We start from the raw sequence: 144,179 nt of genomic DNA, 5'->3' as shown, positions 1-144,179 counted from the left end.
GCCCAAAAGATTCAAGGGTCAAGTGTGAAACCATTATTCAACTTTACGGTAACCATCAGGCTAACTATAAATCCTATTATTAATAATATAATGAGTAAAGTTTATTGAGTGTACTATGCTTTAGGCACTGTTTTAAGCATTTTGTATGAACTAACTCATTAAAATGTTGTAACAAACCTATGTAAAGTAGGTACTATCATTAATGACATTTTTAAAAAAGAATTTATTTATTTATTTAACAGGAAGGATCACAAGTAGGCAGAGAGGCAGGCAGAGAGAGAGGGGGAAGCAGGCTCCCTGCTGAGCGAGAGCCCGATGTGGGGCTCGATCCCAGGACCCTGAGATCATCACCTGAGCCCAAGGCAGAGGCTTTAACCCACTGAGCCACCCAGGTGCCCAATGCCTTTTTTTTTTTTTAAAGGATTTTACTTATTTATTTGACAGAGAGACACAGCGAGAAAGTGAACACAAGCAGGGAAAGTGTGAGAGGGACTAGCAGGTTTCCCGCAGAGCAGGGAGCCTGATGCAGAGCTTGATCCCAGGACATGACCTGAGCAGAAGGCAGACGCTTAATGACTGAGCCACCCAGGCGCCCCACTAATGACATTTTTATTATAATGTATTAAATATAAAATTGATAGACATATTAGGAAGGCAGATTAGCTTCAATTATATTTTGAATCACAATCAGAAATATTATTTTTTGAGCATTTTATCTGTCAACATTATTTAGGATAAAATAAACCAGCAATTTGAACTGATTATTTTTTTATAGTCATTGCTATAAAATGGCACTAGACTACAGAAGTAATATACAGAATTTGAAATATTTTTCTGTGCTTATTTATGTTATAATCACCATAAACTATAAAATTAGATAAAGGGTATGGACACTTGCAAAATAAATCGACGACTATAAATTTGTCATCATGTTTTAAATTGTGTCACTTTTGCCTAGGGATTTATTTTAATGATATTAAGTAATGTCTGGAATATGATGTACATACAAATGTGATAATCAAAATTCATAAATGTTCAGGCACCACTGATGTCATACATGCAGAACTATTCTAAAATAACAAGGTGGGTATGGAGTCTAATACTCATTTATGCCCAATGAATGCACAAGGGAAAAAAAATACCTCCAAGTCAAATTTGAAAACCAATATTCATACATTTCAAAGCACGCTATATCAAAGCTCTGATTGTAGAAACATTTTTTTAAAGAGCATTTTCTCCTCCATTAATTATGTCAATTGCTTTCCCAGCAATTTACATTCATGAACCTTGGTTTCTAAGGCATTTTATAATGACAACATAAATGAATGAACAGAGCCTTTTCAGCCTTCCCTTTATATGAAAATGGTTAAGGGCACCTTTTAAGTGTTCCCATTGTTCTATCACTGTGTACTTCCTCTGAGAATAATTGCATTACCTTTGCCTTCTCTAGGATATCCTTGAAAATAAAAACCAAGGTTTTATCTCAGAGGTAAATGTTCTGCAAAACTGAGACAGTCATCACTGTACTTCCTAATTCTCTTGCTGAAGCCCATGACCTTCATTGTCATCAATCTTGGAGACTAGCTTTCAAGCAGTTCCATTTTAGTGACTGAAAGTGTAATATTTTGTTCAAGTCACTACAAACAAGTCACACAACAACTCTATTTACGTGTTAATGGAATAGCAGAACAGAGATGCTTAAGGCAAACAGAGGTTACCATCAAGATCCCTCATGGGTTTCTTTACTTCGGTTGGTATGTTACAGATGGCTCCTAAAATAACCAAATGCATTAATGATGCTCTATTTTAACCTTACCTAATTCACTACAGAATATTAAACTGCAGCCCTGCTTCCTGGTATTAAGCCAGAATTCTCTCATGGTCAGGGTATTCTCCCCTTCGAGTGAGGTAGACGGTGATAGATGTGATATAAATTACTACTCTCAGACCATAAATTACTTGTGCTGGGTCACTCTCAAGGCTCTTATCCAAGAAACGCCAATGGGTCAGGTTGAGTACGAAGATACCCTTCAAACATAAAGGATATGCAAATTTTAGTAATCTTATCTGTAACCATAATTCATTCCTTTCATGGACTCATTCTCACATAATTTTTCAATTAGAACAGAGCCACTTCCCCACAGGACCATCTCACCCAAAATAATGCATCAAATCTAGGGATTTTTCCCCTGTTGACTGAATGATTCCTTGCACCTCCTCGGAGAACTGGAAGAGGGTGATTTCATCATTATTTTCTCATTTGTGTTATCTAGCTGGAAAAATAAAACTTAGTACTAAGGAACAAGGCATTTGGGGGCTTTTATCAGTTCTAAGTTATTTATTTAAATAAAAGAATACATTAAACTTCTAGTTAAACATAGCACTTCTCTACTCAGAGCACATTAATTGATATTACCAGAATGAAAACAAGGTTTTAAGTCCATATACACAAATATAGAAGGAAATAAGACAGTAGCATAAAAGACTTTCATTTAGGGAGATCCCAACCTATATGACTTCAGACAGAAATGCTAATGATAAGTAAATATATTCATTCCTGGACAATGTACCTGGGACTTGGAGACACAAGGTCCCCTAGTGTCTGGGGGAGGTATCAAACAAGGGAATTGGTTGAAAATAACAGAGAAGGAGTTAGAACCCCTAGTCCTCTCTTAGTTCTGAAAGCCAGGTGATTGATTACTCTTCTCCTTTAATACCCACTCATTGACAGGGGGTCAAAGTTTTACTCTTTGGAGACATTAGCGTAGACAAGTTATGGACAACCAACAACAAAAAGGCAGGAATAAAGGCCCACATCTAAAAAATAGTGGGGAATATGTGAAAATTTGCAAGGCTACACTGCATAATACAGGGTGGAAATCCTAACAGGAATATCCTCACCGAGTGGTAGTATCTTCATTTCCTTTCGTACACCCAGTTTCCAGAAAACTAGCATTTTTTACCACCACTCCACTTCCATACCTGAAAATAAGGTGGGGAAAATCTTAAAAGATTTTCACATATTTATATTTGAAAGTTCTCCCCAGGGACAGCAAATTTCCTCCCTATGTACCCTACAATAAAACAGTGTGGGGGTGCCTGAGTGGCTCAGTGGGTTAAGCCTCTGTCTTTGGCTCAGGTCATGATCTTGGGGTTCTGGAATCGAGCCCTACATCAGGCTCTCTGCTTCCTCCTCTCTCTCTCTCTACCTGCTTCTCTGCCTACTTGTGATCTCTGTCTGTCAAATAAATAAATAAAATCTTAAAAAAAAAACAGTGTGAAGTAGGGGTTGTGCTTCATTTCCTTGCATTTGAATATCCAGTTGCCCAGCCCCATTTACTAAAAAGACACTTACTGCTTTTTGTTTCTCTTTATCCTCCCTCTGCTTCTTTCTGGAGGCATATTCAGCTGTGGAAGTGCATGGCAAAAGAGAAATTAAAGCCCCAGGTTTCTAGCTGTCAGACTTAGAAGAAGGGCCCACTAGGAAATGGAGAGTCATTGATATTGAGGAGAGGGTTCATTCTCAAGCTGCATGGATCTGACCATAAACAAATACCAAAATTTTGATAACAGAAATACAAAGTGGAATACTGTGTAGGTCCCAAATTTGGACAGTCAGAACAAGTCTGAATAATACTGCAAAGACTGGGGCGCCTGGGTGGCTCAGTGGGTTAAGCCGCTGCCTTCCACTCGGGTCATGATCTCAGGGTCCTGGGATCGAGTCCCGCATCGGGCTCTCTGCTCAGCGGGGAGCCTGCTTCCCTCTGTCTCTCTCTCTGCCTGCCTCTCTGTCTACTTGTGTTATCTCTCTGTCAAATAAATAAATAAAATCTTTAAAAAAAAATACTGCAAAGACTGTAAAAACTGAACTGGCATTGGAACCATAGACTATAAGACATAGGTTAGAACTTGTGGTCTGAAGTTAACTTAATTGATGGCCTATTAAAACAAATGAAAATATTAACATTTTCTGTAGGATTTAGATAAGATGCAAGAATCTAATCATGCAATACTAAAAATATCCAAGATATAATGCAAAATAACTTAACATGGAGAATGGAAAAAAATCTCAGCAATTCACAAGGGAAAAGATAAGCAATGGATACTAATCCCATGATGACCCAAATGTTGGAATTGTGACACAAAGACCATGCTCCAAGAGCTAAGGGCCAACACTTTGGAAACAAATGGAAAGGTAGGCCATCTAAACAGGGAAATAAAAGGTACAAATCAGAAGGAAATGGAAACTTTAGAACTGGAAAACACAAAAAACAAAATTTAAAATATATGTGATGGACTCAATAGCAGGATGGAGATGACTGAAGGAAGAGTCAGTGAACCTGAACTTAGATCAATAAAAACTATCCAGTTTGAACAACAGTGAAAAAATACTGGAAAAAAAAAATAACTGCTCTCCTCACAGAATTGCATAAGATGCCAAAGGTCTAACTTTCATGCCATCAGAATTCAGAAGGAGAAAACAAAGAGCGTAGTTTAGAAAACATTTAAAAAGTAATGTCTGAAAATTTTGCATAATACATAAACATAAAGGTTTATAAAACTCAGTAAAACCCTAACAGGATAAACTTGAAGAAATTCATGCCCAGATATATCAAAACCAAAGTGCCAAACACCAAATTTACCACCCTTTCCCCATTCACCAAAGCAGTCAAAGAAAAACAGCATATTATATGTAGGGAATCAATAATTTGAATGGCAATGGACTTCTCATCAGAAACCAAGGAGGCCAGAAAGTAGTAAGAACGTAGTTTTAAGAGCTTAAAGAAAAGAACTGTCAACACAGGATTTTGTACTCAGTGAAAATGTTTTTTAGGAATGAAGGGGAAATAAATGTTTAGATAAAGAAAAATAAAGAGAATTCATAATTGGCATATCTCTAAAATGAATACAAAAGGACGTTGTTAATAAAGAGAGAAATCATATTAGAGGGAAACAACTTCAGAAAGGAAGAAAGAGCAACAGAATTGGTAAATATAGGACTAAATATATTTTTTACTTCTAAGTTCTTCAAAATCTAGATAGTAGTTGAAGCTAACTTAAAACATTGCTTGATGGATTATTTAATGTTAATGAATTGTAATACACATGACAACATAAAGGGAAGAATTTCAGACACCTACATTGCCGTACATTTTGACATTCAATTTGAAGCAGTAAAATATTTTAAATTGACTGAAAATATAAATAGATTGTAATGCTTTAGAAAAATTGCTAAAAATATACTGATACAAAGAAAAAAGAAAAATTAAAAAGAAAAAGAATACTTAATCTTCAAATAATCTAAAACCATCATCAAGGAGAAGTAGATTTTAAAACAGGAGGGCCAATCCAATAACAAATAGTCAAATGGTTAGACATATTAAAATATGTCAACAATTACATTAAATGCAAGACGTCTAAGCATATCAATGAAAAGAGACTGTTATAAATGATTAAAAATATAACATGAGTCAATTATGTGCTATCCCTAAGAAATCACTTCAAATATAATACATAAGTATATTAAAAACAAAAATAGTGGGAAAACATATGCAACTAGTGATGAAAAGAATGCTAAAGCAACAATAGTAATATCAGAAAAAGGCAGATTTCAGGGCAACGAAAATTAATGAGGAAAAAAGAAAAAATTACATGAGGATAAGAGGCTTAGTTCACCAGACAGGTAACAACCCTAAAATGTGTACACATGTAACAAGAGAGCTTTAAACTGCATGAAGCCAAAGCTGATGAAAATAAAAAGAGAAATAAATTTACAATTATAGTGTGAGGAGTTCTGCTCCAAGATGACAACATATAGGAAGACCCTGAACTCACACGCCAAATCTCCACATACTTCTAAAGCAGTTCCTCCCAAAGAACTAAGGGCTAACTGAACGTCAACTCTGTACAAGAAGATAGACCACATAGACAGCAGCAAGACAGACACATTCAATTAAAAAACCTGTTTACATATAAAAAATTATAGTTTGATATGTCAACATTCCTCTTTCAGAAACAAATGAAACTAGTAGACAGAAAATCAGTAAGAATATGAAAGAACAAGCACCATCTGTCAACTGACTCTAAAAGAGCGAGACAAAGAGGCAGTTTCAGAGAAATTAGAAAGTATTTTGAACTGAACAAAAGTGAAAACACAACATATCAAAATTTGTGGGATCAGCTAAAGACATTCTTAGAGTGAAATATATAGCATTAATTGCCATCTTAGAAAATAAGAAAGATCCCAAATCAATAATCTAAGCTTTAACTTAAAGAAATTGAGAAAAAGAAGAGCAAAATAATCCTAAGGCAAGCGGAAGGAAGGAGAGAATAAAATAGCAGCATATCAGTGATACAGGACACAGAAAAAAATAGGAAAATATCAAAGGGCATAAGAGCTCTTTTTTTTTTTTAAAAGATCAATTATATTGATAAATGTCTAGTAAAACTGACAGGAAAAAAGAAATACAAGTTATCAATATGAGAAACAAAACAGAAGCCATCACTACAAACCACATTAAAAAGACAGGAAAGGAATAGTACAAACAACTCTGTATACAGCCTCTATGAAATAGATGGACCTGGAAGGTATTTAGCCTGCGAAGTGAAGTCAGTTAGAGAAAGATAAATACCATATGATTTCACTTACATGTGGAATTTAAGAAATAAAAGAAATGAGCAAAGAAAAAGGCAAAAAAACCCAGAAATTTATTTTTAAATATAGAAAACAGACTGGTACTTGCTAGAAAGGTTGGGGGGAATGGTAAAGTAGATAAAGGGGATTAAAAATACATTTAATAAGCACTGAGAAATGTAAAGAATTGTTGAATCATTATAGTATATGCCTGAAACTAATATAACACAGTATGCTAATTATACATGAATTAAAAAAAAAATAAAGAGAGTAAGGGGAACATCTTCTTTCAGCATGGTTTTAAAGGAACCAGAATTCTCAAATGTTATTCTCTGGTTTCATTTTATTTAGCTCTGGCAACTTCATAGCTGGAGATTTTCACTCAACTCTTGCTCTTCACTGATACTGAGATATAAAAAATGAAGTCCTAACAACTCATATTCAAGTTTTTCATAGTACTTGGGTTTGCAAGTGAAAGGTGAAGCCTGAACGACATGGAGTGCCACTGGCTGTATAGTAATTGGTCTCAAGTCAAGAGATGAAAATGTAATCAATTATGTTGAGTTAAGGTTGATTAACTTTTCTGTCAATCGTGTCATAATTCTGAGATTGTTATGATTCTACACACTGAGTAAATAGACTCATCTGTTCAAGCATTTTCAACCATTAAGCATAGGGAAGATGTGCACGCATATATATATATATATATACACACACACACACTTTGTTTATATGTGTTCAGTAAATAAATATGTAAGGAAATGATATTTAATTCAGGAGAGGTACTCATTTTTTTTTTTTTTTTTTAAGATTTTATTTATTTGTCAGAGGGAGAGAGGAGAGAGAGCGAGCACAGGCAGACAGAATGGCAGGCAGAGGCAGAGGGAGAAGCAGGCTCCCTGACGAGCAAGGAGCCCGATGTGGGACTCGATCCCAGGACGCTGGGATCATGACCTGAGCCGAAGGCAGCTGCTTAACCAACTGAGCCACCCAGGCGTCCCAGAGGTACTCATTCTTAAGTAACCACTATAGGAAGTGGAATAATATTCTTTGAGTAAAATGGGGTTTGTAGTAATGCAAATATGCATTTGAAAATTAACTCTGCCATCTTACAAACTGTGAGAACTGAGATAACTATTTAACCTCTCGGAACTTCTGTTTTATAACTTGTAAAATCTCAAGGGTTGTTGCGAAGATGAACAGCTTCAACGGAAAAAGTAATGTAAAGCACGTGTTGATGTCATTCTCTCAGGCTCCTCTGAGTGGTGGGAAAGATGACTACCAGTGCTTCTGACCTCCCACATTCTGGGCTCCTTGGGCAGATCTGGAAGAGTTTTACCCACTTTGTTGACTTCTCATAGTTACTTGGGAGCATTTTAATTTGATCTCCTGATTTAGTGGGCAAGTGGGGTCCAGATCACCATGCCTAACTCCATGAAGTTTTATATCTGACACTTTCTTTTTTTTTTTCAAAGATTTTATTTATTTATTTGACAGAGATCACAAGTAGGCAGAGAGGCAGCCAGAGAGAGGAGGAAGCAGGCTCCCTGCTGAGCAGAGAGCCCGATGTGGGGCTCCATCCCAGGACCCTGAGATCATGACCTGAGCCCAAGGCAGAGGCTTTAACCCACTGAGCCACCCAGGTGCCCCATATCTGACACTTTCATTGATCCTTTAACCAATCTCAAAGCTCTTCTTACTTTAGCATGAATCTCATCTCTGAGTAGCAATAATCAGGGTGCAGTTTGTAGGGAACATCTATGTTGTTTTGAGTTGTCTTTCTTGAATTTTACATTTTGCTCATGTAGTCCATGCTCCTGCGATCATTAGCTCTCAGCTCAAGGGTGTAGATTTTTTCAGTGGTTCTGGTGTTACTCTGTGAATACCCCTTATTGAATTGGCAGATTCATCAGGTGACCCCACAGCCTTGAGTTCTGGAATGCCAGCTCAAATTTCTCAGATCTTGCAGGGACCATGTGGACAGTGGGTATTTTCATGGATATTAAGATGGAAAATCAGCACAAGGCTCTGCTCCTCTTGGAAATAGCGGGGGAGGACAAAGAAACAAATGTTTATTGAGGGCGTAGGAGGCAGAATTCTAAAATATTCCTCCGAGATTTCTTAATTTAATACCTGGGACTGTGAATGTGATGTGAAATCACAGTTGTTATTATGTTACCTTACATGGCAAAGGGATTTTGCAAAGGTAATTAAAGTTACAAATCAGCTGACTTTGAGTTAATCAAAAGGTAGATTATCAGAGCAGGCGTCCAAATCACACAAACTGTTTCACAGCACATTTCCCCTAGACTTAGACCTAGAAAGGAACGTCAGAACCAAAGTACTGAGAAGGGGGCCTGTGCAAGGACTTCTGAGAACTGAGAGTGACCTCCAGCCAAAGGTAAGTGGGACAATGGTGAGGAACTGCATTTTAGCTGTTAACAGGAATGAGCTCAAAAGAGGACTCAGCCCCACATGAACATACGGCTGGCTTACACTTTTGTTTTAGTCTTGGGAGACCCTAAGCAGAGAACCCATCTAAGCCCACCTGGACTTCTGATCTAAAGAACTGTGTGCTAATAAATGAGTGTTGTTTATCCACCTAATTTGTCCCATAACAATAGAAAAATAATACAGATGCCTCTCTGTAGCCAGATACTATTTTTTTTAATGTGGCATTTAATTTAATTATTACAGTCATCTATAAAAGACAATCCTGTAACTATTTTACAGATGGAAAACAGGCTCAGGGAATTTATATGGCATGTCTAAGGTTTCGTAAGTTTTAACTGGCAGAGCCCAGATTGCGAGTCATGGCTGTCTCTAAGGACAAGCAGCTTTCATTACACTAGTCTCAAAAGTCTCACGGACTAACTCACAGGGATACCATCCATCCAGTGAAAATCACTCCAGAGAAGTGCTCCAAGGAAACACATTTTCTCCTTGAACTGCCCTGTAGTTGTATACCGAAGGCAGAGCCCCAAAGGCTAAGATCATTCATTGTCTGCAATTCCTGTCTGTCTCCTTTAGTGTACCATGACCTCTTCTTAATCACAGTATTCCATTTCTGAACTGTGAGAGGAGTGCTGCCTTTTCATGTAGGGTTCTGTTTTTGTTTTCTGCAAGAATTGTCTTGAAGTGTTTTAGATTTTGCTTTACCTATATGGAATAGTACGGTTTTAGCTGACAGCTTAACTGTTTATAGTTAAATGCACCTCCCCCCACCCATCACTAACCAAAGGGAAATAAGTTCCAACTTTTTTTTTTAAATTTTATTTTTTATAAACATACAATATATATTTCCAACTTTTTGTACTATGTAAAATTCACATCATTTTTTAAAATGTGATTTGTCAGAAGAAAGCTTAGTTTACTTTACTTAAGGCTAAGTCTTCCATTTGCTCACCTGGGCCATAGGCATAATCTCCCAAAGTCATTATCTAAGTCCAGGGAATGTTCAACATTTTTATAGATTTTCATGTAGTAATACTGTTTTATTTTCTAGTATTTGATTTGTTATAAAATATAGTTGCTCGGTGACTCCTACTTTGATTTCAAATTAGATAGAGTGAATTCCTATGCTATTCTTTTAAGAATATAAGAATGCAGGTATTTAAAGAATTGAACATTTAGTATAAATTGAGACAACTTACAGGGTGTTTGCATGAGCCACATGGCCCGAGTTAATCTTTCTTTGTAAATGGAGTATTTTCTGAGTTTAATTATTTTTTTCACACCAAAAGAGCTCTAGTTGAGGTGCTGGAAAGAAGTATTTAATTGAACTCCACGGTATAAGATGTTTCCCACTGTATCAGACAGAGTACTGAAAATTCATTCTGAATTATTGACTATAAAGAATAAATCAAGTAGTACGTGCTTCTTAAAAATATATAATATAAATAATTAAAGGAAATATATCCTTAATCCTGAGTGAAAGAAAATAAGTATATTAAAATATTTCTTTTTATTTCTTGGATATGTATTGTTTATTTATAGAATTATAATTATAGCATCTATAGAATTAATTATCATTTTTTCCTTAATATTTAAACACAAATACTTTCTCATGTTATCTTGGTCTCTGTAATCATCACTCTATGGCTAATTTCCAAGATGTGCCTATAATGGAATTCATTAATCATGTCATTATTTTTTAGATATTTAGATATTGTCAGTTTTACTGTAGTACTTTAAGAAGTTTTTATCTTTGTATAAATCTTTTTTGCATTTCCTCTGTTTTGAGAAAAGGCCACTTTACGTCAGTGGTGACCAATACTTTTCAGCTTAAAGTCTCCACTTATGCAAATGAACACAGTTCATTATATATTTCATCCTCTAGGATCTGATGCATGTAGTCCCTTAATTTTCAATTTCTCCCAAGCCAAATTTCTCATCCGCTGATATAGATACCTCAGCATCCAGTGATTAAACGCTGGCCTTCCCTTCACTGTCCCTCTCCATCACAATGTTTCCTGCTCTGCAGTATAACTAGTGATTAACTTTAATTACAGTCATGACCACCTCATATAGCAGAGGCCAAAGGATGATTACAAATCATGTTTCATAATATTATTCAGAAGTATGAAGCTTCAACACAGCTACCAGACTCAAATAACTAATTTGCATATTATTACATAGAATTTAAATGGACTTATTTCATCCACTCTCACCCTGTAGTCATCTTATTACAGTTTAGAAAATTTATTGAGTCTGTACCATGAGTGTGCAGGTGAAGGTAAAGGATGGCATTCCATCACTAACACAGTTATAACGTGAAGAAGAAATTTCCCCAGGTTCTTTTGTATTCTGCCTGATTTAATTGATTATATCTCTCATAGGTCATCGGTACACCATTAGAAAGTTTTATAATATTTAATTAGGTGGAGACAGTAACAATTATTATAATTTACTGACGGTGTGCTATAAAACTGTTCCTGTGCCAAGTTTCACATATGATCTCATTTAATCCAACAAAAACACACAGGTCTTTATTTTAAATATAGTGGGCATTGAGTCTTAGAGGAGATAGGCAACTAAGGTTATTTTGTCAGTAAGTAGCAGGGCCCAGATTCAATTTGTGGTTTACAACACTCTGGGCCAAAGCTTCAAACCTGCTGTGTTCTGTAAAAATTTCCTTGAGGGGTGCTGTGCAGAGATAGTTGTATCTTATATACGGTGTGCAAAGGTAATTGTCTTGTGTACTTACTCACTAATTTTTATTTTTTAAATGATTTTATTGATTTCTTTATAAATCAATAAATTGATTTCTTTATTGATTTAATATTTATTTATTTATTTTAAGATTTTATTTATTTATTTGACAGACAGAGATCACAAGTAGCAGAGAGCCAGGCAGAGAGAGGGGAAGCAGGCTCCCAGGTTCCCCGCTGAGCAGGGAGCCCGATGTAGGACTGGATCCCAGGACCTTGGGATCATGACCTAAGCCAAAGGCAGACACTTAACGGACTGAGTCACCCAGGAACCCCCTCACTGATTTTTAAAACACTATTTATGGAGGAGCCACTGGGTGACAAGTCCTAAGCATCACTTGCGATGCCATTCAGTGTTGACATTCTTGCTTTATTGTCACATAAGGAAGCGGGTACAATGACCTGAAAAGGGAACAGGCATACTCTGTTTTAGACATGTCTCGGAGTCTTCTGAACAAAGATTTCAGAATGAAAGGCTGTTTTAACTGGGGGAGAAGTTGAACAGGTCTATGAATTTAGACTAAGATTTTTATTAAAAGTGTGGAATATGCTAAAGCTTGAGCCCTACTAACCGAAAGTTCTCTTCCCAGAAGGCAGGAGCTTTTGTTTCTGGTGACTCAGGAAAAAGAAATGCCCACACGATAATTCCAGAAATGTGGGTGTGACAATTTAAGACAGGGCAGAAGTGATGGCAGTTCACGGTTCACTCCCCTCTTAGATCAAATGCTACCTGCCCTGAGTCAGGAAAGGTGATAAAATTGGTAAGACAGAAGGTGAAACGAAAACCTGAAACCAGACTGCCTGACCAGATTCACACTCCAGATCTCTAATTTCTAGTCATGCCCTGTACAGAAAGGAGAATGTTCATATATTTACCATGTCACAATTAGAAGAAAAACAGCAAAGGTTATAAATCACCTTTTTCTTTTCTTTTCTTTTTTTTTTCCTTTCAGAAAAGATCTTCCATGGATTTTACGGACTCTTTATCTAGGTTAAAGCCTTGTGATTATCCAAGAACTCTAAGGAAATGAAAGTGAAAAAGTAAAAGAAAGTAATTAAATTAGAGAAATGATGGGGTTCAGGGTTGGGACAGAAGTAGCACAGAAAGAAGGAGAAAGTACACGTATGTGGTTTAGAACCGTATGACCCTGTCTGCTACTTTGCTGATACAGAGTGTCCACACATGTAAACTCTTAAATCGAAATGGATAGGTCTAAATATTTGTTAACTCTGTAAAGACTCAGTGCTAGTATCATTTAAAGCTATCAAAAATAACTTCATTTATATTAAAAAGATTATAAGTGTCCATTGTGGGAAAATTAAGGTCAAGGACAAATTTTAAAAAGACAAGAATCTTTTCTACATTCTAACCCATACTTATCCAGGAAAAAAAAAAAAAACCCAAAGATTTTTCCAATATATGGGTGATAATTAAATTTGTTGTCTGCCCTCAAGGTTGAGTCTTTTCATTTATTTATAGCCTTTTTGTATTTCTTCTATGTAGGTAACCAAGTGTTTCAAGTGTCTCACACCTATGTTAGAGATGAATGAAATGTGAAATCAATGCCATATATAGAAAGAGTATTTGGTTAAATCATGAATGTCCACTATTTAACCTTTTTTTGACTCCATATACAGCAATTTCATCTGGCACAAACTCAGAACAATACAAACACAGGGGTTGCATACACAGTCTGTAGCAGAATTCTAAATTTATTTTTAACTCAGAGAAATGGCAGAAAGTTATCTTCCTGAGTAAGATGGGGCACACTGAAATATTTTCCCCACTGGGGATTGCAGTGAGTTGATCACTACTCTGTCTTGGAGATACATTCAGATTTCACCTAAGACTGAAAACACGAGGAACCTCAACTTCCCAGGATGGCAAGAAGGTAGGTCATTTTAAAATACAATTAGGTACTGGACTGGTGTGTATTTATACACAGACACACACTGAGTACTTTGGTACTATTTATGTACTTAGAATATAGTAGTAAGACAAGTGGGTTGTCTTTGAACAAAGACTATATTCAAGACATGACAGAGGCAGGTAAAATATCAGTGCATTTCCATTTTGATGTAAGTGGCCATATGCTTTTCAAAGTTTTTCTCTTGAAGCTGAAAGTTGGGTAAACTAGTTTTATCCAAGTCATCAACCTAATATGAATATTAGGATACCTCTTATAGTTTACAATTATTTTAAAATTAATAGCTATTTTTATGATTACTTGCTAAATAATACTGCTTGCTGTTTTACCATTGTTTGCTAAATACTTGCCCTCTGCTTTAATTTTTAAGATAGTCAGCATACCCTTAAGACTATATCAACTTTTTTTTTTGTCTTTTTTTTTTAAATTTTTTTTTATTTTTTCAGCATAACAGTATTCATTATTTTTGCACCACACCCAGTGCTCCATGCAATCCGTGCCCTCTACAATACCCACCACCTGGTGCCCCCAACCTCCCACCCCCCACCCCTTCAAAATTCTCAGATCGTTTTTCAGAGTCCATAGTCTCTCATGGTTCACCTCCCCTTCCAATTTCCCTCAACTCCCTTCTCCTCTCCATCTCCCCTTGTCCTCCATGCTATTTGTTATGCTCCACAAATAAGTGAAACCATATGATAATTGACTCTCTCTGCTTGACTTATTTCACTCAGCATAATCTCTTCCAGTCCCGTCCATGTTGCTACAAAACTTGGGTATTCACCCTTTCTTTTTTCTTTTTCTTTTTCTTTTTTTTTTACAGCTTTATAAACATATATTTTTATCCCCAGGGGTACAGGTCTGCGAATCGCCAGGTTTACACACTTCACAACACTCACCATAGCACATACCCTCCCCGATATCCATAACCCCACCCCCTCTCCCAACCCCCTCCCCCCATCAACCCTCAGTTTGTTTTGTGAGATTAAGAGTCACTTATGGTTTCTCTCCCTCCCAATCCCATCTTGTTTCATTTACTCTTCTCCTACCCCCTCAACCCCCCATGTTGCATCTCCTCTCCCTCATATCAGGGAGATCATATGATAGTTGTCTTTCTCCGATTGACTTATTTCGCTAAGCATGATACCCTCTAGTTCCATCCACATCGTCGCAAATGGCAAGATTTCATTTCTTTGGATGGCTGCATAGTATTCCATTGTATATATATACCACATCTTCTTTATCCATTTGTCTGTTGATGGACATCTAGGTTCTTTCCATAGTTTGGCTATTGTAGACATTGCTGCTATAAACATTCGGGTGCACGTGCCCCTTCGGATCACTACGTTTGTATCTTTAGGGTAGATACCCAGCAGTGCAATTGCAGGGTCATAGGGTAGTTCTATTTTCAACATTTTGAGGAACCTCCATGCTGTTTTCCAGAGTGGTTGCACCAGCTTGCATTCCCACCAACAGTGTAGGAGGGTTCCCCTTGCACCGCATCCTCGCCAGCATCTGTCATTTCCTGACTTGTTAATTTTAGCCATTCTGACTGGTATGAGGTGATATCTCATTGTGGTTTTGATTTGTATTTCCCTGATGCCGAGTGATGTGGAGTACTTTTTCATGTGTCTGTTGGCCATCTGGATGTCTTCTTTGCAGAAATGTCTGTTCATGTCCTCTGCCCATTTCTTGACTATATCAACTTTTATCCTTAATCCCATCAAGACTCATCTGAGAGGGGCACCTGGGTGGCTCAGTTGGTTGAGTGACTGCCTTCAGCTCAGGTCATGATCCTGAAGTTTAGGGATTGAACCCCATTGGGCTCCTGGCTCAGCGGGGGGCCTGCTTCTCCTTCTCCTCTTCCCCCTTTCATGCTCTCTCTTTCTCTCATTCTCTCTCTCTCAAATAAATAAATAAATAAATGTGGAGGCCGAGAAAAATTAAGGCCATCCCACTTCAGGTTTAGCCTTAGCATAAGTATAGCCATCTTAGCTCCGGCAGCCATCTCAGACCCCTGTGCTCAAGGGCTGAACTTTCCCCTACTTTACTTTAGTTCTAAGGACCCCTACCCTGCTTTAGTAACAAGAATCCCCACCCTGCTTTGGTTCCAGAGACCCCCACCCTGCTTTAGTAACAGGAAGCTCCCCCCTGCTTTGGTTCCAGAAACCCCCACCCTGCTTTAGTAACAGGAATCCCCACCCTGCTTTAGTAACAGGAACTCATAAATAGCCCTGCCTTAACTAAGCTCGGGGTCCAAGTCCCTACTCCGCTGTGTTGGGTATACTTGGGCCCAAGCTTAAGCTTGTTAAATAAACCCTCGTGTGATTGTATTGGTGTTGGCTCCTTGGTGGTCTCTCGGACGCGAAAACTCAGGTACAACATAAAATTCTTTTTTTCTTTTAAGTCTCATCTGAAAATTGGGGGCTGCCTCATTTTAAATAGGGAGAGAGTATGTGGAGAACTGGGAAGTCTGTCTGGTACCCCAACACCAGGGTTCCCAGCACATCTAGGAGTTAAACACTGCTAAACACTGTCAAAGGGCAGGACAGAGTGTATGTGTCCACTGATGCGGTGGTGTCCACATGCATGCCAGTGCCCCCTTAGCAACACAGATGTGAGCTCCGTGGTTCTAGCTCTTTCAGTTCATACACATATGATCAGCCATTGTCCCAAAAGCGTGACCCAGTGCCCCAACAACTTATTCCAGAGGCCCTTCATTCTTAGCCATGCAAACACTAGGTCATTGTGTGGAATATACATTTTTAGGCACAAGACCACAAATGCATGAGAAAAGTATTCAAAAGGCTGAGCAGTTAGATAATATGACAAATGTCTACTACGGTGAATAATTAATATCTTACATTTAACTTGGTCAAAACTGAACCATCAACTTCCTCTTTTTATTTTTTTTTAAGATTTTTTTTTTTTAATTAGAAAGCACAAACGGGGGAGTGGCTGAAGAAGAGGGAGAAGCAGGCTCCCCAATGGACAGAGAGCTGGATGCTGGGCTCGATCCCAGGACCCTGGGATCATGACCTGAGTTGAAGAGAGACACTTAACCAACTGAGCCACCCAGGTGACCCTGAACCCCATTTTTTTTGAGACCATTTTCCCCCCATGCATTCTTGTATTCATTCTATCTGTAAATCCTCTTAGTTCTTGGAACAAAATCGATCCTAAACCTGACTGGGTCTCCTATATCCACTACTTAAAGCGCAGCTCAAATACACCATCATCTTTTGCTTAAACAATATCAAAAGCCTCCCAAAAGATCTGCCTCTCTCTTGTCCATTTGCTAATGGACCAGCCATCAACTCATACAGGGGAGTGTGGCCACATTTCTCACACAAAGCTTCACCCTGTTCAGGTTACACTAGAAAACATGTTTAACAGTGATAATCATTTACAAAGAGACCACAGAATTACAGATGTTCCCATCAATGATCAATAACATGTATTAAAATACTTTTCTCCTTTCACATAAAGTATAATGATTTATATCTCAACAAAATAAGACTATTCAATTCCCAAAGATATTTCAAAAATCTCTCCTGTTTAACCCTCTTGTTCTGTTCCCCAGTCTTTCAGACTTGTTTTTGTTTCTGACTTATTCACAGAAGTTTATACTCAAAGAAACTTTCATCTCGAAGAACCTGCTTGTGTTTCTCTAACTCACCAAGGTGTTACTTTGTGGTTTGGTGCTATGAATCCTGTGGGGTCAGAATGACTGCTGTGCTAAAAATTATGGCATTTAAACTGATCTGTGAGGCAACAATTCACAAATAAACAGAAGGTGGCCTGTTACATATCACTGAGGTCACTAAGTCAGCCATCCCACCTTCCTCAGCATTCCCTTCCTGAATGCATGTGATTACAGATAATTGCGTATATTCTACTCATTCTTACTTCCTATTCTAACATTTCTTCTGTGCAGGTGCTCAGCTTTAGATGTTTCATCTTTTCTACTCCGGGATCTTAAATAGCAAATGCCTTTCTTTTTGGTGTCTGCATAGTGTTCTAATAGTCTGCATAACTGAGAATTCAAAAATTCTCACCCTCCAGAAGGTTAAGTAAAATTCAAATAAAGTAAAATTCACAGTCTGGATCTTAAAATAAAGTGGTGTATCTCTTGGCTTTTCACAGCGCAGTCCATTGGGACAGAATCTCTTCACTTGATGTTGCAAAATTCCTATTTGCTAAAAATGAAGCAGCTCCCAGGACTGTTACAAGGACTCAGTTTGTGCTTATTAGCATGTGCATTGGTTGGAATCGGGGTGGCTGCACTTGAAGAGACAGGGTTAAACCAAGTTGAAAATAGGGGTACCTGGGTGGTTCAGTGGGTTAAACCTCTGCCTTCGGCTCAGGTCATGATCTCAGGGTCCTGGGATCAAGGCCCACATCGGGCTCTCTGCTCAGCAGGGTGCCTACTTCTGCCTGCCTCTCTGCCTACTTGTGATCTTTCTCTCTCTGTCAAATGAATAAATAAAATCTTAAAAACAAACAAACAAACCGAGTTGAATACAAATAATGTTATAAGACTCATTACATTTTGCTCTTTAGGTGAGGAAAAATTTCTAAGTTGGGTATCTAGGCAGCCAAAGAAACTACACTGATTGTAACTATCATGCTCTGTTTGTATTAGCACTAGAGACTTCAGGTCTAGTTTCACAAATTTGGAGGACTGGGATCTTTTTAGAGAAGCCTGTTAACATAACAATAGTTATTTGACAGCGAGTCAGCAGAGGTCTACTGGTCATTTAAGAGCAAAGTTATTTTTTGTTTGCATAGCTGTCTGGGTGTGCCGCTCCAATGACACACGCTGGCTGACTGCATTTACGGACGTGTTAGAGTGTGGAGGTAATGTGTGAGAAAAAGGGCCCAGGCTGGTTTTCTGTTTTTGTTTTTTAGGTGGAGGAAGGGCAGGGAAGAGAGAGTATCCTAAGCAGGCACCAGGCCCAGCACGGAGCTGATGCAGGGCTCGATCTCAGAACACTGAGATCATGACCTGAGCCGAAATCAGGAATTGGATGCCTAATTAAATGAGCCACTGAGGCGTCCCAAGCCCCAGCTGTTTTTAAATGTAATACACTTGGGAACCTGAAATATATTTTGAAGCTCAAACTCCTAGGGATGGGAGTTCTGCTACGGCCACTTGCAGAAAATTTCCTACAACGGAAATCTTTTGCAAGAATAGCGGCAGCCCACATATTGGCTTGTTGGAAATTCAAAGACTTTGCCAAGAAGTGATTTCAAGGCAGCAAAGTATAAAGGTTAAGGGTGAGGTTTGGAATCAGGACACAGTGGATTTTCTTTCTTTTTTTCTTTTATTTTTAAATTTTTTATTTTTAAAAAGATTTTGTTTATTTATTGGAGAGAGAGCACAAGCTGGGTAGTGGGGGGCAGAGGCGGAGGGAAAGGGAGAGAGGGAGGAGCAGACTCCTCACTGAGTAGGAAGCCTAATGCAGGGCTGGATCCCAGGGCCCTGAGTTCATGACCTGAGCCAAAGACAGAGGTTTAACAGACTGAGCTGCCCACGCACCTGTAGAATTGATTTTTCAATCTTAGATCTATTGCTTATCAGCTGGGCACATTTTTAACCTTGCTGAGTCTTGGTGTTCTTATACATAAAATGGGAATGATAGTACCAATTTCATGATATTGTTTGGGAAATTAAAGAAGCTAATAGAAGCATAGCACGGAGTGTTGTGCTCAGTAAATTTTTCTGCAGCCATCAGTTATTGCTGTGGTTGAAATGACCTGGGTTCTCTTCAAGGTTCCACATCAAAAACTATCTCCTGAGGTCTCTGAGGGGAATTTTTCTCTATGCTGAAAATCTACCTGTGTGGCAGAGTTTTACCTACCAGAAGGAAGCACTGTCCCTAGGATCAGGGTCATATTCAAAGCCACAGATTAGAAACTGAGCTCCCGTCTTTCTCCTCCACAAGGACTAATGCACATTCCTGTTCTGACACAGTAGCTCTTAGAGAGAGGACAGTCTGTTCCTCAGTGGAGAAAATCCCATGCCAAGATGGCTGGCTCTCTGGAGTGAAAGCTAAAGTCATTCATACAGCCACTTCTTCAAAGTGTGAGTCTGTCCCAGGAAAGCTGGATTTTCCCTTTTCTCTCTCCTTCCCATACCTCACCCCCTCTCACATTTAGTGCCAGAATGAGTCTGCAGCCTTGCTCTCTCGATGCCAATGTCACTCTCGTTCAGGGAGTCCAGTCACCTCACCTGCCACTGAGTACCGATCAGCATCATCCTGGCCTATGCCAACATACTTCCCTAACTCTGAATCATAGTTTCTTCCCTTCCACGAAGCCCCTTGGCTCCAAGAGCTCCGCAGGTCAGGAGTAATGGGGGGAGCTGTTTTACTCAGCATAGAAAATTGACTCCAAGTTGACATTCTGATTTGACCTCTATACACAGAAACTTCCAGCCTCCTTTTCATGCTCCAGTTCATCTATCACCCTTCTACGTAATTTACCTAATTTCCAAATAAATATTATGTGGATGAAATATGATTATCTCTGTTTTATAGTTGAGGGAGTTGGAGCCCAGTTCAGTCACATGCCCAAGGTCATCCAGCTAATAACCGAGGGAGTTGGGACTGAACTCTGTTGTAATAAATCCAGCAATTATGCTTCAGAAATACAGAAGCCCATTTTTCTCTAAGTCATATTTAAACTCATATTTTATATGTAAGAAATATAGTTGCCTGCTTTTCTATTTTTATCACATCAATTTTAAGATAATTAAAAAAAAAAAAAAGAGCAGACTCCCTGGCTGAAACAGCTAAGTATCTACATTAATTGAGTATAATGTATAGTGATTTGTATTAACAGAGACAAATTGAAGAAATATCAGAATACTCTGGTTAAGCACCATTTCGCATAAGTCTGGTGTTCTTTCCTCTGCTTGGGTAAAAATTACTTGCTGTACATCCCTTTCAGGAGCTTCTTAGTCCAGAGTGTAGGACTTGCTTTACTTAGATGTTGGACAGTCTTCTAAATGCTTGCTCTGTCTGGCCTCAGATTCCTCCATCTCAGTCATAAACTTGTAAATGGCAGATTTATGGCTTTAGAACTAATAAGAAAATGTCATTTTTAGCTTTCCTATTTTTCTGGTTAGTATAACATATGGGAGAGAGTATGGATATGAAACCTATTAGCTATGGATTCATAATTTACTCTTTGCAAACTTTGGCAAAATTACTTAAATTTTCTGAGTCTAGTTTTCTCATTTATATAACAAAAGTGGTTAAGATAAGTCACTCAGTCCCTAAGTTACTCTTCTAGAAACTGAATTCTTGTCTATTTGACATCTGTGCCGATGCCTGGTTCATGAGGCCATGCTGCCTCTTGGGATCTCTCTCTGACCCTTGTGAGCTAATTGTCACCTCTCAGGTTAGAAGATGGCAACTCAAAGTCTGCCACAGCATTGTTCTAGGAATCATGCCCCTTTTAATATCTTTGATGAGGAATTCTATTACTTGATATATAGTGTGCATTTTTTAATATTATACTAACTTTATTAAAGGAGTCCTAAATATCCTCAGATTTTCAGAGGAGTCCTTCCTTATCTAAAAATGTTAAAAATGAATTCCTTGTAATCTAAAATGTCTTCCCATCTCAGATGTGAATGACTAATGGCTGAACAAGATAGGCAGATCCAATAATTCTTTTTGTAGTGCTTGGTTTTGGGGCCAGTACCTGAGGATTCCGAAATTCCGAGAACCTGGCCTAAGTCAACAGATAACGCAGGGGTCTGGAGGCTTTCCAGATCCTCAGCCTAACACTCCTGGCCTGATCAGTGTCATTCTAGCCACATCCTTTTTCAAAGGCACATATATATGAATGAACTGTTAAGGATTTATTTATTTATTTACTTACTTACCTTTTTTTTTTTTTGTTGTTGTTGTTCATTTGTTTATTGGTGTTTGGATTTGTTCTTCTGTATTTTGCCAGTTCTTATCCCTCACCTATTTTTTTTTTAGTTTTTTTTTTTATTTTTTCACCCCCCACCCCTTCAAAATTCTCAGATCGTTTTTCAGAGTCCATAGTCTCTCATGGTTCACCTCCCCTTCCAATTTCCCTCAACTCCCTTCTCCTCTCCATCTCCCCTTGTCCTCCATGCTATTTGTTATGCTCCACAAATAAGTGAAACCATATGATAATTGACTCTCTCTGCTTGACTTATTTCACTCAGCATAATCTCTTCCAGTCCTGTCCATGTTGCTACAAAACTTGGGTATTCATCCTTTCTTTTTTCTTTTCTTTTTTTTTTTTTTTACAGCTTTATAAACATATATTTTTATCCCCAGGGGTACAGGTCTGCGAATCGCCAGGTTTACACACTTCACAGCACTCACCATAGCACATACCCTCCCTAATATCCATAACCCCACCCCCCTCTCCCAACCCCCTCCCCCCATCAACCCTCAGTTTGTTTTGTGAGATTAAGAGTCACTTATGGTTTGTCTCCCTCCCAATCCCATCTTGTTTCATTTACTCTTCTCCTACCCCCTCAACCCCCCATGTTGCATCTCCTCTCCCTCATATCAGGGAGATCATATGATAGTTGTCTTTCTCCGATACAAACAAAAGCCCAGGGCCAGACGGCTTCCCGGGGGAATTCTACCAAACATTTAAAGAAGAACTAATTCCTATTCTCCTGAAACTGTTCCAAAAAATAGAAATGGAAGGAAAACTTCCAAACTCATTTTATGAGGCCAGCATCACCTTGATCCCCAAACCACACAAGGATCCCAACAAAAAAGAGAACTACAGACCAATATCCTTGATGAACACAGATGCAAAAATTCTCGCCAAAATACTAGCCAATAGGATTCAACAGTACATTAAAAGGATTATTCACCACGACCAAGTGGGATTTATTCCAGGGCTGCAAGGTTGGTTCAACATCCGCAAATCAATCAATGTGATACAACACATTAATAAAAGAAAGAACAAGAACCATATGATACTCTCCATAGATGCTGAAACAGCATTTGACAAAGTACAGCATCCCTTCCTGATCAAAACTCTTCAAAGTGTAGGGATAGACGGCACATACCTCAATATTATCAAAGCCATCTATGAAAAACCCACCGCAAATATCATTCTCAATGGAGAGAAACTGAAAGCTTTTCCGCTAAGGTCAGGAGCACGGCAGGGATGTCCGTTATCACCACTGCTATTCAACATAGTACTAGAAGTCCTAGCCTCAGCAATCAGACAACAAAAGGAAGTTAAAGGCATCCAAATCGGCAAATAAGAAGTCAAACTATCACTCTTCGCAGATGATATGATACTATATGTGGAAAACCCAAAAGACTCCACTCCAAAACTGCTAGAACTTGTATAGGAATTCAGTAAAGTGTCAGGACTTACTTACTTATTTTTAAAGATTTTATTTATTTATTTGACAGAGATCACAAGTAGGCAGAGAGAGAGGGGGAAGCAGGCTCCCTGCTAAGCGAGAGCCCGATGCGGGGCTCGATCCCAGGACCCTTAGATCATGGCCTGAGGCAAAGGCAGAGGCTTAATCCACTGAGCCACTCAGGCACCCTGAACTATTAAGGAAACAAAAAGAATGGAGAGGAAGGATGTATGGCATACAGAGAACACCACAGGTGGTATTCCTGCCCTGCCCAGAGATTGGGGATAGCTATATCTACCTAAAGGTGAGGAGATGTCTGCCCAACTGCTTATTAGGTTTGGCCCTGACAAAAATCTCATATCTGGAAATTGTTTGCTTTTGTGGAAATTTGCCTTTTTTCCTTGGGCAGAGGGAGCAGTTTATTCCTTTTACAGGGTGAAGGGATGAGTCTGTCAATGTGGCAACATCACAGAATTTCTGGAACAAATAAGCATATAGTATATATCACAGAAGACTGTAAAGCAGGCTGAAGTTCTGTAAATGGAGTAAGTATATTTTTGGGTACTTAAAGGACTGATTAATACATGGTTTTCTATAATAGTTTTTTTTTTAAATGTAAGTAGTCCATTGCTGTTTACTTTTTTACATAGCCTAACATTAATTTACTCAAGCTGCATTAAGAAAAATAAAGTCTAAAAGATTTCTTCACTTGCACTGAGAAGGGAACTTACGTCATATGACTGCCTGTGATATACTCTAGAAGAACTCATTCTCACCAGAGTGAATTCTCACCACAGTCCTGTTGTTTGATGATGTATAGGGGGGAAATGACAATGCAGACACAGAGAGGTAAGTCAGGTTCTCCTATGACACACAGCCTGATGGAGATAGAGTTGAGAATCAAACTAGTCTTCTAACCTCTGTCCAGTGAATCATCCATCATGTTGATTACTTGATTAAGAAAAATCACTTGATTAAGAAAAATTCCAAGTGGGAGGGAGATGTCCCTTGCAGAACTGAATATAGGCATTGATGCTACATGAAGAAATGATCAGCATTTTAATATGGAGCAAAGTTTTCACAGAAAGCACTTGCTCAGTGTATTAGATTGAATTTTGAAGGCATTCCTATTTTGATAGTGTACCCAACTAGAAAGCTGTAAAAGTGAGACCACATTGTTGTAAAATTAGTTATCATTACAAAAATTAATTAATAAGTACTTTCTGGGCAGAGTAACCTAACATACTGTAGGCTATTAAGATTTGTCTCTTCACTCAATACCTGTTTATTGACAGATTGTATCAGCTCTATAGTAGGTGGTGGGGAGGCCACCATGAGAAAAACAGATTTAGTCAAATGTGTGTTATTTAATGGGAAAACACATGTTCATTTGAATATCTCAAGTTTCTGATAATATAAATCATTGCTGATGATTTCAGTGTTTTGAAGATGTGGTCCTCACCTCATGTAGGCACCAAAAATAGCAATGTGATGCTGTAAGTCCCTCCCAATTTGAGCTCAAAGGCCAGAGTAAATGTTAAGATAGTAATATCATTATCCATTCACTGTTTGGCCTTATTTCTCACAGCACCAACCAGAACTGTAGGGATGTGAGTGTGGCAGACTTCAAAACAGCAATTCGAATAACCAGAATGAGTTCTGGACTCAATACCCCATATAAAAAGTAGTGCCCTATATAAAAAGGTGATAGGTTAATCTTTAATGACTTGAACCCATGTTACTAAAAAGTGTTAAGGGGAAGGGATTATGACTTCATTTTCCAAGAATCACACACCACAACTATGGAAGTTGGATAGAATATTTTATATAATTGGTATGTTTAAAAAATACTTAAAGTATGCATTAACTTGAAACTGATACTCACCTATGCTTTTCCTTTTGCAGTATCTGGCAATTTATAAGTGGCAAATCTAGACACCAAGATGCTGAGCAGAGCTTTGGAAAGTCTCACAGAACAGGGGAGGCAGAAATTGGAATTTGGGGAAGGCCAAGTAGAAGAGACCATGGAAAACAGTATAGTCTATCAGCTGGGCAGACAAAGGACTATGTATAAGAGTGCAGTTAAACTAGAAATAGACTAGCCCTCACCAAGAATGAAACCAACTAACTTTGAGTCAGCTAAATCTCAGAATAGATCAAGATTATCTGCAATTTGCCTGCCTGAAACAAAATAATTTCTCTATAGGCAAAAATGATAACATTTAGAGCCTTAAATTATCTCTATAGTTTTTTTTAATGTATAAAGTCCAGCATTTATTGGAAAATTACCAGGCATGCCAGAAGAAAAGAACAGTTGACCAAAACAATGAGAGAACAAAAGACAATAAAATATATATACAGAAGATCCTAATTTTTAAATAGCTTTGATTCATATCTCTAAGAAATTATATGACACAGTATAGAATTTCAGCAGAGAACCAAATCATATGAAAAAGAATCTAACGGATGTTCTAAAAGTGAAAAATACAATAACAACTTGAGTTCAGTATATTTCTTTTGAGATGGAATGGCCCAAACCTCAGGGTACCATGCTCTTCTCATGTCCAACTTTTCCATAGGATTAAGAAAAGATGATCATAAAGAAGAGTCTCAGAATTCTGAGGTAAGACCTTGCAGATCTGTTTGTCCCACATGTCCTTCCCCACACTGTTACCTCACTCAGCTTGGCTACCCTCAACTCATCACTTCGGAAGTTCTCTGTGAAATTGCTTCTGTCATCACAGATCAGAGTCCATGTCCCTCTTCTACACTCCCATGGCCCTGGAAAGTTCCTCCACCTTCCCACTTACCACATAGACTTCATTTATTAGTTGTTTATATTTCCCTCAAGACTCTTATGCTCAATGAGAACAGAGAGCTAACATACTGAAGGTTTTATTTTTAGAATCTACTGCAATGTCTGTCATAGATGCTCCCCTTGGGTCAAGTAAAGCATTTCTGCCCATAGGCTGATACTTCATGATTTAGTCTTGTGGTCCACATTATTACGAAGAAATTCACATCCATTTTTTTAAAAGATTTTATCTATTTATTTGAGACAGGGAGAAAGAGACAGAGTGAGAGAGAGCATGAGAGGGGGGTCAGAGCTGAGCAGGGAGCCCGATGTGGGACTTGATCTCGGGACGGCAGGATCACAACCTGAGCCGAAGGTAGTCGCTTAACCAACTGAGCCATCCAGGCGCCCAATACACATCCATTTCTAAAGGAAATCCTGGGACAGTGTTTTCACTGTTTCCAAATCATTTCTTTGTTAAATATAAGGTTGTTGTAATGATTTGAGGAGGTTTATTTTCTAAGAATGTGTGTTGGATAATGACATAGGTTTATGAGGAGGAAATCTAGCAAAATCACTTTAACATTCTCTAATTGGCAGAGGGCTAAAGAGCAAGATGATTCCTGAGTCATGTGAGCCTCTGGAATACTACTGAGGAGTTCTTTCACTGTTCCAAGGCATCTCTGTTTGCTCTCCCGTGGCAGGAATTGTCTCATCAAGAAAATGCATGTAGGCATCTGAAGTCCAACCTGACACAGAAGATTAGTGGCAGGAAGGAGGACAAACAGAGCTCCAACTTGTCTCTTTAGCTGCAATTGGACTGTGGAAAACAGGTGGTAAAAACCCTCTCTTGGACTGTGGCTTCATCACAACCCCAGCAGAATGGCTAAAATAACCAAGTTCTGTTACTGATCCATCCATATGCACCCCCAGCCTCCTGCAGGGCACTTGACCCATCCTGTGGTTAGTTTACCTGATAGGAGCAAACTCTCACACGTCAGATCCAAGAAAATCCTGGCAGTATCTGGGAGGAAGGTGAGCATGGCTGAGGGGAATCCTCCTTGCATGGTTTTCCCATCAGTACAAAGCCTGGACAGACTTCTTGTGCAAGAATGAGTGAAAGAAGTATATATAGCACGTGGTTTATTGCCTCTTGAAAATTACTGTAATAGAGAGCTGCATTTTGCATAAATGTTCTTCTGGAAAAGTTTTATAGTAGACAAAACAAAACACACCTAAATGAATAGATTCTGCTCTGTGCAATCAGTAAAATTGTAAAACTACATGTGTATTATTAACCCAGAGAAGGTTGAAAAAGAATTCACGGCAATGGCAATGGAGTAAAGAGGAAGTTGAGGTTCAGAAGGAAGAGAAATTAATCATTAACTTAATAATAGAATGGTACATGACATAGAAAACAGCAAAGAAAAAGCTACACCAAACTTCAAAGGTGATGTGGAATATAAATTTAAGCCCTTTCCCAAAATATAGCAGAATAGGCCAAGGAGGCAAAAGTGATCAGTGGGAAGATACCAGAAGAAAGCAGCAAGATGTCTGACATTAGGAATCATGAAGAAGAAATAAGAACAAAAGGGAAAAATGATCAAGCTGTATTAGACAAATTTTCTGACATAATGATAAAATTCACAGAATCACAATGACTTATAGTGGGCCCAGCACAGTTAAAGAAGCAAGGCCAACACCTCCATATATGCTGGGGAAAATTAAAATAATTGTTTTATTTTAAAAACCCAGTTTATGAGTATGTGGGAGCATTCACCCCCCTGTTCTACCCCCACCCCTACCCCCACACCTAGTAGTTTTATTTCAAAGAAATACTAGGCTTTCTTCAGTCAGTTTATTATGTTTACTTCATAAAAACATATTTCCTTGGTAAAATGAAAATACTGATTTACAAGTAAATATTAAAAGGCACACAAAACTGGAAAAATAATGGCAGGCTATATGATGAACTAAAAGTTGGATCTGTATTAGGAATCTTCATAAAGTATTGAGGAAATAACAAATGTCTTACTAAAAAAACGTACAAGTAAAATGTTGGAAATCACAACAGGAAAATACAAATGGTAATTATTTAGCAAGCCCTCAATAAATGCTGTTAAATAAATGGACAAATAAACAAAATATTGGCAATAAACTTGGCATAAAATAGGCATTCAATATATACTTTAAGTACAAAATGCATGAATGAAATACACACTAGCAGTAGATCTAAAACTGCAAAATAAAGCAGCAAACACAGTTTTGTCTTTTTAAATGTTGAGAGAAAAAATGTTTATATGTTAATATCCAATGCTAGTAAAAGTGAGAAAAAATGACATCTTCATACTTTACTGTTGAGAATACATATAGAGATAAATTTGTGTTTATGAAAATTTTATACTTCCTTAAAAATTATTAATTCCATTTATTTTGTAGAGATGTGTATGAAAGCACATTCAGTTGAAAGATAATTTATAACAAATTAAAATTAGGAAGAATTTAAATGTCAAACAATGGAAAATTGTTTAAACAAACTCTTGTGTACTCAGTTTGAGAAGGATTCTTAAAGATATCGAAAAATCTTGGGATGCCTGGGTGGTGCAGTTGGTTAAGCCTCCAACGCTTGGTTTTGGCTCAGATTGTGATCTTAGGGTCCTGAGATCAAGCCCTGCTTTGGGCCCCGCACTCAGCATGGGCTCTGAAAGACTCTCTTTGCTCTGCACTTCCCCCACAACCCCGCGGCCACCCCATGCTCTCTTTCTCAAAAAAAGAAATCTTTAAAAAAAGAGACATTGAAAAATCTTCACAAAGTAATATGAAATGAAAAAGAAAGGTAGAAGGGTAAGTACCTTCATGTTACCTGTATTTACATCTGGATCATGGGATTACTGTTGGTTGGGTGCACACTTAAGGTTCTTTGTGTCTTCCAGTAACGAACATAGGTTTCTCAGATAATAGAAAGAGATACCTCTATACATGTTATAAATGTATAGTAAAACTGAGAATGGTCAGGTGAACAGAATTTGGATGCACATTTGTATTCTCCCCGGATTGCCTGGGGCTCTGCTGGGATGTAGACACATCGTGTTTTATGCCTAAGTGGTGATGGCTTTGCCTGTGAAATAACTTCTTCAAATGACCGTTGAGTTTCTTATTTCTAGTTGCCACAAGGTGAAGAAGTCTTCTTTGGAATAGTCAGAGCTGACATTATTGAGCCTGCACTGGGACCAGGCAACATGCTAGGAACTTTGCATGGGTTTTCTCATTTTGTCAACAGCACAGATCTAAGAAGTAGATACTATTCTTATGCCCATTTTTCACATGAAGACCCTTGGACTGAAAGAACTGAAGTGCATGGTTTATATTCGGTAACTAGTTCCTAGAAAATGTTGGATTTGGATTCAGGTAACCTGATGGTCCCATGAAGAATGCTTATGAAAATATCCCCCCCCTTTTAAAAAAAATTTAATAGTGTAAATTCATTTCCTCTGCTTTGTAACACTTGAGGCTAATCAGACAGCATGTCTGCAGAGAGCTGACAGAGAACCTGTGTTGTCTCCGGAGGCTGAGGGAGAGTAATCTAAACTGACATGGCCGCCTCAACTCGCTCTGACTTGGAATTCCATTAAGGGAGAGTCTGAAGCCAATTTACTCAGGAACTGCACGAATGAGACACTGTCCTGTCAAAATGCTGTCAAATCATGCCAGGCCTCTCGACTGTTCATTCCAAGAGACACCTGCCAAAATAATGGACCAGCAATCTGGCATTCTCACGACCACATGAGGAAGAAAATTGTTTATCTCGCATACACAGCTACTGTCGTTTTATTTTTAACCTTCTGTGTGATGACTGATTTTCCCTCTAAGTCAGAGGGGCTAGGGATGTGTGTTTCAATCCCGTATACATTTCTTATAAATGGGTGCTTGTTTGGGGAAAACATCATCTTCCTTGAGTATAAATTTTAGTTTCCCCACTCAAGTGCATGTAACATCTTTGATTCTCCTTTCTGACTGTTTGGGTTAGACAATTAGCAGTTGTTCACTTACTAGTAGCTCTAATAGTACCACAGTACTGAGGGCATCTGACTTTAGAACCTTGAAACTATCTAATTATTTTCCTTCTTTTGAAATTAATATGCTCACGTCTATTAAAATTTCCAAAAATGTCAAAAGAAAGGGAAAAGAAAAAAATGACATAATAGCTGAATACAAACAAACAAAAGTAGTCATTTATTTCCTCCTGAATTCATTTAACAAGAATTTACTGAAAATTGACAGTGTTCGGTGCTGGAAATACAAAGATAAACAACCCAGACACCTTGCCAGGTGGGAACTCAGTCCAGATAAAGATGCAAAAATGCAAATTAATAATTAAACACACCATGTGGCTTCAAACCTTGCTCAGAATGGAGGGGATTAGAAACACAGTGAGAAAAAAGGTCAGGATGCAGAAGAGCAGAAGAAGCAGGGTCACCTAACCATTTGGGGAATATAATGAAGGCTTCTAAGAGGAGGCAAGGCTGGAGCCATGTGGCAATGGGATGAAAAGTGGAAGAAGAAGGAAAGGAAGGAGGAAGAGGAAGAATGGGAGGATAGGACATGACTTTTCTGTAGTACACTTAGTCCTCAAGCAGTCAGAGCCTTTATAAGGACATGCACATCCTTTGACCTAGAAATCCTGCCTTCAGGAGTTTACATTGAATATTCACAAAGATTTAGCTACATAGCACTGCTTATTTGAAGTAGCAAAGAATTATAAACAACTAATATGACCAAATAATGTAGCAGAGCCATCAAATGAATATTACTCTATTATTAAGAATGAAAGGAACAGATAATAGTACAGAAAAACAGTCCCAATAAATAGTCTTAAAATGTGAAAGCACGTCCTATCATATCACTTTTGTAAAAAAAAAAAAAAAAGTGCTCATACATGCTCTTTCTGAATATTCTCCATTCAAAGATGCATGTTTTATCCAGTTTTCTGAAATCATGCTGTGTCTTACAATTGACATCAAAAGATCTTTGGCAGCCACCAAGCAAGGGAGTGAGCTGAGACATGGTTATTTTCTGCCCATGTGGTAACCTCATGGGGTACAAGGGGGTCTTACTGATCATCACTTCAGTTATGCTCATTGGTAGCATCTTAAGGATTTAAAAGTTAAAAATGGATTCTTAATTGTTGCTAAAAATATCTTCCAGAATAGTGGATGAAACATTGAAATTCAAAGTTATTAATCACACGGCAGACATTGCGTCGCACAGGCAGTAATATAATTCAAGACAGTATGAACCGTCACTTCATAAAGTACCTTTGAAATTTTCTGAGAGTAGATCTTGTGTTCTCCCCGCAAGTGAGCATGGGACACCCTCCCCAGATAGGGAACTCTGTGAAGTGATGGATATGCTAATTAACCTGACTGAGGTAATCATCTCACAAAGTATATGTATATTCAATTGTCACTTTGTAGACTTTAAATATATACAATTATATTTGTCAGTTATACCTCAATAAAGCTAGGGGGAAAGAAGGGATGCTGGAATTTTCAAAGATGTCATTCAGGTGCCAAATATAATCCGTCAAAATTTTCCATCAAACTTGCAAGGAAAGATTTTGAATATTCTACACTGTTATTCAATTAAAATTAAAAAAAAAAAAAACTAGGCCTCTAGCGAATTTGGGAATGGAATTTTGAACTCCAGTATTCTTTGATTTTCCTTGAAATTAAGTTAGTAATTATAAAGGGCCTCAAATTTCAAGTAACTGATCAGGAACTAGAAAAAAACTGTACCTTTGTGAAGCTTTCTCTGCAGTTTATGGCCAAAGTGATACACAGGATTTTTAGTTTCTGAGTGTGAAGGAGGTTTCAATTCAGACTTGGTGACACAAAAGAAGAAAAATACCACAGATGTATATTAATGTATTCAATATTTTGTCAGCAGATTTATTTTGTGCATTGAATATTTGCTTTTTCCCCAAAAGCTGTTATTGCATCATTAAGTGGTTTTATGTAAAATGGAATATTAGAATATATATGTGAGAATCAAGAAAATATGTTTTTTATATAAATTATATATATAGTCTAACCTTCAGACCTACATAGCAAAAATATTGTAATATCATATATAAGAGGGCGCCTGGGTGGCTCAGTTGGTTGAGCGACTGCCTTGGGCTCAAGTCATGATCCCGGACTTCCAGGATCGAGTTCCGCATTGGGCTCCCAGCTCTTTGGGGAGTCTGCTTCTCCCTCTCATCTTCTCCTCTCTCACGCTCTCTCTCACTCATTCTCTCTCAAATAAATAAATAAAATAAAATAAAATAAAATAAAAAAAGAAATGTGTTTACCTCTCATAAATGAAATTTAAATTAATTCTTCATTTTCTCCTTTTTCTTCAGTGGTCTAAATTATTATTATTATTTTTTAAGATTTTATTTATTTATTTGACAGAGCACAAACAGAGAGAGAAGCAAGCTCCCCACAAAGCAGGGAACCCAATGTGGGGTTTGATCCCAGGACCCTGAGATCATGACCTGAGCCAAAGGCAGGAGCTTAACTGACTCAGCCACCCAGGTGCCCCAATGTTCTAAATTATTTTTGCAACCTAAAGTTATTTACATTAATCGCTACTAATGTAATCTTTTAAAAGATTTCTCTTCTCCTATAAGCCAGTCTTCATTTCTATCCCACACTTTTTTACCTTTTAACATCACTTTTGATCCTTTATTTCCTAGAGTTCATATTTTTTTTTAATTATAAAATTACTGTTTTCTTCCCTCACTTGGTGCTTTGTCTCCTCTATCTCACAGAGGATAGTGTTTTGCATTTTCTGCTTACTCATTCTTAAATAAAAAGAGACAAGTTAGATATGGTATTTACCTTAAACTATTCTCCTTGGGTTCCCTCTCTGTTCTAACTGCTTTATAAATGTCAATCTTAACAGTTCTGGAACCCAGCTCTTGCGGAGGAAGCGGAAAGGATACTGGGCCAAGGGCACCCCAGCACGGAATTTGGTCTTGGTGAGCATCTGACTGTTTCTTGACCCCTCTGGGAGGGCTGGCTTCCTGCTCATCATTCTGCAGTCCTGGTGTAGACTCCACATTTGGCAGATCTGGCCTCCTTTCTCAGTTTCCTTATTTACCCATTTGACTTGATGGTGCCACGAAATACATTTAGAAATGTCCTAATTGTAAGCCATCCTCACATCCCTGAGATTGACTCTCCTTGAGCATGGTACATCGTCCTTCCAATATGCTGTTTATTTATTTATTTACTTTTGAAGGTTTTATTTATTTGAGAGAGAGAATGCGCACATGCACGCACATGCACAAGCAGAGGGAGGGACAGAGGCAGAAGGAGAAGGAGACTTCCTGCTGCATGTGAGCGCACGTGTGTGTGCGGGTGTGTGCAGGTGTGTGTGTGTGGGGAGGGGAATTGATCCCAGGACCCTGAGATCTTGACCAAAGTCAAGATCTTGAAGCGAAAGTCAGGCGCTTAACTGAATGAGCCATGCAGGGGTCCCCCAATATGCCCTTTAAATCTGTTTTCTGATATTTCATTTACAGATTTTCCTTTTACATTCCTAAATGAGTTTTGCCTCTGTTTACTTCTGCCCATTGTAATATTTTGGCGTCTGGATTTTGCAAGTTTCAGAAAGTGAATTGAATAGTCTTATATCTTTTCCTGTGCTCCAAAGAAAATGATACAGAAATTGAAACTGCCTGTTCTTTGAGACTATGAAACTGTCCTTAAAACTATCAAAAGATCTTTGGTGCCAGTTATTGGAGTGGTTATTTTTATATGGTTTTGAGATATATAAACATATCAGTATGTGGCTGAATGTAAAACCAAGAAAGAACTGTGTTCATAGTAACATTAACAGATGTTAATTTTGTTGAAGTCATTTTGGGTAAGTTTTAATTTGTTATTTCTCTATGCTTTCCAAATTAAATGTTAAGGGCATGTTACAGTTATAACAAAAGTTAAAGTATATTAATGAAGGTTATAGATTTCTAATTACTTAAAATTGAACTCCGATGTGCTTTCTGAGCCTTCAAAATAACTGTTCCCATCAATTCTCAATTTCATGTAATATTGAAATATACATACATAATCAGGGGACTTTATTCTGCAGAGCTTGTCTCATAAACAGTTTCTCTTCACAGAATCAGCAATCAAGAAAACTTCACTAAAAGCCTTATTACATAAAAATAATCAATTCTAAACATGTTAAGGTGCCAACATTAGAAGAGCTGTGTAAAATACCACCTGTTTGTTTTATGGGTCAAAATTCTAAGAAACACAGACTTGCAATATATCAAGAAAATTGGCATACCTTTTTGATGGAGAGTCTTTGAAGTATAAGATGAAATAGCAATTTTTTTCCATGCAATAATTCCTCAGAGAAGAGTTACACTTTAGATGAAAATTAATTATCTCATTTTACAAATTGATTTATAAACTTATTGCCATCTTTATCACAATCTTAACTTATATGGAAGTGTAAGGCTTCAAAAAAGCCCAGACAGGGTAGGAGAACTCTCCTTATCAATTTCCAAGATTTGTTATACTGTTACACTAATTAAGACAGTGTGGTATTACTACAGAGCTAGACACATCAAGATAAAGGAAAAAGAAATAGATTGATGGGGGCACCTGGGTGGCTCAGTGGGTTAAGCCTCTGCCTTCAGCTCAGGTCATGAGCTCAGGGTCTTGGGATTGAGCCCACATCAGGCTCTCTGCTCAGCAGGGAGCCTGCTTCCCCCTCTTTCTCTGCCTGCCTCTCTGCTTACTTGTGATCTCCCTCTCTCTGTCAAATAAATAAATAAAATATTAAAAAAAGATTGATGCATAATATGCATATATGCATCAATGCATATTTAGCAAATACAAGACTCTTTCAATAAACGATGTTGGAGCAATGAGATATCTATATGGAAAAAATGATATGAGACATCATGCCATACATAGAATCAGTGGGTGCATGAGGACCTACAAGGAAAATACAGACTATAGGTTTTGGAAGAATATACAAGAAGATAATGTGGCAGATAATATCTTTATTAACTTGGAGATATAGAAAGATATCTTAGACAATACAAAAATGTCCATATATTAAGGAAGAATGGTAAACCCAACTACAGTAAAATTCAGTGTTTCTGGTCATCAAAAGATACCATAAAGAGGTATGAGCCAACAAGTGGAAGAGAATATTTACAATACATATAACCGGTAAAAGACTCATATACAGAACATTTATGAATCAACATTCTTTTTAAAAAAATTTTACAAATTTTTTTATGAATCAATATTATTTAAAAAGAAATACCAATAAAAATAGGGACCAAATATTTGAATGGATACTTCATAGAAGAGTAAATCTAAATGATCAATAAACATAGGTGAAAGTATTCAACTTCAACAGTAAATCAAATTTAAAGCCATGGTCACCAGATTGTCAGATTAAAAAATTTAAAATGAGTGTGTACAGCGATAGGAATTTTTATGCCCTGTGAGGTAAAATGCAAATTGGTGTAACAACTTTGGGAAGCAGTTTAGCATTTTCTAGTATTTAATGACATACATACTTCATAACTTAGCAAGTTTATTCCTGGGAGTGCATGCTAGAGAAATCTATGTCTATATGTCAGGAAACATGCAAAAATGTTCCTAGCAGCATTGTGTGCAATAGATTAAAAACTCAAAAACAACTCAAATCCATCAATAGCAAACTGGATAACTGACTTGCAGACTTTTCATGCAATGACGTTTATACAATGGAGTAATCAATAAAAGTTAATGCACTAGCACCAACACGCAACAACAAAAATGAATTTTACAAACAAGTATGGAATAAAAGAATCTAGACTCAAAAGAAGACATGCAGTTTAGAAACATGAAAAATTCAGACATAGCCTTTGGGGATACGCCTATAGGCTAAGCCCAAAAAGAAAAGCAAGGACATTATTAAGGAGACTTGTTATACTGGTTACCTGTCTGGGAGAGCGAAGAGCCCAGAATGGGAAGGTAAATGCAGAGGGCAGCAGGTGGGTGGGAGATGTTCTTTCTGTGACTGCATGGTGGCTACACAGGCCCTCAATTAGGGTCACCATTCAGGCTTCATGTACTATTCTGAATGTGTGTATTTTTCCCAGAAAACAAGTTGAAGAAAAAAATGAGAGAAATCTCATTGTGTACTAATTCCTGGAACAGTTTAAATCTCGGGGAAAGTCCCTATTCCATAAAGATTTGATAAATTCATCCTGCGGATCTCTGGATGTGGAATTTTTTTTTGAAAGTGACTGATATTGTCATTTTTTCTTTTTTCTCCTTATTTATTGATCTGCTCAGGTAGCTACTTCCTGAGATGATTATTTTCATTTTTCCAGGAAAGTTATCTTTTGGAGCAAACTTTGAATTGTATTACCATAAAGTTGTTCAGCAACAGTCATGTAGTTTAGAATTTGTGTGTGTGTCATTGCTGTCTTTTGGCCCCTCCTCAGAGTTACTACTTACATATCTGATATTCCTTCTGTTGATAGGAATTGCCAGTGTTGGTTACTAAAAACATTGTTGTGAACAGTTTCCTTGCACATAACATCTTCACTTGTGTCTTAATCTATGTTTTGATAGGTATTCCAGTTCACACTGACTGGAAATGTATATTATCCATTTCCCTCCATTCTCACTAAGCCTTAGGATCACCACACATTTTAATTTTGCCAATTTGATGGGTCAGAATTGAATTCTCATTTTGTTTTATTATTTTTAAAGATTTTATTTATTTATTTGGCAGATAGAGATCACAAGTAGGCAGAGAGGCAGGCAGAGGGGGTGGCGGGTGGGGGGAAAGCAGGCTCCCTGCTGAGCAGAGAGCCCAATGCAGGGCTCAATCCCAGGACCCTGAGATCATGACCTGAGCCAAAGGAAGAGGCTTTAACCCACTGAGCCACCCAGGCATCCCAGAATTCTCATTTTATAATTTACATTTTCCTAATTATCAGCAAACCTAAAAATATTTTTCATATGCTTATTGTCCATTTTCATTGTTTATATTTTCCTTCATATGAATTTGCTTTCTATATTCTTTTCCACTTTTTTTTCCTTGATGTTTATCCCTTTATTATGAATTTACAGTTTGGTGATTAGGAATATTAAGTTTTTGCGTATGTGTATGTTAGAAAAATTTGTCCCCCCACCATATTAGTTTTTTTTTTTAAACTGTCATGTTCAATATCTTTCATCATGGAAGACTTTTCATTTTTACCTAATAACATATTTCTATTTTTTCATTAAAGACTTTTGGATTTTCTTCCTTTTGTAAGAAAGTTTCACTCATTTCAAAGCATGCAAAGTTTATTTTCTACAGTATCTATGAAATTTATATCTGTTTATATGTGATGGAAGGTATCTTCTTTTAATCACTAAGTATTTTTCTTTTTCTTTTTTTAAGACTTTTTTATTTGTTTGACAGGGACAGAGAGAGAGCACAGTAGGTAGAACGGCAGAGGGAGAGGGAGAAGCATGCTCCCCACTGAGCAGAGAGCCCTATGAGAGGCTCAATCCCAAGACCCTGGGCCAAGGGCAGATGTTTACTGACTGAGCTACACAAGTACCCCACTAAATATTTTTCTTTTTTCTTTTTTTTTTAATATATTTTCAAAGATTTTTATTTATTTATTTGACAGACAGAGATTACAAGTAGGCAGAGGAGATAGGCAGAGAGAGAGGAGGAAGCAGGCTCCCTGCTGAGCAGAGAGCCCAATGCAGGGCTCGATCCCAGGACCCTGGGAACATGACCTGAGCCAAAGGCAGAGGCTTTAACCCACTGAGCCACCCAGGTGCCCCACTAAATATTTTTCTTTATTCAACTTTTTCAAGAGTGTTTTTAAATACATACTGCTTTTCTTATGCTGATGGTAGTGAAGTGTAATAAAACATTTAAAGGGATGATCTTTGAAGTAATATCAGCCCTGCTACTTGTTAGGAATGGGCATGGGAGAAAAACGACTGTATTAATTTTCTGTTTTCGAATTCATCAACCTATGTCATCTCTAATAATGCTTTATTTCTCCTCAAAGTTTTTTAATTAAACATCTAATTTTTCTTATCAATAATTGATGCATATAAGGATCTGTTTTTTTCCACTAATTTTTGCCTTGTTTGGAATCATGGTGCTTGATAGGTAGTATTATCCTTATCTTATTTCTCGGAATTTTATGATTGCCCTTTTGATTTCTTTTAACAGAGAGTTATATAGGAGAGTGTTTTTATACAAATGGTTGAGTATTTTTTAATTATAAATAAATGTTGACTATTGCTTTGCCTTCAGTGTTTTGTACCTGCTTTGGGGCATTGACGGGGGTTGTCTCTTGCCTAATATGTGATTGATTTTTATAAATGCTCTATAGGCATTAGAAAAAAAGTTACTCTCCAGATCTTATGATTTATATTGTTCAATGAGTTTATCAGCTAGATTATATTTTTGTCTTTGTCATCTGCATCCTCCATAGCCTTTTTGTTTATTATGTTTTATCCCTCAAAATGTTAAAAAGGTATTTTAAATGATCTGACTACTATTGTTAATATATATATATATATATAAATTTATACAGTCCTTGTCATTATAACATATAGATATGTTATAGCCAAGAGAATATTTCTTTCTGGTTATAAGAATTCTAAACCCTGGTTTCCAAATGTTCTTTTATGCTATGGTAGAGCAACAATGAAATGGTTAAACTTTTAAACAATTTTGATCTTTGGCACTATAAAGAAGTCAACTATTACAAACTGCAAACTGTACAAGGCGGCCCTTCCAAGAAAGGCATCAGTCCATGAAATTAAATTATGCATTTAGAAGGTGGTCTGTCTAGTACTGACAGATATTAATTAAAGAAATAATTGTCTGGTTTTAAAAGAGACTCTTTATCTCTTTTGTTCAACAGACTGGTTCAAATTTCCTAAAAGTGTTTCTACAATGATCAAAAATACCTTTATTTTCTCTCTCAAATGAAGACTAGCATGCAGACCACTAGAACCATGTCCATTTCAATTATACTTGGAATTCTATAAAGATTCAATTATATATTTCAATAAGATGGGCTTGAATTAGGGAACGTCGTATTGAAATTAAATTAGAGCTGTGTTTCTCAAATTATGATTTTCATTCCCTAGGCAATCATGATACTATACTACGGAGTAGGTTAATCCACAGTATAATTGTAGAATATCTTCTTGAAGCATCATCTTATTCAGAAACAGTGGAAATGAGTGGAATGTGGTAGGCAATGGTAGAAATGAAGTAATTCATCTAGCTAATAATATAAAATATTTTTATGTTAAATATGTGTGTGTGAATAGGAAACAAAAGTTGAATGAAAATGTTCTGTCTTTTTACATAGTATACATTCAAATAATAGAAAGGTATGTGTGAAATGTAAATAAGTATCCTTTCTGCCCTAAACACTTGTTATCTGGCTCTTTTCTCCAGTGCAATGGGCTTTTTTTTTTTTTTTTTAAGATTTTATTTATTTATTTGACAGAGAGAGATCACAAGTAGATGGAGAGGCAGGCAGAGAGAGAGAGAGAGGGAAGCAGGCTTCTTGCTGAACAGAGAGCCCGATGTGGGACTCGATCCCAGGACCCTGAGATCATGACCTGAGCCGAAGGCAGCGGCTTAACCCACTGAGCCACCCAGGCGCCCCGTAATGGGTTTTTAATTCTACTGCTCACTCCTTCCTAAGAGTTTGCTGCAATTCCCAGTGTGGGACTTCTGGCAAAGCTGGCATGGAAAAAGTGAATATCTCTGTATGTAACAGAGCTATTTGTATATTTGTTTTGGACTGGTATGTATGAAAGATTCTATTTCATTCCAATAGTTTTCTTTGTTCTTAGTGATTTCTTTTGGGTTTTCTAGGAAATCATATCTGTAAATAAATATAATAACTCATTTTCATTCCAAATTTATACGTTTCTTTTTTTCTTTTTTTTGGTTCATTTAGGCTAATATTATCAGATCTATATCTATTAATAATTTTGGTTATGTTTTTTGCTTTGTTTTCCTAAATTTAGTTAAAATGCCTTAAGAATTTCTTCATTCCATATAATGATAGATAACATTTATGGTGTTAATAAAATATTTTTTAATTTCCATTCCAGAGTGGGAATTATATATTACAGAATGATTTTGGCATTGCCTTAGATAAAATAATTTTCTTTTTTGACTTATTTAAACTGATTAGTTCTGTTTTGTGTGACATTTACCCCTCAACTTTTTTTTTTTTTAAGATTTATTTATTTTTAGAGAGAGACAGAGAGTGCAAGCAGTGGGGGAGGGCCAGGAGGAGAGGGAGAGAATCCTCAAACAGGCTCCCCACTGAGTATGGAGCTTAATGCTGATCCCAATGTTGGGGTCAATGCCAGGATCCCGAGATAGTGACCTGAGTCAAAATCAAGAGTCAGATGTTCAGACTGAGCCATGCAGACTCCCCACTCCTCAACCATTTGACATAACTATCACAGAATGTGACCATTATGAACAAGGAGATACTTTTCCTCATTTTACTATTCCTTTGTCCATTTCTACCATTTGTAGGGGTTATAGTCTTGTTCTCCTAATGCCATTTTCCACAAATTAACATATATGTATTTAATAATATAAGAAAAGCTCAGTGAACAGTATGTGTTTCAGTAGTTTTTATAATTAGGATATAGATGCAGAAGGGTTTGTTTTTTTTTCTCATACATTCTTCCAGGACCTCACAAAGCTCACTAAAATGCAGGACTTTTTGGCGGAACATTCAAGTATCAGTGTTAAATATTTGTTTATGCAAATGGAATTCATAAGACAAACATTTTCCATCCTTAGAGACAAGGGCTGTCTTCTAAGGTTATGACAAAACTTTTTTTTCCCAGTTTTAAACATTTTATTACTTTTGCTATTAGCAACATGGTAAAATGTTACCCTGATTTCTTATGCATTTTTAAAGGAAAAAATAGCAATCTTTAAGTCCGTGTTATAATTCCTTCTTTGAGCTTCACTTCAACATCAATAATGCTATAATCTGTTGTGGACTTTAAGTTGCTGTCTGGAACTCCATTGAGTTCCATTCTCTTGCAGAGTCAATAAAACTAGCTTTCAAGCTATTTTCCCCCCCCACTCCCACTTAGGTTTTACATAGTATCCTTCCGAAGAGATTCTTATCCCCTTTTGAGACCAAGTGTGTCTTTTCTTAAGAGAGGCTTTTTGGGGGATCTATTTATTAATAATTAATTAATATTAATTATTCATAAATTAATATTAATTATTAATATATGTTTAAATATAAATGTGCAACAAGGATTAGGCTTTACTGCTCTTGAATCTACTAGTAATACTTTTAACAATTATTTTTATTAACATATAATGTATTATTTGCCCCAGAGGTACAGGTCTGTGAATCATCAGGCTTACACATTTCATAGTGCTCACCATAGCACATACCCTCCCCAATGTTCATAACCCAACCACCCTCTCCCTACCCCCCACCCCTCAGCAACCCTCAGTCTGTTTTGTGAGATTAAGAGTTTCTTATGGTTTGTCTCCCTCCCAATCCCATCTTGTTTCATTTTTTTCCTTTCCTACCCACTGCCACCCCCCACCTTGCCTCTCAAAGTCCTCATATCAGAGAGACTGTATGATAATTGTCTTTCTCTGATTGACTTATTTTGCTCAGCATAATACCCTCTAGTTCCACCCACATCATTGCAAATGGCAATATTTCATTTCTTTTGATGGCTGCATAGTATTCCATTGTATATATATACACCACATCTTCTCTATCCATTCATCTGTTGTTGGACATCTAGGTTCTTTCCATAGTTTGGCTATTATGGACATTGCTGCTGTAAATATTTGGGTGCACGTGCCCCTTCAGATCACTACATTTGTATCTTTAGGGTAAATACCCAGTGGTGCAATTGCTGGGTCATAAGGTAGCTCAATTTTCAACTTTTTGAAGAACCTCTATGCTGTTTTCCAGAGTGGCTGCACCAGCTTGCTTCCCACCAACAGTGTAGGAGGGTTCCCCTTTCTCCACATTCTAGCCAACATCTGTTGTTTCCTGACTTGTTAATGAATCTCCTAGTAATATTTTAAAATGAAATTACCTTATGCAGAGGATGTTCAGGACCCACAGTGGTCTTAAGTATGCTACAATAAACCTCTCTTGAGGCCCTCCTTGCTGTAGGACAAGCCATCTATGGTTAAACCTCTAAAGGAAGTAAATGCACCAGCAGTGTATTTGGCAAGAATTCCTAAAATAAAGTGGCCCCTTTCCACTGCTAAGTGAGGGGACTGTCACTGAAGAAGAAACTCTTGGTTTGCCACACTCAATCTGAAAAAAAAAAACCCAACTCAGCCCCGAGGAAAAGAGGCAAGTGTTATTTAAATGAATTTTTATGATAACCATACACTTTAAAGCAAAGTGAGAAAAAATTCTTGGCTAAGCTAAGAATTTATTATGTGGAAAAGAACTACCAATGAACTCAGGAGAGACTAAAAAAATGAAATTTTAGAAGTAAAGAATTGACCCTTTAAAAAGAAGTTGGGCAGAGACAGTACCCTTCCTTCTGTGGCACCATGTAATTAACATACAACACTCACCTCACAAAATTAACACATTGTACTCCTTACCACTTAGCCAGAGGGTCACCCTGAGATTTCTGGCAAGCCAACTGAGCTCTTCCATACAATGAAGAGTCAGTGATTATATCTCATACAGGGATTATTCACCTTAATTTTAAAAGAAACTCATCTCTCCACATTGAAAAAGAAACCATTACTGTGAAGAAACTATAATTACTCAGAATGGATAAGCTCCAGAGTGCGATGTAGTGATTTTAATTCTTGAAGTGTACATAGCTTGGTGAAATGGAAAGAAATAGTTTACCACAAATATTCACGAGTGCCACTCAGCTCTCGACGCCCCCCCCACATTTGTTGGACTACTCATTATAACATCTGGTTTCAAGTCAGAGTTATGCTATGTGTTGTTTGTGTGATTTTTATCGGATTGCTTCTCTCCTATCCCATCCATTTTCTTTATAACTAAAAGAAGGGCACTCAAATTGTAGAGGTTAAAAATAAAAAGTGTCTGACAGAAATGATTTCATTCACTGCCACCAAAAAAAAAAAAAAAAAGAAAAAAAAGGAAAAAGAAAAAAGAAATGGTTTTACTCACTCTTGCCATGTTCATGGCAAAAAATAATGTTCAAATATGACATCTCATGCTAAGTCCAGATGAAGCTTCTCAGAATCCTTCATGCTTCCATAACCTTTGTCAATAGGTTGAAGTGTGAAAGCCAGATTGACCCCTTGGCAGTTCTCCATTATAGGTAAAATTTACATCACATCCCACAATTAGGAAAAAAAAAAAGCAACAAAACATTGCACCCTGACACAAACCAAAACGAACCTAGTTTTAGTCTCAAAATAAATGAAATCGTGAGTGTTCATGTAAGTTACTGACTTTCTAATAAAAGCATCTTTTTTAAAAAAAGATTTTTATTTTAAAATAAATTTAAAAATTTATTTTATTTTTTATTTTATTTTATTTGTTTAGAGAGAAATAGCATGAGCTGGAGGGGCAGGAGAGGGAGAGAGAATATCAAGCAGACTCCATGCTGGGTGCAGAGGCTGACACGGGGCTCCATCCCAGGACCCAGAGACCATGACCTGAGCTGAAACCGAGTCAGATGCTCAACTGACTACACCACCCAGGTGCCCCCCTAACAAAAGCATCTTTATCCCTGATTTTTATAATCCTGAGATTTTGTCAGAATTTTTTTGGATATGATAACTGTAAGAATGTTGCTCTTTTCTCTACTGCAAATTTGATAAACTGTTAATTTTGAAGATTTATTTTCTTTAAATATTTGTTGTACTTTTATTTGATGCGCTAGTTTTTCTGAAATCTGTCTCTCTCGCAAGCCATCTTTGTGAGCAAATGACTTTTTTTTCCTAAATGTTTTTGCCTCTGCATTTTCCTTTCATAAGAGTTAAAACATAGAATGATTTCTAGCTGTTAATATTTTGACTAGAAATTTCTGTTCAAAAAACCTAGGGTCAATGCTCTTATCCAGTAGGAAAATAAGATGATTCAGATTTCCCTCCCTTGGTTTCATCCATCTCATTAGTACTATAGGCACAGGGTGAAGGATAGACCAAGTTTTATTGATAGAATCTTGAATATTTGGGTTTCATAAATTATACAGTTTTATAAAATCAATACTTATAATAGGAACCTGTTCTTCAAAGTCTGAATACAAGCAAGATAATGATAGCTATAGCTAATGGCTAAAATACTATAAAACAATATACCCTGTATTCAGAACCAGTATCTTCTCCTGTATTCAAAAGTGATATCCTCTGATATACTCATAGAAACAAAAACCAATTATATGGTATTTCTCCCCTCTTTTTTATTATCAGAAATGTATAATAGGCAAAACTATTTCTTGAAACATAACAGAACACTGTCTCTTCCTCAAAGCTCTAACTCAAATTAAATATTATGTTCATGAGCGCTTACTTGAATCATTAGTTGCATGCCCATATGAGAAATCCCTTATGATACGTAAATGTTTCCTTGTTGAATATGGGAATAAAGTATTTACACTTTTGTTTGCTTGAGATACTTACAAAGAATGGTGGTCCCTGGCATAGCAAAGGAACAGATAAGGAATCCCAGGGTGGGAGTTCTATCAGGAGTCAAGATTTAAATTCATTTTAAGGTTTTTAGTCTGTCAGAGCCAATCCAAAGAGGAAGAGCTAGAGGAACCTATTTCGAATTGGAAGAGAAAAACTCAGGGTATCATGGTATGGATGTATTTAATGCACATATCCTGAGTCAGAGTAAGCGAGGATGCCAAGCAAGAATGGCTGAAGTTTAATGGAATTTCTCACATGAGAGCTAGTGGAATGAGGGAATTCTAGAAGAGAGAAACCAACAGTAATGTGTTATCCATGCCTGTTGTTCTTAATATTTAAATTGAGAATGGAAGTTTGTCTCCAGTTGCTATAGACACAAAATAGTTTGGACAGCGAGGGTTGGAGTACATATGGGTCTCAATTATTACTCAGTGATGAACCTCAGGATAGAAGGCCCATGAACCTCTCCAATGAGGATATGGGGAAAGACTTCCTGTGTGGGTCAAAAAGGGAAAGCACATCTGATGGAAGTGGGCATCATCATAGTAAGGCAGACTTGGAATTCAGCCTCAGATTAAGGAACTACAATTCCCCGTGGAATCTGGCTGAGGTCATGGAAGTACAAAGTGCCAGCTCTGGTACATCAAAGGTTTTTCCCAAATCAAGTTGTTGGTTTCCTCCACACAGAGCATGCCATGCCATGGTGTTCCAGGATTCTAGCTTCTTCGGAGAAGCTTCATAGGGAGTTTAACAGAATGTAGGGTGGAAGTGAGGTGAGTAAAGCAGAGGTGAGTGAAGCCCAAAATATTGCCGGGCTCAGCACTTGGGGTCTGTACAGGGTGTGTATATTTCAAGGCCTCAGTTACCTTACTCATGTAATACGTATTGGTGGGATTCAGATTAGTCTCAGATAAGAGAGTTCTAAAAATTGAAGCAAATGCTATTTTAATGCATTCTTCAGAGTTTGATACCTCTACTCATTCACCAAAGTCACAAACTCAAATCTTTTTGATGTAAGCTTGTCAGTGACCCCTTTGTGCCCTTTGAAAGTCTGGGAGGGCAGGCCAGTTACCTAAGTTGGACATCTACACGGAAGGCTGCTCCGCCAGGTCATCACCAGATTCTGTGGGTGTGGAAGGCACTTCAAGATTCAGTTTGCTTGTGCTTTGGGCTGGGAGGTGAGAGGGTGATGGTTTGGGCTTAAGTCATGTTTCTACTGTGCAGGATGAGTGTGAGAACTTGTGGTTTGACCGAGGCCCTATGCACAATTGGCTTTAACACATTTTGGAAGCAGGCAAAGCTTAGATTTGGTCTTTTCAGCCTCTCCCTAACAATCAAGTCCTGGCTAGTCCTTCATTACTCTTCTGTTCTGATCCGGCTTATCATCTTGCTGCCACTACTAAACTGAAAACAAATACGGCTTTAGATACATAATGAGGTACAAATATGGCTTGCAGTGTACATCTTTTTTTTTTAAAGATTTTTTAATTTATTTATTTGACAGAGATTACAAGTAGGCAGAGGAGATAGGCAGAGAGAGAGGAGGAAGCAGGCTCCCCATCGAGCAGAGAGCCTGATGTGGGGCTCGATCCCAGGACCCTGGGACCATGACCTGAGCCGAAGGCAGAGGTTTTAATCCACTGAGCCACCCAGGTGCCCCTACAGTGTACATGTTTACAGAAATGTCTGTGAGGCATGCTTGGCAATCCCTCTGAGATTTCCAGAATGAAAGAAGTGAGTATTGAAAGTGAATGACCCAACCACAATGGACGCCCTGGAGAATTGTCTGTACCCAGTTCTCCCGGCCCACCTACTCACTCCTATTGGCTCCCCAAACTTGTGACTGATCAACAGGAGTCATGGCTCAGTTGTGATTATCTAGCTGTCAGTCAAATCTTTCCCTAATTCCCTCAGGTGATCCCTTCTTCCTGGGAATATGTAGTCTGGCTGTGTGCTTTTCCTGTTATGCTAATGGAGAATTCTCAGAGAACTGAGAAACCAACAGTGATGTGTTACTTTTGAAAATAATAGCTTTGGGAACAAGTTTTTAAAATAACTGCTTTGCATATGTGATGAAAGAAAATCCATAAACGGAAAAAGTTTTCTGAAAGGTTTATACTTAGCTTGAAACTCTGGGAAAGAAAGTTAGAAATGGTCATATAATCCCAGATCTCCTTGAAGTCATCAGGCTTTCTGTTCAGAGTAAGTATCCACAGAGCTGCTGATTCCCTGATTTCTAGAGGAGGCATCTAGCATCTCATCCTCCCAAAGGAGCCAAGAACGTGGGGCTCCTTCCTGGCTGAGCACACGAAGAGGTAGATAATGTCCACAGTGACCATATCATTACTCACAGTCCACATTGGGAGACTCTTGAAAGCAAAAGTGAGTGCTAGTCCTCATTCTGGAACAGCAGGAGTCAATCAAGACTATGGCCCATAAAATTTAAACATATGATCTCCCTAGCACTGCTCCTGGTGCAAGTGGGCAGCCTGATTTTTAGTGCTTCCTGGGTCTGCTGGCTTTAGCAGGGGATGGGACTCCCTAAAGGGCAGTGCATAGGAAATGGCCTGTCCCGATGCAGAGAGGGTTTGGGGGAATCATCCCCCTGCTATCATATATTCTGAGCCTACTTGCGGTGAAATAGGCTGGAACAATTTATGAGTGCATCCAAAGGGAGGGGTGGTCCGGGTAATGAGTAGATGTGGAGCCCGGCTTTGAGTCTTTCAGAATTCATGGATTTTCTCAGAAGTCTTCTAAAGTTTATCTGGGGAAGCAACTCATCTTTTTGTTGCCTCCCACCAGCTCCTAACAAGTACCTACGATAGCAGTTGGGAAATTTGCTATTGGCAAGCAATTTATACAGCATTTGCTGCTAGCATGTAGGTGGGGACATCTTGCCTTAGCAATTTGGGACAAGTGTCCTAAGAGTTCCAAGAATGACCTTTGGAGTCAGACTACCTGGATGTTAATCCCAGCTCCATCCCTTGCTGTCTGTGAGGGCAAGGCACTAAATTGCCCTGTGCTTCAGTTTTCTCAACTGTGAGATAACTATAGTAATACTTAACAGCATAGCCTTGTTTAAAAGATTTTAGATTTATAACACAGCCTGGGAATGGATGTTAGCGATCTCTGACAAATGATGCCCATGGTACTGAAACCCTCAGATCATTATAAGAAGCAGAGCTGGAACATCTGCAACCCATTGGAAAGCCTCATCTTTTAATATTTGTGTTTTTACCATCTCCTGGTCCAATTTATCTTAACCACTTTTCTGCCCCATTACTGGAGGTTTTGTAAGGCTTCGGTTCCTGGCTGGAAATTGGGGATAGGGGACACATACCCTTAGTAGACTCATTAGGAGTTTGCTGAAATCATGGGCAAATCCCTTGTGTTGACTAGGCTTAAGGTTTGTTCTTCTGAGATCTGCAATGGGACAGACATTTTAAGACATCAAGAAGTCTAGGAGATATTCAAAGAATTATTCTGCTGCCTTTTCATTCTCTATTCAAAACAGAATTACCCAACACTCAGACTCAACCCAAACTCACAAGGGTTTTAGCCTACTGTGTGTGCTGGCAGGTTTTCCTCCCCACATTTGTGGGGGTATACCCAAGACAAACTTGTCTGTCTTAAGGATAATTCTAAGTACACTGCTCTCTGGCTCCTTGTATTATCCCTGAGGATGGAAACAAGTTGAGTTCAATAAGCAGCTCCACTTCTTGAGACTGACATTAAGAAAGAAGCTGGCAGGATTTTGAGCTAAGATTCTCAGAGGAACCTAGCAAACATATATTCCATATGCTACAATGGCAGATTTATCTTTCTGAGAACAGGTATCTACAAATCTTGGTGTGATTTTCTTAAGGAAAAAAAGCTGTCACAATTGATTGTTTTCTTAAAAGAAGAAAAATAACTTTAGGTCTATGGTAAGAGTTAAGAGGACACTGAAGCCTCTAAAACAGAATTTAACTACGATTTTAGTGAAAATTTGCTGTCCAGAATGTCTGTGGATATGCATGAGATGGAGGCAATTTAAAGTTGATTTTTTCCTTCTCCTTTCTCATAATATTGATACCCCAGGGATCAGCAGAAGGGACCCCATTTGATAAATGCCTGAAACAGAATACATTCTAGCACCAGCCCAAGGTACCCCCCACCAGGATGCTCTGACCTCAGAATGATGGTCTCAGTGAGATCCAGGTTAACCCAGGGGCTGCCTTGGAGGTGAAGGATCCTGGGAAGGCTGACCAAAGAAGATGACACGACCATAGCTATCATCTGGAAAGTCCCTCCCCTAACCGTACCATGTACCATGATACTACTCTGGCTATTTCCTGATTTCAACTTAAAGAGAAGGTGGAGCTGCAGATCAGCCCCCATATTCCTGGAGGCTGAGTCTTAGCCCTGTCCTTTGCCAATGCTCTGCCTTCAAAGCCCCTATATTGGATGTTCATGTCTTCATACTTAGGTTCATCCTTCCTTCCTTGCCATAGTCTTTGATACTGGCTTCTCGTTAGCATTCCTACTTTATTCTATGTCTCTCTAGTATTACAAAGCCTAGAAGCCTGGAAACTACTCTTCTTATACTTCTTTGCCAGGAGGGCTGTGGTTTACATTCTAGTCCATGAGAAAATCCCACATGGTGTTTGCAAGATGGAAGAAGAAAAGCCATCACTTCTTCAGCAGTGGTGAGAAACACAGGGACTATAGCAGACAGCAGCTGTGTGTGTGTGTGTGTGTGTGTGTGTGTTAAGATTTTATTTATTTATTTGACAGAGAGAGACATACAGTGAGAGAGGGAACACAAGCAGGGGGAGTGGGAGAGGGAGAAGCAGACCTCCCACTGAGCAGGGAACCTGATGCAGGGGCTTGATCCCAGGACACAGGGATCATGACCTGAGCCAAAGGCAGATGCTTAACAACTGCACCACCCAGACGCCCCAGCTGTGGGGTTTTGATAGTAATTTTGGGGTGTCCATCTGTGATTCGGTGATGGTGGTTCCTTGCAACTCTTATACATTCATCTGGGTGAAAGCTAGCAGAAGCTGTCATGACATTTCATCTCCTGATTCCATCAGCCTTGCCAATTGTGTAAGTCTCTGATACGGGGCATTAAATTATCTTTGCATAAAATACTTAGAGTGGCTTCTGTTTTCCAAACCAAACTCTGATTGATAAAGTAGCCAAGTATTAGAAAACTTATGTCAAGATTAAGTAGAGAACCTCTTTGGAGATTCATTTGAGCAGTTATCCCCACATGCTATATTTGATGCTGACAAGAGAACTCCTCTCAGTCTCCAGCCCTGGGACCCTGAATTCCACCAGGCCTCTTCCTCCTCTTCTCTTCGTGGAGATGAAGGAAACTATTTTTTCTACTTTTCCTAATGGCTTCCCTCCGAGAAGTATTATTTTTCCCCTTATTCAACAGAAAGGGAAACTGAGGGTCAAGGAGTTTAGTAGCAGAAACGTTGTTGAGAAGTCTGATTTAAACTAGGTTTTTGAGCTATTTCTGTTCCACCTCTGAATTTTCATCTAGAATAGACCTCCTAGGAATTCCTTCAATGTAATTCTAATCCTCTGTTTCCCTTTGATATTTTGACTGTGTTTATTGTAGTCAGATTTTAAAATATGCCTTCTAGAAGACTTTCTAACTATGAAAGGAAAAACAAACCCTGGAATGGTAGCAGTAATAGTAAAAAGTATCACTCATTGAGGCAGTTAAAAATGTCAGATACTGTGCTGAGATTTTTAGGTGCTCATTTAATCATTAGAAGAATCCAGGTAGTCATTCATTTTTATTATCTATGTTTTACAAGAATAAAAACTAAGACTCACAAAGAGGTTAAGTCCAAGGTCATAGAGTTGGTTTAGAGTAAGGCCAGATGGAAATTCAGGGTTCTCCAACCCCAATGGTTCTATTGATTCATTTAATAAATATTTTCTAAGCATGCACTTTTAGGTGCATGAGAGGAAAAACCAAAACAAAACAAAAAAGCAAAAAAACTGGTATCACCCAAAAATCAATGAGAAGGTAAGCGATGGAGTCCAATTTGAAAAATTTGTGCTGAATAACAGGTACACACATCCCATCAATAAGGTGTTATGGTTATTTGAGAACAAAATAAAAATATTTTTCTTTGTATCTACATGTATCAGCTTTTCAAAAAGCTACATATTTGTGAGGATATACAAATATACTAAGTAGTTTAAAGCTATTTAATAAATAGAATTGTTTGCCCTAGGGATGCTATGAAAAAAATGACTGGACACAAAAGGATGCCATGAACTTAGGTTTGGGAACCTCTGGGCCAGAAAATAGAAGTGGGGCAAATTTCAACTTTAAATGTACTGATGTTGTCTTAAAACTTAATCAGTTGCTCTAAGTTTTAGGTTTTTCTCCTTTCCTTAAAGCACATCTCAGTCCTCATTAAATGTATGTGCCCTGTGCTTTGCTTAAAATTTTCCTAGAAGCAAAGAGATACAGAGAAACACAGGAAACACAGGCAGTTTTCTTTTCTTTTTTTAAAGATTTTTTTTATTTATTCATGAGAGAGAGAGAGGCAGAGGGATGCTGGACTCGATCTCAGAACCCCGGGATCATGACCTGAGCAAAGATAGATGCTTAACCATCTGAGCCACCCAGGCACTCAGGGTTTTCTTGTTAATAAAATAATGTTTCTTCCAATTGCTATTTCTAGTCTTACACAGCTTTTTCATTTTTCAAACCTGTATTAAAATGCCACTTTTGTAGGGAAATTAATTATGGAAAAGGGAATTGGATGTTCAGAGCCATAATTTGGAAACAGACAAGTAATTGCTTCCTTAGAGAAGGCTCTGGTGAATCTTAATCCATCATTTTGTGCTGATGAGCCCCACCCCCACTGCCCCCTGGGGCTGCCCAGTAGAGTTACTGTCAATCATCCAGAGCTGCTTCTCCACCCTTTATCCACAAAGAACCAAGTTGAATGAAGACCTCTCAACTCCATGTGCCACCAGTGAGTTTCTGAAATTGGTTCCCTAAAAATTCAGAGTCCATTTATTTCTATAAGGAACTTGTACGGTATAGTATTTGATGATATATTTTTTTCTAAAAGGTAAGTTAACTTGTGTTTACCTGAATTTATTCTCTTGCTGGTCAGTTATGTCTGTGTTCAGGTCCATTGTGAGTTTTATGATATTACTCTCACAGAGACTCCTCAGAGTTCATGAACCAATGAAATCTTATAACAAGTTCTGGATAATCAGTTTAAACTAAATATATATTTGCTTAAAAAACAAAAAACAAAAAACATTGTTAGTGGTATCCTTCCCAAACCCTGGAATCTCCCCTTAGTCTTAAAGTATTCTAAAAAGCACATGAGATGATAAAGGGTATAGGCTTTTTTTTTTTTTTTCCCCAAAAGGCAGAAATGGAGGTGCCAGGAGACTTACTAAAGTAATACAGGGAAAGTGTTAGCCTTGCCTCAAATCATGTATAAATATGTCACATTTATCTTTCAGGTCTCAGTTTAAATGTCTTTCCTTTAAGAAAGGCTCTCATTTATCCACAGACCTATTTAGCAACCTCTACTTCACACTCGGATCTACTTAACCTTTTGAGACACTCAATATTTTTTTTAAGATTTTTTTTGTCTCAGAGAGAGAGAGAGAGAGAGAGAGAGAGAGAACACAAGCAGGGAAAGCAGCAGGCAGAGGGAGAAGCAGGCTCCCTGTTGAGCAAGAAGCCCAATGCAGGACTTTCCCAGGACCCTTGGACCATGACCTGACCTGAAGGCAGACACTTAACCGACTGAGCCATCCAGGTGTCCTGAGACACTCAACTTTGAGCAGGGAATCACAAGTGTAATGGCTTCTTCCCCAGCTTATTGTGAATCCCTTAAGTCTAAGTGACAAAGCTTTTTTGATATCTCTGTATCTCCAGCGTTTAGTACCCTAAACACACAGTGCTCGATAAACATCTGTGGAAGAGAGAGAGGGAGGAAAAGGGTAAAGAAAGAAAGAAGGGTGGAATGAATAAAAGAAATTATGGGGAAGAATGGGTCCAAAAGTTATTTCCTGAGACCTGTGATGACTCCAGCAACTAGAAACAACGAGGAATCTGCTTTTATTTTTCATTTTCTTATCTTTAATTGAACTGTAGTTGGCATATGATATTTATTAGTTTCAGGTGTACAACATTGTGATTTAACATTTATGTACATTGCAGAATAGTCACCATGCTAACTATTGTCACCATCTGTTACCACGCAGTTATCACAGTACCAGTGACTATATTCACTCTGCTGTACTTTTCATATTCCTGACTTATTTATTTTATAACTGGAAGTTTGTACATCTTTTTTTTAAGATTTTATTTATTTACTTATTTATTTATTTAGAGAGAGTGAGCAAAAGAGGAGAGGGGCAGAGGGGCAGGAAGAGAGAGAATATCAAGCAGACTCCATCCTGAGCACGGAGCCCATCAGGGGTGTGATCTCAGGACCCCAAGATCATGACCTGAGCTGAAATTAAGAGTCCGATGCTCAACCAACTGAGGCATTCAGGTGCCCCTGGAAGTGTGTACTTCTTAATCCCCTTTGCTTATTTCACTCATCCCCCCACCCCTCCCCTCTGGCAAACACCAGTTGTTCTCTTATTTATTCAGAACTCCACTTTGAAAGTGTTTTCTAGTGATGGGAACAAGAGACCTGGAATGGCGAAGGAATAATTGATAATGCTGCCTGTGTGCTTGCCAGGCTTTCCAGATTAAAAAATATAAATAAGGGAAATAGCATCATCAACAATTAAGGAAATCCACAGCCTTTATATAAAACCTACCACTATTCTGTCACAATAAAACAAGTATAGAAGGAAGGGAGTGAGTGCAAGGGCCAGTATCAAAGAAACAGCAGTCAGATGGCCCAGATAACCCAAGGAATCACTCGGGAAAGCCCTGAAAAGGAAGAGCGAAGCACAGACGTCATGATTCACACTGAATCATTCCCACCATCCCTGTCAAATGACCAGGATTAGCCTCACCAGCCTCTCTTCCTTAGGATGCAAGCCCCGAGAAACCAGGAAGCTTGGTTTTAACCTTGCATGCCTTTTCCTTCCCCTCAGTTAAACACTCTCCACATTTCTTTTCAACAATAGCTACTTTAATCAGAGGAGCAATAAATAATGTCTGTAAATAATGTTTCTCTTCCATGTGAGTTGCAACAGTACTTTGGGCTTAAACACCATCCATGGGGTCTCCTGAATGAATATTTCCCTGAGTGTGGATGTCCAATAGGCCAGTGGCATCCCTTTGATTTACTGACCCAAGTTTAGTGATCACCTTATCATCTCTGAACTGCAAATCATTGATTGTAGGAGTCCCTGGGGGAAGAGTGGGATTGGCCTCCTGTGACATCACTGCTACCTCTCAGAAAAGCAAATGAGTCTCATGTCAGACTGTCACATCACATCACATGAATTGGCTGGGTCATTAAATTCACTTTGACCACAGTGTAAATAATTCACACCAGAGAGGCTGACTTTTTTTTTTTTAAAGAAAGAAACCATAGATTTATAGTCTTTGCTTGTTAATTTAAGGTGTCATAGCAACCCAGGATATCCAAAACACTGGACTCTTCCTTTTGCTTGGCCCAAGCCACAGGAATTTGTAAAAGAGCAGGGATAGAAATTCTGCAAGTGCGACAGTGAAGTTAGAAGACCACTAGAGAATCTTGAGGAGGGTTTCATAAGAGTATTCCATATGGAGGGGAAACTGGAGGTCCTTAAGATATGACACTAAGGAGGTCACTGAGTAATGAACAGTGCCTCCTGAGGCCAGTTTCGGAGAAATTTAGCAGAGTATAAACTCCCTGGGGACAAGAGGTGGATTTCATTTACCTTTGTTTTTTACTGGCCTCTCCCTACTCAGAACAGATTCTCCCTAAATGATTTTTGGTTACATTCTTCACTGTCAGCTATATAGAAGTGCAGTTTCTATCTGATCTCCCTTACTTTCAGCCACTCACTAACTTACACCTTAGCCCTTGTGAAATTGACCTCAATGAAACTGTTCTGAAAACTGACAGTCTTAACAAAATTTATGAGTTACTATTTTTTTATAACTAAATTTAATAATCTGAATTAAGTCTTCATCCTTTTTGTCCTACTGCAGGGTTTAACATCTGACCACCATGATTTCTTAAAACTTTCTCCTCCATTGACTTCCCATGAATTGCATTCTCTGAGGTCCTCTGTCCTACCCTTTCCTTGGTTCTTCTTCCCTCTTGTGCATTGCAGAGCTGTACATTAACTTCTGTATTTTATCTTCTCCTTATACTCTCTTAGAGAGAGGCCTTAAATCTTCACCCATATATCTGACTGTTTCTTAGGAAGGATTCATAAAAAGCAAGTTACTAGGTCCAAGAGTATGCCATTTAAAAATCTCTCCATTCATGCTACAGATTGCTTCCTAGGAAGGTTATAACAAGTTTACATTCCCACTTGGCAATCCATTAGCATGCCTACCTTGCTGTACCCACATCACTGTAGAATGCCAGCTTTAAAATATATGATCATTTCTTAGGTGAAATTAATAATACAAGCTTTTAAAAATGTACTTAAGTATCTTAAAATGCTACATGTTCCAGGTCCTTTTTATGTGGGGCATCTCTGAGTGAATGTGAGGAAAGAAAAAGTGTCAGGGGACCAAGAGGTCAGGGAGCCAAAAAAGGACAATTAGCAGATTTGGTTTAGTTCACAGGACAGTTTTATGCTGCTGGGGATTACCAGCCCCTTTTATGATCCATATAGACCTATGAATCCTGAAATTGGGTGCAGAGAGTAGGAGTGCCAGTATGCCCCCCACCTTCTGTAGTGGCTTCTGACACACTATAGTCCTGAGAGAGTTTAGGAAGGTATTACTCATTATGTCCTCACTCATAATGCAGTGGGTAGTTCTGCTGGGCTTCCCTACACTTAGTGCACAGGGCTACTCTCATTATCAGTGATAATGATACAACCTCATAAAACTTGGGACTAGGCATACCAAGCACATCTAGTCTCCTGCCGTGCAAATCTGGAAAGAATTCTTAAAGTCCTTCAATTTACTTCAGAAATATCACTAGCACAAATATTTTTCGGAAAGATACCATCTTCTTGCAGAAGGATTTACAAAGATAAATAAGACCCATATTTTGCTTTCAAAGAGCCTGTTTAACCAAGGAAAGAGGTAAAACAGATGTTAAAGTGATTAAAGCATACATGTCACTATAAACCATGTGCCATTAGGTTAGGTACAAATGAAGAGCATGAATGAAAACATAAGAATCATCAGGAAGGAAAATTCATAATCGACAGAAATGGGCAAAGTTTCACAAATAACGTGGCATTTGCTACCAGTATAGAAGGACAGATAAGATTTTCAGAAGTGGAATGAAGGTTTGATTTGGGGGGTGGAAGCAGAGTTTCAAATTGAAGAAATTGCACAGGGCCAAGGTTCTGTATGGAGGAGAGCAGCTTCTCCAAGACTGACAGGTTCATCTTCAAGTTATGGATGTTAAATATCAAGATGGTGAGATTGTTTTACATTCAGTAGTGACTGGGATCCATTGAGATACTGAATATGGAAAAGATTGGGTCATGAGTTTTTTGAGAAGTGGTGTTGTGACAGCAGTGTGACATCTAGATTAGAATAAAGAATGGGAATATGATGCTCAATTAGAAGGCCATTATTCCATGAGTCCAGGGAGAAGGTAAAGTACTTGAATTAGGGAGGCAGGAATGAGAAGAAAAATGAGGGAGGAGATACAGAAAGGCCTGGTAGAAACAAAAGCTAATGACTTAGCACCTAATTAAATGTGAGACAAGGGGACAGATTTCAAGTCCAAGTGCCCAGGAGACTATTAAAGTTATGGTGTTATTAACAGATAACGAATGCAGAAGGAGGAAATAATGTAGAAAGAGAAATGGGTTTGAATTTGAACATACTGCTTTTAATCTATTCGTTTTTATTCACTTACTTGCTAAGTAGGCAGTTGAAAATGAAAGTCTGGAAATGAGGAGAGAAAAAACAGAAATATTTAGAGCCAATTAGCATGATTAGTCTTGAGATGAGCACATGACCCAAAAAAGGGTGAAACAGATTCCTTTCTTAGGGACAAAAGAAAGGGGAGGATGGCAAGCCTGCTTTGCTGACAGGCAGCTGCTCAGCAATCTGAAGCAAGCTAGTCTGAGACATGAAGCCAACAAAGAGGGAGAAATGGGGATGAGAGAGGGAGAGTCTTGGTGGAAACTGATCCCTAAGGAATGACTGCATTCCTTTCCATGTTATTTTAGACTTATAATAAATTTATCCCTTTGCCTAAACTAGTTTGAAGAATTTGTAACCAAAGGACTCCTGACTATTAATATTATTAAAAAGTCAGACCTGGTCTTAAGATACTTCATTTTAATTTTAAATGTGCTATAGGATTTATCATCTCATTCGTTGAACATTTATTAAGGGTCTGCTCTGTTCTAGGCATCGTGATGGTCTCTGAAGATAAATTGAATATTGAATTGCAGAGAGCACTAATGCAGCAGGAAGGTTTTGTAGTAAGTCTGGTCTCATAGTTAAGACAAACCCCAATTTATGAATGGGCAGAATTCCAAATACTCTTAAATAAATTGGCTGTTTGACAGTTGGAAGTGATTACTTCACAGAGAGCTCATTGTGAATGGGGGTGATGTGCTTAGAAGAGCTTGGGAAAGCCCATTCCATACTAAATGCTGCAAAATTAGACATAAAAAACAATAGTGTAACCACATGTAGCATGTTTTTCTAAAAAGCTCATCCTAGCCTCTTAGGATCAGGTATGGATCGGACTTGGGTGGATTCTCCTGGGTTGGATGAACTCCTTGTTCCCACCTCTTGAATGACTGTAAAAACTATAGTGTTGAAATGGGATTTAAAAAATTCTTCATGTGTAAGGAAGGTCAATGGCATCATCGTGGTGGCAGAGAGCTTCCTGGGTATCACAGTTATGGTGAGGAAGGGGGATCTCTCAGCCTTGATAGGCAGTCAAGTTCCCAGTTACAGTTCTGTACAGGGTAATTGCAAGTCAGGCATTTCAGAGGGAGGTGTATACATCAAGTAGGTGAATTTAAATTTCTACTGTCTATGCAATGATAGTGTAATTGCAAGGTTTTATATTCTGAAATATAAATGACAAAAATGACACATTGGCTGAGATATCTATATGATGCATGCATGCATCTATATGTTTTACAAGTCTTTATTAAGTACCCCCGTATCTTTCATGTGTTCAGCAAAATGGCATGCCCTGGAACAGGGAAATAAGTAAATGTGGGAACTCATTGTCCAAAAATAGGACAAAATAATTAATCAGAAAAACCAAAGAACATAGCATAATTGGGGCACAGAAGCCCTTAACAGAGTTGTCATTCTTCCAAGAAGACCTTATTTTTCTCCATAGTACTTGTTATCCCCACACATAAAATATGTATTTTACTCTTGTTTATTTATCTTTTCTCACTTGAATATGAATCCTGTTGGGGCAGGGAAAAAAATGAATTCAGGCCTTCCCAGGCATTTACAGGAAAAGTAGGAAGAATGAGTGCTGTGTACCAGTCTGTCAAGAAGAGCAGCCTGGCAAAGGCAGGGCTAAAAGAAGGCCATCTCAAGAAGTCTTGACTCACAGAATCCTGTGGAAGGTCATAATAAAATAGTAATAAAGGCAAATAATAACAGAAAATATCACTATAGGGCCAGTGATGTTCAAGGCACTGCTATGAGCTATTTGGATATATCGACACAGGCAATATTCACAAGTCTGTGGATTGGTTCTATTATGGTTTCTATGTTACAGGGAAGGATGCGGAAGCATAGAGGGACCCTACACAACTTGCCAAAGACCACATGGCCGGTAGGCACAGAAGCCGTGACGTGAAGCCGGTAGTCTGGTAGGAGATGGTGGAAAGGTCAGACAGTGACCATATCACAGAGGCCTTGAAGGTCATGTTAAGGAAACTGGCTTTTGCTTGGAGACATTGGGGCACCTCTGAACAGGTTTCTGCAGGGAATCTACATGACAAGATTTGGGTTTTAGAAAGAGTACTCTGGGGTAATGTACAGCATAGACCTGAGGGAGGAGAGGGCTGGTAGAGAGGACGCGATGGCAGCCATTCAGGGGAGAAGTTATGACTGAATTAGAAGGCTGGCAAAAGGGGCCGAAAGGAAAGGGAAGAGTCAAAATTACTGAGAAGATATACGCCACAAAGAAGAGGAACTGCTTTCCCAATTTACATCTGTCCATTTCACTGCAACAAATAATTTTAAATTATTTTACAATTTAAAATTATTTCTAGTTCAGTAGACAAATACAGCAGTGTTGTTTCTATTTACATTTCTTCACTTGTTGAAGAAATTATTTTTTTCATGTTTAGAGACCATTTCTATCTCTCCATATATACAATGTTCTTTGCTCACTTTTCCCAGTATAACGTATTTTCTTCTTGATCCCTAAAATTCCTGGTATTCTTTGATATGAGTCTCCACACCACCCAAGTAGAGGCATTCTGCCCCACTCTCTTGTGACTGAGCCCTGTGAGGACAATGAATCTGATTAGCACCAAATTGGATTAGAACCCATCCTAATTGTAGACCCTTCATAACTGAGGGGCAGGAGGTTGAATCTGCCCATATAATAACTTCTACGGTTACCAGATTTGATTAAATCCATGTGAATTCTGATGGTGGTTTGAACAACAGCCAAGTATTTTGATTTGGTGATTAGTTAAATCCTATTTAGCTACCAGATTTCTAACATGAAATTAAGGAAATAAAGAGGCTCCTTGAAACATTTTACCTGATAATCCTTGCTTTGATTTAAAAGGCATCCTGGGGGGCGCCTGGGTGGCTCAGTGGGTTAAGCCGCTGCCTTCGGCTCAGGTCATGATCTCAGGGTCCTGGGATCAAGTCCCACATCGGGCTCTCTGCTCAGCAAGAAGCCTGTTTCCCTCTCTCTCTCTCTCTCTCTCTCTGCCTTCCTCTCCGTCTACTTGTGATCTCTCTCTGTCAAATAAATAAATAAAATCTTTAAAAAAAAAATAAAATAAAAGGCATCCTGGGGTACCTGGGTGGCTGAGTCGTTAAGTATCTGCCTTGAGCTCAGGTCATAATCCTAGGGTTGTGGGATTGAGCCCCCCATCAGGCTCCCTGCTCAGCGGGAGCCCTGCTTCTCCCTCTCCCACTCCCTCTGCTTGTGTTCCCTTTCACTGTCTCTCTCTGTCAAATAAATAAAACAAAATCTTAAAAAAAAAGGCACCTTAACACAGGTGTGGGTTGTTTAAAAAAAGTTTTTAAAAAACAGATGGAAGGCAAACACCTGGGAACTTTTTGGCTCAACATATTTGCAGCCTTGAAGCAGCCAACATTCTTTACTGAGAGAGTCCTGTGGGGATTAGCCTGTTTTCTTTTCTACCCATTCCTCACGTAAATATTAACTAACTCTTAAATACAGCCCATTTACTACTATTATTGGTGAAAAATTTTTAATGCCAAGTTAGTGTGAGACAAACTTGTATCTAAATAATTGTTACATTGTGCTCTTTGTTCTCTACCCTGGCGGTTCTCTAGCAGTTCTTGACAGAGGGGAAACTGAGCATGCTTGCCTTGTGTGATAATTACAAAATGCCAGGAGGAGAGTCTTGCATTTTTCAAGAGGTTTTAATGACTCCCAGGACACTGGGGTTAGTAGCAGGGATCTTGTTGAGAGAATATAAACCCCGTGTTACAAAAAATGATTGGTTAGAATGTGGTGAGAGGATAGACACTAAATATTCCATTTAAATTGTTGGGACAGTCAATGGGGAATCTAATTTTATAAAAAATTTTTTCATCTTTGCAACTTGACACAATGGTAACTAAAAGGGTGGAGAAGAAACAAAGGTGCAGAATTATGTGATTGAAATTATATTTATAAAGACCACTGACTCCTTCTTTCTCTGAGGGGAAAAAAAAAAAAGCATAGAAATAATGCCCTAAAGGCATCTGAGATCAGTTGGAATAAATTAAGCATTGAAGACAATAAGAATACAACAGAAAAATATAATCTGCATTATTTAAATTATTCAAAGAATGTTAAAAAATTTGTTGCTAATGCCATTGATGTGCAATGATAATATGTGAAATGTGAAACTATGTAGTCTTTAAAACAGATTCTGTGATATCAAAGTAATAAAAAATACTATGTAAACTTCAGAAAAGATATAAAAACATAAAGACCAAAATAAGAGCTAGAACTCAGAGAATTGTTGTTTCCCAATATTTTTCTTTTAAACCATTGGCTAATTATAAAAGCAATGAGAATTGCTCATAGAGCATTTGCTCATAGAGATATCAAAATACAATACAGTCTAAATATCATCAACGTTAGAGTCATCCACTTCCTGAAATACTCCATTTTTTTTCGAGGTTCAGAAATTTCATTTTACATTCTTTTTGAATAACATTCAAATTAACAAAATTGAGTCAGTAATTAGGGATGTTTGTGCAAAGCAGAGAAAGGTTTAAAAAGACTAGCCTGACTTTTGTACATCAAAAAAATCATCATCTTACAACTTTTGAATTATTTGGCATGGTATTGCAGAGTTTTAAGGAACTGAATTTTCACGAAACATGTGAAAAGAAATCAATGTTATGTGGATATAAATGCTCATGACTTGTATTTTTATTGAGCATGTATTATTTTTCTGTTTAGTGCTTTTTAAATCCAGTTGTTTTCTCGGATCCCAACACAGCAATCATTGCAAGAAAGAAAGCAAAGAAGCTTTTCTTTTTTTCTCTTCTTAATTTATCAAGTGCATTTTTGCTTATCATTCCCCATTTGACATTTTTGGGTCACAGCAATAGGTAGGTTTCTTATATTAGTCAATGTTTGTAAGTTATTTTGACACTTTTAGGAGTGCATTTCATTTAAAAAGGAGGAAACAACTTAGCTACTTCATTTATGACCATCACTCCTTTATTTCATCTTATTTCTGTTACTTCATATAATATTTTCTGATTCCATGTATTCTTGCTTTATCATGTTTTTCACATTTTCTTTGCTTTCAACTCTTGCTTCTGGTTGGTGCATTCTTTCAGTGTTCCATGTAGAAAGAAAGTCGGCATTTGATACAAAATAGAATTTCTATAGAGAAGCAAACTCTAGCCTGGGATGCCAGGAATGATTTTATGAACTCTGAAAAACTGACCTATTAAATGAAATGCTGTCTTTGAAGTCGCCTTTGAAATACTGAGTTTAAGAATATATATCAGCATAAACTGATATCCAAAGTGTGGGAGGCTGGAATCCAGGGCCCACCGCTGCCCCTGCTGCAGCCATCTCTATATGGGGAGCGGAGAACAGGCAGAAAGGCTGAGGCAGGAAAGCTTTATGTCTCTACAACCCTGTTTGCTAATAGCAATAATAATAATAATAGATAAAAAAAAGATGATGATGATGATGATAAATATAATAATAATAATAATAATAATAATAATAGAAAAAGAGGCCAGAGATAACCTTGGTTTCACTTCTACTTTCCAAAAGTTCTGTGATTTCACTTGACTGGTGAGAACTAATTTTTGCCTCAAACCCTAGCTGTGAAGGAGTCTGGGAAATGCAGGGCTTTGCTCCCGAGAATCTGTATAGGAGGGTCCCCCAGGAGGACAGTGGGACAGAAATGGAGCTAGCCAACCCACGGTCTCTATCCTAAGATGGTTATGTTTGATTTTTAATCTTTGAATTATTTGAATCTTCTCTGAATTCTCTTTATTTTTATTTTTTATTTTTCTTATTTTATTAACATAATATATTGTTTGCTTCTGGGGTACAGGCCTGTGAATCATCAGTCCTACACAATTCATAGCACTTACCATAGAACATACCCTCTCCAATGTCCATAACCCAGCCACCGCATCCCTTCCACACCTGCCCAGCAACCCTCAGCCTGTTCCCTGAGATTAAGAGTCTCTTATGGATTGTCTCCCTCCCTGGTCCCGTCTTGCTTCATTTTTTCCCCTCCCTTCCCCCCAGAACCCCTGTCCTGCCTCTTAAATTCCTCATATCAGACAGATCATATGATAATTGTCTTTCTCCAACTGACCTATTTCAATTAGCATAATACCCTCTTGTTCCGTCCATGTCATTGCAAATGGCAAGATTTCCTGTTTTTTTTTTTCGATGGCTGTGTAGTATTCCATTGTGTATATATACCACATCTTCTTTATCCATTCATCTATTGATGGACATCTAGGTTTTTTCCATAGCTTGGCTATTGTGGACATTGCTGCTATAAATATTTGGGTGCATGTGCCCCTTCAGATCATTACATTTGTGTCTTTAGAGTAAATATCCAGTAGAGCAATTGCTGGATAGTAGGGTAGCTGTATTTTTAAAGTTTTGAGGAACCTCCATACTGTTTTCCAGGGTGGCTGCAACAGCTTGCATTCCTTGCCAACATCTGTTGTTTCCTGACTTGTTAATTTTAGCCATTCTGACTGGTGTGAGGTGGTATGTCATTGTGGTTTTGATTTGTATTTCCCTGATGCCTAGTGATGTCGAGCACTTTTTCATGTGTCTGTTGGCCATTTGGATGTCTTTGCAGAAATGTCTGTTCATGTCCTCTGCCCATGTCTTGATTGGATTATTTGTTCTTTGGGTGTTGAGTTTGATAAGTTCTTTATAGATTTTGGATATTAACCCTTTATCTGATATGTCATTTGCAAATATCTTCTCCCATTCTGTCAGTTGTCTTTGGTTTTGTAGACTGTTTCCTTTGCTGGGCAAAAGCTTCTGATCTTGATGAAGTCCCAATAGTTCTTCTTTGTCCTTGCTTCCCTTGCCCTTGGGGATGTCTCCAGGAAGAAGTTGCTGCACCTGAGGTCAAAGAGGTTGCAGCCTGTGTTCTCCTCAAGGATTTTGATGGATTTCTGTCTCACATTGAAGTCTTTCTTCCATTTAATTCTATTTTTGTGTGTGGTGTAAGAAAATGGTCCAGTTTCACTCTTCTGCATGTGGCTGTCCAATTTTCCCAACACCATTTGTTGAAGAGACTGTCTTTTTTCCTGAATATTCTTTCCTTCTTTGTTGAAGATTAGTTGACCATAGAGTTGAGGGTCCATTTCTGGGCTCTCTATTCTGTTCCACTGAACTGTGTGTCTGTTTTTGTGCCAGTACCATACTGTCTCGATGAGGACAGCTTTGTAATAGAGTTTGAAGTCTGGAATTGTGATGCTGCCAACTTTGGTTTTCTTTTTCAACATTCCTCTGGCTATTTGGGTCTTTTCTGGTTCCATATAAAATTTAGGATTATTTGTTCCATTTTTTTGAAAAAATTTTTCTTTGAAAAATTTTGATAGGGATTGCATTAAATGTGTAGATTGCTTTAGGTAGCATAGACATTTTCACAATATTTGTTCTTCCAATCCATGAGCATGGAACATCTTCCATTTCTTTGTGTCTTCCTCCATTTCTTTATGAGTACTTTACACTTTTCTGAGTACAAATTCCTTGCCTCTTTGGTTAAGTTTATTCCTAGATATCTTATGGTTTTGGGTGCGATTGTGAATGGGATCGACTCCTTAATTTCCCTTTCTTCTGTCTTGCTGTTGGTGTATAGAAATGCCACTGATTTCTGTGCATTGATTTTATATCCTGACACTTTACTGAGTTCCTGTATGAGTTCTAGCAGTTTTTGAGTGGAGTCTTTTGGGTTTTCCACAGAAAGTATCATATCATATGCAAAGAGTGAGAGTTTGACTTCTTCTTTGCTGATTCAGATGCCTTTTATTTCTTTTTGTTGTTTGATTGCTGAGGCTAGGACTTCTAGTACTATGTTGAGTAGCAGTGGTGATAGTAGACATCCCTCCATGTTCCTGACCTTAGGGGAAAATCTCTCAGTTTTTTCCCATTGAGAATGATATTTGCTGTGGGTTTTTCATAGATGGCTTTTATGATATTGAGGTATGTACCCTCTATCCCAACACTTTGAAGTGTTTTGATCAAGAAAGGATGCTATACTTTGTCAAATGCTTTTGCAGCATCTATTGAAATATTGTATGGTTCTTGTTCTTTCTTTTATTAATGTATTTTATCCCATTGATTGATTTGCAGATATTGAACCAGTCTTGCAGCCCAGGAATAAATCCCACGTGGTTGTGGTGAATAATCCTTTTTATGTACTGATGGATTCTATTGGCTAGCATTTTGGTGAGAATTTTTGCATCGTGTTCATCAGGGATATTGGTCTGTAATTCTTCTTTTTGATGAGGTCTTTGTCTGGTTTTGGGATCAAGGTAATGCTGGCCTCATAAAATGAGCTTGGAAGTTTTTCTTCCATTTCTATTTTTTGGAACAGTTTTAGGCGAATAGGCATTAATTCTCTTTAAATGTTTGGTAGAATTCCCCTAGGAAGCCGTCTGCCCTGAGCTCTTGTTTGTTGGGAGATTTTTGATGACTGCTTTAATTTCCTTACTGGTTATGGGTCTGGTCACGTTTTCTATTTCTTCCTTGTTCAGTTTTGGTAGTTTAGACATCTCTAGAAATGCATCCATTTCTTCCAGATTGTCAAACTTGCTGGCATATAGTTACTGATAGTATGTTCTTATAATTGTTTGTATGTCTTTGGTGTTGGTTGTGATCTCTCCTCTTTCATTCATGATTTTATTAATTTGGGTCCTTTCTCTTTTTTTTTTGATAAGTCTAGCTAGGGGTTTATCATTCTTATTAATTCTTTCAATGAACCAGTTCCTAGTTTCATTGATCTGTTCTACTGTTCTTTTTATTCTGCTCTTTATGATTTTTCTTCTCCTGCTGGTTTAGACTTTATTTGCTGTTCTTTCTCCAGATTCTTTAGATGTAGGGTTAGGTTGTGTACTTGAAAAGGGCTTGTGTTGCTATATACTTTCCTCTTAGGACCACCTTTGCTGCATCCCAAAGATTTTGAACAGTTTTGTTTTCATTTTCATTTCTTTCCATGAATTTTTTCAATTCTTCTTTAATTTCCTGGCTGACCCATTCATTCTTTTTTTTTTTTTTTCCATTCATTCTTTAGTAGGATGCTCTTTAGCCTCCCTGTATTTGAGTTCTTTCCAACTTTCCTCTTGGGATTGAGTTCTAGTTTCAAAGCACTGAGGCTTGAAAATATGCAGGGAATGACCCCAATCTTTTGGTAGCAGTTGAGACCTGAGTTGAGCCCCAGGAAGTGATCTATTCTGGAGAATGTTCCATGTGCATTAGAGAAGAATGTGTATTCTGTTGCTTTGGGATGGGTTGTTCTGAATATAACTGTGATGTCCATCTTGTGCAGTGAGTTATTTAAAGCCTTTATTTCCTTGTTGATCTTTGGCTTGGATGATCTATCCATTTCAGTGAGGCAGGTGTTAAAATCCCCTACTATTATTGTGTTATTGTTGATGTGTTTCTTTGATTTTTGTTATTAATTGGTTTACATAATTGGCTGCTCTTATGTTAGGGGCATAGATATTTAAAATTGTTGGACAGACCTTTTAAGTATGATATAGTGTCCTTCATTATCTCTTAGTGTAGTCTTTGGCTTAAAATCTAATTGACCTGATATAAGGATTGCCACCCCAGCTTTCTTTTGATGTCCATTAGCATGGTAAATTGTTTTCCACCCCTTAGTTTAAATCTGGAGGTGTTTTACTATTTTACAACGGGGTGTGGACCAATTTTTATTTATTTTGAGAGGGGTTCTCTGTGCCTCCTGGATTTTGATGCTTGTTCTCTTTGCCAAATAAGGGAAATTTTCTGCTATAATTTTCTCCATATACCTTCTGCACCCCTCTCTCTTTCTTCTTCTTCTGGGATCCCAATTATTCTAATATTGTTTCATCTTATGGTATCACCTGTCTCTCGAATTCTCCTCTTGTTGTCCAGTAGTTGTTTCTCTTCTTCTCAGCTTCTTTATTCTCCATCATTTGGTCTTCTACAAAACTAATTCTCTTTTCTGCCTCATTTATCCTAGCAGTAAGTGCCTTCATTTTTTATTGCACCTCTTTAATAGATTTTTTTTATTTCAACGTTGTTAGATTTTAGTTCTTTTATTTCTCCAGAAAGGGGTTCTCTAGTATCTTCTATGCTTTTTTTGAGCCCAGCTAGCACCTGGATAATCATCATTCTGAACTCTAGTTCTGACATCTTAGTAATGTTCATATTGATTAGGTCCCTAGCCATTGGTACTGCCGCTTGTTCTTTTTTCTGAGGTGAATTTTTCTGCCTTGTCATCTTATCCAGATAAGAATAGATGAATGAGAGAACAATAACTAAAAGGGTAGCAATGACCCCAGAAAAAATATACACTAACCAAATAGGAAGAGACCTAAAACCAGGGGGAGAAGAAAGGAGAAAAAAAATGTGTGTGTATATATATATATATATATATATGTGTGTGTGTGTGTGTGTGTGTGTGTGTGTATGTATAAAATATTAGACTGGTGAATAGTACAGAGCCACACACTTGATTTTTGAGTGTATTTTGGTCTGTTAGAAGATATTGCCCCCAAAAATTTAAAGAAAGAAAAAATAGATATATTTATATAATAACAGTAAACACAATGAAGAGATGGAATATGACAGTAATGATGAAAATTAAAAACGAGTCTAAAGAAGGAATTGATAAGAAGTTGGTTGAAAAAAGAAAGAAAAAAGGAGGAAAGAATGTGATCAGGCTGGAGACTAGAGCAAAGCCATGCTCTAGATTTAGGGTATATTTTGATCTGGTAGAAGAAACTGCATCCCAAAATTTAAAAAAAGGAAAAACCTGTATGTGTACAAAAAATAAGGTTAAATACAATGAATAGACAGAATATGCCTATGAAAATGAAAATGAAAGAGGAAAAATTTAAAAAATTGAATAAGAAAAAATAAAATTTTAAAAATTTAAATTTTGAAATACTAAAGCATCATGGGAAGAAAGCCATGAATTCTATGTGCTGCATTCCCTAGCTCTGGATTTCCATAGTTCCCATTGATCAGTGAACTTGTTCTTGGCTGGATGTTCTTTATAATCTTCTGGGAGAGCAGCCTGTTGCAAGGATTCTCAAATGTCTTTGCCCAAGGTGGAGTTGCACCTCCCTTGCCAGGGGCCAGGCTAAGTAATCTGCTTGGGTTCGCTCTCGGAGCTTTTGTTCTCTGAACGCTTTCCGTAGAGCTTTGTAGGATGAGAATGAAGATGGCAGCCTCCCAATCTCCAGCCCCATAGGAGCCAAGAGCTCCGGTTCCCATTCCTCAGTGTACCCTTGGAGAAAAGCAGTCAATCACTCCCATCACCCTGGTCTCCAGCTGCACTCAAAGCTCACCCGGTCTGTGACTGAGCATTTCTGTCTCTGGTGCACAGCCCTTTTTGGAGTCTCCAAACCCAGCAGATTCCTGCCATGGGCTCCTGTGCTGGTTCTCCCAGAGGAGGGGGGAGTCTCTCTGGATCTGCCACTTGTGGGGTCCCTGCTCAAAGAGCAATGGTCTGACTGTGCCTCAGATCATGGTTTAAGGTAATCCTGAGTTGAGAGCCCACTGCTCGGCTCCATCTCTACAGCTGGCTTCCCCGCTCCAACACCTGGGAGCTCTGCCACATTCAGACACCCCTGATCTTTTTGTGACCCCATGGGTCCTGAGACCACACTGTTCCTGCAAGGGCGCCATCCCCTGCTTAGCCTCTGGGGTGATGTCCCTCAGTGGAGCAGACTTCTAAAAGTTCCGATTTTGTGCTCTGCTGCTCTAGAGGTTGCCAGGAGAGGGCCCCTCCCCCCAGGGTCTATCTCCCATATATCACCTCAGTTTCACTTCTCTGCATGTCTTACCTTCCAGAAAGTGGCCTCTTCCTAGAATTGCTGCTTTTCTTCTCTTCAATCTCCTATTGAGTTTGTAGGTGTTCAGAAGGGTTTGATAACTATCTACCTGAACTCCTGTGCCCTGATGATATTAGGTCTCATACTCCTTGCTCCTTCCCCCCTTCTCTGAATTCTTTAAAATTTCTGTTTTACAAAATCAGTCTTAAACTCTAATTTGATAATTGTTAGAGGCAAGTGGGAATGCTCAGGTTTTCTTTATACATAAGTTGTTTTCAAACCTACTGTTTATATTTTGTGCACATATAGGAAACAATGTAGTATTACATGTACAAAATATATAAAATTATAAATATTTTAAAAATAATTTTTGACATTTTCTTATAAGTTAATGGCCTATTGCCAGAACCCACTGATATTCTGAAAATTTTCCCTAGATGTTTCGAAGAGATTTAAAGAAATGTGTCTGAGACATTCTGTGAGTATCCAAAATTGACTTAAGGGTGTGTAATGCACTATGCAACATATTCTTTCAGCAGCATATAATTCTTATATCTCAGTGCTATTTCTTAATTTTAGAAGTTTTAAAAAGATTTTGTTACTAAAGTATATAGTTGGCATACAATATGATATTAACTTTAGTTGTATAACATAGTGATTGGATAGTTTTATATATTCTACAATGCTCACCATGATAAGTATAGTTACCAGTTGTCACCATAAAGTGTTATTCCAATATTATTGACTCTATTCCCTATGCCATACTTTTCATACTTTAGGAACTTTTTTGGGCAGGCTTTTATTGTAAGTTGTTAAAATATGGACAGTTTCCCCAAAGTAGTTTAAAGCAGAGTGATATAGCCTTCATGGAGTTTTTCTCAAAATTAGCATCATCTGGAATCCTCCCTCACAGTCTTTTTTATGTCAGTGAATATGCTCTATAAACATTCCAATTGCTTGATATTTAAATCAACTCAGTAAACATTAATTGTGCACTTAATGTATTCTAGGACTATAAAAGACCATGAAGCTTTAAGAATGAATGCCTCATCCCATCTCCATGGGGTCATGGTCTAACATAAATATCAACCAATAAACACTCTGACAAAAATATAAATGAAATATCATAAAAGAGTGTCAGTAATTCTGGGGATTAAAAAGCAGGGCAGATCTCACAGAGAAGGTTAATAGTTTACCAAATCTCTCAATTTGCTAGTTAAAAAATGACAAAACAAAACAGGATGGCCAGTAGAACTGCCACTGTCATTTTAAAAAAAATCAGAACAAATATAAAGCATTTTACACATGTAATTTTTATCTGTGTTAAGACCTGTCAAAAAATAAGGTGATGATGTTAGTGGCTATAATTGGTTGCCTACCTGGGAGCTGGCTGGGTACCTATTCCCTTTCCAAGCTAACACCTTAATTTTCCTTCTGATATCTACTCCTTTTTTGATTCGTAGCAATGGTGAGGTTTTAGAAGTTGGCCTCAGCTCAGGTGTGAGCTCTAATTAGTCAATGTCAATGAACAAAATCCCCTTTCCCAGACAGTGATTAGTTTAAGAACCCAAACCTGTGATAAAAAGAATAAAAAAAAAAAAAAAAAGGCGGGGGTAGGATGTTCTTTGGCCAGAGATGGGTTCAGGAAATGGCACAAGACTCAATTTGGGCCAACGCAACGTAAGGGAAATTTTGAAAAGAGGATTCTGGGAAACTTTTCATTATTCTTAAGGGAAAATCTTAAGCTAGTTCTCTCCTTCTGGCTATTGGTAGATATATTAGGAACACTGTTGCCATCTGATTAGCAGCCTAAAGATGAAGCTAGTACACAAAGAGGTTTCCTACTTCTTCCTGCTTCTCCAAGAATCACAGGGGAATGGAATCAAATCCACTGAATTCAGTAAAGCCTACAACCTGCATGACCTATGGACTTCCAGGTATGAGAGTCTATAAATGTTTTTATTGTTTAAGCGAGTTTGACTTGAGTTTTCCATTGCTTGCCATCGAAGACATTCCAATTAATTTAATAACTAGCAGCAGAGAATAAAAAGAGCTAGCCCAAGAATTAGGATAAATAAAATACAATAATAGTTTAAGATCATATAAATAAAAATAATAAGAGTGGACAAGGGTGGAAAAAAAAAGTGGACAAGGGTGAAACCAGAGAACCAAAAGTATTAGAAACCTAAAATGAGTAAACAAAAGTAGAAAATATTTAAAAGTTACAGATAGCTTGGCAAAAAGTTGCTTAAATTGGGGACAAGTGACACATTAGACCATTGAAAAACCACTGAAAATTTTTAGTGTACTGGTAAGGCTCTTTCAGTTAAGAAAAAAAAAAAAAGGAATGATATGCACATTACTTTACCATTGATGAACATTTAATATGAGATGTTTCTCACCAAAGGTATGTAATAGAAATATCTATGCAGTTTAAGAAACAAAACAAAACAAAACAAAACAAAAAAAACCCCCAGCTTATTTCTGGTGTTAGTCCTGGCAATTCTGATAAGACTGGCATGACTGAGGCCCTGGCAAGCACAGTTTTATGGACTGTTGAGAACAATACAAGTTTGGATTTTGGTGGGACTCCCCCTGCATGTATCTCTTCCTCTTGTATATTCCTATTTGTCTTACCACTGTGCTGCCTGGATCTCTCTGTGCAGATCTGTCTCTGCACGTTCCTCATCCTGCATGCCTGTGTGTCTCTCTGAGACTCTGTATCTTTTCCTCCTCCTCTCTCTCTGTAGGTGTAGTATATCTGTATTTCTGTGGCAGTGTGTCTGTATGTTTATGCCTGTGCGTGTATCTCTCTTTTTCTGCCTGTCTCTCTGTATCTCTCTCTGCGTTCATTCTTTGGGTCTCTACATCTCTGTAGAGATTTTGCTTTATTTGCCTGTGTGTGTGAAGCCCTCTTGATGTGTACTTCTTTCTTTTGTCTCTCTCTTTCTGACATTGTTTATCGAGAGCAGAAACAACCTCTGTACATAGACACAAACAAGAGTGTGTAAAACCACATCCAAGTTGCAGGGGCTTGAAATGACGGGTACTGCTTAAGGAAGCTTGGCTGGCCAGTAGGAATCCTGGCTCTTTGCCCACGACCTCTGCAGTACTTCAAAAGCAGTAAAATTACTAGACATAGGGAGTACCTGGGTCTTGCAGTGCTTTATGCTAATCTCGCATCATCAGACACACCTGCTCCACCCTCGGCTCAGACTCCCACAGTGCAGGGCAGAAAACTCCCAACACCAAGAACACATTCGTTATTCATTTGGATGATCCTAATCATAAAATAATCCTGCTTGCATGTACATATCATCATAACCCTGTTACTTCTAACTCCTAAATGACTCTCGTAATCACACAAGTTTCTAGGGCCTGGCCATCAAGCACAAGCACACCACACCACACATCCATCAAGGGATACCTGCAGCTTCCTTCACTGCAGAGCCCTTTTGTGTGAGACTCTACACTTTGGTGGGCAGCACTGTCTTCTGCCCTATCCCGCCTTGCTTCTGAAGATGAATTCCTGACTTTTAAACCTGTCATGTACTGATCTGGATGCCATGTAGTTCTTCCTCTTCATTTTCTCACAGGAGTGCTCTCAGCTTGGCCTTTCCTTAATTATCTTCTGCTTTTCCATCCAAGTACTAAGCAGGCCTGACCCTGCTCAGCTCCTGAGATCAGATGAGATCAGGCACGTTCAGAGTGGTATGGCCGTAGACTCTTCTGCTTTTCCAGAACTTTAGATCAGAACTTTATGACTCCCCTACTACTGTTTTTTTTTTTCTCCTCCCTAGTCTCTGTAGGTTTCAACACTGACATCCTGTGCCTATTTATGAATAGTCCCAATAGCATTTTCTGATAAAACACAGTTCCAACATTTCCAAAGTTAGTTTTTAAATATATTACCCCAGAATATGATTAATGAGCTACATAATAAGGGGTGACAATGATCTGTAGATCTTTGGAAAGAAAAGGACTGTATGCTAACACCCAGAATCCAGTGTCTTTGCTGGCTGTGTGGCCTCAGAGGAGGTCACTTCTCCAGGCTGCTATTATCCATGTGGAAAATGAAAAATGGAAATGGAAAATGAGGAATTAGACCTTAGGATTGTTATGGTTATACCCTAAAAATTTCTAGTCATCATAGGCACAGATTTTTACTTAAATAAAAACATATCTTACCATTCAATTTATGACACTTAAGGAATTAAAAATGACAATCCTCTATGCTTATGTTCCCAATCAGTTCATTAGTTTACTTTCTCAAAGTAAATTTGCATTTATATTTTGCATATGATTTCTAATTTGGTTTCATTTGTGTTTTCTAATTTAGACTTTTGTAAAACTTTTACTGAAAAATAATCCAATTGACTAGAACTCATTTCACTGCTAAGAGGCAGAATAAGTCTTTAATTTCATCTCTCATTATAAATTCCAACAACTTAGTTTATATTCATTTCATTTACAGTACATTAGTTGCCTTTTTTTCCCACACATGAGGAGTTTGAATCTAACAGACTTAGACTAGAGCAAATTTGCTGAGATAAAATGCAGTCTTTGGCTTTTAGTTCACAAAACAACAATGCTATTTCAGACAGTAGAGCATCAAGTGGATTAATGCCCTTTGGCTCTCTAACTAGTTACCCTGAAAATGAACTTGTAGCCTTCTTGGAAGTAGAGAATGCTACATCTTCATGCTTTTAGATCTTCCCTAAGACATTGCTTCAGTCCAGCATCATAACCAAATAATGTAGTAAATAAGTTGTAAAAATCAGAAAGAATAATGAATAGGAGATCTTGGTTAATTAACACAGGGATAGGGAGAGGAGTAGAATGTTGAATAAACAATGCTGAAATCATTTCAGTGGGCATATTGAGGAACATATATTTGGATTTTGAGATTATTATTATTTTTTTAAAGATTTAGTTATTTTAGGGAGATGGAGAGGAAGAGTGTGCCCTAGTATGGGGAGGGGCAGAAGGAGAGAATCTTGAGCAGACTCCCCACTGAGCAAGGAACCAGACACAGGGCTCTATCTCATGACCCATGAAGTCATGACCTCAACCAAAATGAAGAGCAGGATGCTTAACTGACTAAGCCACCCAGGCACATTTCTGAGATAATTTTTAAAAGATTTTGGGGGGGCACCTGAGTGGTTCAGTAAGTTAAACCTCTGCCTTCGGCTCTGGTCATGATCCCAGGATCCTGGGATTGAGCCCCGTGATTGGGCTTTCTGCTCAGCTGGGAGCCTGCTTACCCCTGTCTCTCTGCCTGCCTCTCTGCCTACTTGTGATCTCTCTCTGTCAAATAAATAAATAAAAATTTGAAAAAATTAGAAAATTAAAAGATTTTTGGCCTCTGAGATTTCTGCCCTATGTGAAAAGTGTGCTGGTACCATTAGCAGCCAAGTCTTAAGCTATGGTACATGAGAAAGCTCTGTTTCAGCACATAGCACTCAATGAACTTAGGCTCATTAGCTGAAGCAAAGAAAAATAATAAAAGAGGAAACATAAAACTGGAAACAAATCCCATAATTTATATATTTTTGATTTCCTGTCTTTGCTTTTATCTATTGTTAGCCATCATATAATGGTAACAATGAATTAAAACATCACTGCAATTATGTTTCTTTTTTATTCCTAGTATTTGTAACAGAATTTTTGCTTTATGTACTGGAATGCCTTGTTGTTTGTTGGATGTAGATAGATTGAGTATTGTCAGTCTGCCCCTGCCTTCCATTATCGTTTAAGTATGCCTTCTTGTTTCACTTGATGATATTTCCCATACATTTTACTGATTTAAATAGGAGAAGAACAATGGTGGATATATATCAGACAGATAATTTTGTCCACTGGTGTATTCCAACATTTAAATTTTATGCATGTCTGTTGAAGATAGAAAAATATAAATATATTTATTTTTGAAAATCCCAACATTTAATCTGCACCCTGCCTTTCAACTCTGTAACCCGCCTTTTATCTAAACAAATAATACACTGGGTATTGTATATAAGCAATGAATCTTGGAACACTGGATCAAAACTAATAATGTATTTTATGGTGACTAACATAACACAATAAAAAAAAAAGATGTATTTTAAATTGCCAATGTTTCCAAGAATTGTACTAAGCATAATTGTATAAAATGTTCTGGCACCAGGTTTTACTCATATCCTTACCTTTTACTGAATTAAGCATGATTTCAAAAATTTAGAAACTAAATTTAGGACCTAAATCATTAAAGCTCTGTGTGTGTGTGTGTGTGTGTGTGTGTGTTACTGATCATCTTAAAACTTCTGTAGCTATTATGATTTCTTTACATAATTCGAATTGTCCACGATGTCTGTGGAATCAATTACATGGGAAAGAGAAGTGCTGTATTTTGTGGTTTTATCTTTTCAGTCTTCCACCAACCTAGTAATCTAATTGGAGCTCTGGAATCATGGCTGTGGTTTTGTTTTATGCTGTGTTTGTTGTTAATGTGTATGTTTCAATGCTCAGATAATTCTAACCAGCTGCAGTTATTGCTTTCCATGATCTTATTCACCCACCTCTTTGATAAATGGATCTGTCAGTACTCATTTTTGTCAACAACATTCCTGTTCAAAAATTCTTTCTGAAAATCAGCCTTCAGTACCTGGAGGTATTTCCCAAGGAAAATTTTGGTGAAAGGGTGTATTTCTTAATTACCCAAAGACCATCGGGTAATTCTTTCACTTCCATATATAGTATATAGTGATCAATATGATTGCATGGGCAATTCTGGAAGTATGCCCTCCTCCAGAATTTCTCATTTAATTCTATTTTTTATTTTATGAGTACTATGATTTTTCTCCCTAGTAGTTTATACATCTATTTATTTTATATTTATAATTTTGTGATAATATATGGCAGGCAAAAGGGCCCTCACAAACATCCTGCTTTGCCTTTTTTCCAGTAACTTAATAGGATTGTACTTCTCTGTCTCTTTTTAATTTAGATATGGTCATGTAATTTGTTTTGGCCAACATAAAGTGAGTGGAAATGACACAGAATAAAGGCATGTGCAGATCACCTAATGGTTGATGGAACCTTTGTCAGCCAGTATCCCTGAAGAACGAAACAGGCAGAGCCATCCCATCCCCCAAATAGTCTTCACTGGACTTGTAGCATGAGCAAGAACTTACTTTTTCCTATGTTCAGATTTGGGACTTGTTTGTTTACTGCAGCATAACTGGTCTATCTTGGCTGACAAGGACTATATTTTTGTGATACTCTTCATTGTTGATTGTAGATACAACTCAGTGAGTCCTACCTATTTGGGGATGATTTTTCCTCTGCAATCAAGAGGAACTATCCTCAGCTATATTTGTGATTATCAGTCTTGTGCTGGTTAGGATTCTCTGATAATATCTGGTATTCAAAGGTCAGATCTTTGATAATAGTTCTTCAGATCCATCATCTTTTCTGTGGGGAGCTAAATAATGTTCTCGATTGCCCACATTTTGGTGATGTAGAAAGAGACCTGGTTTAGATAAAGAGATGGAATGGGTGTTCCTCTCAACTCTTTACTTTTTAAGGTTCTAGGTAACTTTCTTTCTATCTTTCTTTGGTTCTCTGAAATATAGATTCCACCTTTTAAAGATTTCAACAGTCTTTAGCCCATTTCATGCAAATATTCATTGTGTCACAGTATTTTAAAAATCTGCTGTCTTCTATCACCTAAGGGACACAGCCATTTCAAGCAACAATTACATACATTCAAGGTACTTAGTTAAGAAAACCCTTGAAAGAATCCGTAAAGAATATCAGGGTGTGGTGCATAATCTTGGAACACTGAAAAAAAAAAATAAAGTTACAAAAAAAAAATCAGGGTCAAGGAAATAAAGCTAAATGTAAAGAAAGAAGGTAGGAGATTGGTGTTTCAAACTCACAAAGATTGTCAGAAAAACCCTGGAGAAACAGTAAAGGTTGATAATCAGTTTTCCAGGGATAGAACATGTTAATTATTTTTTACATCTTATTATCTTCAGAAAATTCTCCCCATACACAAGTTTCTAGATGAGAAAACAGAGTTCAGAGTTATTGAAGACTATGATGGAGATCTCCCATAGCAAGTAACCTGCAGAGTTTATAAATTAAACTCAGCATTTCTATATCATTTTGTCTTCTAGGAAAAAGGAGGTTTTTATACTTGAGACTAAGGAAGGTGGCCTCTAGGAACTCTAGTAATACTTTTGTCTAGTTTGTGTCTGTATAATTCCTCTGTGTTTGTGTCTGTATTATTCCTCTGTGTTCCTTATACCGTCAGGAAGGGGATAGAACACACACAGGGGACAACATTTCCGGTCCAGTATTAAGGCCTAAGGTGACTTTGCTGTTTCCATAGTTTTGTTGGGCAATGTATTCATGGTCCCTGCTGTCACTCAGCCTTTCTTATAGAGGCATACCAGAACCCGTCAATGACTGTTCAGGATACCTGGCTCCTTTTGTTGGAAGGTGACTTCTTACCAGGTCCTAATCAAGTTCTCCAATTTCTTTTACTCCATAAAGTATTTTAGTACCAAGGTTAATTCTCAGTATTTTTTTTTTAATGAAAGGGATATTTTGGAGGAAGTTAAAATGGGGAAGAGGCAGTCTATGTATCTAAATTGATAGAGGGTGTAAAAATATTACACAGGAAGGGAGATAGGAGAGTAAAGGAAGCTCTGAAGGTAATTGCCCAGAGAATAGCAAAAGCTCCTGGAAGAAACTTTGGCTTTCAAAGATTGTGAAATTGCTGGATCCAAGCCAAAATCAGAGGGTAGAGGGGCAACCATAGGGCAATCTGCGTAAGGCAATCTGTTGTGGGATTCCCTCAGAGATTTTGGGCAGGTATGTCCCTTGTAGAATTCCTTATAGCCTCAATTCCCTCACATGTACAATTTACAGATCCCAAGAATTCCCACTCCTTTCTTACTATTTTGTTATAAAACAAATAGTGGAAATAGTGACTGCCTCTCAGAGTTGTTGTGAAGTTTGGAAAGATATGTAAATACCTATATATGACCTATTCTTGGTGAATAAGAAAGAACTGCTTATTTTTATTCTTCTAAGTATAATTATTAGAGAGGAGGAAAAAAAACATAATAAGCTAATGAAGAAAAACAGCTTACCTGTGGGGATCTTTGGTTTGAAAACAAAGACAGTAGAGGTTGACGGGAGCTATAGTATTGAGTCATGTTAGCGTATTTATAACCATTGCCTGAACTACTTTCAAAATAAATTGACACAGTTTACATTAGAAGACACTTTCCTAATTTAAAAATGGAGGGCAATAAGAAAAGGGCAAATCAAGAAACATGAGGGGAAAGAAACCAAGAACAGAATTACATAGTTACTGCTAATGGTCCTTCCATTTAGCCTGGAAGATCCATATTTCCATATTATATTTAGAAACCTGGAAGCTGTGTATTGTTGGAAAGCCTTGGTGTTTTCAACTCCTCATCCTCAAACCATTGCCTCCCAATGCCCCCCACCCCGCCATGGGAGGCAAGCTCCTTTGTTTATCAACAAGATTCCTTGTTTTCCTGTCTAGCTACTCTTCTGCATCCAGCATTTCTTGTGAGACCACACTGAAAACAAATAAATGAGCTCTCTTCAGACATCAAAAGGGAAACCAAAAGGGAGGAAGAATGAAATTGGGGCCAAAAGGTTAAGAGAGGAAAGATGTAGTTGTTCTGTGTTTGGGCTAGGACATGGTGGTTTCTGTCTAAGTGAGCAATTAGAGACCTCTGGGGAGCCAGGTTGCTGTATTTCTGCCCCAAACCTTGGTAATTTGGTCCTACATGCAGTTGTCCTTGAATTTTTATATATATATTTTCCCCTGATGCTCTGGATCAAAATGTCTCAGGTAAAAACTTCCCATTCTCTGTAATAAATTCCCAATTTCAACCTGCTGCTGTGACACTGCTAAAATCTTGCTTACACACACATGCCCCAATCTTACTTACACACACATGCCCCAATCTTACAATCTCAGAGCCCGAGAAGGTGAATATGAGAAGTCATAGATCAAAAGAGTACAGACTCTGTGGACTGTATATATACACACAGGGGTGCGCAAATACAAATCTGCTCTTCCCATTTCTGTTTGTATAATGACGACAGATCTACTTTGTAGGCACTTCTGACCTGCACCTTTCTCTGTCCATTGTAAACATAAGTATGTACATCCAAGGATACACATATGCCAAAGCATACATGTGTGCACAAATGCATGTGTATATAAGTATGCATACACATGTATATCTGTGTGTATTTCATGATATCCATATAACTGTTTTGGCTTTATAATAACTACAAAAATGAGACTATATGATTCAGGTAATGATACCCTTATTCTAATACCAAAAAGAGAGAAGATGCTCAAGAATAATAGTTACCAAAAAAAAATAATGATAGTTATATTTAAATATGATACTGACTTTTTGAATTGTCACATAATTTTCTAGGGTAAATAGAATAATCACATGAATAAAAGAATGTCTTTCTTTCTTTCTTTCTTTCTTTCTTTCTTTCTTTCTTTCTTTCTTTCTTTCTTCCTTTCTTTCTTCTTTAAATAAGTGATTTGGGAAAAATTGGAGGGGGAGACAAACCATGAGAGACTGTGGACTCTGAGAAACAAACTGAGAGTTTTGGAGGGGAGAGGAGGTGCCGGAATTGGTGAGCCTGGTGGTGGGTATTAAGGAGGGCACATACTGCATGGAGCACTGAGTGTGGTGCATAAACAATGAATCTTGGAACACTGGAAAAAAAAAAGGAATGTTTCTACACAAGATAAAATAGATCAAATCAACGTTGGGGACACAAAAATAGTCTAACTTATTTTCTCTCTTGGCAGTCATTTAGAAAAATACACTAAAGATATCTGAAGAACGAAATGGTAATTAACAAATTCTGTGCCTTGTAAAATTGAAGATATTAGTGTGTAACCTAAGGAAGGAGAGGACCAGTAAAGGGTAATAAATGCTATGTCATTTATTTTATGCTAATTAAGTAGAAGGTAGACACTTTTGTTTTTCTAAAGGGTTTTTTTTTCCCCATAGTAATCATGTGTTTCTCAGATTGAATTCACAAATTCAGTATTTTAGTATTTGTTAGTTTTCCTCAAAGCCAAAATTGTTGATGATGGTAAATAGCTCTTCAAAGTGTCATTTAAGTCACATACCCAACTACTGTTACTTATTTAATTAATTTTTTAAATCATTTTTAAAATTTATTTTCAGCATAACAGTATTCATTGTTTTTGTACCACACCCAGTGCTCCATACAATCCGTGCCCTCTCTAATACCCACCACCTGGTTCCCCCAATCTCCCACCCCCCCACCTCTTCAAACCCTTCAGATTGTTTTTCAGAGTCCATAGTCTCTCATTGTTCACCTCCCCTTCCAATTTCCCCCAACTCCCTTCTCCTAACTCCCCATGTCCTCCATGCTATTTGTTATGCTCCACAAATAAGTGAAACCATATGATAATTGACTCTCTCTGCTTGACTTATTTCACTCAGCATAATCTCTTCCAGGCCTGTCCGTGTTGCTACAAAAGTTGGGTATTCATCCTTTCTGATGGAGGCATAATACTCCATAGTGTATATGGACCACATCTTCCTTATCCATTCGTCTGTTGAAGGGCATCTTGGTTCTTTCCACAGTTTGGCAACCATGGCCATTGCTGCTATAAATATTGGGGTACAGATGGCCCTTCTTTTCACTACATGTGTATCTTTGGGGTAAATACCCAGTAATGCAATTGCAGGGTCATAGTGAAGTTCTATTTTTAAATTCTTGAGGAATCTTCACACTGTTCTCCAAAGAGGCTGCACCAACTTGCATTCCCACCAACAGTGTAAGAGGGTTCCCCTTTCTTCACATCCCCTCCAACACATGTTGTTTCCTGTCTTGCTAATTTTGGCCATTCTAACTGGTGTAAGGTGGTATCTCAATGTGGTTTTAATTTGAATCTCCCTGATGGCTAGTGATGATGAACATTTTTTCATGTCTGATAGCCATTTGTATGTCTTCATTGGAGAAGTGTCTGTTCATATCTTCTGCCCATTTTTTGATATGATTATTTGTTTTGTGTGTGTTGAGTTTGAGGAGTTCTTTATAGATCCTGGATATCAACCTTTTGAATTAATTGTCATTTGCAAATATCTTCTCCCATTCCGTGGGTTGCCTCTTTGTTTTGTTGACTGTTTCCTTTGCTGTGCAGAAGCTTTTGATTTTGATGAAGTCCCAAAAGTTTATTTTGGCTTTTGTTTCCTTTGCCTTTGGAGACATATCTTGAAAGAAGTTGCTGTGGCTGATATCGAAGAGATTACTGCCTATGTTCTCCTCTAGGATTCTGATGGATTCCTGTCTCATATTGAGGTCTTTTATCCATTTTGAGTTTATCTTTGTGTACGGTGTAAGAGAATGGTGGAGTTTCATTCTTCTACATATAGTTGCCCAGTTTTCCCAGCACCATTTATTGAAGAGACTGTCTTTTTTCCACTGTATATTTTTTCCTGTTTTGTCAAAGATTAACTGACCATAGAGTTGAGGGTCCATATCTGGGCTCTCTACTCTGTTCCACTGGTCTATGTGTCTGTTTTTATGCCAGTACTATGCTGTCTTGGTGATCACAGCTTTGTAATAAAGCTTGAAATCAGGTAACGTGATGCCCCCAGTTTTATTTTTGTTATTCAACATTTCCTTAGCGATTTGGGGTCTCTTCTGGTTCCACACAAATTTTTGGATTATTTGCTCCAGCTCTTTGAAGAATACGGGTGGAATTTTGATTGCAATGGCATTAAAAGTATAGATTGCTCTAGGCAGTATAGACATTTTAACAATGTTTATTCTTCTGATCCAAGAGCATGAAATGGTCTTCCATCTTTTTGTGTCTTCTTCAATTTCTTTCATGAGTGTTCTGTAGTTCCTCGAGTACAGATCCTTTACCTCTTTGGTTAGGTTGATTCCCAGTTATCTTATGGTTCTTGGTGCTATAGTAAATGGAATAGATTCTCTCATTTCCCTTTCTGTATTTTCATTGTTAGTGTATAACAAAGCCACTGATTTCTGTACATTGACTTTGTATCCTGCCATGTTACTGAATTGCTGTATGAGTTCTAGTAGCTTGGGAGTGGAGTCTTTTGGGTTTTCCATATAAAGAATCATGTCATCTGCAAAGAGAGAGAGTTTGACTTCTTCATTGCCAATTTGGATACCTTTTATTTCTCTTTGTTGTCTGATTGCTGTTGCTAGGACTTTGAATACTATGTTGAATAAGAGTGGTGAGAATGGGCATCCTTGTCATGTTCCTGATCTCAACGGAAAGGCTGCAAGCTTTTTCCCATTGAGGATGATATTTGCTGTGGGTTTTTCATAGATAGATTTGATGAAGTTCAGGAATGTTCCCTTCCCTCTATCCCTATACTTTGAAGCGTTTTAATCAGGAACGGATGCTGGATTTTGTCAAATGCTTTTTCTGCATCAATTGAGAGGACCATGTGGTTCTTCTCTCTTCTCTTATTAATTTGTTCTATCACATTGGTTGATTTGCGAATATTGAACCATCCTTGTAGCCCAGGGATGAATCCCACCTGGTCATGGTGGATAATCTTTTAATGTGCTGTTGGATCCTGTTTGCTAGGATCTTGTTGAGAATCTTAGCATCCATATTCATCAGTGATGTTGATCTGAAATTCTCCTTTTTGGTAGGGTCTTTGCCTGGTTTGGGGATCAGGGTAATGCTGGCTTCATAGAAAGAGTCTGGAAGTTTTCCTTCTGCTTCAATTTTTTGAAGCAGCTTCAGGAGAATAGGTGTTATTTCTTCTTTGAAAGTTTGGTAGAATTCCCCAGGGAATCAGTCAGGTCCTGGGCTCTTGTTTTTTGGGAGGTTTTTGATCACTGCTTCAATCTCGTTACTAGATATTGGTCTATTTATGTTGTCGATTTCTTCCTGGTTCAATTTTGGGAGTTTATAGTTTTCCAGGAATGCATCCATTTCATCTAGGTTGCTTAGTTTATTGGCATATAACTGTTGATAATAACTTCTGATGATTGTTTCTACTTCCTTGGTGTTAGTTGTGATCTCTCCCTTTTCATTCATAATTTTATTAATTTGGGCTTTCTCTCTTTTCTTTTGGATTAGTGTGGCCAATGGTTCATCAATCTTATTGATTCTTTCAAAAAATCAGCTTCTAGTTTCATTGATACGTTCTACTGTATCTCTGGTTTCTACCTCATTGATCTCAGCTCTAATCTTGATTATTTCCCTTCTTATGTGTGGAGTTGGTTTGATTCGTTGTTGATTCTCCAGTTCTTTAAGGTGTAGAGACAGCTGGTGTATTCTGGATTTTTCAATTATTTTGAGGGAGGCTTGGATGGCTATGTATTGCCCCCTTAGGACCGCCTTTGCTGTATCCCATAGGTTTTGGACCGAAGTGTCTTCATTCTCATTGGTTTCCATGAATTGTTTCAGTTCTTCTTTGATCTCCTGGTTGATCCAAGCATTCTTAAGCAAGGTGGTCTTTAGCTTCCAGGTGTTTGAGTTCCTTCTGAACTTTCCCTTGTGATTGAGCTCCAGTTTCAAAGCATTATGATCTGAGAATATGCAGGGAATAATCTCAGTCTTTTGGTATCGGTTGAGTCCTGATTTGTGACCCAGTATGTGGTCTATTCTTGAGAAGCTTCCATGTGCACTTGAGAAGAATGAGTATTCTGTTGTTTTAGGGTGGAATGTTCTGTATATATCTATGAGGTCCATCTGGTCCAATGTGTCATTCAATGCTCTTGTTTCTTTATTGATTTTCTGCTTCGATGATCTGTCTATTTCTGAGAGAAGCGTGTTAAGATCTCCTACTATTAATGTATTCATATCAATATGACTCTTTATCTTGATTAACAGTTTTCTTATGTAATTGGCTGCTCCCATATTGGGGGCATAGATATTTACAATTGTTAGATCATCTTGGTGGATAGTCCCTTTAAGAATGATGTAGTGTCCTTCTGTATCTCTGACTACAATCTTTAGTTTAAAGTCTAATTTATCTGATATGAGAATCACTACCCCAGTCTTCTTTTGAGGCCCATTGGCATGAAAGATGCTTCTCCATCCCTTCAATTTCAGTCGGGTGTATCTTTAGGTTCAAAATGGGTCTCTTGTAGACAACATATGGATGCGTCCTGTTGTTTTATCTAATCTGCAACCCTGTGCCATTTTATGGGTGCATTTAGGCCATTCACACTGAGAGTGAGTATTGACAGATACGTTTTTATTGACATCGTGTTACCTTTGAAGTCTTTCTTTCTGTAGATTGTCTTTATATTTCTGTTCAGTGCTATTCTTAGGATTTTTCCTCTTTTGTAGAACCCCCCTTAATATTTCCTGCAGTGTTGGTTTGGTGGTTGCATAGTCTTTTAAGCCTTGCCTGTCTTGGAAACTCTTTATCTCTCCATCCATTTTGAATGTCAGTCTTGCTGGATAAAGTATTCTTGGCTGCATGTTCTTCTCATTTAGTGCCCTGAATATATCTTGCCAGCCCTTTCTGGCTTGGCAGGTCTCTGTGGACAGGTCTGACGTTATTCTGATGGGCTTTCCTCTGTAAGTAAGGAGCCTCTTTGTCCTAGCGGCTTTCAAGAGATTATATCTACAATTATGATTCCTCAACTTGACTATCAGGTGCCTTGATGTTTTTCTGGAATCTATAATCTTGGGTGGAGACCATTCGGCCTCTAGTACACAAATGCTGGTTCCATTCACGAGATTGGGAAAATTTTCATGAAGAACTTATTCCACTATATCTTCTAGACTTCTTTCTTTCTCCTCCCCTTCAGGGATTCCAATAATTCTGACGTTGGAACGTTTTATGGCGTTGTTTATTTCCCTGATTCTGTTTTCGTGGTTTCTAAGCTGTTTGTTCCAGGCTTCCTCTTGATCCTTTCTCTCTATCTGTTTGTCCTCCAGATCACTAATTCTATCTTTTGTCTCAGTTACCCTAGCTTTGAGAGACTTTAGATTAGATTGGAACTCATTGAGAGCATTGTGAACCTCAGCCTTGGTAGCTTTTAGCTCTGCCCTAACATTGTGAACATCCTGTCTGGTCGCTTTCAGCTTGGCCCTAATCAATTCCGTTTGGTCATCCATGGCTTTCTCCAACCTATTTCCTGGATAATTGTTAGCCTGAATTCTCTTTCAGACATATTGTCTATTTTGATAGCCGTTAGCTCTGTTGCAGAAGGTCCATCCTCCGTATTTTTCTTCTGTTGGGCATTCCTCCTCCTAGTCATTTTCATGAGAGATGACTGAACAGATGTAGCTGGTTGTATTGACCATGGTGCAGTCTGGGTGCACCCTGGAACACTTTGGAGCAATCAGGTTTCCCCACCCAAATGAGAGAAAAAAGAAAAGAAAAAGAAAAAAAAAAAGAGAGAGAGAGACAGGAAAGAAAGGGAAGATGAAAGAGAAGGTTCAGCCCAAATGGGCCCCAAGGTAAGACTTATGAGGTATACAAACAAAAACAGACAAGCAAAAAGACTGATAAAAGTATATAACAGGAGAAAAAAATATATATATGCAAATAAAGGAAGAACCTTGTCAAAAAGAACCCCAAGAGTAAGATTTATATACTATCAGGACAAACACAAAAACACAGAAACACTGGTGGAAGAAAAAGATGGGAGAGTGGTTATAAATTCTCAGTGTGGGCAAGGAAGGTTGTTTTGATTCTTCCTGGATGTATCTTGATATCTTTGTTAAAGGACTCAACTTTCCTAGGCTAAAGGGGGATTAAAAATTGGTTTACCTATAGGGGTAGTATTGATTGGGGAAAGGGGATTACTTTGAAGTTCAACTCTATATGAATATTAGAAAATAAAAATAAAAAAGGAATAAACTAGACTAAACTAAACTAAAATTAAAAAAAATTCAAAAAATAGAAATGTAAAAGAGAAACACAGGTGTATGTATCAAAAAGTTCAGGTTAGAAGGTTATTATGGAATTTGATGTACTGGACAGCTCACTGTGATGGTAAATAGGTTAAAAATTATCTATATAATAAAAATGAGCCAGAATAGTGGGGACAAATTAAAAATAGAAGTTGTCCTATGAAGTAGTGGTGGTGGTTCTCTTGTAGACTTTTTTTTTTTTTTTTTTCCTTTCCTGGTTGGTTTTCTGGGGGAGGGGCCTGCCATGTGGGTTTTCAGTCAATGATGTTCCCTGAGTTAAGTCCTCCAGTCCCCCTCTAGGGGGTGGGCTCTGAGGAAACCAGTTTTTTCAGGCTTTTGTTCTCTGGAGGTTTTTATGTTTGTTCACCTTTTTTTTTTTTTTCCTCTCGCCTTGACTGCTTTTGATAGTTTTTGTAGGTTTAGAGGAAAGCAAACTGCACCCTGACCTCCCTCTCAGAGAAAAGCCTCAGTCTGTTCTTCTGTGGGTGTTGCAGCACCCATATAAATCCCCCCTTAGCCGCTGGCAGAGCAGGTTCCAAGTCGCGGTCCCTGGGGACGCAGGATCTTCTGCTTGTACCCAAAACCAAAGCAGCGGCAGCTGTTTGGGCAGCTCCAGACCGCCAGAGAGGTTCCAAGCAGCGATCGCACACCAAGATTTTCCCGCTGGCCTGGGCTGGGAGTGCCTGGTCTTTCTGGGTCTAAGAGCGCCCAGCTTGCGCACACCTTTTTCAGGGGAGGCTGTGGGTCACGCACGCGTCTCAGGCTCTGAGAACGGGGCGCAGGTCCGAAAGCACCAGGCTGGGCCTTCGTGCACCTCTCTCAGGGGAGAGTTTGGGGCTCGTGTCTTAGGCTCTGAAACAATGGCGCTCATCAAAGAGCGCCAGCTGGGCCTTTGCACCTCTCTCAGGGGAGGATGAGGGGTGCGCGCATCTCAGGCTCTGTAGCAGAGCTCACGCATTCTGCCGTCTGGTGTGGCTCCCATCCCCTCACAGGGGCCAGAACCCATGCAATCTTGGGCGCGCTGGCGGCTCAGGGACCAAGACTTGGTTTCTCCACCGCACTCTCCCTGGCTCAGCACCAGGGGAGCTTGTCCTGGGACCGGGGACTTAAGCCCCTGTCCCTAGCTGACCGATTCCCACAATCCCCCTCCCCCCCATCTTTTGCTCTTTTGGAGTGTTTTCAACCAGTCTCCAAGTTAATGCTGGTCCCAGACACAGGGCACTCTCGCTCGTATTAGGAGTATTACTTTCCAACAGGTCACCTCTGGTGGCTCCCTCCCCCTTTTGTTTATCTTCCGATATCAGTCCACCTTTCCCGCTCCGCTTTACCTGCCCACTGGCGTCTTCTGCCCCTGTAGAGATCCAGATGTGTATAATTCTGATCTCAGGCTGATTTCATGGGTGATCGGTGTTCTTTGGTAGGTAATCAGCTCACTTTAGGGTACAGGTTGAAAAGGCGCCTCCTCCTACTTCCCCGCCATCTTGTCCCTCTCCTTTAATTAATTTTTTAAGATATAGCTTTCATATCTTGCAGTCACCACAACGTAACTGGAGTTAATTATGTATCTAACATAGTGGTTAGGCAAGAGAACAAAGTGCTTCCTTTCCTAAGTACTGGATTTTTATTTCTAGCTCTACTACTTGCTATTAGTTATTTGACTTTGATGAAGGTAATCAAAACCTCTAATCTTTGTTTCTCTTTCATTTAAAGAAGGCATAAAACCAGCCTCCTGATTCCTCACAATTATTATGAGCCCTGTTATAGGAAATGTATTTGTTAACTTTGGGGACATACTTGTTCATTTTGGGGATGATATATATATTTTCAGATAATTAGAACTGAGAAGAGGATAATGTTAAGATCTACATGATAAAATAAGGAGGTTAACTGATATGCCAAGCCTGGAATGGCCACTGCTCCAGGGCATGAAAGTGCCCTGGCTGAATTGTTAGTAATGGGCATAAATACTTCTCCAAACAGATAAAGGTTTATATCCAACACTGAGAAAAATTAATAATCATGTTGCTGGTGCACATTAGAGCACATCAGCAATGATTTCCACTCAGCTGTGAGAAATGAACAATAGAGCAAATCACAATCATTTAAAATTAGACATTTTTCTTAAAGTTAACATTAATGCTTACCTTTACTTTCTCTGGGCTATGGTTCTAGCCATTTTGCCTAGGACTGTTTATTTTCAGGTGCTTCTCCTACTCTCTCTCTCCTCTTCCTCCCTCCCCCTGTTCTTCTCTTTAGAGCAGGGAGTGATCTTTGAAAACTACATTGCTAAGGTTCCATTGCCCATTGATTCAACTTAGTTTCTTTCACCCTATGTGGCTGGAGATTGAAGGGGGTGAAGAGTAGAGAGGTGAATTCTTCACCTCCCTGCTTTGGGTAGAATCTTCAGCAGTGGCTATTTCTTTATGATTCTTGTCGTTTCCATACAGCTCCATCTTGCCACTAGTTTTGTCCTCTGTGGTTTCTGTCTCCTCTGGAAGCCCACACCATCGATTCATCTCATGTCCCATCTCCTCCCCGGGGTTCTTCCTCCTGAGTTCCAGCTCCCAGCTGGTGGTCCCTTCCACATGGCTCATCTGGTGGTCTCTCGGATAGCCCCTTCACTGGGATCATTAACTTCCTCCTGATGACCTTTCCTCCTGATGGCTTCTGGATTCTGATATCCTCTCTTCTCTATGCACCCCTACTTTCAAAGGTAACAGCAACTTCTCACAGATGATTTATCTCTGGGTACTTCATCTTCCCAGGTTTTCAGCTTTTTTGAAAACTCTGTTTGCAGAATTAAAATCTATAGTGTGGTTCTGCTTTCCAGGCTGAACATAGACCTGGTAGAGTCCTCAGATAATAGGTGAAGTATATCCAACCCATTAGGAAGTAAGAAACAGGTTGAAAGGAAGGGGATAGGTAAATGAAACAAATCTCTGTTGAACGGAATGCAATGAGAACCTAATCATCTTTTTACCTAATTATCACAATAAAATTTTCATATGGATTCTGTTAGACTATCAGCTAAATGATGGAACTTAAAAACTTGTACACTTTGACTGGTTCTTGGAATAGAGTCAGATTTTTTTCCACCTTGGGTATTTGTAGACTATTTTGTCCTAAATCTTAACTGTTCTTCACAGAGAATGATTTAGACTCAATTTGCCAAGAAATAAAGTAGGATAGATTTTAAAAGGATTTCCTAATAAATCAATGGGAGAAATGAGAAATTTCCATTTAAAATTGAGATAGATTGTCCTGACCACATCATTGTTTGTTTACATCTATAGAATTAATAGAAATCTATGCATTGGCAAAGATGTATGTCATGGTTCCTTGTTAATTGGGATCACCTTCCACATATAGTTATTTTCAGCATTATGTATTTAAGCTAAAAATCAAAACACTATACCTAGCAGTTGGGAAGCATGGAAAGCTTATGTAGAGTAGGGGATGGATGGCCATGGGAGCCTGTGGGACAGTGAGCCTGTTGCCTTTGAGCTGTGGTGAAATCCATGAGCCTGTACAGTGTTGTTAGATTTCAGTTTCCTCGTTTGGAAAAACATGATAGCATTCTTGACAGTATTTCTGGAAATATAATGAAAGAAAGGTATTTCTTCCTGTAGTAGGTAGAGCAGTGGCCCCCACAGATGTCCATATCCTAACTCCAGGACTCCCTGAATGTATTACTTTACATGATAAAAGTGACTTTTCACATGGGATAATAGGAGGGATTTTGAGGTGGGAAGACCATGCTCAGTTGTTGAAGTGGGCCTTAGCATGATCACAAGAGTTTTTATGGAAAGGAGAAGGAAGGTCAAGTTTAGAGAAAGCTGTGATGATGGAAACTGACATTGGAATGAGAAAAGGACGATGAGTGAAGGAATGTGGGAAACCTCTTGCCCACATGGGAAAGGCAAGGACACCTTCTCCCATAGAGCTGGCAGAAAGAATGCAGGCCTGCTGACCTATTTTAGACGTCTGACTCCAGAACTGGGACAGCAAATTTGTGTTAAGTTACTGAGTTTGTGGTATTTGTTATAGCAGTATTTGGAAACTAATACCTACCTTACTGTGAAGTTTAAATTATGGATATAAATCGGTTGTGGGCTTTCTATTTGATTATTCCATGTGGTTGAACATTTCGTTATCCCACGTTATCATCATGAAAGTAAACTAATTGGAGACAAAGATCAAATCTCTGCATTAAGAATTGCATGGGTCAGTATGTTTCTGATAATAGGGAAATTCAGGTAAATCAATCTCACATAAAGATAAAGGTCAATTCTGTTAGATAGTCAGCTAATGACACTGTTAAGGACAAACTGCTGGAGCTATGTATGAAGCTAAATGTTTCAACTAGGGAAAGAGGAGAACTCGTGGCTCAGGGATGCAAGATTCAGTGATGGTGTGGATGGTTCTGGTCACCCCTGGAGGCATCCTTGGCTAACCATAGGAACATTCACAATGTCTTCCTGTGTGCCACTTTTCCCATGACATATTTTCATCTAGAAAGCCTGTGCATTAAAATAGGGACGTATATGTGGTCATTTACTTTCCATTGGCCCCAAGCCACAGTGATTGGCTTCTTCATGACATAAAAACACAGCTAAGTTCTGGACTGATTAAGTACCAGACTTAAGTAAGGTCTAATGATTTCAGCAAGAGAAGGAGCACATGTTTGAAACCTCCAAGTCCTTTATTGGGGGCTTGATGGATCCAGAAGAAAGCCATGCCCCTATCCTTTCCCCTCAATACCAGATCCCAGGAAACAGCACTCATTGAGCACAGGAATCCTGCAAACTGGTTGTGAATATGAAGGTGATGGGTTCCCACGGATCCGAGTTTGGATGATGAAGTTCCCACCAAAAACAAGCCCAGTAACAACTGCTGGAGCTCAGTTCTATGAGCACAATTCTGTGTTTTGTAGTATTTCTCTCAGCATTATTCATAGTGTGCAGTAACAAGGCCAGTTGCTTACCAACCTATCTCTTCTCTCAAGGTACTATAAAAGTACTAATTAAAAGCAGGGAACAATTCCTAATTCCTGGTTTAGACTCCTATTTTTCTGGCACTCAGGAATTATGGAAAAGGGGAATAGTCTGGGATTTGAGGGAACCTGTCTGAACATATATGTTAATATTTTTTTCAGGTAACATCAGCTAACTTATTTGAAAGTTCTAACAGGTGTAGGGGCATGCTGAAGCTGGCCATGTGTACTCACTGGAAAAATTTAAAATCACTCTTTTTGAAAATGAACATCTCTTGTTAGAGATAAATGGTGATATGAGTCATCAAATTCTAGCTGTAATCTCAATTTGCAACATTTTGAAACACAACATTTGGGGCACAACACCATCTGAAGGGAGATTTAAAAACAACTCAATATCGTTTCAATTATACAAACTCAATCTTCTGTAAAAGTTTAATACTAAATTTTTGTCAAAGGACAAATGAGTTTTATTAATTTGTAGGTCTTAAATACATGAGAGTCAATGTCATTCTGCACTAGTTTTAATATGTGAATACAAGGAAGAAGAAAAACTGTGCTTCTCAGGCCAAATTAGAAAAACCTATCTAAGAAAAATATTCATAGTTTTTAAAAACTTACTCTAAATATGTGGTATACAGAGTTAAGTAAGTTATGTAATGATTCTATCTTGCGTGTCACAGAAATTCAAATGATAGGGAAGGCTGCTAGCCCATAGTAACTATTGACTCCTGTCACTAATAGTGGCAGCTGGTACCAAACAACAATGCAAAATTTAAAAGTAGTTTTCTCCCTGGTCTAATGTCTCATTGGTGAGATTGCTGTTTCTTAGGTATGTAGTTATAATCCTTGGAAGATAGAGTCATACTTTACTCTTTATCAGAACTTACAGTAGACACTTGATGAATTATTATAATTAGTGATGAATAATGACTAAATGTTTTTTTAAATTGCTCTTACACATGTAGGTGGTGATCCAATCAGCACCGAGAGTGCTTGTATATTTACAGTTAATATATCATAGGGTGACAGTGTCAGAGCTTCCTAAAGAATTGTCACCAGTTAATAGAGATGTTTGCAATCTCACTGAAGTCCCATCTTCCAGAATATTGTGTACATAATTTGGTTAACATCTTTTGTTTGTTTGTTTATTCATTTGAGAGAGAAAGAGAGAGAGAGAGAGAGAATATGAGCAGGGGAGAGAGGCAGAGGAGAGGGAGAAGCAGACTCCTTGCTGAGCCAAGAGCCCAATGCGGGACTTAATCCCAGGACCTTGAGATCATGGCCTGAGCTGAAGGCAGATGCTTAACCATCTGAGCCACTAAGGCGACCCCATAATTTTTTTAACATTGTAAGTATGTGCTGGACACAAACCTGTTGTGGAATCCCTTGTTTGTGCTTCTGGTTTCAGTGGATGGTAGAATTTTTGAAAGCTGGAATAGGCTGCTATTTTTCTGTTCTTTCACGTTCTATTTAAAAATCTGAGGGAATTTACAGATGTGTCAGTTCTCAGTGATCACTGCATCATAAGCCCACCTGCTGTAATAGAAAAATACATAAAAGTAAAGAAAGATTAAATGTGATTTGTAATCTATACATAATTAAATTGAATGAAAATGATAATTATGTAAGAATCAGTAAAGCTCTGGCTAAAATTCAGTAAGCATCCCTAAGAAACATATTCTAACATAGACAAAGCTGTGGGATGCCTGGGTGGCCCAGTTGGTTAAGTGTCTGACTCCTGATTTCAGTTCAGGTTAGGATCTCAGCATCATGAGATCTAACTGTCCCTTCCCCCTCTCCCCAACCCTGTGCTCAGCATGGAGCCTGCTTGACATTCTCTCCCTCCCTCTCCATGCGCCCCTTCCTACACCACTACTTGCACTTTCTCTCTAAAAAAAAATAATAATAATAAATAAAAATAAAAAAATAACAAAATAAAGTGGGGAAAAGGTTTTTATTCTAAACTATTAGTTACTATCAAACTCAATAGTAGAATATTCAGTACACATCTTTAAATTAAAAAGTGAAATAGCAACGACTAATAGCATTACATTATAATTTTTGTTAATGTAATAATAATAATGAAGGTAATATTGTTAAATAGAAAAAATAATTATTCATAGATTTCATCACTCAACTATTAAATGTAATGGAAAAGAATACTTAAGAATCTGAGTAAGGAAAAATAATTAAAATATAAGTGGCTCTGAGATCTAACAACCACCACCTAAATTATATAATTGATAGATAAATACCATTCACAATATAATGGAAAGATAAATATTCTGGTAAACAGGCACTAAGCAATCTACACTATATGAGGAAGACTACAAAATGACATGCCCAAAGACACATTTTATATAACAGTTGACATGGATGTCCATGGAGGAAGGTAGAGGAGAGGTTTGTTGTGAATGGAATGGAAATGAACTAAGAACAGAGGCTTCACCAGACCAATGACAATGGCACATTATAAACAGAGGGGTATGTTTAATTTGTCTTCTTTTCCCTGAGGTCTAAGAAAAGAATAAGAGATAACAGGAAAGTTGGATCATGTTCCCGTTTCCATTAAATGTTGTGAAAATGGCCATCCTGCCAAGTCAGTCTACAGTTTGAGTATTTTACCAATCAGCATCCAAATAGAAGTTTTCTTTGTCATTTGAAAGTTTACTTAGAAGTACAACTGAGCAAGCATATAAAGAATGAAGTATTTGTCAATGGCAAAAATGTTTTGATAACTGGGTCATGTGAAGATCTCATACAAGGGGAACTGGGAAACAGTCCATATGAAGAAAAAGGGGAAACAAGGGGAAAAACCTACAGTTGTAATAATCTATATGAAAATAAAGGGGAGGGTACACAGAAAAGCTTGAGGTCCTATCCTTTTAGATTCCTTACCATTGCTAACTTGACTTTCTAGAAAAGTAAGACAAATTAGGTAAGTGCCCTGAGGACACAGCTCAAATCAACAGACATGCATCAACTCCCTAATAGTGATAGTGGATTAAATGCTAAACATTTCAAAAATAGGTAAGATAATAGCTTTCTTGAGTGAAATAAGTCAAGCAGAGAGAGTCAATTATCATATGGTTTCACTTATTTGTGGAGCATAACAAATAGCATGGAGGACAAGGGGAGATGGAGAGGAGAAGGGAGTTGAGGGAAATTGGAAGGGGAGGTGAACCATGAGAGACTATGGACTCTGAAAAACGATCTGAGAATTTTGAAGGGGTGGGGGGTGGGAGGTTGGGGGCACCAGGTGGTGGGTATTGTAGAAGGCACGGATTGCATGGAGCACTGGGTGTGGTGCAAAAATAATGAATACTGTTATGCTGAAAAAAATAAAAAAATTTAAAAAAAAATAAAAAAAAATAAAAAAAGAAAATGAAAAAAAAGATAATAGCTTTCTTTTGGACTTAGATACAATTTAGGAGAGGAGTCAGGAAAATAGGCAAAATAGATTTCAAGGCCAGATCATTTTGACATTAACATTCACATTAACTCCATTGCCATGCTATGTTCTATATTAGAATACAAGTAATACATACTGGGAGACAGAGAAAGAATAGAACATTTTATTAGTTATCAAAGAAAATGCAAATAACATTTTAAACCTTAATTAGCAAATGTGAAAGCACTATTCATAACACTCAGGGTTCCTGAGGTCGGGTGTTGGGGAGGAAACTAGCAGAGTTGTTCATCTCTATCATTTGTGGCTGCATTCCAAGGAATTATTCCTATTTATGCAATTTGGCAATGGATTTCAAGAGTCATAAACACATTTATATAATTTAACTAAATATTGCCATTATTCATGATCTAATCTTTGAAATCACTTACAATGAGGGAAATGGATATATTAATGAAAATATCTATTTAAAAATACTTTTTTGTAATTTCTATCTGCTATGATATAATGTTATTACAATATTGACTCTATTCCCTATGTGGTGCTTTTCATCTCCATATTTATTTTATAACTGAAAGTTTTATCTCTTAATCCCATTCACCTCTTTTCCCTTTCCCCTCAACCTCCATCCCTCTGGCAACCACCAGTTTTCTGTATTTGTGATTGTGTTCCTATTTTTTTTGTTTCTTTTTTCCTTTTTGTTTTTTGAGTGCACAAAAAAGTGAAATCATATGGTATTTGTCTTTTTCTGACTTACTTCACTTAGTATAATATCCTGTAGGTCCATCTATGTTATCCCAAATAACAAATCTCATTCTTTTCTATGGCTGAGTAATATTCCATCACCTATGGGTGGACACTTGGGTTGTTTCCATATCTTGGCTATTGTACATAATGCCACAACAACTATAGGGGTGCGTATATCTTTTTGAATTGGTGTTTACATTTTCTTTGGGTAAATACACTGTAGTGGAATTATTGGATGATGTGGTATTTCTTTTCTTTTCTTTTTTTTTAAATTAATTAATTTATTTGACACAGAGAAAGAGATCATAAGTAGGCAGGTAGGCAGGCAGAGAGTGAGGGGGAAGCAGCCTCCCTGCTGAGCAGAGAGCCTGATGTGGGGCTCGATCCCAGGACTCTGAGATCATCACCTGAGCCGAAGGCAGAGGCTTAACCCACTGAGCCTCCCAGATGCCCCTCTTTTTAATTTTTAAAGAAAACTCTATACTGTTTTCCACAGTGGCTGTGTCAATTTGTATTCTTATCAATACTGTGCAAAGGTTCCCGTTTTTCTACGTCCTTACAGTCCTCACCAACACTTGTTATCTTTGTTCATTTATTTGTTTTTTTTCTGTCTTTCTGATACTACTCATTCTGCCAGGTAGGAGATAATACCTAATTGTGGTTATGATTTGCATTTCCATGATGATTAATGGTATTGAGCATCTTCTTTAATCTTTCTGTTGGCCATCTGTATGTTGTCTTTGGGAAAATGTGTCTTTAGGTCCTCTGTCCATTTTTAGATAAGATTATTATTTTCTTTTTGTTGTTTTTTTTGTGTGTTTTTTGGTGTGTAAGTTCTTTACATATTTTGGATATTGACACTTTACTGGATATAACAAATACCCCTCCCATTAGCTAGGTTGTCTTTTCATTTTGTTGATCGTTCTTTTGCTGTTCAGAATCTTTTTATTTTGGTGTTGTCCCAATAGTTACCTTACCTCGTGAGACTTATCTAGAAAAATGTTGCTAAGGCTAATGTCTAAGATTACCGCTTATGTTTTCTTCTAGGAATTTTGAGGTTTTAAGTCTCAAATTTACATCTCTAATCCACTTTGAATTTTTTTTTTTTTTTTTTTTTTTTGCGAAGAAAGAAAGTGGTCTGGTTTTCTTCTTCTGCATATGGCTGTCCATTTTGCCCAACACCATTTATTGAAGAGACTCTTTTCTTCACTGTATATTCTTGCCCTCTTTGGTCACTTTTGGCCACATGCCCACCTCTAGAAAGTAAATTAAAACTTCACACCAGGGGCGTCTGGATGACTCAGTCAGTTAAGCTTCCAGTTCTTGATTTTGGCTCAGGTGATGATCTCAGGATCATGAGATTGAGTCCTGTCAGGCTCTGTACTCCTTGCAGAGTTTGCTTGTTCCTCACCACTGCTGCTCCTCCTCTCCTCTCTCTGTCTCTCTCTCTCTCATGTGCAAATAAATACATATATAAAATTAAAAAAAAAAAAACCTTAACACCAAATTCTCATTTGCAAACCTGAGTCTGCTATTTAATTTATTTGCTCTTAAAATAATGTTTACTAACCATGTACATGTGCTAGGCTCCAGATTGAATCAATCCTTCCTTCTGATAGTCTCTGTCTTCCATTAGCCATCCACCAATCAAATGAGAGAGGCCCCATATTCTTGTCCTCATTCTCTTTTTTCCTTCCCTTCTGTTGTGGCCATCCCTTGCAGATCTCATCATTAATTTTTTCCAAGTGCCTCCTGAAAACCTCAGTTCACTGACAGTAGCATTTTTTTTTTTTATAACCTCAAACTTTCCCTTGACTATTGGACTTACCTCTGGACCTTAATGGTCTATCTTATTATCATGTTAGTTTCTGAGCCACTTAGAGACCTTCATTTACACACACACACACACACACACTCATACCCACTCATACCTATTTACTTGGAAGCATCATGTATAGTCAGCATTTCTTGGGCTCCTGTACCAGTCCTGACAAGTTTCAGCTTCATTCAGAAATGCTCCTCATTTTTAGGCACATGGATTTAGTTCACCTCACAAAGTCTTTGGCACCTGAGTTAATTCACCATTAATGAATTTATGATCTCAACATAGCAGCATTGCTCTGGGATTTCAGTTGATTAAATGATTTCCATCTCTTCAGCAATCCACTCAGCTAACTACATTTAAGATCTTTTTACCACACAGAGCTGTTCTTCCTAAAATGTCCATCTCTAAAATTCTCAGACCACATTTTCTATCCTACTTCCCTCTTGCACTTGCTCCCTTCACTCCCACTTGACATATTGCTGGGTAAGATACGGAAAAGTCAATATAGAGGGGGTTTGGGTGAAGTCATCACCTCCCTCGCTTTACTACCTTTCACTGTTCGCTCAGTCTATAGCTCATGGTGAATTATTTTAGTGACATTCTCACCAGCACCATCGATTGCTTTGTCCACATTTTATTTATTTGTTTAATTTTGTTCTTGATGCATCAATAGGGAAAAAAGGGAATGAATCCAGGGCACTTGACTTAAAAGATTTAAAATTGGGATGAAATTATATATACAAGTGGGCCCTTGAGAAAATGATGACATTGTGACCCTATTCAGTTATGTATTGGAAAATTCCATCAATAACTAAAATATAATGCAATAATTTTGTTTGTATTTTTAAAGCAAATGACTTTATATTCTTTATATAAATAAAATAACACAAAAAATACTGTGACGAACCACACCAATTTACACATCCCCCCCCCATTAGAATTTTTAACAGTGTTACCATCTGGTGGACACCATTCTTACCATCTTTTGATGCATGAAAAATAGCAATGATGATATAAAAATGTAATCTGACAGTAAAATGTACTAAATGTTGTTCTAGCTGAATTTGTCATCAAAGTGTGAGGTGAAGCTGAAGGAATTACTAAACTTCAGTATTTTTTGTGTTAGGTAAGAGATTAGGTAAGAGATACTAGAACCCTGTGTTTCTATTTTTTTCTCTGTTTAAAAGTTAAAACCTTGAAATTTCAACTACAGTTCAGTTATGGAGAATGTTAATTTATTCACTGCTATGAAAGGTGAGAATATTAGCTCTCTGAGAATTTTCCTATTTCCTGACTTTTGTTTCTTACTTTTTTTTTGTTTTGGTTTTGTTCTGGTTTTGTTTGTTTGTTTTTCATTTTTTTTCCCTTTTGCTTGTTTGTTGAGGCAAATGATGGGTACTTTGTTCTGTAAACATAATTCTCATCATTGTTCAGTGGTAATTTTTGGCAGTGTTCACCACCTGCCATTTTATTAGCCTCTGTCTGTTTTTGATATTTGTATTAGTATCAGATCCTTCACTTGCTTTGTGGTCTTGGGCTTGTTGCTTACTATGGCTTTCTTTGATCTGTAATAACCTGTGTCATGGGGTTGTTTGTACTGGGCAAATAGCGGGAGATGCAAAAGTCACTTCAATCCTGTTTTATTCAGGCTTTGTTTTCTATGGTTCATTGCATTTCCCCTCTGTCTTGTATGTTTGCATCGTTTCTATGTGATTTCTTCTGCAATTGATTCACGCTTCCTATTGAGAGTTTGTAATTGTTGTGATCTGGTATGGGTTAATTTTCCTTGACTCCACTTTTCCTGGGGATTGACCTATAGTTTGAGTGATAGGTGTTGCTTTTTACTAACCTTTAACCTAGGAAATTACGGGTTTATGAAGGACACAGTGTTGATGGAGCAGAGTGCCATCCTTGCTTGTGGGCTTGGACTCTGACATTTCTTTTGAGATCCCTTTATTTTAATTTTTTTAAGATTTTATGTATTCAAGAGAGAAAGAGGAGGAGAGGGGCAGAAGACAAGAGGGAGAAAGAATCTTAAGCAGATTCTGCAGTGAACATGGAGCTTAATATGGGGCTCAATCTCACGACCCTGAGATCACGACCTGAGCCAATACCAAGTCTGATGCTCAACCAACTGTGCCATCTAGGCACCGCTTTTGAGATCCCTTTAAGTGTCTTGCATTGGGTTTATTTTACCCAGCCAGAAATACAGTCTATACCCATAGGCTGTGGCTTGTCCCAGTTTGTCCCAGGACCCTGGGAAAAAAATGCCCCAGGAGCCCTTCCTCTATCTTGAGATCTTAATAGACTTATACTGAAATTGCTCTCTCAGCCTGTACTTTTCCAATTCAGGGGTATTTGTTAAAGTTCTCAGGATCTTTTAGATTCACTATGTTTCTTCTGAACACCCTCTATAAGATGAAGTCGGGATAGGAGTCTTTTTCTATGGCACAAGAATATATATTTTTTTTAACTATCATTTTTTGAAGTTCTTGCTATAAGGGCAAACCTTCTCTGCGTTAGGAGGCTAGGGTCAGCTAGAAGCTATACAATTCTCTAAGAACAGTGTATCGAGATCTTTCTATAATCCATTAGTGTCCATATGTCCTGAGGCCTTTGGATCCTATCTTAGGTTGAGTTCCCCCAAATCAGACTCTGGGATGAGGACTCCAGAGTGAATGACGAAAGGAACGGTCTTGGGAAACTGTAAGGGAGAGAGGGAAACAGGATGGATAAAGGGCACATTTCATGTGAAGTCTGTACAAGGTAGCTTCAGTCTGATCCCATAGGGGAACTCGAGGCAAGGGCACTGGGTTCACATACTCCAAAATGTACCTCTCTCCTCAGGTTAGGACAGAGATGCTAAAATTATGCTGACCTAAGAAGCTTAGTAGACCTTGTAAATAAGCCTCAGGTGTTGGCCTTTGGAAATAGGGCAAGGGTGGCAATGAATACGAAGAAGAAGAGTGGAATCTGGGTAGGTCTGAAACTAGCTCCAACATTCAGCACTACAGGTTTCCCACTTGGCACAGCTGGACTCTCACCTTGGGATTCCTCAATTTCCCTATGCTTCCAATCTTTCTCTTTTCACGTTCACTTTTACATGATATTTATATAGCAATAAGCTTACCTGTACATAATATATTGCATATTCAATGCAGACACAATAATGATGACTAACCCCCTGGTCCGTGACGTTAACTTGCCGATTATTTGCATAAAACATTCTTTTTAAAAATGTTACCATAATGAAGCTTACCAGTGGTAGTGATTCCTGTAGGTCCCGTTGTCTCCTAGCCATCCTTCTATGTTAAGTGTAGCTGCAGATGCCCATAAGAAGCAAAATTCTTTATTCAAGGCCCTTGGGTCCCCAAATAAAAATTTCTCATGTGATGGACATTGGATTTAAAATTGGTGTTAATATGTGACAAGACTCCTTGGGGTTATGGAAATTGATCGTTTTCACACTGGTTATTCCCTTAAAAAAAAAAAATTGGTACTCCCAGTTTTGAATGTCCTCCTAAATTAATCTGTCAAGCAACAGAATCTTTGCAAAATTCAGTTCATGGATTTCATTTGACCAAGGTCCACAGTCTGTATCCGCGTACAATCAAGTACAGATTCAACCAATCATATTTGGTTTTAGAGAAAAGGTAAATGTTGGGAAAGGCAGTCTCATGTGCACAGTCTTTCAGTCAGTGCCCAGTGGTCTGAATAAAAATGGGCCTTGGGCCTGGGCCCTTTCTTACTAACTGTCAGATCCTCATAGCTGGTGTGGGACTTGGCACTTTGCGTGAAAATACATTTTCATGTTTCAGGCTCAGTGTGTCCTCTTTGTTCTGTGTAAGCACATGTGTTGTATGCATCCTGGTTTTCCCCACTGCTAAATTTGTCCCCTGTAGAAGAGGAACAGGTGTCCTGTTCTTCGGCTGAAGAGGGGGTGCAGGTAGACCAAACACTATCACAATAGATTAGCTTTCCCATATTTAGATTTAATATCATTAGAATCATGCAATTTGAACTTTTAGTCTGACTACTTTTCCATTACCTAATGTTTTGGGGGATTTGTTCATGTTGCATGAGTCAAGAGTAATTCTTTTTATTCTAGTAACTCTTTCGTTGTATGGATATACTGTTTTATTCACAACATTTTTTGATGGATATTTATGGTGTTTTCAGTTCTTGGCTATTATGAATATGGATGTAAATTAATATACAAGTATTTTGTGAGCATACATTTCTATTTCCCTTGGATTATAAATCCTCCAATATTTTTCCTCACTTAAAAGACAGGGTGCCTGGGTGGCTCAGTCCTTTGGGCATCTGGCGCTTGATTTCCACTCCATGAACATGGGGTCCTAGGATCAAGCCCTGCATCAGATTCTGTGCTCCATGCAGAGTCTGCTTTTCCCTCTCCACCCTGCCTTTCTCTCACTCTCTCTCTTCCTCAAATAAATAAATAAAATCTTTAAAAAAAGTATATATTTTTAAAAAATATATTTTTATATTTTATTTATTTATTATATTTTTTTTAACAATTCTTTCTGAGAATTGTTTCTTTAGATAAAAATGACTTATTGGCAGGCATTTACTACTTACTCTTCCTCTCTCTAAGGTATTTCCCAATATAGTTGAATCTTTACTGAGGAGTCTACTTGAGAGGTAGGTTTTTTCATTTTCATGTACATTAAAAAAATTTTTTTTGTCTATTTCTTTAAATAGCCTGCTCAAGGTTTGGTAGTGAATTGCATTTAGTCTGTGTGTTGAGGAGATAAACATCTCAATGATTCTTAGTCTTTGAATCAAGGAACTTGGTATATCTTACCTAATTTTTCTGTCATTTCTTTCAGTAATGTTTCATAACATTTTATAGTATAGAAGTCTTTGAAATCTTTTGTTAGATTTATTCCCAGGTGTGTGATATCTTTTGATGCTTTTGTAAATAATATTATTTAAAATTTTCTAAGTTTTTATTGCTTGGGTATATAAATACAATACTTTTTGTCTTTGTATTTTGTGGCTTTGCCAAATTCCTTTTTATTATAATTGTTACAGATTCCTTTGGGCTTCCTGGGTACAAAATACAGTTGGAGCAAGGCGAAGATATTCATTTCAAACACTTCCATTCTTTTTTTTTTTAACTGCAGTTACTGGCCAGTGCAATAATGAAAAAAAAAATGAAATAAATGTCTTCAAGTAGATAAATAAAAGAGGATGGAAAGCTGTCACGACTTTGAATGACATGATTATGTTCATGTAATTTTTGCTACATCTTTTTGGAAAGGAATTTACTTTTCATTTTTTTCTTAACCTCTGTACAAGTTAGATCTTTAAATTTTACAGAGCTGTATATTCTCTCAAATTATATGGGGTTGTAATTATTACATAAAGTAGACAATTATTTTAGAATGGCAAAGCAATAGTAGAAGAATTCTGTGATTCGGGGATTATAGTATAAATGGAATAGATGGACAGGCTTGGAAAGTTACCTGAAAAAATAGCAGAGTAGTGTTTATAGGAAGAGTAATAGTACTACAGATCTAGGTTAAAGTAATTACCCTGAAGAACAGCATTGACTTGACTGAGAAAATACTGCAAGAGCAGGAGAAAACTGCACATGGGAAGGAAGGGACCATAAATAATAAAGAAGGTTGGTAAAATTTGTAAGTTACGAGAGAGGAAACAGCTTTTCTGCTGTTTAAGCTTGTAAAACGACAACAACAATAACATATGTAAGTCATTTAGGCCCATTTATACCATTTCAGTAGTTCAATACATTTAGAGTTTGGTTTTGAAACTTTAAAAGGGCTTGTGTATTCTGATGATCATTGTAATTTGGGTCCTTGGATATATTTGTGAAATTATTATCTTTTTCTTGTGGAAATTAACTCACAAAGAAGATTACTAACATGCTCAAAGTCAATAATTAGAAAGTAGGCTGCTTGAGTTGACCAAATAAGAAAAGTTGGTAACCAGACCACTGTGGTGACAGTCAAGATACACAAAGACTTCCTGCAATGGGTCACTGCAGTTGTCATTGCTACTGATATAAATGCAACTTTGTGTTAAGGATGACTGGATTTCAAAGTCATACCTGGAGCTTACTTGTCCACTTGTCTATAATGCTTTAATTATTGAGGTCAAAATGAGCTGCATGAAGGTCTTTTTGCCACCAATTATTCATAAATATGCAAGTGTGGGTAGAAAAAAAGTGTGGGTATAAATAAAAGTCACAGTATTTAATATGAGTAGCCGCATATATGACATTAAAGAGTAGGGCACTTTCCTTCTTTTATCAGCTACTGGATGATGACTAGTTTGCCTGGAATTTCTGAAATTTAGGTTTGGTCCTCTGGTTTGGAGCATGAACTTAGTTGAGAGACTTTCTCTTTGTAAATTTTATGTAGAGGGAAGTGATCTTGTGAGATAAGCATAAAAAGTCTTTCTGAGAATTGTTTGTTTAGATAAAAATGACTTATTGGCAGGCATTTACTACTCTTCCTCTCTCTAAGGTATTTCCCAATATAGTTGAATCTTTACTGAGGAGTCTACTTGAGAGGTCAAAACATAGGGGGAAATGGAGATGACTTGGATAAATATAAGCCTTGCCCGAGAAAGTAGGCCAGCTTAAGATGCAAGTAAAGGAAAAAAAATCCAGGTCTTTGGGATAAATTAAAAAACAAATCATATTAAACAATATATCATGGTTTTTAGCTTCTACAGAAGCTAAAGAAATATTACTTTTATGTTCCACATATAAAATCTCCATTTATTTATTTTTTTTTGAAGATTTTATTTATTTATTTGAGAGAGAGAGCATGAGAGGAGAGAGATCAGCAGGAGAAGCAGACTCCCTGCAGAGCAGGGAGCCCGATGCGGGATTCGATTCCAGGACTCCAGGATCATGACCTGATCCGGAGGCAGTCGCTTAACCAACTGAGCCACCCAGGTGCCCTAAAATCTGCATTTATATTTAAGATCATTGAGTACCATCAGCTGTGCAGCAGAGATCAAATGGTCTTGGCTCAAATTCCTTTAGAGATGCTCCAAGATGGTATAAGTCAGAGTGAAATCAAGTGGAAGATGAATAAGAAGAAAAAAATTTCAGTAGCGTTTTATGGAGGAGGATTCACTAGTATCCATGTGGCTGCCCAAACTTGAGAGTTCCTCTAAGTGCTAAACTCTAGGCCCACATGGTCTCTTGAGGGGATGAAAAGGTACCTTCATCAAATGATATGAGCCTGTCTCCAGGCATAGAGAGTTTCCGAGAGGAATATGCTCCATTATCCAGGCTGCAGCACACTTGTGGTTCAAGGCTTATCAAAACCTTAAGAGAAGTGAGTGACGTCATGACAGTGGCAGTGTGAGGACCTCTAAAAATTCACCCTTCCACAAAAGTAATGAAAAAAAAAAAGTCAACTATATCAAGATTGAATTTTTCAAAACTCTGGGAATTAACCAAAGACTTGTAGCAAACTGGGAATATTTATTCGAGAAAAATGGCTGAATCTCAGAACAGCAAGCAAATCTTGATGTTAGGAATGAAGATTTCTCTTTGGTATTTTGATTCTGATAGACATAAACATCATAGGTAAGCTTTTATCACATATTGTACTGATTTTTATTTAACCATGTAAGACTCAATTATTATACTTTGCTGGTAAAGTTATTTTAGGATTAGCAAAGGAAAGAAAAACCACAGAAAGGCTATGAAAGCTACACGAACATACCAAAGCAAAATCAGATTAGAAAAAGTCACAAGGCAAACCAAAGACAGGAATGGTCAGCTCTGGAAAGCATTAGAAAACATTGCTCAAACAAAACCAGATAAACAAAGCAAAGAAGGGAGCTTTTTGAGGCTACCTCATATTACTAAGTTACTGAGAACATGAATTAAATAAAACAAGGACTTCAAGATTGTATGTGTATGGGGGGTTGGGTAAGTGCATAGGCAGAATTAGCTGAAACTGGAGAAGACAGAATTATGGAAATGATTCAGACGACACATACAGAACTAATTAAAAACTTAGAAAGATCAAGGGACAGAGGAGAAACAGCGGAACACTAACTTAATCACAAGGGGAAGTCTAGAAATAATTGCAGTGGATTCAGAGAGGGAAAACAAAGAGTAAGGTACAATAGATATTAGATACAAAGATAAGATAATAATTATAGAGACAAAAATCATTATAAGAATTTTTAATATCCCTGAAGTTAAAAAGAAAAGACCACAAACCAGGACAAAAAGAGGATAAAAGATACTTTAAAAGTCCTATTATAATGGAGAACTAAGTATACATTTATAAAAAGTACTCTCCATTCCAGGAAAAAACTCACCACTCAAAATTTGTCACTGAGATACTGTTTTTCTTTAAGTTATAAAGGTCTGATTTTTCTATATTTATAACAAGCTCAAAATCAGTTGAAAAAGAAACATAAATTATTAGAAAAGTGGGAAAAAATGGAAAACAATATTGAGAGAGGTAAAAATGGCTAAAAAATAAAAAGATGTGAAAGCATAAACCTTGGTAATTGAAGTTTTATAGTAAACTATGAAATACTATTATCAGGTTTGTAAAAATTTAGAAAGTTTGAATTTACATAGTCCTGCAATATATAGAAAAGCATACACTCTCATAAACTGTTGATTGGGGAATAAATTTAAGTAAGTGAGTGGAAGATTTGAAAATGGCTATCAGACTTAATCATGCCATTGAGGGAGACATTGGTTAGAGAAATCCATTATGTAAGATGGGCAAAGCGTACAGGTTAGCAAATTTAAATCAATTAAACTAATTCATTAGGAAACTACGCACATGAGGCAGACTTGGGGAGAGGAAAAAGCAAGACAAAAAATAAAGTGAGAGAAAATAGAACTGGAATATTCGCCTAATATTAAGCAGAAGAGAGAAGGTGGCTAAGCATCTCCCCAGGAGAATGTAGTCAGGTAGATAAAAGGGCTCAGCCCAAGCTCCATTGTGGAGACTATAAACACTTGCTTTGCTGAGTGGACTAGCTTCATAATTATAGCATTCAAGGAAAACAAATGAGGGGCAAACAAAAGAAAAACAAATATGGAAATGAGTTTTCCAGTAATGAAGGGCAGAGCATCTTAATGAGCTCTACGCTGAGGTCAGCTTTAGGGGTAGGGGTTATGGGGAAGGATTGGAAAGGATTTCTAAAGGACACCAAGAGTGAGGTCAAGAACGAAGAGTGTGATTAAACATACAAAGATTCACTGAAACTGCATGCATCAGGAAGCAAGGATGTTTGCTCTAGACTGGCCTGTTACTTCTCCCTCAGACTGCTGTACTCATGATATATGAGTGGAGATGATATACAGGTATTGGTAGTTATTTTTTTTATATCTGTCCATATCAATATTTATCTACATATATTTTGTTATTCCCTAATTAGCTGCATCACATAAAGAAGGCTTACCCTTTCAGAAAATTAAAACATGCAGTGTTTGGCTGTTATATGTAAGTGATGAATCACTAAATTCTACACCTGAAACCAGTTTTACCATGTATGTGAACTGGAATTTAAGTAAAAATTTGAAATAAAAAGAAAAAAAAGATGGAGTGCTTTTTCAGTCTTAAGATTCACAGACCTGTACCCCTGGGGATAAAAATACATTATATGTTTATAAAAAATAAATAAATTAATTAAAAGTTCTATCTATGTTACTTAAAAAACAAAGACAATTAGATAACAATTAGGAATCTTAGAAAAGGGATTTTCCTTTTGAAAATGTATACTTTACAAATTCAAGATATGTTTAATAAGGGAATTGGAATTTTAGTGGCAATTAGAACTGCCTTTTGATTCTCACTATTAATTTTAAAGTCAAATTAAAAGTTATCAGAAAGAACTTCAGTCTTACATATTCCTTATTCTTAGAGAAAACACGAACATGACCAAATTCAATATGTTACATGTATTAACCTCTGAGACCACGAAAAGATCTGATTCTGAATATCCGTTTGAATAGATGTAACACTAGTGAACTGTACATTTCAAAGTGGTTATGCTGCTAAAAACCATGATGTACTAGTAATATAAAATTGACAGAAACAATAAAACTGTAATTGAACTTTTTAAGATGGCATTAATCATGGTTTTCTCTTGACTGTTACAAAATAGAACAAGGGCACAAATACAAAGTTACAACATTAATAGGAACATGTTTAAAAATTGTTGATGGATTTGATTAAGAAGGTCAGCACAAGATCTGTATAATCACTCCTGAAAATATACCAGATTTGTTTCTTTGGGATATTAAGCTTTTGTATTTAGTTTGCTCACATTTATAAGGTGTTTTATTTTTTATTACCTGTCCCACGGATATAGAGAATCAGTTATACAGAAGTTATTGCAGAGACAGAAGCTTAAGCAGTAGTGAGAGATTCACTAAGAATGTGGTAAAACCAAAGCTCTGAATAATAACTGTGAGGGCCAATATGGCAGGATTGGAAGTAGCCTCGGGTACTGCTGGTCATCATGGCATAGAAAGTGGATTAATATTTCTTGACTCCTGGTATGTATCAGCACACATGATCTATTCTCATGTTCATAACAACCTGTGGAAAATCCTTCTTCTCATAGTTGGTGATGTTAGGGTCAGAAAAGTTGTGATAAACATGTCTTCTGTCCTCAATAATGGTAAAGTCAAGATTCACATGCAGGGCTTAATGACACCACAGCCCATGCTCTGTTCCTCACTCTTAAAGCTCTCCTATTTTCCAAGCTGTGTGGGACAACAGCCCACACAGCTATAGAAAATGAAGATGAAGCCAGACACCAGTATTCAGAACACTTGTTTGTGTGCTTCTCTTCCTTCAAAGCAGACCGTAGGTCAGGAATGAGAGATTACTGTGTGAGTCAGGAATCTAGACAAACAAACCCCAAAAAGTCTTTTAAAATTACCTCAGGGACAGGCCTCCTTTTAAGAGGAAGAACCAACCAGTTCCCCAAATGTGGTTGGTTGGAGTAGTGGAGGTAAAAGTGGGGAAGAAAGTTGCTGGGGGATATGTCTCCAATGTAGAGAGATCCCTGTGGACACGATGATCATCATACATTCAGATGTTTTGTAAGCTTCTGGCACTTTCCATATGAGCTTTCTAGCCCAACTACTAACATGATGGTCCAGAACATTTCAACTTTTTACGTTTCTCTTTTAACTAATTATTACACACTTAGTTACAGACATTAATGGTGTAGTGATAATCTATATGAATGTGGCCCCTGCCTTGGTGGAGTTTATAATCTAGTCAGGGCTGGAAAGTGCAGACAGGTAAACAGATGATTATAATGTGGTGGGAAAGTTCATTGAGAAGAGGGCATCTTACTTGTTTAATAATGAGACCAGTGGGAATGGGGAACATGTTGTCTTTTCTGGGGATAGATAAAAAGAAAAATTAAACAAATTAATTGCTAAGCGTGTATTAAAGCAATGTCATTTGTTATACATGATAGAGATAATGGGAGTATTTTGAAGTACTCCTAAAAGATTAAATAAAATGACAAATTGGTAGTAATTCAGAGATTTATCAATTTTTATATACTTAACCATATATATTGTAGTAGACAAAGGAAAATATGATACATTGTCCTTGTTCTCAAGAAGCTTCCACCTAATTTCAGGAAGGTATTTTTAGTTTTGGTCATTATAGATACTTAACACTGAAACGATGCCTAGAGATACAGCTATTCCTTGTGGCCAGTACACTGTAAATGGGGTGTGCTAACATCAGACGCTCAATACTTGGATAAGTGAAACAGTGTTTAATGATACACAAAAATATTTACCATATATACTTTCAAGCTTAAATAACAATACAACATGATCCTAGTTTTGTGAAAGTAACCTGTTAAATGTGTATTTATGTAAGGAAGAAATCCAGAATACCATCAAGTAGAGCACATAGTAAGCCTTTAGTAATATTTGTTGAAATTATAAACGAATGACCAAATGAATAGGATGTATCATTATTGATTTTCTTTGAGTATTGGAATTAGGATTTTTAAAAAATATTTTCCCCTTTATAGTCTGAACTTCTTTTTTAATATTGTAATTTTGTTTTATTTATTTTTTTTCTGGTGTTCTAAGATTCATTGTTTATGCACCATACCCAGTGCTCCATGCAATACATGCCCCCCTTAATACCTACCACGAGGCTCCCACCCCCACCCCTCTAAAATCCTCAGTTTGGGGATGCCTGGGTGGCTTAGTTCGTTAAGCTGCTGCCTTCAGCTCAGGTCATGATCCCAGGGTCCTGGGATCGAGTCCTGCATTGGGCTCCTTGTTCAGCAGGGAGCCTGCTTCTCTCTCTGCCTCTGCCTTCCACTCTGCCTGCTTGTGTTCTCTCTATGACAAATAAATAAATTAAATCTAAAAAAAAAAAACCCAGATGAAAAAAAACCTCAGTCTGAACTTTTCATATAAATATAGTATAATTTTTAAAAATGTGAACTAAAAAATATTTAAGAAGAACAATTACAGAAGATAAAGTTCAGAGGTATCTCCAGAACAGGTGAGGGTGGGGATAATGCTTTCTTCATGGCTGAGAAGGCATGAAAAAGAACAGTGCAATTTTATGGGTCAATTATATGTGTAATAGCCTCAAATCCTTTGTAGGACTAGCTGTAAGGGGTAGATGGTTACTATTCACTCATTATTACTTTTACCCATTAATAACTGCCAAGGAAGATGAAAATCTTGCTTTACCCTACCCTAGGAACCCCTTTAACTATTAATTTAATGGCCTTCCACTCTTTGTATATCAAACCCTACTGACACACCATCAGGACAGCCTAAGACTGTGAACTCTTTGAGGTTAAGTATTATGTCTTATTCATCTTTCTATTTCCAGCACCCAACACAGCATTAGGGAAATACTGGGCATTTTATTTATTTATTTTTAAGATTTTATTTATTTATTTATTTGAGAGAGAGACAGAATACTGGGCATTTTAAGAAGGCCTGTTGGACTCCACTTATACAGCTTTCCCAGTACTGGCCCTAAATTATTGTAAATCTTTCTTTCAAGTCTAGATTCTTAGGCTACGAAGAATAAATCTATAGGATAGCTGGCTTTGGTGGTAGTGCCAGATGGTGGCCATGGAACAAAAGAATGGAACTTTTGAACATCAGATTGATGCAGTTGGTTTCATATCAGTAAAAGTGTTGCATTACAGAAGTAGACAGGATAAGAAGAAAATGGTATCCATTTGTGCTGCATTTGTTTCTGCCTGCACCCATGCATTCACTTGTGCCCAAACACAGATTTTGCAGGTGGGATATAAATTGTTAGCAGCAATCAGAAAACAGTGGTCTGATACAAATAAAATCAGAAAACTCTAGATAGCAAGTCAAAACACTTGTGCAAGTCTAACACCGGAAAACAAATTTTCTTTTTTTTAAATTTGATTTTTAATTTTCTTATTAACATATAATGTATTATTAGCCCCAAGGGTACAGGTCTGTGAATCGCCAGGTTTACACACTTCTTAGCACATACCTTCCCCAATGTCCATAACCCCACCACCCTCTCCCTACACCCCTTCTACCGGCAACCCTCAGTTTGCAGAAAACAAATTTCCTTAAGTGCTGACTTCGTGTTTTTTTCCTGACCCCCTTCTGGGATGCACCATTACCTCCCTGAATCAGATACCACATATAATTCTGCATCTTCTCTGTTTGAATTGTCTTTCTGTATCTTGAAGTCAATGAAACTACCAGAGAGTGGCTGTTAACGTTGTTTAACCTCCCCTGGAGTTTATCTCCACATCTCCTTAACAATAAATTTACTTCTGAAATTAAATCAACATTGGATCAAGTGCAGACATACACCCAATTTTTCAATTAACCAAGTTAAGAAACCTGTACTAGATGAAGTATACATTGATACAGATAATCTATCCTTTTTTCTTCTTTTTTCCCACACCTATACAATTTATTTTTCTTTTTAATTATTTTAGAGTTAGAGTAATTCTAAGAGGCTCACCAATCCCACACCTTTGAAAGCACACTTCGGAATCTAATTTTTTCCCCCATTGAGGAATCATAAATTTAAGCTCATATAGAATTCTTTTATAGCCTCTTTCTCTAGAAACTTACATCAAGAGTTAGATTTGAAGTAAGATTTACATATTCTTTAATGAGAGGGTTAGTTAAAACAAAAAAGATGATGAGATTCTTGGACTTTTAATTAAAACATTGGAAGATACTTTAACATTTTCTAGTCTTTGCTTTTTTGTATTCAGTAATGTAGAAAATATGGATTTATTGGTTAACTGTGAGTTTATTTCCCAAATGTGTAAAATTCTCCTTTTTAAAAAATCATTACTCTGTTGTAAAGGGCTATAAATTAAGGGGCGCCTTAATTTGCCTTTGGCTCAGGTCATGATCCCACAGTCCAGGATGGAGCCCCGCATCGGGCTCCCCGCCTGTTTGGGTGGGGAGCCTGCTTCTCCCTCTCCTTCTACTGCTCCCCCTGCTGTGCTCTCTTGCTCTCTCTGTCAAATAAATAAATAAAATCTTTCCAAAAAGGCGGGGGGCTATAAATTAAGACCAAGTCTCCATAAAGCCGTAGTTAGTAAAATCATAGAAATGACTTTTAGGCCACAAGATATTTAGAGATTCCCCCTGGTTAGAGTGTTGGACTAGGGGTAAGGAGGAGAGTTCTAGTTTGAATTTTGCTATTAGACAAATATATCACCATGGCATAATTATTTAACCTTTTTGTTCTTAGTATCTCACTTGTTAAATAAGTGTGATAGATGAAATGATCTTTTGGGGCTATACCATGAGACTACGATTCTAAATCAGGTGCTTGTATAATTCTACTGACTTTGGTTATTTATAATGTTTGACTTCTATAGAAGTTTTCATTTAAGTAGTATGGAGTATTGTTAGCCACAAAACTGAGTAGGTCAACTGGTGATGTTTGAGGGATGTTTTGAGGAGGGAAGGCAAATACCTGGCAGATGACCTACTTTTCTTTCATCCATGTAGTAATGGCAAATATCATTAATTGATCATGCCCTGTGACTCTACTGAAGATTCTGAGGTTGCACTTGAGGCCACATATTCACATATTCACATATCCACTGCATTTGAGTGATAACATTGAAGTTCACATGATAAACTATGACGTAAAGTCACAACACCTTGTGAATGATGGGCTCTGGAACTGAGGCTTGAAACAAGGTCATTGGATTTCTCAACAAGTATCTCAGCAAGTTACAAGTATTTCTCTAACAAGTAAAATGTATTCACTAATAGCTTAATGTTTATTAATATTTCAACCCTTTTGAGCTGGCAGTGGGTGAGATATAACCAGGCAACAGAATTTAACAGCATGCAAATTTAGGAACACATACACACACAGTACAAGCATCAGTTAGCTATTGTGGCAATAATGCTGTGTAACAAGAAACTAAAACATTTTCAAAAAATTTCAAGACATTGAACAATTTATTCACTTCCATGGGAGATAAAAAAAGGATCTTCCTTAGCTAGGGGCTGGGGTGTGTCTGCTAATTTCAGCTGGGCTCTGTTACATGTCTCTGGTTCTGCTTATGTGGGTCACAACAGCTAAAGAAGCTTTCTTTCATACTCCAGTTCTTTGAGTCTTTTGTATATGTTTCCCATTCACCTTGGATCAGCATATTATCCAGAAATATCCTTCCAGTAGCAATGACAGAATCCCAAGAATGCCTGTCCAAATGGATAAAACCTATTAAGACCTAGACTCCAAACTGGAATACTTTATATCTATCAATCAGTTGGCCAAAGCAATTACATATGGCTGCTGCCAAAGTCAAGGAGAAGAACTGCAAAGTCACATAACCAAAGGACGAATGCAGGAAAAGTGGAGAAGCATGGTTGATGCTGGAAACTACCACACTTACATAGACTGGCTACATTTGAAGAAATGATATGTAATTCTTTAAAGATAATCAAGAATTTAAAATAATGATAGTGAATCATGGAACACTGCATCAAGAACTAATGATGTACTGTATGGTGACTAACAAAACCAATAAAAATGGAAAAAAAGAAATGTGAAAAACAATAATACATTTCTGCATGTGTTTAATGGAAAAATAACTTCAGGAATTCTTCAATTCCGTTTATTCTTGGTTTATATTCATTCCTAATTATCATTTAAGATATATTTAATGAAGATAAACTCAATTAAGTAAAAGGTGAAAGAACATAAAGATCATTAATTTATCTTGGTATACAGAGTAGTACACATCAGAAATGTTTGACTGTGTTGTCTTATAGACAAAGTTAGGTTGAAATTAACTGCATTTGAGCAAATTCTCCATGTATCTCCTTCCATACATAATTAGATAATGCTTTCAAAGTGTGATTTCTGCTCCAATGCACGCTGCTTGGAGGAATCTGAAATTTTTTTTTATTTTAATTTTATTTTTTATAAACATATAATATATCTTTATCCCCAGGGGTACAGGTCTGTGAATCCCCAGGTTTAGACACTTCACATCACTCACCATAGCACATACCCTCCCCAATGTCCATAACCCCACCCCCCCTCCAAAACACTCTCCCCCCATCAACCCTCAGTTTGTTTTGTGAGATTAAGAGTCACTTATGGTTTGTCTCCCTCCCAATCCCATGTTGTTTCGTGGTGAGAATTTTTGCATCTGTGTTCATCAAGGATATTGGTCTGCACTTCTCTCTTTTTTTTTTTAAAGATTTTTTATTTATTTATTTGACAGAGAGAGATCACAAGTAGACAGAGAGGCAGGCAGAGAGAGAGAGAGAGAGGGAAGCAGGCTTCTTACTAAGCAGAGAGCCCGATGTGGGACTTGATACTAGGACCCTGAGATCATGACCTGAGTCGAAGGCAGCGGCCCAACCCACTGAGCCACCCAGGCGCCCCTGCAGTTCTCTTTTTTGTTGGGATCCTTGTCTGGTTTTGGGATCAAGGTGATGCTGGCCTCATAAAATGAGTTTGGAAGTTTTCCTTCCATTTCTATTTTTTGGAACAGTTTCAGGAGAATAGGAATTAGTTCTTCTTTAAATGTTTGGTAGAATTCCCCCGGGAAGCCGTCTGGCCCTGGGCTTTTGTTTGTTTGGAGATTTTTGATGACTGTTTCAATCTCCTTACTGGTTATAGGTCTGTTCAGGCTTTCCATTTCTTCCTGGTTCAGTTGTGGTAGTTTATATGTCTCTAGGAATGCATCCATTTCTTCCAGATTGTCAAATTTGTTGGTGTAGCGTTGCTCATAGTATGTTCTTATAATTGTCTGTATTTCATTGGTGTTCGTTGTGATCTCTCCTCTTTCATTCATGATTTTATTTATTTGGGTCCTTTCTCTTTTCTTTTTGATAAGTCTGGCCAGGGGTTTATCAATCTTATTAATTCTTTCAAAGAACAAGCTCCTAGTTTCGTTGATTTGTTCTATTGTTTTTTTGGTTTCTATTTCATTGATTTCTGCTCTGATCTTTATGATTTCTCTTCTCCTGCTGGGTTTAGGGTTTCTTTCTTGTTCTTTCTCCAGCTCCTTTAGGTGTAGGGTTAGGTTGTGTACCTGAGACCTTTCTTGTTTCTTGAGAAAGGCTTGTACCGCTATATATTTTCCTCTCAGGACTGCCTTTGTTGTGTCCCACAGATTCTGAACCGTTGTGTTTTCATTATCATTTGTTTCCATGAATTTTTTCAATTCTTCTTTAATTTCCTGGTTGACCCATTCATTCTTTAGTAGGATGCTGTTTAGTCTCCATGTATTTGGATTCTTTCCAAATTTCCTCTTGTGATTGAGTTCTAGCTTCAGAGCATTGTAGTCTGGAAATATGCAGGGAGTGATCCCAATCTTTTGATACCAGTTGAGACTTGATTTAGGACCGAGGATGTGATCTATTCTGGAGAATGTTCCATGTGCACTAGAGAAGAATGTGTATTCTGTTGCTTTGGGATGAAATGTTCTGAATATATCTGTGATGTCCATCTGGTCCAGTGTGTCATTAAAGGCCTTTATTTCCTTGTTGATCTTTTGCTTGGATGATCTGTCCATTTCAGTGAGGGGAGTGGTAACATCCCCTACTATTATTGTATTCTTGTCGATGTGTTTCTTTGATTTTGTTATTATTTGGTTTATATAATTGGCTGCTCCCTCGTTAGGGGCATAGATATTTAAAATTGTTAGATCTTCTGTTGGATAGTTCCTTTGAGTATGATATAGTGTCCTTCCTCATCTCTTATTATAGTCTTTGGCTTAAAATCTAATTGATCTGATATAAGGATTGCCACTCCTGCTTTCTTCTGATGTCCATTAGCATGGTAAATTCTTTTCCACCCCCTCACTTTAAACCTGGAGGTGTCTTCACGTTTAAGATGAGTTTCTTGTAGGCAACATATAGATGGGTTTTGTTTTTTTATCCATTCTGATACCCTGTGTCTTTTGATTGGGGCATTTAGCCCATTAACATTCAGGGTAAGTAATGAGAGATATGAATTTAGTGCCATTGTATTGCCTGTAAGGTGACTGTTATTGTATATTGTCTCTGTTTCTTTCTGATCTACTACTTTTAGGGTCTCTCTTTGCTTAGAGGACCCCTTTCAATATTTCCTGTAGAGCTGGTTTGGTATTTGCAAATTCTTTCAGTTTTTGTTTGTCCTGGAAGCTTTTAATCTCTCCTTCTATTTTCAATGATAGCCTAGCTGGATATAGTATTCTTGGCTGCATGTTTTTCTCGCTGAGTACTCTGAATATATCATGCCAGCTCTTTCTGGCCTGCCAGGTCTCTGTGGATAAGTCTGCTGCCAATCTAATATTTTTACCATTGTACATTACAGACTTCTTTTCCTGGGCTGCTTTCAGGATCTTTTCTTTGTCACTAAGACTTGTAACTTTTACTATTAGGTGACGGGGTGTGGACCTATTCTTATTGATTTTGAGGGGGGGGTTCTCTGAACCTCCTGGATTTTGATGCTTGTTCCCTTTGCCATATTGGGGAAATTCTCTCCAATAATTCTCTCCAACATACCTTCTGCTCCCCTCTCTGTTTCCTCTTCTTCTGGAATCCCAATTATTCTAATGTTGTTTCGTCTTATGGTGTCACTTATCTCTCGAATTCTCCCCTCGTGGTCCAGTAGCTGTTTGTCCCTCTTTTGCTCAGCTTCTTTATTCTCTGTCATTTGGTCTTCTATATCGCTAATTCTTTCTTCTGCCTCATTTGTCCTAGCAGTGAGAGCCTCCATTTTTGATTGCACCTCATTAATAGCTTTTTTGATTTCCACTTGGTTAGATTTTAGTTCTTTTATTTCTCCAGAAAGGGCTTATATATCTCCTGAGAGGGTTGCTTTAATATCTTCCATGCCTTTTTCAAGCCCGGCTAGAACCTTGAGAATCGTCATTCTGAACTCTAGATCTGACATATTACCAATGTCTGTATTGATTAGGTCCCTAGCCTTTGGTACTGCTTCTTGTTCTTTTTTTTTGTTGCGAAATTTCTGCCTTGTCATTTTGTCCAGATAAGAGTATATGGAGGAGCAAGTAAAATACTAAAAGGGTGGCAACAACCCCAGGAAAATATGCTTTAGCCAAATCAAAAGAGATCCCAAATCGTGAGGGGGGAGAAAGGGGATAAAAAGTGGTTCAGAAAGAAAAAAAAAAAAAAGAAACTTTTAAAAAAAGAAAGCCTATAAAGAAAAAATATAAAAAGGAAAAAAATATGGGGCGCCTGGGAGGCTCAGTGGGTTAAGCCGTTGCCTTCGGCTCGGGTCATGATCTCAGGGTCCTGGGATCGAGTCCCACGTCGGGCTCTCTGCTCGGCAAGAAGCATGCTTCCCTCTCTCTCTCTCTCTGCCTTCCTCTCCGTCTACTTGTGATCTCTCTCTGTCAAATAAATAAATAAAATCTTAAAAAAAAAGAAAAAAATATATATATTAGATAAACTATTTAAAAAACGTTAAAAAAGAAAACAGTAAAAGTTAAAAAAATTTAGCAGAAGAAGAGAAAAAAAATTGAAAAAGAAAAAAAAATTAAATTAACTGCAAGGCTAAAGATTCATGGGGAGAAAGCCATGAGTTCCCTGCTTTGCTTTCTTCTCCTCTGGAATTCCGCCACTCTCCTTGGTATTGAAACTGCACTCCTTGGTAGGTGAACTTCATCCTGGCTGGGTTTCTTGTTGATCTTCTGGGGGAGGGGCCTGTTGTAGTGATTCTCAAACGTCTTTGCCCCAGTCGGAGTTGCACCGCCCTTACCGGGGGCTGGGCTGAGTAGTCCGCTCGGGTTTGCTGGGTTTGCTTTCGGGAGCTTTTGTTTCCTGAGCGCTTTCCGTAGAGTTCCGGAAGATGGGAATGAAGATGGCGGCCTCCCCGTCTCCAGCCCGGAGGAGCCGAGAGCCCGGGGCCCCACGCCTCAGTGAGCCCTCAGAGAACAGCGCCCAATTACTCCCATCACCCTGGCCTCCGGCCGCGCTCCGAGCTGTCCGAGCCTGCAACCGATTCAAGGTAACCCCGAGCTTAGAGCTCACTCCTCAGCTCTGTCTCTGTAGCCGGCTTACCCGTTCTAATACCTGTAAGCTCTGCGACACTGAGACACCCCCGATCCTTCTGTGACCCTGTAGGACCTGAGGCCATGCTGACCCCGCATGGGCTTCACCCCGGTTAAGCCTCTGGAGCGATGTCCCTCAGCGGAACAGACTTTTAAAAGTCCTGATTTTGTGCTCCGTTGCTCCGCCGATGGCCGGGAGCCGGCCCCTCCCCCCGCGGTCTATCTTCCCGTCGCTTTGGATTCACTTCTCCGCCAGTCCTACCTTTCAGATAGTGGTTGATTTTCTGTTTCTAGAATTGCTGTCCTTCTTCTGTTCAATCTCCCATTGGATTTATAGGTGTTTGCAATCTTTAGATAAGCTATTTAGCTGATCTCCTGCTACCTGAAGTAGTCTCAGCCTGCTACTTCTCCGCCATCTTGACTCCTCCAGACATTTACAAGATTTTAATTTTTGTTACTCAGGAACATGGAAACACTTCATTTTTTCAGAAAGTTACTTAATATCATTCTCTAAAATTTTATCCATGTAGGTTTTGCATAGTTGGTTTAACGTATATCTAAATGCCTTTTTTCTCTTACCAGTACTACTTTTTTCAATGTAATTAAATTTTAAGTTCTAATCAATTGTTGCTTTTGTACAGAAAAATGATTTTTGCAAATTGCTCTTTTATAATAACATTGCTGAACTTATATTGATTGTAAATATGTAACTATAGGTGCTCTTGGATTTTTATAGCAATCCTAAACTTAGTAAATAATTTTTTTTTCTTTTCAATGGTGTTCTCTTTCTCTTGTCTTGATACGAAACAGTATTGAATTGGAGTTCTGAGACATCCTTGGTCATGATCCTAAATTTAATTCTATTATACTATAAAATCATAAAGTTCTAAGGTAAATGTTTGAATTACATATATACTTAGTATATTTTTTAAAAACTTCTTTAAAAATTCTATTAGTATTTTGTATATGTTAAACTACATTTCCATTATATTGAACATGATTATGCATAAAATCAAAGGACACAATTCTTATAAAATGAAGTTTGTCTATTAAAAAATAATTAAGTATTAATTAATGTAGATCTCAGTTTCTAAGGTATCATAAAATCTTAGGAAGTTTCTGAAAGACTCTTGCAAGGTCAGAAGATTTATCTTTGAAAGTAATTCTGAGTACGCCTATTGATGCTTGCGTAAGTATAAAAAAAGGTGTGAGATGATGTATTCCCAGCTACTAATAATAGCTGCTCCTATGGATTGATATTGTAAGAAGGTGTGAATTTATGCAGATTATTAACTTTATACTTTGAATTATTTGAGTTGGTAAAATAAGCAAGAATTACCACTACAATTTAAAACATCAAACATGGGGTGCCTGGGTGGCTCAGTTTGTTAAACATCTGCCTTAGACTCTGGTCATGATTCCAGAGTCTTAGGATCGATCCCTGCTCCTTGGCTCCTTGCTCATGGAGGGGTCTACTTCTCCCTCTGCCTCTGCCCCTCCCCTTCCAACTCATGCTTTCTCACTCTGTCTCAAATAAATAAAAAAATCTTTTAAAAAATTAAAAAAAAATCAAATGAAGTAAAAAAAAAATTACAAACCATACCATTTAATGGAAGGCTGTTAGAGTGTGCCTTTTTGCCTTCTAAGAGTGATTAGAATAAACTGTACCTTTCCTTACAACTCTGGGATCATATAATTCTACATAGAATGACACAAATTTCATTTGCTGTGCCCATACCTATATTTAATTTCCATACCTAGAGTGAGGTTTGTTGAACTCCAGAGTCTGGGTTTCTACGGATGTCTTGCTTTCTGAGGTGTACATGGCAGACGAGAAAGGTCACATCAAAAGAAATAAAGAAAAAGTCATAGGGAGATCATCTAACTCAGATGAGAATCTCAAGAGCAGGAAGTCCAGAGAAAAGTCACAAAATCACAGGAGTTAGATATCAAACTCGACATGCAAAAATTGTGCGTTATCCTTTCTTAAGACCACAAGAATAAACAAAAGTTGACTTCTAAGTGATGCATTTTGTGAATAATGTTTGAGTTCAATGTACAACTAAGCTATCAATGATTTTTTAATAATAATGAAAAGAGCCTCAACCTAACATAGACATTTTGAAATTTTACTGTGACTTTCAAATGTTTTACATAAACCTAGAGGTAAATTATTATGATTATTTATTCATTAATGAGTAGGACATTTTCAAGCATGTTCTAAATGCCAAATATTAATTGCTCTAGGCATAAGAAAAGCAAGGATGAAAATGTGTTCTCTGTCCTGAGGGACTTTTTATAAATGTATTACCTGCTTTTTTTCTGGTAATTTTTTTCACTGGAATCATTCAATACTTTACTTTTCTTACTTGAAAGTATTTCAAAGTGCACTTTTTTTCCTACCAATAATAAATTTCTTTCATTCTCTGTGGAGTTGCCCTTGGGCCAAACACTGTTGTTGTGTGACCTTGTCTTTCATTGTCACTTTCTGATTGGTTTTAGTATTTATTTTAAGTGTTATTTTCTTACAGTGTTTAGAGATGAATATAAAAAGAACAGGGATATTTTTGTAAAAATACAGTGGAAGACTCATTGATCTGGGACTTGAAACTGCTGGGTATATTTTTGGGGGGATTACCAAATCAGTGCTTTTGTGTAAAGTCCCTGATCTCTGTGATATTTGTTTCATCTTTAAAATAGAATACTAAGGATATTCACCCCAAAAGATCTAGGTGAAAATCAGTTGAAGTAAAATATGAAGATGTGTTGTTCACTTTAAAGAGTAATAAAATCTTAATTAAACCATGGAAGTACTTTTAAAGCTCTTGCAGACTTTCAGTTATAAAATGAGTAAGTTCTGGAGATGTACAGCACAGTGATTAGAGTAAACAGTACTGTATTATACACTTGAAAGTTGCTAAGAGAGTAGGTCTTCAATATTATCATCATGGAAAAGAAATGGTAGTTATATGAGGAGGTAGGTGTTGGCTAACACCAGGATGGTAATCATTTCACAATATATAAGTGTATCAAATTAACATGCTGGACATCTTAAAATTGTACAATGGGATGTGTCAATTATGTCCCATTTAAAGCTGGAAAAATGCACGAAGGGTAGGATGACAACATTCCTAATAGCACTTTTGAAGACAGCTTCCTATAAAATTAGTATTTTCTAAAGATATAACCATATAATCCCTGTAATGTTTCAAAACAAATTCAAACAAAAATAATCAAATATTTATTGAGCATCATCTATGTACCAAGCTCTGTGCTAGGAAGACCCTAGAAATAAAACAGATGCTGTCTCTGCCTTCACAGAGCCTACAGGTTTTATATCAAAGTAATTGCTCCCAAACATCAAATTCTGAATAAATCATGGAAGCATTGCAGAAAATTTACAATGTAAACACAGACGAATATATCATGCAGCTCATAATCAGGACAAAATAGAGGCATCGAAATGGCTCCTCTTGGGGGAACAGAAATCCATGCTGTTGATTGCACAGAAGTAAAACTGGATCACAAGCAAACATGCCATAATAGTGATAGGCATTCTTGGGGAGATGGAGCTGGGGCCTAAGCCAGGTTTCCCAAAGGAATCATTCCTTGTGAGGCAAAATGAAAGAATCTGGAATGCCACACATCAAAGGACATGTGGAGTTTAGTGGCCATCTCATTCAATTAGACTTGCATCTTCATGTAGTAATACTCCTCAACACATTAATTTGAAAACAGCCCCAGATTTAGATTGCTTGCCTTTCATATTATAAAATAGACTGTGCATCTTCTAAATAATAATGCAAATAAAAGAATCTGTCACTCTAAGAAGAGGCCAAGGCAGAAAAGCCACACAATTAATTCCAGAGGTCTAAAAGGGATATGGGTTAAAAATTCAACTCCCATTCCTGGTTGACAAAGAACATGTCCTAATAAAATACCCCTTTCCTGTGATTGTAATAATATATCTATTGCTTCATAATTAAGTATAATGCTGAATATTTATAAAACAGTATTCAGCATCCTTAATCATTAAGCGCCAGAAGCAACCTCATAAAAGTCAGGAAAAAAGGGAGGCACTCATCATTGATTATTTAACATTGCTCCAGCTGTACTAGCCACTTCAGTTAGAGAAGAGAAAGACGTAGTAGAGATACATATGAGAAAGGAGGCAGCAAGACTATTTATTTGCAGGTGATCAGGGATGCCTACCTAGCCTACAGATGACATTGAATGCTATTAGAAAACATAAAATAGGTTGATAAAGTAACTGGTCAGAAGATTAATACATAAAAATAGATTTCCAAGACAGAAAACAAATAGCCATTTTTAAAACATGCACACAAACCATGCACATGAATTACTGCCTTCTGGGGGTGGGGGACAAAGTGTTCCTGGAATACGGAGGGTGTGTCTATCCTGTCCTCAATTCATGGCACATTATGGTGTAGAGTTGATATAAGGCCCCGTCTGGTCACTTTAGTTATTTGTTTATTCTCTGGTATCTCCGTATCCACCTCTCGGTCCCCTAGCATCCTAATAGATAACCGTTCTAATGTGTTTAATGTGTTCTTGCAAAATACTGTGATGATGCTGATGCCTGTACAGTATTCCTTGATGTTCATGTACACATTTTATCTAGATAAATCTTCCCGTGACTGCGATGGTTTTCCACTAAAAAGTTACTTGGAAACTATTTGCTCTGAAAAATGTCCATTCCTGACTTTCCAGTGTGGGCTCCTGTTCTGATTGCCTCCTACTCACCCAGTTGGTGAAAGGGATACATGGGCTAAACAGTAGAAGGTGGCCAAACATGGGACACTTGACACTGGTCACGATACATTCTAGGAGTGGAGGACATCATGTGCTTCTCAGGGACACATGGGGGCTGCACTCCAGAGTAGAGTGAACCACTAGGGGCTAGACGCGGGGCAGGCTTTGTAGTAAGGAGGAGGTGAGGTGCTCCCTGGTTTACACAGGAGTGTGTGATTAGCTTATCTCAACAACTCTGTGGGCTGTCAGGGCAGCTATGCCATTAGGTTGATAACCAGCTAGCTGGCAACTGTCCAGCTGAGAAGAGGAATGAGCCCTAAGGAGATACTTATGCCTGAGGTGTGGAGTGTTTGTGGCCAAGGCAGGGGACCACGTGTTAGGTCTTCAGTACCCTGTGAAGCTAAAGATGACAAGGCAGCATGTGGAATTTTAGACTTCCCAACACGGCTTAGAATTCTTGCCTTATTTCTTGTATCAAGGTCTCTCAGAGGCACCAGGAAAGTGCTTCTTTTTCTTTCTTCCCTAATCGGCATTTGAACAGCACCCTGTTAGCCCCCAAAGTAAGACAACTCTCCCTCCTGCTTCATTGCATTCTTCCCAAATGCGGCATGGGTCTGCTCTGACATTTCTATTTTTCAAATACATAAAACATTCTTATATGCTGATTTTCTTGCTAGGTCTCCTACAAATCTTATATTCAAAAGAAGAGAAGTTGTACATAAAGGGTTTGATTTCTTACAGCTTCCACTAGAATGGGCTGAAAAAGGTGAAGTGGTTTTATGGACTTCTCTCCCATCCTTGAAAAACAATTCATAGGCTGGAGAAGAAGTCTTTTGATCAGCAGACAATGGGGGTTGAAGGGACTGTGTGACAATGGGAAGTTTACAGTTTCATGCTGAGGCAAAAAAAAAAAAACAGGCCTACTTTTAAAAATGAGGGTGACTGAAATGCAGAGAGAGAGAGGATTACCTCATTCAGAGGATTCACTAAAGAAGAAAAATAGGTGCTTTCCTGGGTGGTTTGGAGAAGGTGTCCCTAGGCTTCTCTTATCAGCGTGACATAGGCCATGACATGTGACAAGAAGGGATTATCTGGAACAACATGGCAGGCTATGTCTGATCAGCAGCCCCGTGTGTAACATGTGGGGAATGGAGAGCAGGGTGGAAGACCAAGGTCACACGAGGTCACCCGGGAAAAGCCCAGAGAAGAGGAGCATAGCCAGGGTCATGAGTGGGAGCGAGCTTTGATTGCCATGGTTCCTGAGTACCGGGGTGCGGGGGAGCCATATTAGCTTTGACCTACAAGGAACGATCCTGTAACCTAACATTGGTGAGACTCCTGCAGTCCTACGGCAGGAAACGTGTTCCAGTTTTGTGTCCTCCCCTTTAGGAAGCGAGCCAAGATGGAGTGCTCTCGGACCAGTTCCTGAGCACCTCTCCTTGGCTGTTCCAGTGTGAACATGCACTACACACCAAGTTTAAAGCAGTTTCAGGAATGTAAATAGAGGCACTACCTACCTCACAGCTTCTCCTCCACACTTGTTTATACCAGTCTACTTACTATTGCCTTTTCATATGTCCTCTCTTATTCATCTAATGTATAAAGATGCTTTATGAATCAGGAGGTATGATCCATGTTATATTTAGTATTTTCTTAAATCAGGATGATTTTATGGAGGAGCAGGTGTGGAAGAAGGAAATGACCTAATATTCACTGAAGAACCGAGTGTACCTCACCTTGTTTTAGGTATTTTATTAAATTAATTAGAAATCCTGAGTTCATATATCTGTGTCACATACTAGTTGAGGAACCACTATCAAATTTCTTAGCATTTTGAAACTCAGTTTCTTCATTGGTGAGTGACTGTCAAGGGGCTGAATTTAGAAAGAGTTGAGAAGAAAGGTAAGTTGATCTGTTGGAGCATTTGGCTCATTGGGTGATTGGGTGATATATGTTCATGGAAGTCAAAGGAGGAACGAAAACTTAGTAGAATGGAATAATTACATATTCAATCTAAGTATTTCTATTTGGAAAAAAAAAATCTGGTGCATATAGGAAAGACTAGCCCAGAACCTAGTACAGAGTACAAAATTTCTGGGTTTTATCATGCTGTATTTTCCTAGGATAAAATATGAATTTATTTAGAAATATGTGGAACTTGGGGCACCTGGATGGCTCGGTTCGTTAAGCATCCAACTCTTGATTTTGGCTCAGGTCATGATCTCAGGGTCATGAGATTGAGCCCTGTATCAGGTTCTGTGCCCAGCAGGGAGTCTGTTTGAGATTCTCTCTCTCCCTCTGCCCCTCCTGCCACTCAAGAGTGCTCTCTTGCTCTCTCTCTAATTAATAAATTAAATAAATAAATGAAATCTTAAAAAAAAGGAAGAAGAAAAAGAAATATGTGAAACTCCATTAAGGGAAGTCTAACACAGACATTACTATTGAGCAGGAAGCATCTGACATAAAAGGTAGCTCTAGAGTTTTGGGAAAACACTGAAAAGCTTAGAAAAGCTTATATTTTTCTAGAATTAGTCTGGGTCATGGAAAGAAGATTGCCCCGAGAGTTAAACAGTGTGGCTTCATTCCAGGCCCTGTCATTAACTTGCTCTGGCTTCTCCACTCATTCTGTTACAAGGTTTTGTTTTTGTTTTTTTTGAAGATTTTATTTATTTATCTGACAGAGAGAGAGAGATCACAAGTAGGCAGAGAGATAGGCAGAGAGAGAGAGAGAGAGGAGGAAGCAGGCCTCCTGCCTAGCAGAGAGCCTGATGTGGGACTCCATCCTAGGACCTAGATCATGACCTGAGCTGAAGGCAGAGGCTTAACCCACTGAACCACCCAGATGCCCTTGTTTTTGTTTTTAAGTAGTTTCCATGCCCCGTGTGGAGCTCAACGTGGGTCTTGAACTCATGACCAAAAGATCAAGACCAGAACTAAGATCAAGGGTTGGACATGTAAACAACTAAGCCATTCAGACATCTCTGTTAATACCTTATGATTTGTATTTTTTTTAAAGATTTTTTTTTTATTGAGAGAAAGAGGGAGAGGATGAGATGGGGGAAGGTCAGAGGAAGAAGCGGACGCCCCACCAAGCAGGAAACCTCATATGGGGCTTGATTCCAGGACCCTGGGATCATGACTTGAGCTGAAGGCTGATGCTTAACAGACTGAACCACTCAGGTACCCTTGATTTCAATTTTTAAAAAGTAACTGAGATCTGTTCTGTTGCCCAGAAACAAACAAATTTATATTTGGCCAATTAACACTTTCAGTGCTCTTCATTCTTCTGTGTAGATAGAACTCCATTTATTATCATTTTATTTTTGCCTAAAGGACTTTTCTCAGCTGAATTGATATAACAGATGGATCTGTTTCCTCAACTACAAAAGGCAAAAAAATAGCAACTTTTTTTTAGCAGCAACATCTACCAATCCTGCTTTATTCAGTTTCCCAAAATGACTTGTCTAATCTTTACTCGCCATAGATTAGTACATTCCAGATACTTATATTTCATAGGAAAAAAACCCATGATTGCTGTTATCTTTCCTGAATAAGAACTAGGGGCTTTTCTACTACCATTATGTGTATCACCATAATTTTATAAATAAATCTCCCAGAGTAAGAGGACTTTTTTTGTTATCAGAATAATTGTAACTTTTTTTTTTTTTGAGAGAGAGAGAGCGAGCACGTGAGTGAGCAGGGAAGGGGCAGAACAAGGGGGAGAATCCTAAGCAGGCTCACACCCAGTGTGGAGCCCAGCATGGGCTCCATCTCACGACCCTGATATCATAACCTGAGCTGAAATGAACAGTTGGATGCTCAACCAACTGAACCACCCACACACCCCAGAATAATTGTAACTTTTTGAAAATTCATGTTTCTTCTCCTTATTTCCCAAGAAATAGTGGAAGTTTTGCGTAGGTCCATACTCATCTGGGAATCACATCTGATAGCCACTATCACAGAGTACACACAAGAGAATCTGAATCAAGGATTATGAACTGGTGTATTGGAGAAAGAAAATAATATCCAGGGCATGACCTGATATCTTGGCCCTAACAAGTCTGTTCTCCACTTCAATCTAGGGACGGGTTCAATTGCAGATTATGTGTTGTGTATTTTTCATTTGCAGGGCTCTTCCTCCCTCTCCCAGAAACTTCGACTTATTAGAGTAGGTATCACCATGTGGAGTCCATCGCATTACATCATATGGACCTCTCATGCCTCCTAGAATAAACCCTATGGCTTCAGAGTGATGTGTCATTGCTCTGCGTTTTCAGGGTGTGGATCCTGTTATCTGTGCTTAGGTTCTTTGTTGCACTCCCAAAAGAAGAGCATGAGTTCCCTAGACTGTTAGCAGTATAAAAATTGGCTTCTGAACATTTGTAATTGATCTAGTTAATAAAGGTATTAACCTAAGGTTTTAACCAAAGTTTGATGCTCTCATTAGGTAGGAAAGGAAACTTCTGGCATAAATAAAAAAACTCTTCAAATGTCTGACACCCCAAGTTCCTTCAGCTCTTACCATAATGAGACTAACCTTGCTTATTTAGAAAAATGGATAAACACACAATTGTTTTGGTATCTGAACGAGAATTTTTCAGCCCTGTTTTATTAGACATACCCAGGGAAATTTCCTAGACATTCAGGTTTCCTGCATCTTCCTCCTGAGAAAGGTAGGTCACATCAAGCCATCCGTTTTTAAAAATTGCTTTGGTTTTCCTAGGTACATAGACATTTTTACTTTCCTGAAATGAGAATGGGTACTTATTTTTAAGAATCCTTTTGTTTTGTTTTGTTTTGGAGCTGAGTGAATTGCAGTGATTTAAAGACCAGTTGTTATTTCTACTCACTTAGTTCAGGCTAAAGTACATACTTTTATGGTGAAGCAGAGAATGGCCAAATTAAACTAATCAGGTTTTTTTTTTTTAACTTGAATATTCATTTGTGTTTGCCATGTAAATTGGAGAGAGGAAAATGATTTTCGCTGCTGGAGCATAAAGCGAATTAGATATAATGGTACATAAAAGGCAAACCAAAATCACTCTCTTGAAAATTAATGCCTTTTACAGGATATGAAGCCATTAAAAAAAACTGTCACAACATTTTTAACCTGTTCTAGTTTCCATGTTCCAGCAACACATCCATTCTCTGTTGACCACATTCTGGGAAGCTGGTACCAATAATTAAATAAATTGCACTGTACAAAACTTACAGTCATCTAACATGGCAGCAAGCCAGCTCTTTCTCTTTGACTTGAAAAAAAATGTCAATTACTATTCTATTTCCCAACTCTAGAAATTTCTTTTAACAAAATGGTTTTGTTACCAAAGTCATTTTTCTCAGTGGAATATGTAACCTCTCCTCTGTGAAAGCTGGCTTATGTTCACAGAATTTGACCATAAAGGATTGTGCTTGTAGTCATGTGTTTTCACTAAGGCTAAAATACCTTAGGCCTCAAGTATCTGTATAGATTGCCATGTAAACAGAGTCTCATGCGATTGTATTAGAGATTTCAATATAGATTTCCTAGAATTTCGGTGAGGTACTGCTGTAAATCTAAGCTATGTTAACACTGTGCTGGCTGTATGTGACAGAGGCCAAATAAGTACAGTCTCATTGTAATAAATACATTACCTTCAGGTTTTAAGTCTGGCTGGAATTTACTTTTTTATGTGTGGTGGGGGAGGTTGGACTCTATTTGCATTTATTCTCCAAATGCATAGGAATTATTCCAGAAATACAATTATATCTCTATTAATATAATACATATATTATAAAAATATATGGAGATAGATATAGATATTAATATTATCGGTGGGCATACATAAATTAAACAAAAAACAAAGATAATAAAGATACTAAAAAATTGACTATGCCAATTGTATTCTTTAAGACAAAAAGTCACCACATAAATGACTATTTGGATAAAGAAGAAGAACCACAAATATACAATAGAGGTCACCTCTGGTGAGAATACCAACAGTTGACTTTATTTGTATTACTTGACTTTTTGACTATGTGAAAGACTAACGCATTACTTAGCTAATTAAAAATAAACACTTATTTAAAAAATAAGTCTAATCTATGTTAGTAGCCAATACTATTAAGCTAGTGAATTACTCTGTAGAGGGAAGAGTTGAAAAGTAGGACCAAGGTGGGGTTTGGAACAAATAAAATGACAGTCCAAAAAACTAACCCCATGAGTTTATGAAGATCTCGATTACCAAACTCTTCTGCACTGAATTCATACAGTGGAACAGGGATCTAGATTGAGGAACCTGAGATTAAAAGCTCCATTTATGCTAGTCAGGGTCAATTCTTGTGTTAATGAAACTGTGTCTGTGAAGAGTACAAGCATTTGTAGCGGGTTTAAGTTTTTTTTTATTTTTTTTTATTTTTTTTTTAAAGATTTTATTTATTTATTTGACAGAGAGATCACAAGCAGGCAGAGAGGCAGGCAGAGAGAGGAGGAAGCAGGCTCCCCGCTGAGCAGAGAGCCCGATTCGGGGCTCGATCCCAGGACTCGGAGATCATGACCTGAGCCGAAGGCAGCGGCTTAACCCACTGAGCCACCCAGGTGCCCCGCGGGTTTAAGTTTTAAACCTCCCATTTATTCTGGGAGTTGGCAGTCTTTGGAATGCTACTACTCTTTGGCGAAAAACGCAGTATATCATATTTGAAATGAAGTGGAACAAATTTAAGTATACAGTGAGTGAACAAAGATTTCATATAAATTTATCAAATGCAGTGGCCAAATATCTGACTATTTTCTCTACTTCCTCCAGCCCTCTGCTTGAAGTTGAGTTTGTAGGGATTGATTTGGCTACAAATAACTATAAACACACCAAAAGTCTAAAGTTGTAAGGGTATTTAATATAGGAAAAGAAGACTAGTGGTAGGTATATCCAGATTTATTTCAGAGGTTCAGTGATGTCAAGGATGTAGGATTTCCATACTTCTGCTCTGCAGTCCTTAAAGTGTTGGCTTTTCATTCTTGTGATTTATTGCCTCATGGTGGCAATATAGTTATCACAGCTCCAGGCATCACATTTTCATTCCTACACTTAAAGCTAAAAAGAGAGATCTAGGAAAAACGTTTTCCTTTATGAAAGTTGTGCATGTTTATCTGTAGAGATGCTCCCTCCCCAGATTTCCCCAGCAGAACTCCTTCTTATATCATTTTATCTGGAACCTATGTTTCAGATATGTGTACTATCAAGAGAGGCTGGGAAAAAACACAGGAAAGGGCACTGTAATTCTCTTGGTTGGTTTAGACTAACCATGATTTATTTACTAGAACCATCAAAAGGACATATTTTCCCTGAATCTGAAGGATCTACGCCTGCTTCCCTGAGTGAATCAGTTCTTTTTTTTTTTTTTTTTTTAAAGATTTTATTTATTTATTTGACAGAGAGAGATCACAAGTAGACGGAGAGGCAGGCAGAGAGAGAGAGAGAGGGAAGCAGGCTTCCTGCTGAGCAGAGAGCCTGATGCGGGACTCGATCCCAGGACCCTGAGATCATGACCTGAGCCAAAGGCAGCGGCTTAACCCACTGAGCCACCCAGGTGCCCCCGAGTGAATCAGTTCTTTAGGGAAGGAGAAAATGGTGGTGGGGGGGAGGTAGGTTAGTATAGGATGACTATTATTTCATAGATTCTGAACACTGGGAATCTTTGGTGGTTCATATAATCATGGTTCCCAAAGTGGCATTGATCTCTCAGTGCTAAAATTAAAGACCAATTGTTTGGTGTTTCAACTCATTCTGTACCCTTGACTTGCATACCTAGTTTTAGACAGAAAGGAGCAAAGATTTTTCAGCCTTCTATTTCACTTCACAGGGCAGAATTATAAAGCCAGATAAGATCCCAGTTTTGCCTTCCTTTGACGTTCTTTGGGATACAATTCAGTTGTCTTGCTGCCAGGTTAAATAATTTGTGGATTAAGGGATTTCTAATTCTAGCAGTGAGTACCAGGAACTGAAAGGGGGTGTTTTCTTGACGATCTTGTGTACTCCTAACAAGAAACCCATGAGGTGGCAGCTCCCTGGGAGATGTGTGGGGGCATTCCTGGAGTAAGGGCTCTGAGATGAGAAGATTGTAGTAAGCAGAGAATCAGAACAGTTTCCAAAGGACTTTTTTTTCTATGGCTCATAGAAAAAAAAAAAGAAAGAAAGAAAAAAAGAAAAGAAAAAGAAAAACCCTGATGGACTTTTTTGCTGTCTCCCAGCTGACCTGAGGTATTCACGGATGGGAACCCTGCTGTTCTCCAGCTCCTCTGCTATCTGGATTCTTCCCCATAAGTGTCAACACTAGGTTCTTTGGACCCTCCTCACTCAGTTCACTTAGTCCTACATTCTGTCTCCATTTTGCTAACAGTTGACAGTAACAGTTACTTATTTTTTTTCAAATGGCTTAGATAGAATCATCGGAAGCAAACTCGATGGAAACTTACAGTGGAGAAGAATTATAGGTCTGCATCCTTTACAGACTAAGCTGGGACAGAAAGGTGCCTGGGCTGCCTTTCAACCTGATCCCTTCCAAACAAAGACATCCCAAATATCCTGGCAGTCTGGCTCAGGGAAGAGGGACCCTCTGTTGGCTCTGTGTTGAGGTTGCCTTGCCTGCCACTCACTCCTGGGCAGCATCAGGCACCCCGCCTCGTGGGCTCTGGTCATCACCCTCCTCTTTGTGGCCTGAGATGATGTCATCAGTCTACAAGAGCAGAACTGCTGTCTCCATTGCTGTCTTGTATGGTTATAGCTTACAGCCTATGGCTCCTAGATGCCAAAGGCTTGTATGTCCCCCAGGGTACCCATCTCACATGTATGCCCTGGATCTCACCATTCTCCTGGGCGTGCTTGGCCTGAAGGGAGGAAGTAAAGGGATCATGCTGGTCCCACAGCTCTGGATCAGGGCACGAGGGATGACCTATGAGGCCTGGCCAACAGCCCTGTCTGGCCATTGTTCCATATAATGGAACGTGGCTTTGATTTTTCTGTCAAGGCATGGACCATGGCCAGTTCAGAGGATCTAGCCCAGAAATAAGCTGGGGGTCCCAGTGAACATTGTGGCACACTTGCATGGCATCCTGGAGGCTGTGTTCCACTTCTGAGAGAATCTCTTTGCTGACCCTGTGGAGGAGCATGGTGTGGGCCCTGGGGTCTTCGTGCTCAGTGATGCATGTAAAGTACTCCTCTCCACTTCTCTTCATTTCCATCGTGCCTGCTTCTGTCCCAGCATCTCCTCTTGGCTCTGGCCAGCTGACTATCTGGGCCCCACAGGCTCTAGCAATGCACTTCAGACACTTTGATAACGTTGATTGAATGTGTGAATTCCTGATTTTTCTCAGCCTAATCTTTATAGAAAATTGTGGAGTTAAATTCATGTATGGAAAAAAATGTTATTTTAAAATTACTTGGACTGTATTCACCCTTAGAAGTTAAACTTCTTTTCATTCTTCAGTTGTAGTTTAGTTAATGTGATGTTCAGACATATGTCTACAATAATTTTTCTTGTGGGGTGGGGAGGAAGAGAATGAAAGTGAACAGGGTGAGTTCCCTTGATGAGGAGTCTGGTGTATCAAACAGGACTATAAATAGTGATGTAATATTTCTAAGGGTAGAACTCAATTATTTCTGGCCCAAAGTCCACTAAATATAAGTATTCCTTTTTTTCTGGGCCTTCAAAATGAGGGCTTACAAAATCATTTCACTACCAGAATAAAAAAATCCTGTAGAACAAATCCACAAGCCAAGCTTGAGAAAACATTTATTTTTTAGTTTTAGTAAGGGAGTATACAACACACCACAGTCTACCTTAGCTTCTTTTTCTATAGAACCATATCATCTTCGGGTGGTGTTTAAACATACTTATATCCTTGGTTTCCTTTTCCCTTCATTATTAAGTGAAAATGTCTTCTAAGCAAGTCAACTTAGGAAGAAAATAAGAGACTTTTAAGGGCTTACCCCGCTCACACACATATTAAAAGAAAAAAAAATGAAAGACAAAAAAATGCGCTGAGAGAAGTGAATGCATACAGTTCAGTAGTACGGTCATAGAGACCTTCCCGTAAAAACGGTTGTGAGGCAGAAAAGCATGGAATTTAGTAAGAAGTCTAGATTTAGTGAAAAGATTAGTGAAAATCATAAAGATTAGGTGTCCTCATGAACACGTAACTTTACTAAGTTTTCATCAAGTTTGTAAAAATTTGACACTTCAAGTTTTTTTTTAATTCTCCCTTTTTCTTCTTGGAACTATAGTTGTTTACATATTACGGTACTTGCAGTTTTTCCATAACATAACTCTGCATTTTCTCCACTTTTTCTCTGTTTTACATTTTAGATTCTTTTGTTGTTATAATTTAATTTCATTAACCTTTTGTTCTACAGTGTCTATTAATATGATGAAACCCATCCAGTGTATATTTTTATATCAGATATTATTTTTCATCTCTTGAAGTTTGATTTGTGTTTTTGTTATCTCTTCTATGTTTCTAACAGTCTCATTTTTTCTCCACCTTTTGTATATATGAAATAAGGTTCCCACACCTTAAAAAATAGCCTTGTCGGGGCGCCTGGGTGGCTCAGTGGGTTAAGGCCTCTGCCTTAGGCTTGGGTCGTGATCTCAGAGTCCTGGGATGGAGCCCCACGTCGGGCTCTCTGCTCAGCGGGGAGCCTGCTTCCTCCTCTCTCTCTGCCTGCCTCTCTGCCTGTTTGTGATCTCTGTCTGTCAAATAAATAAATAAAGTCTTTAAAAAAAATAGCCTTATCTAATAATTCTCATCTGTATCATTTTTGTATCTTTCTATTAATTATCTCCCCCTTTATTGGTTGTATTTTCCTGCTTCCTTGCATGCTTATTAGTTTTTTATTAAAATACAAATGTCACACATTTTAACTTTTTGGCATTACACACACACACACACACACACACACACACACAGAGCCTTCTCTCTGTGTAGTAGCCTCCTTTTTAGTTCTCTGGAAATATGTATTCTAGTCATGTTGGCCTCCCTGAGCTCCCAACTCCATCTCCATCCCTCACTGAAAGTGCTGGACTCCTCTGGGCTTCCTTTCCCAGCACCCACCCGGCCACCCACAGTGGCCTGGAAACTTGCTCCTTTCAGTGAGCCATGGCAGCCCCAGGACTGATTTTGCTTGTTTCCCCTTTCTCAGATGTCCCCGTCCTCTGCTGCTTGATGTCCAACATCTCGAATACTGATATCCTACATTTTGCCTACTTCATGTCATGTTTTTATGCGATAGGGTAACTCTAGTTCCTGTTACCTACTTGCACAAAGGTACAATTATACCTTTTAGGGTTTTGATTGTATGGAGTAACAGTGAAATGAGGATTGAAATGTAGGGTAAGCTAAAATTATTTTTCACAGTGAAATGACATGTTATTTTACGAAATATATTTTATAAGTTTATTTATAAGTAAAACACCAACACACCCTCCACATCCAGTGTAGGTCAGTTAAGTAAAGTAAATTCAACCGGGGCCTCTCTCTGTCTCACACTTAAATATAGAGGACTGCTCTTTATACTTAGATTTGAGAGACACAAATCATAGGTGACTCTGACAGCCCCATTTTCTCTCCATCCACTTTGTCACCCCTCAGTGAGCTGGTGATGTCTGTGTACTTATTTAAAACATGCATAAGCAGGTTGCACTGAAATAATTGTAGCAACTCTACTTTCCTTGATGTGCTTTCTCTCTCATTAAGCTCTCCAGAGAGCTGACCTTTTGTTTACAAATCCTCATTGTGTGCTTATTGTTTTCTGAGATTCAAAGGTTTCTAAATTATGACTAATCAGAATATCTGGTCTCTCTGGGCCAGGAAATCAATTGTTTAATCCTGATGGCATTGTATAGGGTTTTGTTTGGTTTTGTTTCATTTTAAATCACCATGGACATATGGGGAATCAAGTAAAGGCAAAAGCATTATGTTTATTGAGTGCTTGTGTTTTATTTTATTCAAGCTCCACTGCCAACTCAGCTACTCCAGACAGCTCGTCTTTCTTGGTGTAACTTGATATTCTCTCCCCATCAAATTGTAAACTTAAAAATATTTGCTTGACCTTTAAAAAGTAGTATTTGGAGTGGAGGGGTTTGGGAGGGATGGGGTTGCTGGGTGATGGACATTGGGGAGGATGTGTGCTATGGTGAGTGCTGTGAATTGTGTAAAACTGATGAATCATAGACCTGTACTCCTGAAACAAATAATACATTATATGTTAATTTAAAACAAAACAAAACAAAAAGTGGTATTTGGGAAACCTGATTTTCAATATCCTTTCTGTTGATAGAGAAAATATATTTAAAAATTAAATTTTCACTTAAACCTCCCCCAGTCTAGATACCTACATCTTTTCTACCTCTCACCCCATCCCAATTTATTAGCCCTGTTCATTCACAGGAAAACAAAAACAAAAACAAAAACAAAAACTCTCTGAACATGATTTCCTCCTGGAAATCTTCTAATGACATTATTATTAATTCAATATACCAATCATCTCCTAGTGTTTGAGGCTGGAAGTCCAAGATCAAGGTGTCAGCATATTCAGTGTCTGGGGAAGGCCCTCTTTGCTTTGCAGATGACCATCTTCTTGGTGTATCATCACATAGCAGAGACAAAGATCATCTCTCTCATGTCTCTTTCTCTGTCTTTAAAGATTTATTTATTTGAGAGAGAAAGTGAGTGAGTGCTGGGAGGCAGGGGCAAAGGAAAAGAGAATCTCAAGCAGAATCCACGCTGAGTGTGGAGTCTGATGCAGGGCTTGATCTCACAACTTGAGATCACTACTCACGATCACAAAACCAAGAGCCAGATACTTAAACGACTGTGCCACCCAGGCACCTCATTTCTGTCATGTCTTTTATGTGGACATTAATACTCACCTTCATGACCTAGTTACCACCCAAAGGCCCCACCTTCATACACCATCACAGTGGGGATTAGAGCTTCAGCATGTGTGGTTGGTAGGGCACAGACATTCAGTCCATAGCATAGGACAACTCTTTCCATATGGAGAAAAGCAGCCACTCCACTTTCTTCTTCCTGTCCCAGTGAATTTGTTTCATGGAGGTGGAAAACTTAAAAGATTAGGATGGCCATAAAGTGACTGGCAGTGCAAACTATGGAGTGGCTGAGAACTTCTGTGACTTTCTTTAATGCACTTTGATTCTCAACTCTTTCATGTTAAATGGAATTTCTAGCAGGTAGAAGACATTTTCTAGAAAATTCCTCTTTCTCTTTGAGAAAATGCAGTTTTGGGCATGCAGAACTGTAGATTAAATTAACATGCTTGCTAAACTCTCTTGAGTTAATTCATTCTTGGTAAAATGTCACAATAGTCATAAAAGTCAAAATCTACCCCCCACCCCACCCCGGGGAAACAGGGAGTGTGGTTTTACTAGAAATATTTTTAAAAAAATTAATGTTCTAGAACCTGGATTCTAGTCCTGGTACTGAATCCAACTAGCATTATGATATATTTTTTTAAGATTTTATTTATTTGAGAGAATCTGAGAGAGCACAAGCAGGGGGGAGGGTCAGAGGCAGAGGGAGAAGCAGGCTTCCCATTGAGCAGAGAGCCCAAATTGGGGCTCGATCCCAGGACTCTGAGATCATGACCTGAACTGAAGGCAGACACTTAACCAACTGAGCCACCCAGGCACCCCAAACTAGCATTATGATCTAAGGCAATTATTTAACCACCTGTAACTCACTTCCCTCTTTAGTAAAATACAAGGATAACACTACATTATATAATTATATATACATTATATAAGGCCCTTTTAGAACCTAAATTCCAGATCCATGGTTTACTTATTTGGTTAAAAGAGGAGGGAAAGGAAATTATATTGATTTGGCATACGAGATAGAGATCCATTATGACACAGGTGATGAGCTGAGGAAGGCTATTTGAATCCACCACCTGAGGATCAAATTAACAATGCTAGACTGTTCACTGTGAGGTCTTGGTGAGCCATATGAATTAGTTACTTTTAAGATGCAGCATATATGATGAATGAATTGGTCAGAAATTTTTCTGGAGGTATTTGACTTTTCTGGGTTGATTCTGGTATCCTCACTGGCTTTGCTAAGTGTGGTATAAAGTTTTTGTTCAAAACTCAAGGATTTTAAATCCTTAATTCATGAGAAATTGGTGATAGTTTTGTAGGAATCTTTAACTATAGAGAATGAATGTTTAATTAAAGGGAATGATGGAAACATAATGAAGTAATTACTTGCTCATTACAAGTTTATAATTCATATGTCATGAGCCACCATCCTCTTTCTGAGATACATACTGCTTTGATATGTATTTATACATGTATTTACTTATTACAGAATGGATATAAGGCAGCTAGCAGAGAATGCATAAAATATAGCAAGATATCACCAGTGAAGGGTGGATGAGAAATGAAAAAAACCAAAACAAAACAGAGGAAGTCTAGGAAGAAAGGCCAATAAATAAATAATTAGCACAGAGATCTGAAATTAAAAGTTTAGGTAAACAAGCTTCATCCCAATCATTGGTTCAAATGAAATCCTGCTACATCACACAGACCCTAGTGTCCATCAGATACAAATAATCATTGTACAGGGAGGACACTCATTTCTGATTCTTATACAAGGAGGAATAGCAGGGTACTAGAAAATCCGATCACTTTGGTTCATTTCATAGATTTGTCCACACACTAGCCGTGCAGCCTTGGGAAAGTTATTTTACTGCTCTGTGCCTAATAGCTTCATCCACTAAATGGGAATGAAAATAATATCCATCTCAGAGTGTTGTTCTGATTAAATGAAATCATGCAGAGTTAGCACAATTTCTGAGATTTAAGGGACTCAATGTAGATAAGATTTAGCTATTTTTACTTTTTTTAAGAGAAGATGTAAATTGATCCAATAATTCCTACTTCAAAAAGCAACACTGCAATGTTAGGAGTATACCAACGCCCAGACTATTGTCAGAGGCACTTGATAAACACCTTGTCTACACTTATTTCCACAATACTGCAAACACTAAGAGTGAGAGCCTTTTAGTCACAGCCCTCTGAAGAGACAAAATTTACCTTCATCTATCTCCATGATAAATCCTTGCAACCTGCAGCACAGGAATCAAAAGTAACCAAATAATGACCTAGATCCACAAAACTTGATGTATATACTTCCTTCATTGACAAGTTAGCATCGTATAATAAAATAACACCCAGTATAATAGAACTATATGTGATATGTCATATTGGTTTAAATCTGTTCATCCCTCCTCTTTCCTCTTCCTTTCTTGTCATAGAAAAGACAGAAAGTACTTTCTGAAGTTGGAAAGATCAGTGCATCACTAATCAGCTAGGAAATATGTGATGAGTACTTCAGAAGTGGGCATTGCAGAAACTCAAGTCTTTCTAAGGTTCTGTGGTTGATTCCTCTTGGCCTGCTCAAGGTCAAGAAGGGGAAAGAGAAGATATTATGGTTCTAAAGAAAGAAAAAATGGTGTTAGGAGACCTGGGATCTAGTCACTTGCTCTATAAACTTGATCTACTCTCCAGGCCACTCAGGTTTTTGTTTATTTTGTTTCCCATACAGGAATGAGATCTGCTCTCTTCTCTTGGGAATGATAAAATGGGTTTGAAGTCTTCCCTGTATGTTACATATCGGGGAAGAGGAATATAAAAAGAATTTATTTTATAAGCTGTAAAATACTACAACTCTGGTTCTGTGCAAAGCTTCTAATCCCAGCTCCTGCTCAAAGAGGGGCATAAGTGTGGATGAATCCCTCAAACTCTCAGAGCTTTTTACTCCGTGTGTGTGTGTGTGTGTGTGTGTGTGTGTTGTATAAAGTCTAAATATAATTAGTTACTCATATACATGTGAATACATACTTATTCAGACTTCACTGGTCAGAGTTTTGAGTAAACTGTTGGGGTTTAGGTGTAATTTCATAAGGGTGGCACAATAAATAATGGTAACACATCCTGTGGTTCTTTAGAATGAGGAAGATGACAAATTGTTTCCAAGGACCCTTACCTACTACTGAATCACTACCTATTTGAAACAATGTTTGTGCTCCTCTAAACATTGAACTCCCATTGAACTGAGTTGGTGAGTCAGTCCAGTGTGAGCAAAGAGATGGGAATAAAATGAATTAACTTGCAAGCATTTGAAGTTGCTTGTAATTTAAGAATGTTAACCAAATCCAAATCTGGCAGTGCTCCTTACAACTAGCCATGTATTTTTTGTTTGTTCGTTTGTCTGTTTTTAAGATTTTATTTAATTGAAAGAGAGAGTGCCTGTGAGCCCAGGAGGAGCAGAGGGAGGGGGAGATGATCTCTGAGTGCAGATCCCAACATGGGTCTTGATCCAAGGACCCCGAGAACATGACCTGAGCCAAAACCAAGGGTGGGACACTTAACCAACTAAGTCACCCAGATGCCCCAACAACCAGCTGTATTTAACTGAACCTATGGAAATAACATCTAAAACATACTGCATATTTACCACAGGGGTAGGTTCTGTTCTAAGTGCTCATTTAATACTCATAACAATCCTATAAGGAGACATTATCATTACCTGTGTTACATGTTTAAGGAAACGGGACAGTTTAATGAAGTTGCCCCAAATCACATGGTTATTACAAGCTATACAATCTAGATAGAGCTTGACTAGTTTTTTTTTTTTTTTAAGCTATAAGGAATAAAGTTTATTTTGGCAGGAGCTTGATTGGTTTTTAATTAGTATGATGCATTCGCAAGGCTCTTAAAGAATATGTTTAAATAGGGAAGATATTTGCATGTTTCAAAGAGAGAAAATATCAAGATCATATTTAAGAAATAGTTTGCCCTCACTCTCATGTTCTAGCCATCCATGTCATCTTGCAGATGCTAATGTTTTTACTTTCTCATGTGTATTTACAGATATGATAAGTATTCCTTATCTATCCGTTTTTTAAAATGAAGTATAGTTGACACACAATATTAGATTAGTTTCAGGTGTCCAACAGTGATTTGAAAAGTCTGTCCTTTCTTCTTATACCAAAAGCAGAAACAGAAAGTATAAACTGGTCTTCATTTTGTTTTTATTCTTGAGGGGTGTGTGTGTGTGTGTGTGTGTGTGTGTGTGTGTGTGTGTATGTTCATAACAATATATCATGGAGATTGTTTCATGCATAAAGATATTATTCTTTTTCTCTTAGATGAGCATAACATAACAAGTCTCTTGTTTCTAGACATTAGGTGGCATTGAATTTATTGTTTTTGTACCTTACATGGAATAACCCTGTGCATGTGTCATTTGTCATTTGTTTTTTCAGTCTAGTTTTTTGGTAACAGCTTTATCAAAAAATAATGGACACACCATGAACTGAGCTTATTTATTTATTTATTTATTTTTTAAACTTCATTTAATTTTTTCAGTGTTCCAAAATTCATTTAAACTGAACATATTTAAAGTCTACAGTATGATGGGTTGTGACATATGTACATGACCACGAAACCATCCCCATGATGAAAACAATGAATATATCCATCACTCTCAAAGATTTCCTCATGCCTCTTTGTAATCCTTCTCTCTCTCTCTCTCTCTTCCCTCCCTAACCACCCTTCCTCACCCCGTTTTAGCCAATGATGCTTTCTGTCAGTAGGGATTGTTTTTTCTTGTTTGCTTTTATTTGTTTATTTTTAAAGTAGGTTCCATGCCCAGCATGGAGCCCAGTGCAAGGTTTGAACTTAGCACTGTGAGATCAAGACCTGAGCCAAGATCAAGAGTCAGACCCTCAACCAAAAGAACCATCCAGGTGCCCCAATAGGGATTGTTTTTCATTTCCCACAATTCTGTGTAAATGGAACCACAGAATTTGTACTCTTTTTGTTTAGGCCAGTTTCTTTACTCAGCATAATTATTTTGAGATTCATTCATAGTGTTGCCTTTACTGACAATAGTTCGCTGCTTTTTTTCATTACATTGATATTTTCTATTTCATTATTTCTGCCTTAATTTTTAAGTGTTTCTTTTTTTTCTAATTATGTTGGATTTCATTTTCTCCTGTTATCCTAGTTTCTTAAGGTAGAAACTGAGACCATTAGCTTGAGAAATTTCTTCTTTTTTAACAAAAGGGTTCAGTGCTATAAATTTACTCTTGAATCTACCTAGCAGCATCTTACAACATTTGATATTTTAAATTTTTTATTCAGTTCAAAATTATTTTTAAAATCTTTTTTGACTTGCTCTTGACCAATGGTTTATTTATAAATATGTTATTTAGTTTCAAAATATTGGGGAATTTTCCCAAGATACTTTCATTATTGATTTCTAACTTAATTTTTCTGTGGCTAGGGAACATACCATGTATGGCTCATATCCCTTAAACATTTGTTGAGATTTGTTTTGTGGTCTGGGGAATAGTCTATCTTCTTACATGTTTCTTGTGCACCTAGAAGTAATGTGTGTTCTGTTGTTTGGGATGAGTGTTATATGAATACCAATTGAATCAAATTGACTAATTGTATAGCTTACATTTTCTATATTTGTACTGACCTTGTGTCTATTTTTTCTGTTGATTATTAAGAGAGGGTTATTGGAATCTCCAGCTACAATTGTGAATATGCTAATTTCCCTTGGAGTTCTGTTGTGTATTTTAAAGCTCTTCTTGAGATCAGAAACATTTAGGATTGTTATGCCCTCTTGATAAAGTGATTCACTTACATTATTAAGTTACCTTTAAAAAATCTTGTTAGTATTCATTGCTCTGAAATACTTTTTCTGACATTAATATGTTCATTCCAGCTTTCTTTGGGTTAGTGTGAGCATATTTATTTTTTTCATTCTTCAACACCTTAACTTACTTGTAGCTTGCATTTAAAGTTCTTTTCATATAGGCAGTATATATTTGTACCTTACTTTGCAATCAGTCTGATAACCTCTGCTTTTTAACTATGGCATTTAGGCCATTTAAATTTAATGTGATTATCGGTATGATCTGCTTTCCATCTGTTCTATACATATTATTTTTATTTGCCCCATCCCTTCTTACATTCATTTTTCATACTTACCCCTTATTGCATATTGAGTATTTTTTATAATTTTTATCTCCTTTATCAACTTATTAGCAATAAATCTTTGTTCTTTAGGCAACTGCTTTAAGGTTTATGTTTATATAATGTATGTCTACTTTCAGATGGTATCATGCCATCTTGACATATAGTAAAATAAACTTGCACGAGTGAACTTCCATTTCTCTCCACCCAATCTGTGTGCTCTTTTTGCATACAATTCGCTTTTACATAGGTTAAAAAGTCACATTACATTGTTACTGTTTTTGTTTAAACAGTCAATTATATTTTAAATAAATTTTAAAGATGAGAACACTTTTTAAAAATTTTTTAAAAATTTTTTATTTTTATTTATTTTTTTAAAAAGATTTTATTAATTTATTTGAGAGAGAGAGAACATGAGAGAGAGAGAGAGCATGAGAGGAGAGAGGTCAGCTGGAGAATCAGACTCCCTGCTGAGCAGGGAGCCGGATGTGGGACTCAATCCTGGCACTCCAGGATCATGACCTGAGCCAAAGGCAGTCACCTAACCAATTGAGCCACCGAGGTGCCCAAGATGAGAACACGTCTAAGATTTTTTTTTAGAGAGCAGAGGGAGAGAGAGAGAGAGAGAGAGAATTACAAGCAGGTTCCATGCCCAGTGCAGAGCCCTACATGGGGCTCTATCCCATGACCCTGAGATCATGACCTGAGCCAAAATCAGGATTCAGATGCTTAACCCACTGAGGCAACCAGGCATCCCAAGATGAGAAAAATTTTATATATTTATGCATGTAGTTGCCCTTTGATGCTCTTCATTTCTTGTATATATCTGCATTTACATTAGTAATCAATTTCCTTTTACCTAAAGCACTTCTTTTAACATTTCTATTGTGAGAGTGTGCTGTTGAAAAATTCTTTCAGCTTTTATATTTTTGAAGAAATATTTCACCTTGGCTTTTGACAGATATTTTTGCTGATTAAAGAACTCTAGGGTAAATTTTTGTTTTCCTTTCAGAACATTAAGGTGCATTTGAGGAAACTTTCCAAGGCCAAGAAAGAACCATTATTTGAAAAGATTATAGGACAGAATTTCTGATACTCACATAGCCCCAGAAATAGCATATGTTTTCATCAGGCAGTCTGGAAAAATTTATATTCAAAGGGTGTTTGATGATATGTACACAGAAGGATTTGTGTGATCAATTTGGAATAACTAACTTTAGTCTGAGCACTGCTCTGGTCCCTATCTAACAATTTTTTTTTTGAAAGACCCCAAAAGACCAAACTGTCTCTAAGTTAATTAACCACATCCCAGAAAAAGCTCAAGAATATTTACGTGAATACAAAAATATCCAGTACCCAGCAGGGCAAAATTCACTATATTAAGTATTCAATCCAAAATTACCAGACATACAAATAAGCATGAAGTACAGCCCATATAATAATTAAAAAGAACAATGAATTGAAACTGACTCAGAACTGACAGTGTTAGAATTAACAGGAAAGGACACTAAAACAGTTATTGTAACACTTCAGTCTGTTTAACAATGAAAAAGAAGCTCAGGAGATATAGAGAACATCTAAATTGAACTTCTAGAGATGAAAAATGCTGTGTGTGAGAGGTAAAATTATAAGATGGGATTTATGGCAGATTAAATATTAAAAAAGAAGAAAAAAAAGGACCTGGAGATATAGCAGTAGAAGCAATCTAAAAATGAAACTCAGAAGAAAAAAACAAACACTCCCTCCCCTCCAAATAAACAAATGATGGCATCAGTGAGCTATGGGACAACTTCAAGCAGCCAAAAATTACAAGTAATAGAAGTCCCAAAGGTGGGTCGGGAAATAGAACAAGTATTTGGAGAAATTATTATCAAACATTTTCTAAATTTGTTGAAACTACAAACCCACAGAACCAAGAAAATCAGTGAAACTCAAGCATATGAAATCTAAAATTACAGCACGTTAAGTCAAAATCCAGTTGTCTAAAACCAGTGATAAGGAGAAAAAAAAATCTCATAAACAGCCAGGAACAAAGTGACATATGACTTATAGAGGAAGTAAGTACCTTCTTTTAAAGTACCTGTGAGGTTCCTGTGAGAAACCTACCAGATGGAGATCTCTCATACTTTCTAGAGTTCTCTCCTTGTGTAGCTTCCTTCTTCCTGAGGGGCTGTCCTGAAAACTGCAGCCACCTGGATCTCAAGTTTCTCACCTCCATTTGTTCTATTCAGGACTGTCCGCCGGGCCACAGCTTGGGAGCTCTCCAAAAGTAGTAAGCTGGTACTATCAAAGGGTTTACCTTGTTTGTTTCCAATTTTTCACAAAACAGTGTCCTTTTTTTCTGTGATGTCTTGAAAATCATTATTTCAGGTATTGTGTCCATCTTTGCTTGTTTCAGGTGGGAGGGGTAAATCTAGTTATATCATTCAGTTGGAAGTTAAAGTTCTCACTGTAGTTTCAACCTGCAACTGCCTTAGGAATAAGGTTAGGTCTCTTATATAAACTTAAAGACATAGCCACAGAAAATATCTAAATATAAAAATATCTAAAATAAATCACAGAGGAAAAGGATGATTAAAAACATTTTTAAGAATTAATTGCAGGGTTACCTGGGTGGCTCAGTTGGTTAAATGGCTGACTCTTGATTTCTGCTCAGGTCAAGATCTCAGGGTCCTGAGATGGAACCCCCGTTTGGGCTCTATGCTCACTGCAGAGTCTGCTGGATACTTCCTCTCTTCTCTCCCTCTGTCCTTACCCCTGCTTGTGTGTGCCCATTCTCTCTCTCTAAAATAAATACGTCTTTAAAAAAAGAATCACATATTATTTTGTAAATGAATTTTCTTTTCTTTTCTTTCTTTCTTTGTTTTTGCTTCGCTTCTAAAGAGATCTTAGTGTTTTCCTTCTTGATTTGCAGTGTTCTTGTACATTAGAGAATTTGGAATTTTGTTGGTATGAGTTTTAGTGCCCTTTGCTTTTCAAATCAGAAATCTTTAATTCACTCAGTAACTCTTATGTTTCTTGGGCAGGAATTTCAGGTATGACTAAGTTTACATTTACTCTTGACACCTGAGTCTTTCTGCCTCTATGGAGATGTTATATGGACCCCTCCTTGTCCCTACTGTCACTCACTTTTGGCCACCCAGGTTCATCTTCATTCATTTCAAAAAGTTTTATTATCTATAGGTAGAAAAGGTGGTATTTATTAGAAAAAGATGTTGAAGCTCAAAAAAAGCCCCAAACAACCAATAAAATCAATAAAATCTGTATGTCTTCTCTGACTAGCCTTCAAGCCTTACATGTCAATTATTGCTCTCAAAGAAAAGGAAATGTCACCAGAAATCCTGCTGTACAAAAGAATATAATGGTGCTGTCTTGAAACTTGTTTATCTCACGTTATCATATATCTTGGGCATTCATATTTTAAA

At 37.8% G+C, this 144,179-nt stretch overlaps 1 pseudogene; it reads right to left on the bottom strand.

Moving 5' to 3' along the window:
* Nucleotides 1-130,338: 130,338 nt before the first annotated feature.
* On the bottom strand, nucleotides 130,339-131,095 carry LOC125082977 (T-complex protein 1 subunit gamma-like; annotated as a pseudogene).
* Nucleotides 131,096-144,179: the final 13,084 nt, after the last annotated feature.

The sequence above is a fragment of the Lutra lutra genome, chromosome 13 (assembly GCF_902655055.1).
Source record: "Lutra lutra chromosome 13, mLutLut1.2, whole genome shotgun sequence".
In the NCBI taxonomy this organism is placed as follows: Eukaryota; Metazoa; Chordata; class Mammalia; order Carnivora; family Mustelidae; genus Lutra; species Lutra lutra.
This window is presented reverse-complemented; position numbering and strand designations above follow the sequence as displayed.